This window comes from Sorex fumeus, unplaced genomic scaffold (assembly GCF_029834395.1).
Source record: "Sorex fumeus unplaced genomic scaffold, SorFum_2.1 ptg000028l, whole genome shotgun sequence".
NCBI lineage: Eukaryota > Metazoa > Chordata > Mammalia > Eulipotyphla > Soricidae > Sorex > Sorex fumeus.
In genome coordinates, this window is record NW_026606085.1 from 5,933,429 (window position 1) to 6,077,607 (window position 144,179).

The window sequence follows — 144,179 nt, forward strand, 5'->3', positions numbered from 1 at the left end:
GTGTGAGCAATAATTACTGTTGTATTAAGCCAGTGAGATTGGGGTTATTTATTTTAGAAATTAGTATTCCCTGACTGAGTCATTAATACATAGTTGTTTAGTTTTTTAATGTCTTTTGGTTTGGGGTCCACACCCTGTATTGCCCAGTACTTACTGCTGGCTTTGTGCTCAGGGTTCACTCTTGGTGGTGCCTGAGGGGCCCATATTTATGTGGAGCTGGGGATTTGAACTGCAATCAGCTGCATGCAAGGCATGTACCTCATCTCCTTACTATCTCTCTGGTCCCCAAGTGCTACTTAAATATATTACCTCATATTTTCTGACAAGAACTCTGTGATTTTGCTAAGATCACTTGATCACTTGACATCCCGTTACTCATCAATTTGCTCGAGCAGGCTCCAGTAACGTCTCCATTTGTCCCTGTCATGTGCTAGTGTAGCCCAATGGCGTCTGCTCGCTCCAGGAACACGAAAAGTCTCAAACTGATTTTCGATACCCTGGCAAATGAGACAGTGTCCCTGATTCTTGATCATCGACGGAGGTCGGAACTCCAGATTCTTTCTCCCACTTGAGTGAAACGTGATACTCCAAGCATAGCTCTTTTGATTCCTCTTTGGGAGACCCGAATAGCGTTCTCATTCTGTTTTCATAGGGCCCAGGTCTCTGAGGCATAAGTTAATGCAGGAAGAACAGTGGAATCAAAGAGATGTGCCCGGAGCTGGAGGTTCTTCCATCTTCTTAGCTATTTCTTCGATGCTCTTGAAGGCGTTCCAAGCCACTCTCTTCCTCCTTTACTAAGATAAGTACCGTTTTTCCTGTATTACAGACTCCAGATCAAGAGCCTTTATTCTGCCCCAAATTTCCTATTCAATCACAGATGAATAGGAATCTAGAGGAACCACTGTTATCTCTTCCCATTTTGAAGATAGGACAATAAGACTCAGAGGAGAGAGAAAATTTATAAAAGGTCACAGATCATTTGCCACATAACTCTATCAAATGTTCCTCCTCTAAATTGTATTCTGAACATCTGCTTACAAGAAAAGAGAGAGGTATAGCAGATAAGACTACAATCATATGTCCTCCTATGTGGGTTTAGAATTTGAATATAGAAATCAATTCCCCTTTAAAGTTAACTGAAGAGAGGTTCACAGCTCTCATACTAGGCATTACCACTACTTGAGAAACAATAGGGAGAAAGAGAGAAGGAAGCAGGATCCCAATATTGTAGGACCCGTGGTTTAACTGAAGACTCTGCTTCTCAATTTCAGGCCATTCAGAGCTAGCAAATTTTAGAAGCTGGTTACTTGTAGGACCTGACAATTCCAGCTCTTTATTGTCCTGCGATACTGAGAGAGAGTTAATCTCTTCTCAAGGGCATTTTAATATGTTTTGCTTTCTCCCTAGCACTAAAATTATTTTTTAAAAATTGCAAAAAAATTTCCAGTTCCTTGCCCACTTCACGATCATGAGCACAATCACAATCATCCTGTTGTTCGTTGATTGCCTCGAGCAGGCACCAGTAACATCTGCTTTGTCCTAGCCCTGAGATTCTAAAGAGTGCCACATTCAAGACTCTTTCAGGGTTAGGAGAATGAGACTCATCATTGTTACTGGTATTTGGTATATTGCATATGCCACGGGGAGTTTGCCAGACTTTGCAGTGTGGGCAGGTTACATTCGGTAGCCTGCCAAGTTGTCCAAAGCAAGAATGAGATAATAAGATGTCGCATGCTTTTGGGAGCTGGGTTTTATAGTCTCTGGGTCTTGGCCGTTGATGAGTTTACACGGCGCCGGGGTGGGGGTGGGGTGGGGGGGTGGGGTCAGTTGGTGGGTATGACCCCCACCCACTGGAAGATGGAGGATCTGGGTGGAGGATGCTCAGCCCCGATCTGAGCAGGCTTGGAGATCTCAGCCCCGTGACCCGCATGCCTTTGTTCCTCTGCCGTTACCTTCATGCGTGTGGAGAGTGGTCTCAGCATGGTTGTGGCTGGTTCTGGAGGTCTTTGGCTGCCAGGGTTCTGCTCAGGGCTGGGAGGGAAACTCAACCCGCCCCGCTCCAAGGGGCCCCAGCAAGGACAGCCAGCCGCGGGGGCAGGAGACTCTGTACTGTTCTCTTCCGGTAGTTGGGTTTTATAGTCTCTGGGTCTTGGCCATTGATGAGATTACATGGCGCTGGGGGGGAGGGGCAGTTGGTGGGTGTGATCACTGCCTACTGGAAGATGGAGGATCTGGGTGGAGGATGCTCAGCCCCCATCTGAGCAGGCTTGGAGATCTCAGCCCCGGGACCCGCATGCCTTTGTTCCTCTGTGATATCTAACTTCCAGGGTCATTATGAAGACTAAATGGCTCAAGTTCTTTTATTGCTAATATTGTAAGACATAAAATCTTTTAAAAAATAAGTGCAAGTGTTTGCTGATAAATTATGGTTAATATTGTTATTATTCCCAACAAGTGACCCACAAGTCTTGAAGCTTACCCAAGTGAGTAACTCTGTCTCTTGAAATGTTCTCACATTTGGGCAGCTTGAATTGAAGTCTCATGGCTTAACTGGGTGGAGATGGTTCTGTCAACCCTATGTGGTGGTATTATATGCAAGAGGAATCTTCTCCTTGGTGGATTAGAAACATCTCCCCATGACCATACATACCTGTGCTCTCCATGGGAGCCTAGGACATTTGAAGAGGATATGGTTGTCCCAGACAGAGGAATATAAGGTAAAGAGGTTGTTTTCTGCATAAAATTGACTCTGCAAAATAAAAGGCATTAGTATAAGTGATGGTAAGGGGCAGGAAATATTTTTGGGAAACAGAGAAGCTTCTAAGGGCATCAACACTTCCAGCATGGTGGAAAGCAATCTAGACAAGTAGAGGAAAGACTTACACAGTGCTCACAAGTGCCAAGAACTGCTGCTCTGAAAAATGCTCAGCTATCTAATTAGCCTCTTGCTATAGGTACTGTTTTATCCCTATTTTCCAGGTGTGGATACTGAAGCACAGTGAGGTTAAATAACTAGTCAAGGACAAGAATTTGGAAAATTTAGGAATGAGCATCCAGATGACCTGGCTGTAGAGCCATGAACTCTCTTATGTTCCTTGTCTGCCCGCCTGTGACTTCAGAAGGAGGGATCCTAAAAATTTTCTCCTTAGAGCAACAAACCTGAGAAACACAAACTCAAGAAATCCCAAAAAGTTCCATGAGCAAGAAAAAGAGCCATGTATCTGGGGGGTGAGGAAAGAAAGGGAGAGGGGATGGGGGACAGAACCAGAAATGACTTCATATCTAAACCCTTTAGACCATACATTGTCTTCTAGGAAAATAAAAACCTAAAGACTTTCAAAAGTTATAAAAATGGCTATTAATTGTAGACCGCAAGGAAATAGAAAAAATGGCTAAGAATGGTCTCTGTAGGAGTGGTTCCTCTGATAGGCTTCTCCAAGACCACAGAGTAAAGGAAATTTCTATATTAAAGTCTTTCAAATGATAAAGATGGTTTTCTCTGAGAAATCCAGATTATGCTTAACATCAAAATTATAAAATACATCCATGCTCTACTGCCGCCACCACGTAAGCTCATCTACCAGCCCTGTTCTGGAGGCTCATAAATAAATCTCAAAAAGGATCACCTAGCTGCTTAAGGGATATACATGATAACCTTTCAGTACCTGTATTACAAACCACAATGCCCAAAAGGAAAGAGAGAAATAGAGAGGGGGGGGGAGAGAGAGAGAGAGAGAGGGAGGGGGAGAGTGAGAGAGAGAGAGAGGGGGGGTGGGGGAGTACCTGCCTCTATGGCAGCAAGGGGGTGTGGTGGCAGGAGGGAAACTTTGGGGTGTGGTGGTGGGAGGTTTGCACTGGTGAAGAAAAAAGTGCTGGAACATTGTATGACTGAAACCCAATCATGAACAACTTTGTCCTCGTAACTCTGTATCTCATGGGAATTCAATTAAAAAATAAATTAATTAATAAAAAATAAAATAAAACAAGGAGGGGCATATTGGTGGTCTCCAAGGTATTTTGAAAATTTTAGATTGACTTTTTCTATTGCTAAGAAGAATATACATAAGTCTGATAATTCAAGAGACAGAGAGACAGAGAGAGAGTTCACCTAGCCTCAAAAATTTCTCAAATACTTATTCCTGGCTGGGACTATGGGTCACTCTTGGAAGGGGAGTGGGTCAGGTCCTGCCCAAAGACTTTGCAGCTTCTCCCACAGCCCCAAAGCTACTGCCATGCCTTTGACTGGACTGCTCAGTTAAGTATTATAGATTTTCTGGAGTGACATCTCCAAAATCTACACTTACAACCCAGGAGTAACACCCCAAATTGGATGGGATGTAACACAGTAGCCAACCAATCTCTACAGAAACATTACGCATTACATTAACACAGAGGGCCTAACTTGCACATCAGCTGAGTAAACCCTCAGACAAGGATTTAATGTCCTCATTTTGAGATACAACAATTTTCACACATTCTCTCTCTTTTTTTGTCATTTCGTAAGCCATTAATGATAACAAGAAATGTAAAATAAATTATTGTGAACCTGCTACAGGGGCAGATTTTAAGGGTAGTTGGAAAAATAGAGACAATGATCGAGGGAAAGTGACAGTGGTGGTGGGATGTTAGAATATTGAATGCTTGTAGCAAATCTTTGTAAACCACGGTATTTAAATAAAGTAGGGGGAGGGGAGCATCTCATATTCCACTCACTATATATAATTTTATTTTATTTTATTTTATTTTTATTTTTGGGTCACACCCGGTGATATGCCAGATATGCCAGACACAGTAACAACAAAGTCTCCAATGGAGATGTTACTGGGCCCTCTCGAGCAAATCGATGATCAACGGGAGGGCCTTTACTTTACTTTACTTTACCCGGAGATGCTCAGGGGTTACTTCTGGCTCATGCACTCAGGAATTACTCCTGGTGGTACTCGGAGGACCATATGGGATGCTGGGAATCTAACCTGGGTCAACCATGTTGGCTGCATGCAAGGCAAACACCTTACCCGCTGTGCTATCGCTCCAGCCCCAACTATATATAATTTTAGAGCACTATATATAATCTATATATAATTTTAGAGAGCTAGATGAAACACTTCATACCTACTGGGATGACTATTTTAAAAAAATACAATAGAAAAGAACTAGTGTTAGCAAAGTGAGCATTTTGGTTGGAAATTTTATTTTGCCTCCTAGCAGTGCTCAGGGTTTACACATGACTCTGTGCTCAGGAGTGACCCCTGGCAGTGCTTAGGGGATGATATGCAATGTAGGGGATTTGAACCAGAGTCTCAGCTGCTGCAACTGCATACAAGTCAAAAAACCCCAACAGATTTAGAGAAAAGATGTACAAATTACATATCTGACAAAGAATATCCCCAAGTGAGCAAAATATACACACAGTTTATTAAAACTATGTTGATAAAAATTTGCACAAAATTTATGTTAGGGAAGTTAAATTAAAACAACTACCTCTCTATGCCTATCACAATAACTAAAAGTTTAAATTTTAAAAGAAAATGAGCATCTATATTCAGTTAGAAAGCTTTAGGAAATAAACAGAAGTGATGTGCTGCAGATGTGATGGAGAAACTAGCACTACTACACACTTCTGGTGGCAATGAAAGAGGCACAGCCACTCCGGAAAGCAGGTTAGTCATTTTTTCTGAAAGTCAAAACGCTGGTGCTAAGAGTAATGACTCAGGCAAAAATACATATCCCGCAAATATGAGGCCCTGAGTTTGACCCCAGTGCTGCCCACATGTATCTGGGGTGTGTGTGTGTGTGTGTGTGTGTGTGTGTGTGTGTGTGTGTGTACTAAAACTAAAGATCTTTGAGCACCTTAGCCAGGGACACAGATCCCAAACATGCAGATATATTAGAAGCACAGAACATTCAGTGACAACCTCAACCAAAATGTGAAAAAGCTGACAACTTAGAGAGTGTGGCTGGCCCCCAACCCATAAACTTGTGTGCAAGCACAGCAACTAATGGTGTGCAATTTCTGGCAAACACTGCAGTCAAGCGTGTGACCATAACAACTAGAGTTTCAGTATTTGAGTTTATTTTAACTTTTAATAAGCAAGGGAAGAAAAGAGGGGGAAAGTTCAACTTGATTCACTTTATATCATGCAATCTCACTTTTAATGCATTTCTCTAGGCCCACTTTGTTGGCTTGTTATTTCCTTTCCAGAAAAAAATAATGCAGTGCCTCCCCTGGAAGTCTACCTTCTTTACATAAACAAACAAGAACTGCCTTCCATTACACCCCAAACTACTACCACCTCTATTCACTTCAGATTATTTCAGTGCTTCTCACGGAAGGAAGGTATAACCTACTTTGGGAAATACTGCAACATAGATTGAAGATAAATCTTATGTGCACACAAAAGCCTTCTCATGGCCGTGTATATCTTATGTGTATACATAAACCTATTCATAGCTCTACTCATGATTATCTCAATACAGAAACTACTCAGTTGTGACACAGACATACATTGGTATACTCAGCAAAAAGAGATGAACTGATGATTCATGCTCTGACATGCTTGGACATCAACACTGTGCCAAGTGAAAGAAATGAGATTCAAAATCATTACATGTTATGTGCTTCCATTTACATGTCATTCTCAAAAAAGGGAAAACTATGGAGTGAGAAAATAAAGCAGTTTATTTGAAGGGTTTGTGGTAGGAAGAAGAGTTGACTACAGAGATGGATGGATGGATTAGCTTTCTTTTCTGACTGTAGTGATAAATCTATGCAAGTATTAAAAGTCACAAAACTGTCTGGCAAAAGCAGCTGATTTGATGTATGCAAATTTGAAAAATAAAAGTAGTTTTACAAAATGAGAAATGCTTCTCTTATTTTGTAACCAGATCACGTGCTTATATGCTTTGCTTATTTTTTTCTTTATTTTTTTTTACCACATTCTGGAATTTTGCTCATTCTTCATTTATACACATTTATCAGCACTTGTATATCTTTGAGTAGGTGTTGGCATGCTTTGTGCTATCTCCAGCCTCCTCCACTATTTCCTGTCCTTTGTGGGGAGAACCCTCGGGGGGGGGGGGGAAGATTACATTGAGACAGGAAATGGAAACAAACAGAACTCAAGTTATTCTCCAATGCATCATCAGAATCTCACTTGTCATCACATCAGGAGTGAGATAAATTTCTTAGGAAATAAAACTTGCCTGCTTAAGTACCAAAATATGCCTCTGAAGGTTTTCTCCACGAATCTCAATGGAAGTTTACTGCACATACTGTTGATAAATGAAGAAATCCTCCATCCTATACTGAACGTGTCCTACTTCCTGAATTCTCACATTTTTTAAAAAATTTCAGCAGTGGCATCTGAGCCTGGCACACAGTGGGTAGGTAAGTGCTGCCTTCTGGCTTTTCATAATTTGTCCAGGCAGGAAGAGCCAGGTTTTGTCACTCATTCATCAAAAAGACACAGCAATTTGTTTAGTCAGAGGGGTTATGTTTCAGGGGCTTCTTGCTACTCTTTTCTATGCTGGTGACAGCCGTGTCTGAGCCTTCTTCTGCCCTCCACTCAACTGAAGGTTTGCTGAGGGCTTGGAAGACAGATCAGAATACAGATATTGCCTTGTATATGAAATCACTGTATCACTGTCATCCTGTTGGGGCCAGTAACATCTCCATTCATCCCAGCCCTGAGATTTTAGCAGCCTGTCTTTACTCGTCTTTCCCAATGCTGCCATATTGGAGGCTCTTTCAGGGTCAGGGGAATGAGACCCGTTATTGTTACTGTTTTTGGCATATTGAATACGTCACAGGTAGCTTGCCAGGCTCTGCTGTGCACAAAAAATCTGAGAAACCAATGATTGAAGAGCATGGAATTTTTATCCGTGGATAGAAACCTCTGGGTTGCTCAGAGGCCCTGCTGTCTCTTCCTGGTTGTGGCAGCATTTTCAGTGACTGAAATGGTGGAGTATAAATCAAAGAACACCTATGGACACCTCTTGTGTGGCGAAAGTTGTGCAAGTGAGGAGAATTTAGTAATAAGTAAATGAGGTGCAGTCCTTGCCTGTAAGATATGAGGGTCCACTTGTCTGTGGTTTCTTCCTGTACTGTCTGCAGCATTCTTTCATTGTTTCATTGTTCAGTACTTAATGAGCTATCAGTTAGCATTAAACAACTCAGTAAGTTCTCAGACAATGACTTCAAAAATGCCATTGTGAGATATAACAATCTTCACGAATTTTCTTTTACTGAATTATTTTGTATGACTCCATTTGTTGTTGTAATAAGAATTATAAGATAAAGGTAAAGGCCCTCCCATTGTTCATCGATTTGCTCAAGAGGGCCCAGTAACGTCTCCATTGGAGATTTTGTTGTTACTGTGTTTGGCATATCGAATAAGTATTATAAAGAAAATTATTTTGTGCCTGCTAAGGGAACAGGCTTGCAGGGGCAGGCAGGAGAGGGGACTGGGAACTGGGGACATTGGTGGTGGGTAGGTCATACAGGTGTCAAAGTTGGTCTTAGAACACTGATGCCTAAAACAACTATATTATGAACAATTTCGTAAAACAAAGTGTTTAAATAAAAATTCAAGAATAATCACCGAGACTTCATCTAAACCAGACTTAATCCTATATGATACCACTGGAGCGATAGCACAGCAGGTAGGGCATTTGCCTTGCACACGGCCGACCAGGTCGACCTGGCTTTGATTCCTCCACTCCTCTTGGAGAGCCCAGCAAGCTACCGAGAGTATCTTGCCTTCACGGCAAAGTCTGGCAAGCTCCCCGTGACGTATTCAATATGCCAAACACAGTAACAACAAGTCTCACAATGGAGATGTTACTGGGTCCGCTCGAGCAAATCGATGAACAACTGGAGGACAGTGCTATCGTGCTGCCAGATTTTCAAATGAATATCAAATGGATGGATAGATTCATTCATTCAACAAATGCTTGTTATGCTTAAATATACAGACATGCTTCTTATATTTCTGGATATGAAAATTACCTTAAATAGATAAAATAGGTGCCTGGAATTTTTTCTCAGTTGTAGAGTGCCAGCTGTGCATGCACAAGTCTGAGTTCAATTCATGGCATCTCCCCACACTGCTGAGTGTGCTATCTTTTAAAACCAAACCCAGCACTGCAGGCATGAACTCCTGTAACCAGGTATACAACATTCAAACAATACAACAACAGCAATAGCAATAAGAAAGAAGAAGAAAGGAGCTGGACTGTAAAATGGGAAGGCACTTGCCTCGCACACAGCCAACTTGGGTTCTATCTCTGGCACCACATCTGGTCCCCTAAAACCCACCAGGAATGATCTCTATGCTCATTACAGAACCAGGAATAAATGCAGAGAACCATCTGGTGTGGTTCTCTGTCCCTTAAAAAAGGAAAGGGGTGAAAAACAGTCAAATGGATAAAAATCCTGATTTCCTAAAGACTGAAATTTATTTCCCAAAGACTGAAATTCTATTACATGTATTGAGGGTGGAGGGGAAAAATAGATGCAATGATAAAATAGTACTTTATGTGATGGTATAAGTGGTCTATAAGGATTTGTCTTGGAAGATAAATGAGGGTGCTAAAGCTGGAGTTTTTTTTAATCCTTTCTACTTTTTAATTTTATTTTTTATTTTTATTTTTTAAAATTTTTGTTAGTGAAATACCATGAGGTAGTTTTTTTAGAGTAAGTGGGGAGGTTAGCGAAAGAGAGAGGGAGAGGGAGAGGGGGTGGGGGGAGACAAAGGGAGAGAGAGAAGGGATGACAAACAGCAGTATCCATCCCTCAGGCCTACTTGGGCTTTCCAAATTCCCAAGGGCTTCCCTCTCTTTCCTCTGCTGTGTCTGCCACTGGCTGTGAAGGAAACACCTGGCTGATAGGGATCTACTAGGAGAAAAAAATAGGAAGGGAATCATTGTCTCCCAACTTGGGGAGCCTGGGAGGAATCTAGTAAGGCCTGGGCATAGGATGGGAATCCTAAGGATACATGGCCATGGTTGGTCTGTTAACATGTGACATTCATGTTAGAAGCTCTCTTAGAGACAGCAGAGGGAGCAGTAGACCCTAGTGAGTGGCTGAGTGACAAAGCAGTTAGGCAGACTGCTTAGGTTCTAGTTCTCTCTGTTGCTAACTTGAGCAAGGTTCTTAAATTATTTCTGCCTCAGGTTTCCTATCTTTAAAAGAGCCACATCTTTAAAATGTACCTACCAAGAAAATATTTCCTACCTCAGAGAATTGGGGCTGGAGCGATAGCACAGCGGGTAGGGCATTTGCCTTGCACACAGCCAACATGGCCGACCTGGTTCAATTCCTCCGCCCCTCTCGGAGAGCCCAGCAAGCTACTGAGATTATCTCGCCCGCACAGCAGAGCCTGGCAAGCTACCTGTGATGTATTCAATATGCCAAACACAGTAACAAGTCTCACGATGGAGACGTTACTGGGCCCGCTCGAGAAAATCGATGAACAACGGGAGCACCATGACCGTGACCTCAGAGAATTACTGAGAAAAATAAATGACATTCTAAAACCATTTAGAGCTGAATAAAGAAATGGAACTAAGCTCATGACTTTAAGTCCTCCATAAACTCCATGTTTTAACAGCCAAGTGGAATCTCTAACTGCTCTTACTCTTAACCCCTGTTTCATACTTTTCAACTCTGTGGATTTGCCTCCTCACTGTAATGATTCACCTCTATACACAAGTGCCACCTTCTCTCCAGGTTCAGGTGCCACTTTCTGCAAAGACCTCTCTGACACAAACCTCAGGACCTCTCACCTGCTTGGCAACACTCATGGCCATATCTCAACCTGTATACCAGAGAGTCATCTTGAGGCAGGAGGCTTGGCTTTAATCAGAACCTGGTGCCAACCACACATGTAGAAGGTGCTTGATCCAGAGTGGGCCAGGCTGGCATGACCGTCATCAAGTTTCCCAGGAGAGAGATGAACAAATGTTGTCTCAGCAGAGTACACACAGGGACCCTGAAGATCTGCCCACAATCCTTTTTCTTGCTTACCTGCTCTGCAATCTTTGGCAAATTTCTAAGCCTCAGTCTCCTGACATATTTAAGAGACATTAAAATTCCCTCCACAACCTACTTCCAATTGCTTGTGAGAATCATTCCAGGCATATACAATTGTCCTATGATTATTGGCATTTATAGAATTCAGAGAAGAAAGTAAAGCTTTTCTTGCAGAGTCCCGTGTCCTTTCTTCTCAAGAAACAAGATATATAGTCTTGCCCCAGCAGGGTAGTCCTATGAGTCACCATATCTAAGTAAGTTTCTCAGAAAGAATAAGCTTTGTGTTCATTAAAGCAGGGGTGTCAGGCTTTCACAAGTTCTCCTTTCAGCATCCCTCCCTCTACTCTGCTCAGAGTTCCCTCCCTGGAGGGTCCCACCCTAAGTCAGCACCTACCAGTGACTCTACTGCTTCAACTTGGGTCTCCAAGACTTTCAGCTAATTAGGTCCCCACAGTCCTGCCCAAGGGAGGTCACCAAGCCCCAGAAAAATGGTTGTTTTAAAGGAGCTCCTATGGGGATGTGGTTTCAGATCTGTAACACGCAAGCCTGCCTCTGTCCCCTCCTCTTCCTTCCCCTTCCCGATGGCCCTCAAAGCTCCTCCCAGAATACATCATGCCATGACTTTTTCAAACAAGCATCTGTGGTCACCTAGGGCCATTGGAGGTTCTTCATTCTGATAGAGGGTTTGGGGGGCCCCTCTATAGGGTCACTTTCTGGTGTCAACTTAGATGTGACTATCAAAGAGATCAGAGTAGAAGACATGGATAATCTCCATTGCCCTTCTGGAAGATTTGATAGGTCCATCAGGACGTCGGAGGGCAGTCATCTTGGTCTTCTAGTTGGTGAAGGACAGGCGGGTGTTATGAATGCTTTTCCCGGCTTCTGCCACATCTATCAGCACTTCTTCTCTTCTCTCTTTGAGGTCTTCCTTGATTGCATCTCTGGACTGATTGGCGAGATCAGACATTTGCTTGTGGTTGCCTGAGGCATGCACTAAACCACGTTGACGAATAAGCTCAAGAGTTTTCGAAGACAGGCTTTTTTGTGGCTATCTCTGTCTTAGTGTTCCTCACACAATCATGGAGGCGCTGAACCAGTCGATCGTATTCCTCGTCAATATTGTCAACAACAGCATCTTCCCATGTTGCAGCAATAGTGCCAAAGAGCTCCCAGATGGTGGTCATTCTGGGAGTTCTCTTCTTAAACTTTGCAGCCCTTTCTCCCTGCTCTGTGAAGTAGAATTTTGCACGAAGGAGATGGTGGTCCGATCCCGTTTGGAATTTTGGGACAACAACAGCAATATCAGTCAGGCAAAACCGTTGATTGAATATGATGTGGTTGGCCTTCTGGAACTGTGAGTTACCATGGATGGTCTTGATTGACATGATGAACTCAGACAGTCTGTCACCCTGTTCATTCCATTCTAGGCCATAGGTCCTGATGTGTAGTTCTTCAGCTGATCTTCTCGGTCCTATCTTGGCATTAAAATCACCCACAATGATCTTGTAGAAGATGTGGTCTTCTTTATAGAACTTCTCCAGCTCCATGTAGAACTTCTCAATTTCTCCTTAATCATAATTGGATGTTGGTGTGTAGGCAACGAAGATAGAAACTGCCGGCAGTGAGCCACATCTTTTCAAGTGTAATCACCCAATTTGGGTTGTTAGGCATTTGAATGAATCAATGCTCATGGCCAAGTTTGTGTTGACAAGGACACCGATGCCTCCAACACCTCTTTTATCGCATGTTCTGAGGAACAGTTCTTCTCCAGTGTTGAAAACCGCGTGATGTGACTGATGCCTTCATGTCTCAGTCAGACCAATGATGTCGTACTTGATCTTTTGCGCTTGTACCATCAGGTCCTCGATAGATGCATCTGATGCTAGCGTATGTGCATTGAAAGTACAGACAATCATTTTTTTCTTTCTTCGTTTTGGCTGCCTAGTTCGGCCTTGAAATTTTATCAGCCTCTCTTTCCTCATCCTTCTCAATGCTGCCATATTGCTGACGCCTTCAGGGTCAAGGGAATGAGACCCTTTTTGGGGTGTTAGGAATTAATAGCAACTGAAGCCTGAGTCAAGTAATTATTATGGATGCCCAGGAGTGGACATATTTCAGAGTAAATCAACTCCCAAATATTAGGAACATAGCATTAGTGGTTTTTTTGTGGTTAAGCAAAGATCATTGCTCTATAGTAAAATATGAAAATCTTATAGGGGAAATAGAACAGCAAATAACTTACTAAAAATACAAAGTCCAGAATCACCAGAAGTCTTGACTTATAAGTAACAAAGACTGACTTGAAGACTCCAGTAACTAACAAAAAAGAAAGGTTAATGATAAACTCAGGGTATTAGGGGTTCTTACAAGAGCACTGTAAGTTTCTCTGGGGGAGAAAAAGGGGCAATTCATTGATGAAGCCTAAAATACTTAGGGTTAATATCCAACAGTTTGGAAGCTTAGTAATATTTTGGGGGATAGCTGTAACATTTACACACCTTAAAAATGTACACAGACCTTATGTTCTCATCTTATTTGACCTTGGGACAGATTGCTGATGACATTACTTAAATTCCTGCATTCAGTGTACCTGACCTAGTTGCCTAGATCTACTCTAAAATTCTTCAACTATGTGCTCCAGTAAACCTCTTCTCCAACCCCCCACAGTGTTTAAGTTGGGTTTCTGTCATTTGTCACAAGAAGTCACTGATGTTTCTGAAAAGCCAGAGTATGTTCCATTCTGTCTCTTAATTTCAGAGATGAGGCCATTTGGGAAAAAGAAAAGTTCGTAAAGTTACATAATTTACTTGGGTGCTGTCTCCCTTCCACAGCTGCTTCGTATTTGCCCTTTCATATGACTAGATTCATAGTCTGTCTTGCATCTTCCTCTAAGTTATTAGATCACATGACTACCTCATCCCTATACCACTAATTTCTGGAGAATCAGAGGCTGGATGATATTCATTATTTTATCCACTGCATATTAAGACACTGATCAGCTCCCTAAGGGGAAAAAATTTGTGAATGGATGACTGAATGAATGAATGAGTTAGAGCATAAATGAGTGAAATGAGTAGGTAAATGGCAAGACAGAGACCAAGAGACCAAATTTCAGACTCAGCAGCAGCTGGGCAATATAGCATTGTGGGTAGCTCCTTTTCTTTTCTTTTCTTTTTTCTTTTTATTTTTTTGCTCCTTTTACTTAATAGCTCTGGCCTAACTGAATAAGAAATCACAAACTGCTATTGGCGTCTTTTGTCTGCATTGCTCCTCTTATCATTAGAGGCTTCTTCTGCAACTGCACTAGGTACAGTAGCCAAGGAAGGGCTTCTTAGTGACCCTGGAAGTCCCTGAGCTCTCCTTTGCAAAGAGATTTGAGATATCTCCATTTATTAGAACATAAAACCTATAGTAGCACTGCCTGTAGCACTGTCCTCCTGTTGTTCATTGATTTGCTCAAGTGGGCCCAATAATGTCTCTATTGTGAGACTTGTTGGTACTGTGTTTGGCGTATTGAATACATCATGGGTAGCTTGCCAGGCTTTGCCGTGCCTGCGAGATACTCTCGGTAGCTTGTCGGGCTCTCTGAGAGTGGTGGAGGAATTGAACTCAGGTCGGCCAAGTTGGCCACGTGCAAGGCAAATGCCTTACCCACTGTGCTATGGCTCTAGCCCCAAACCTATAGTAATAAACCAAAAAATAACTATTATTGCAACAAATTTTGTTTCCTTTTGTATGATCACTTTATGAGATAGGTATATTATAGAGAGGATGAAACTAGAATTTTAAGGCTCATTTAACACGAGTGGTGCTGGGACTGAGATCCAAGGTATGGTGAGTCCAGGGCCCACCTACTTTCCTACACGGAGGACATGCAGGGTGAGTCAATCAGTGCTTCTTGCCCTCTCCTCTCTACTTCAGGAAAACCAAGGCAGTGTTATGACTGCCACCCATCTTATGGAAAAGTCTGTTCTTAGTGAAACCTTCTCCAACATCAAACTCAAGCAATGGTTTCCAAAGTGTGGTTTCTGCTCTAGTAACATCAGTATTACTCAGAAACTTGTTAGCAATATTTCTGTCATTTGTGGTTGTGGAAAGGAAGAAACAGTATTACTAGAAATTATTAGAAATTTTCTTTCCCTTTACTTAAACTGATAAAGATTCATTTTGTGTTTTAATTGGTTTTCTTTCTTATATGTCAACTTCTCTTTTTACATTATATGGCAATGTATGTTTGTTCTGATACATGTAGTACAAAATAAATTTCTTCAGAACAGTTGTGCACTGGGCATACATTAGGTGTGTGTAGACATTGGCTCTCAGGATGCAACATAACAGAAAAATGAGTTGAATTAGGGTTTTGCGTGAAGAAACTAGAAGTTACATAACTAACAATAAGCACAGGACTGCAGTGTCTCCAAGTAAGTGGAACCATTTTACACAAACCAGTTTAGGATGATACAAAAATACTGTCTGGTGTCAGGAGATAGCGATAGGTATTAAGGAATCATTCCTATTTCTGACTTTTGCAAGTTAGTGGGTTTTTTTATGCTATCTTAATATTAACATGTTAGTCACAGATCAGATAGAAAGGGGCAATATGCAATGACTTAAGCTAAGATCATGTTGTAGTCTAAATAATGAAAGATTTAAAAAAAAAAGCAGGTCCTTTCGGATCTCCCAAAGTATATCTGCACTCTTCTTCAAAGCCACCTCTTTTTTAAAAAAAAATTTTTATTAGTGAAATACCATGAGGTACAGTTGTGGACATTGCAAGTTTTTGTGCTTGGGTTTCAGTTATACAATGATCGAGTACCCATCCTTCCACCAGTGCCCATTCTCCACCCCCAATGATCCCAGTATCCCTCCCACCGCCCCCCCATCCCATCCCGCCTCTGTGGCAGGGCATTCTCTTTTGTTCTATCTCTTCTTTTGGTTGCTGGGGTCTGCAAAAGAGGCATTGAGTGGCAATCATGTTCGGTCTATAGTCTACTTTCAGAATGCATCTCCCATCCTGGGAGGATCCTCACAACACCCTTTACTTGGTGTTCCCTTCTCTATCTGAGCTTCCCTTTCTCTTAGCATGTGTGGCTGACCTTCAAGCCATGGAGTGAACCTCCTGGTTCTTATCTCAACTATTCTTGGATAGTCTCCTATTTTGTTCTTTATATTCCCCAGAGGAATGCAATCTTTCTATGTCTGTCCCTCTCTTTCTGACTTATTTCACTTAGCATGATACTTTCCATGTAGTACTACTTGTATGTAAATTTTATAACTTCATCTTTTCTAACAGCTGCATAGTACTCCACTGTATAGATGTACCAAAGTTTCTTTAACCAGTCATCTGTTCTCGGGAACTCGTCAAACCCACCTTTTTCTCAGGATTAAGAATCATCTTCACAACATCTGAGATTCCCTTCTTACTCTTAGGCATGATCAGAAAGACATCTTTTATACCATAGACATGCTTCATCATGCAGAGGATTGGATAATCCATTAGATTTTCTTTCCAATCTTTTGTAGACAGTTCAACAACCAGAAGTTACAGAATTTGTTTGATCACCTCATAAGCACAACCAATCACATATTTGTGAACTTTTATCCATGTGCTTTATCTGCATCAGTGCAGATTCAGTGATATAAATCAGGGTGCAGAGTCTTTAGAGAGACATCAACACACTTCACTCTAGCAGGCATATTAGTGCTTCTGCGTCCTCAAAGATCTCTCCATGACAGCTTAACGGGTTAACTCCCAGCAATTTCCCCTTTAAGTAATAGAATTGGGCTAAATATCCAGACTGAAACCACTTCCAAAAACACAGTCTGTGAAAAAGTTGCTTGTCTTCCTTGACACATACTAGATTGAAAGCAACTTGCAGCTTTGGCTCTATTTTACATTAGGAATGGTGAATTTAAAGATATTCATGCTTTACTACAACGTGGGACACCTTTATCCCTCTTGCTTCATGCTCCAGTTGTAATAATAGCTGTACAGCTTTAGGTGTACAGTTACACTATAGTCTGTCAGAGATAGTTTTTGGCAATTTAAGGAAAATAATGGCATGTCAGAAATCTATCATCTGGGGCTGGAGCGATAGCACAGAGGTAGGGCGTTCGCCTTACAAGCGGCCAACATGGCCAACCCGAGTTCGATTCCTCCGCCCCTCTCGGAGAGCCCGGCAAGCTACCGAGAGTATTCGATATGCCAGACACAGTAACAACAAGGTCTCCAATGGAGACGTTACTGGGCCCGCTCGAGCAAATCGACGATCAACGGGAGGGCCTTTACCTTTACCTTTACCTTCCTAATTCACCTTCCATGATAAATTAATCCTCCAAGTCCTTCTTTAAGAGACAGATGGTATAATTTGCCACAACACCACTCCAACAACTATAATCCTACTCAGAGGTGAAGGGGAGAGTTCTTTCTTTAAAAAATACTAAATGTAGTCATAATAAAGTCTTAGTAGACTTAGAGACAAAGGAAATCTAAATTGTACAATGATCTATACAATTTGATGCTGTATTTTCCACTGCTGCTAGACTTTCCAAGTTTGACAACTTATGAGAATTTTCCTTCCTTTGCTTTTGCTGACTCCTCCTCCTCAGGTCTCAGTTTTCTCATCTGTAGCCCAAGGGATTGGAGGATATATTTGCAACCCCCTTGCCAGCTTTCTTAGTCCTCAGACAATCCTGGTCTGACTTTAAAGAACTGTGGCTATATTTTTGCTTAGAAAAGACCTCTGGTCCTGTCCTGGTGATAATAGGCACTTTTCTTGACTGTGAGGGAGGATGGATTTGGGGTTAGGGTAGAGCTGCTCCAAACTCCATCTTCTCTCCCTCTTCTCTTCATATAGAGGTCCCAGGAAAATCCTTCAGGCCGGTGTTAGGCCTGAAGAAACAGTAACTGAGGGCTTACTACCTGATTGCTTCCTCTCAGCAGTGAACAGTACACTGATGTGGGGCCCTCTCGAGCCAGCCCAGCGTCTCTCTCCTTCTCCAACTTCTCCCCTTACCCACCATTCCTAAGGAAGTGAGAAAAATTTTGTTTGTTTATTTATTTTATTTGCTTTTTGGGGTCACACTCGGCGATGCACAGGGGTTACTCCTGGTTCTGCACTAAGGAGTTACTCCTGGCGGTGATCAGGAGACCATATGGGACACTAGGAATCGAACCCGGATCAGCCGCGTGCAACGCCCTACCCGCTGTGCTATCTCTCCAGCTCCTGTATCTCCATTTTGAAGTCATTCCAGAACTTTTTAGAATTCCATTTGTTGTTTTTTGTTTGGTTGGTTTTTGGAGAGTACACATGGCTGTTTTCAGGGCTTCCTCCTGACTGCGCTCAGAGAAAACTCCTGGTGGTGTTCAGGGGACCATCTCTGCCAGGGATCAAACCCAGATCAGCTGCATGCAAGGAAGCAGAAGCACTCTCTTTCCAGCCCTAGAATTCCATTTTAATAAAATGATCTCTCAGTTATCTACATGAAATTTACTTTTCTGGACCAGTTTCCCTACCACTCACAGAAAGGAATTGAGGGAGCAGAACAGCAACCCTGGCTTGGTACAATATCCAGCCATGCAAACAATCAAAATGTCCAATTATAGATAAAGATTTGCTCTATGTACCATGGAAGCATATACAGCTATGATAAAAGATTAAATCATGCAATTCACAGCAACATGGATGATATTCCCTTTGACTTAATTCTCATGATAAGAGAACTATGTTAGGGAGAAGAACAAATACCAGATGTTCTCATTTAACTATGATATTAGGATGCCAAGACAAAGGAATAGAAGCTATCAAATGATGGCAAACCCTTGGCACTGGATTATAGAAATGAGAATGCCAAGGAAGGAAAAGAGGAAGAGGGGTAAATGGGAGAACTGGTAAGAACATAGAACATTGGTCTTTTTGGTGATTTGGAAGTGAGGTAACTATGTACATCAAAACTAGAGTCAACACTACTATGAGCATGAGACCCAAACTATAATAATATTTAAAATGAGTTTATGGGGTTGGAGAGATAGTACAGTAAGTAAGACCTTGAATGTGGTCAACCAGGATTTGATCCCTGGCACCTCATATGGTCCCAACTTGGCCAGGACTGATTCATGAGTGTAGAAGCAGGTTCTAAGGTCCTTAGCACCCAAAGAAAAAGTTTGCTAGGAAGGCAGGATGGGAAAAATTGAAAAACAATGGGTCATTGGTAAAGGGGTCCTGACACTGATGGAAGGTTTTGAGTCACTGAATGCCTGACACTCTTATCAGCAGCTTTATAAACTACGAGAATACATTATTAAATAGAATTTATCTATTTATTTATTTATTTTGGCTTTTTGGGTCACGCCTGGAGATGCACAGGGATTACTCCTGGCCTTGCACTCAGGAATTACTCCTGGTGGCACTCAGGGGACCATATAGGATGCTGGGAATAGACTGGGTCAGCCACATGCAAGGCAAATGCCCTACCTGCTGTACTATCGTTCTAGCCCCTTTAAATAGAATTTAAAAAGAACAGGGAAGCTGAGGCCCTGCTCTCTGGGATTGAATTTTTAACCCTTCATATTTTGGTGACTTTACTTATTACTAATTTCCTTAAATTATCTATCTTATTTTCCCATCTCTAATACGTGGCTTCTGGGATGCATAAGCAAGTTAGCCTAAACAAGTCATGCATATGGACAGTGTCTAGTACTTGTACAATAAAAAGAGACATCAAAAAAGTCATTTTGTTAGTGTTGTTGGTTTATAATGATGCTATTTAGGTTAAAACTGTTAATATATTTTATTACCTATTCTTTCTCTGTGCTTAGGAATTATCCCTGGCTAAGCTTGGAGAACTATATGCAGGTAGAAGAAGGGATGATTGGGGCTGAAGCAATAGCACAGCAGGTAGGGCGTTTGCCTTGCTTGCGGCCGACCTGGGGTTTGGTTCCCAGCATCCCATATGGTCCCCTGAGCACCGCCAGGAGTAATTCCTGAGCGCAGAGTCAGGAGTAACCCCTATGCATTGCCGGGTGTAACCCAAAAAGAAAAAAAAAAGAAGAAGAAGGGATGATTGCAGACAAGTCAAGCACTTCTTTACTATTTACTATTCTGTTATCCCTTACCATTTGTCAATCATCAGTGCTAAAGTTTCTTTCTGACAGGAAGGATCATAGAAAATTAGCCCTTTAAATTTCTGATCCTCTTCCTATCCCACTTACGGTGGGGAAGTAGACCAGAAGTTTCTAGACCCTAAGGACTCTTGCTCTCTCCCTCACCTTATCCCAGAGGAGTAGACTGAGGCCTCACCTCTCCTTTTAGTGAGGTGATATGAGTCGTAGGTGATATGAGCCAGTGCTGAGAGGCCATTTTTCAAAAGCCCTGGAGTGGTTTCTGAGCAATGGGTCTGGTTTTCTAATACCTAAGTGTTTATATCTCCTTGACATGGATATAAAAAAGAAAGAAAGAAACAAACAAAAAACCCGTATGAAGTCTGGTTGGTGTTTCAAATTCTTCTTTAAGTCAAGAGAAACAATCCACTAGCTGTGAAAGATTCCAATAAAAATTTTAGTCTGGTAAATAAAACAGAGTCAGTAGATAATTGAGGCTCATGCCTCAGGAATGTCCAGCTATTGGGAAGAATGAGATTAAGACTATCAGCCATTTCCCAGATAAACGTGTCCTAAGAAGAACAGACCAATGACTTAGAAACCTTCATCTCAGACAGCCCAGAGATTGGAACTTTAACCAAAGGTTACTCCACCAACATTAATTTTCCATGTCTGCATCAATCATAATACGTGACCAATTTTCACCTGATTTACTTATTACCAACTTATTATGAGTTTTCACTTAGTATGCTCCAGGGCTGGAGCGATAGCACAGCGGTAGGGCGTTCGCCTTACAAGCGGCCAACATGGCCGACCCAAGTTCGATTCCTCCGCCCCTCTTGGAGAGCCCGGCAAGCTACCGAGAGTATTCGATATGCCAGACACAGTAACAACAAAATCTCCAATGGAGACGTTACTGGGCCCGCTCGAGCAAATCGACGATCAACAGGAGGGCCTTTACCTTTACCTTTACTTAATATGCATGGCAGACTGATATACGTAGCAGAATGAGAACTATCCCACCTTTTCTTTGTGGTTTTAGCTTTTGTAAGCCTACCCCATGTTTTGAAATCCAAAACATGATTCAGGGAATACTGGAATCTGTGTCTCCCAGGCTAAAGTTCTAGTCACTTCATCATTTGATCACTTGACATCCCACGACTCATCAATTTGCTTGAGCGGGAGCCAGTAACATCTCATTTCATCCCTGTTGCATGCTAGTGTAGCCTGATAGCGTCTGCTCACTCCAAGAACACGAACAGCCTCAAAAGAATCATTCAGGGTCTTGACAAAGAACCATCTCGTAGGTGGATGACCACATGATCTTTTGACGTCCCATAGAATCCAGTTGGTAATAGCTCTAGTCCAGCGGTCATCTCCAAATCGCATTAAGTGTCCAGCCCATCTGATTTTCGATGTCTTGGCAAACGAGACAGCATCCCTGATTCTCAATCGTCAATGGAGGTCGGAACTCCGGATTCTTTCTCTCACTTGAGTGAAGCGTGATACTCCAAGCATAGCTCTTTTGATTCCCCTTTGGGAGACCTGAATAGTGTTCTCAACCTGTTTTCGTAGGGCCTAGGTCTCTGAGGCATATGTTAATGCAGGAAGAACAGTGGAATTGAAGAGATGTGTCTGGAGCTGGAGGTTCTTCAACCTTTTAGTTATTTCTTTGACTCTCTTGAAGGCGTTCCAAGCCGCTCTCTTCCTTCTGTGCAACTCAGGTGCCGGGTAATTTGTCATTGTCATGGTGACTTCTTGACCTAGGTACACATAACTGTTGCATTCGGAAATGTTTGTTCCATTGAGAGTGAAAGGAACATCAGGAACAAAACTGTTTCTTATAAACATTGTTTTTTTGAGATTCAGCTGTAGTCCGACCTTTCCACACTCACGGTCAAAGTCAGCCGGCATTTGTGCCACTTGGCTAATGTTTGGTGTTATTAGAATGATGTCATCAGTGAAGTGGAGGTGGTGTAGTTGCCGGCCGTCTATCTTCATTCCTATTCCTTCCTATTCAGTCATCGCATGACCTTCTCGAGGGTGGCACTGAAGAGTTTCGGTGAAATGGTATCAACCTGCCACACTCCTCTTTTGACATGGATGATCATTTCCTTGTAGAATGGTGAGATCTTGATAGTGAATCCATAACACAGCTCATGGAGGATCCTGATGTACTGAGTTTGAACGCCCTGTTTGGCTAGGGCTTCGATGACCACTTCAGTCTCAACAGAATCAAAGGCCTTCTTTAAATCAATGAACGTTAGACAGTGCAGCATCTTGAACTCCTGAGAAACATTATGCTTGACAATACAGGTACTAAGTGATCATCGTGTTTGTTCAGGGAGTTCAGTATTTTTATCAGCAAGGTAGAGCTGGAATGGCTTTTTTAACTGGGTGGCAATTTTGGGGTGTGGATGACAGTTAGGGCTTCCAGAAGTACAGGGAGGTTGGGTGTAGCCCATCACAACTACAAAAGAAGTTTAGAGATTTGTCACAAAACCGCATACCCACATTTTCAGCAGATTAATATCTTGGCAAGGTTCATCCTGAGACAGTGAAGTGTGGCTGGGGGCATGGTGGTGATTTTGTATTGTGGGAGCAAGTGGTTGCTGGGCACTCTTGTTTGAGCAGGCACTGGGCTAACCTGCCGCTACCCCCCACCCCCGCTTGCCCAGGTTTATTCAGTTAAGGAAATATTTTTTGAACATTCCGTTAGCAATTTATTGGTAACAAGTAATATAAAATAAGTTATTGTGGGCCTGCTTCGGGAGCAGGCTTGAGAGGTGGTTGGAAAAGTTTGAGACAATGGTGGAGGGAAGGCAATACTATTGCAATACAATGGTGGTGGGATTGGGGTTGGAATATTTAAATCCTGTAACAAATCATCATGAACAACTTTATAAACCACGGTGTTTAGATAAAGTGTAGGGAGAAATTTTTTTAACATATGTAGGCCTTACCTATTTCATGTAAACTTAAAAAATATATTAGTAGAGAATTTTTTAGTTTTATTAATGACAAGACATGATTATTACCATATGAGATCCAAGTACAAAATCAAATTTAATGCAATATTTTTTAGATTCCAGAGTTGAAAACTTACTTATGTAAATAAATAGGTTTTTTATTATGTTGTACTAATAAATAAAATAAAAATAAATAAAGGCCCTCCCATTGATCGTCGATTTGCTCGAGCGGGCCCAGTAACGTCCCCATTGGAGACTTTTGTTGTTACTGTGTCTAGCATATCGAATACTCTCGGTAGCTTGCCGGGCTCTCCGAGAGGGGCGGAGGAATCGAACTTGGGTCGGCCATGTTGGCCGCGTGTAAGACGAACGCCCTACCCGCTGTGCTATCGCTCCAGCCCTATATTGCTCCAGCCCTATATCGCTGGAGCGATAGCACAGCAGGTAGGGCATTTGCCTTGCATGCGGCCGACCCAGGTTTGATTCTCATATTGTACTAAATGGTTTTAATTCCCTTATTTAATTCCCACCAACTGCCGTGTAACTCCAACAACAGCCAGGATCCAGAGATCATCACACTCAGCTCCTGGGAGAGAACAAGACAGAGTCTCCTACCCTATGCCTGACTGTCTCCACCAGGGCCCAACAGCTGAAGACCATCGAGGCCCAGCCAAGGCCATGCTGGGAGCACTCTCCACACACTTGGATGAGCCTCACGCATAAAAGAACTGACAGAGGAACCCAGGTGTGTGGGACCCGGGGCTGAGATCTCCAAGCCTGCACAGTTTGGGACTGGACCTGCCAGAGTTACTGGCAGTTACACCCACCAACTGCCGTGTAACTCCAACAATGGCCAGGATCCAGAGATCATCACACTCAGCTCCTGGGAGAGAACAAGACAGAGTCTCCCACCCTATGCCTGACTGTCTCCACCAGGGCCCAACAGCTGAAGACCATCGAGGCCCAGCCAAGGCCATGCTGGGAGCACTCTCCACACACTTGGATGAGCCTCACGCATAAAAGAACTGACAGAGGAACCCAGGTGTGTGGGACCCGGGGCTGAGATCTCCAAGCCTGCACAGTTTGGGACTGGACCTGCCAGAGTTACTGGCAGTTACACCCACCAACTGCCGTGTAACTCCAACAACGGCCAGGATCCAGAGATCATCACACTCAGCTCCCGGCCGCGCGACATCTTATCATCTCATTCCTAATTTGGTCAAACTGGCAGGCTACCAAATGTAACATGCCCACACGGCAGAGTCTGGCAAACTCCCCGTGGTATACCCAATATGCCAAATACCAGTAACAATGATGGGTCTCATTCTCCTAACCCTGAAAAAGCCTTGAATATGGCACTTTAAAAAAAAAAAATCTCAGGGCTAGGACGAAGAAGACGTTACTGGCACCTGCTCGAGGCAATCGACGAACAACAGGGTGGTCGTGATCGTGATGATTTACAGATTAAAATGATATAACAATCACAAATTAGCTTTTACTGATTTATTTTCTGATCACTCTTTTGTCTATTTGCCATTATTTTCCATTTAGTTGGAACAAGGAATTCCACCACCATGTCAGCTTCCCTCCATCAGTGTTTCTACGTTCCCTCTTGCCTCCCCAGCCTGCACATTGACAGACACATTATAAAGTTTGGTGACTGTAGTTACGCTTTTGTATTTTCAGTGTTGTTGACTGTGTGCTTTGAGTATATAGCTATATCACTTCCCCACATTATATATATGTGTGTATGTGTAGATATATATCTAAGACATATATGTATATATACATATATATATATATATCTGAGGTCCCTGACCCCTATGTCTTCATTACTTCCCTTTCTCATCTCCTTCCCTCTCCCTTGATTTCTTTCCTGCTGTCTTTTTCTTCCCTATACTCTTGAATCAAAGATGATCTAGGCATTCCCCTCTTTAAAACATTGCATTCCATCACCCTATTATTCTATATACCACAGATAAATGATTATATTCTTATTCTGGCTTACTTTACTCAACATGATATCTTCTGGTTTCATCAAATTTAGAGCAAATTGCATGATTTCATCATTCCTTGTAGTTGATAGTATTTCATTGTGTATATATGCCACATCTTCATAATTCATTCATCTGTCATGGGAAATGTAGGCTGATTCCATGAATTCGGTCACAGTCCTCCCATTGTTCATCGATTTGCTCAAGTGGGCCCAGTAACGTCTCCATCATGAGACTTCTTGTTACTGTGTTTGGCATATCAAATACGTCACGGGGAGCTTGCCAGGCTTTGCCGTGCAGGCGAGATACTCTCCCTAGCTTGCCGGGATCTCTGAGAGGGGCGGAGGAATCGAACTCGGGTCGGCCATGTTGGCTGCGTGCAAGGCAAACGCCCTACTGCTGTGCTATCGCTCTAGCCCATGAATTAGCTTTATTTATTTATTTATTTATTTATTGAATTTATTTATTTACTTTGGACAAACTTGCAGGCTATCGAATGTAGCCTGCCCACAGGGCAGAGTCTGGCAAACTCCCCGTGACGTACCAAATATGCCAAATACCAGTAACAATGATGGGTCTCATTCTCCTAAAGAGCCCTGAATATAATCTCAGGGCTAGGATGAAAGAGACGTTACTGGGGCCTGCTCGAGGCAATCCACGAATAACAGGATGATGAATGAATGAATGAATGAATGAATTTATTGAATCACTGTGGGAAAAGTTACAAAGCTTTCAGGTTTAAGTCTCAGTCATGCAGTGATCAAACACATTTCCCTTCACCAGTACTTATTTTTCACCACCAAGAACCCCAATATACACCCCTCCCACTCCTCCCAATGCCTGTGAGGCAGATGAATTCTAATTAGCACTCTATCTACTTTGATTAGATTCATTGTTTCGACAAAAGATGCACCATTATTGTTTATAGTTTACACCCCAAAATCAGACCTGCTGAAAAGGCATTGTGAAATAATTTGTTTTCTACAGCTGGTTACAAGAACCAAACGATGTCACGGGGCCGCTATCGCAGTCGTGTGATTTTGGGTTTCTGATATTTTACTTATTAAGCCTGGAAGTATTTCTGCCGAGAGCCAGAAAATTATGAGATTGGTTTCTGTGGTTCTGGAGGCATAGTGCCGTGGATTAATGCATAGTGCATTCACTTTTCTGCCGCAAGTTGCCGGGCTCTGTATTAAGTCCTTGTGCTTCTGGAGCCATTGCTGTGCAGGAAAGCTGCTTGTGGGGGGCATCCCGTGACCTCGGTAGGGCGTGAAGGATGAGCTGGAAATTCCCCCCTTCCCATGAGGTTTCAGTTGCCCCTTCACCACCGGCTCATAACTGGCTTTCCAAAAAGCTCCGAAGCGGCTGCCATCTTGCTCCATGAATTAGCTTTTATACTAAGTGCCTCAATGAATAGCGTGTGCATATGTGTTTATGAATGAATTTTTTTCTTCTGGAGGTGGTGTATACACAAAAGGGGAATTGCTGGATCATAAGGCAGCTCAATTCTAAGTTTACTGAGAATTCCCCATACTGTTTTCCACAGGGATTGAACCAGACAACATTCCCACTAGTAGTGTATGAAAATTCCTTTTCGACATATCCAAAACAACACAGATTGCTACCAGTATTTTTGATATGTGCCATTATCACTGATGTGAGATGTTATCTCATTGTCATCTTCATTTGGATTTTGATAAGTGATGATGAGCATTTTTTCTTGTACCTATTAGTTCAGACCATACACCTGTCTTCCTCAAGAAGTGCTTGTTCATTTCCTCCACCAATTTTTACAGGATTATTTTTGTCAATTTTTGAGTACTTTATATATTATGAATATCACTGTCACTGTCACTGTCCTCCCGTTGTTCATCGATTTGCTCGAGTGGGCCCAGTAACATTGTGAGACTTGTTACTGTGTTTGGCATATCGAATATGGTCACGGGTAGCTTGCCAGGCTTTGCCATGCGGGCGAGATACTCTCGGTAGCTTGCCGGGCTCTCCGAGAGGGGCGGAGGAATCGAACCAGGTCAGCCATGTTGGCTGCGTGCAAGGCAAACGCCCTACCCGCTGTGCTATTGCTCCAGCCCATTATGAATATCAACACTTGTTTTGTTTTTTTTGTTTGTTTGCTTTTTGGGTCACACCACGCGATGTACAGGGGTTACTCCTGGCTCTGCACTCAGGAATTATCCCTGGCGGTGCTCAGGGGACCATATGGGATGCTAGGAATCGAACCCAGGTCGGTCACACGCAAGGCAAACGCCCTAACCGCTGTGCTCTCTCTCCAGCCCCTGAATACCAACATTTATCTGATGTGTTGAATGTGAATATTTTTCCATTCAGGTTGCTGTCTTTTAGCTTTAGCCCATGTTTCTTTTGTCATGCTGAAACTCTTTAATTTTATGGAGCCCCATTTGTTTATTTTTGTTTCTGTTCCTTTGCCAATGGTCATTGAAGATGCCTTTGAGGTCGAAATCTTGGAGTGTTCTGCCTATACTTTCCTCAATATAATTTGTTGTTTCTGGTCATATCTCAAGGTGTTTGATCCACTCTGACTTTTGCTTACTGACCCTTAATCTTCTTAAAAGTTCCTCTATATATTATGTAACTTTTTTCTTGAAATCTTTAATATTAGTATAACAACACCAGTTTTGAGGGGTTAGGTTTGCATTGTGTTTTTTTCATTCTTTGCTTTCAGCATTTCTGTGTTTATATAGTTAATGTTCCTTGTCAGTATAAATAATATGCCCACTATTTGAGTTTGTCTTATGTTTTTTTCTCATTTAATTGAGGTTATGGGAGTTTGAAAAAAAATCAGAGGTAAAAATAAAAAGAAATTCTATGTGATTTAGTTTTTATCTTGCAAAATTTGCTGAGCTGATTTAATCTGTGGGTTGATAATTTTCAGTCAAGTTGTCCAACTGAATATTGTTCTGGTTCCAGGTCCTAGAGATGTCACATGTCTCTGCTTAACTTTCTTGTGCTTGATTCTGGTCTAAGGTGACTATAAGATACCCAGATCTTACTTGAAGCTAAATTATAGCTTGAAGCCAAGGTATTCTGAGACTCACCTAGATAATTTTATCTAGGTGATAATTAGATGTCCAGAAGATGCATATAGGCACAGATGATCACAGTTTTAACTTACTGTTAGGTATACTTATTATTGGCAAGAGTTGGCTGATGCAGAGAGCACCCCCTGGTTCCTTCTTCCTCTATCCTCAGTGGTTGTCCTGGAAGCCTCTTGCTCCCTATTGTTTGCAAGTCACAAGGAATTTCCATCATCATTCATTTCCTGTTCTTGACCTTTTTCAGCATCAAGTCCAGAGAGAGCCCCAGATCCAGAGCCTCTGCATTCTCATTAGCAATGATAACCTCAGACTGTTGCCTCCCTGGACTTTGGTTTATAAACAACAGCTGTATGAAAGAGCTTACATTTCTTAACATAGGTGGTTGATAACAACTGCTGAGTTATCTGGCCTAGATTAATTTGTGAGTCAATGAGTATGATGAGGCTTAAATTGAACACTCTCAAGGAAAACTTTAGTGCAAATTTATTTTATTTTTATGGGGGGGGGAGGATTGAGCCACACCTGTTAGTGATTGCTGGGATACTCCTGGCTCTGTATTTAGGGGTCACACTTGGTGGTGCTCAGGAAACAATGTGCTGCCTGAGATTGAACCAGGACTGACCGCATCGGGCCCCAGATATATCTCCTATAGAGTAGAAAGTCAAAATAAAAACAACAAATCCCCCCACCATGAATCTAATTTTTGCTATTAAGTGTCAAATTAATTGTCATTCAATTAATTGTCATTCAGTGAAATAACTATAGATAATTACATAGTTTATTTGATAATAATAATAATAATAAATTCCATTTTAATTGTGTATTAATTTTTAATTTTAATTGAAATTTCCTATTTTAATTTATCTACAGTGTCATCAGTTTGTGGTCTGCATCTCTCGACCATCAGTCATAGACTGTATTGGCATCAGCTCTGTGTACTCAAATCACCAGATACTGCAGGACAATATCAGTTGACAATATGGAAGTCAGATTACTCTCTGGAGTTACTCTGGAACAAGTACAAATGAATAAGATGGGGGAGGCCTGGTCAGACCAGGAATGGCCAGCTTTATCCACTTTACTTGGTTCAGGGCTGGGATTTCATGGACCCCTAGAAGCCCTATCAGGAGAAGGAAGAGGGAAGGGTTCAGGGCAGGACACAATTGTCTGCATCTATGGTTACTCTCCCAACTTCAGCAGTCCAAAATCTAGACCAAGCCCTTTCCTCCATCCTACCATCTTTCTCTATATTTGCTCCCAACTTCTCAGCACTCCATCCTGCCAGTCGGAAAGCTAATACCACAATTTTTACCCAATCAGGCACCAAACTTGTGAGCCAGGTACTCCAACCAAGCACCATTCAGTGGAGACACAGGGAGTGAGAGCTTCTCAGCTGTCCCTCAGGAAGGGGCTCAGGTGGGGGTGCAGGAGGCCGTGTGGGGGCTGGCACAGGGCACTCTAGGGTAGTGCTCCACTGAAAGTCATGATGGGGAGGCAGAGAAGGGAGCAGATGTCTGGTGAAGCTTGGGATGAGAGGTCGGTGGGCTTCTGAGATGAGTGGCAGAAGTCGCTCTTCTCTGGTTTGTAGCAGGGTGAGACATCACACCTGTGGGGCAGGTGGGAGTAAATGTAATCCCCATTCCTCTTGCTGCTTCAGGGGGGTGCATAGAAATTTGCCCCTTTTCTGGGATCCCATTTGGCTAAAACAGAGCTGAGAACCCCTCTCTTTCCTACCTGACCACACTCTGAAGAATCTTCCTTTCATCCTGGTCCAAACACACAGCAAAGGGGCAGCTGTTGGATCCAATAATTTGCACTTTGTCCACTTTGATCTGTGATGTGCTAATCTGTAAGGAGTGTCCAGGTCAGCGCCTGCAGGCCTTGGCACAGCAGTTCCTCACCTGTGAATTGCCTACCCAGGTTTTAGCAATAGGAATGGGAGCTTGTCTGACAGTTTTCCAGAGCTAATGGGGGAGAAGTCCAACCCACGGGAGAAGTCCTGCGGCCTCCATCAGGCACTTACCCCTTCACAAACTTCCCATTCCTGAGTTAGAAGAAGCAAGTGGCTCCCAGGAGGAACCATGCTGATCAGAGCCCATATCATGAGAGGCTGGGATTCCCCAACACAGTCTCAAGTCTTTCCTTATGCCTACTATAGAACCTTCCTACAATCTATATCCTTTCTTTCCTAACACCCCACAGCATTCCACATTTGTCCATCTCCAAGCCACACCTCTAATCCTGACTCTTTTCCCCACCTACATACCTAACTGGGCCTTTCAGAGATTCCTCTTTCTCTCTTCCTCTGTCTCTCTCTCTCTCTCTCTCTCTCTCTCTCTCTCTCTCTCTCTCTCTCTCACACACACACACACACACACACACACACACACACCTAGTAAGTTTCTTGAGAGAATGGCTACAAGAAGGCAGAGCTTACCTGGTTAAAGCCCTTCTTGGATTTGGGGTTCTGCCTTTTCACTACTTCTGTCAGGTTTAGCATCAGGACCTCCATGCTGGAATCTGAAGGGCAGTAGCACTTAGGCCAAGCTCAGAATTTCTTCTAGACAATACCCACCCATCTTCGCTGTCCACCCCAGTCACCTAGTTCCTCCTGTTTCCTGCAGGCCTTGTTGAGGTTGACAGAGGTACAGACTTTCTCCATGTTGCTCCAGCGACTTCTTCCACTAACGGCTCCCTGATAATGCAAAGCCAGAACCTTTAAGCCTGGAGGTGCCAGCACCTTCTGCCTTGCTTTCAAAGTAACAATTTACCCTCCAGCAACAGGGACCTGCCCATAGTCAGCCCACCCCAGGACTCTCTGACTTATCCAGCTCTTCTTGTTTCTACATCAATAGCCTTTTGACCTGTACATAGATCTTAAATGACTTCCCAGAAAACCCATGGGTCACTGGCTTGGTGTATGTGTCAGCCTTGTAAACAGGTTGTAGAGCACTTGAGAACAAGAGGCGGTCTTGCTAATCTCTTGTTAAACCTAGAGCATAAAAGAGATAGGCCCACGTAATTATTGGCAGAGTTATACCTGAACCTCCTTCTCTGATACCTGATCCAAATGTCCCTTTCAGTGATAACCTCCATGTTACTAAACACAAGAGTATCTCAAGAGTATTTGACTCTGCTCAATACATCCCTCACCTGTGTGTCCAAGGTGGTGAACCATGGTTCTCCCCAACCCCATCTGTCTGTGTGGGACCACTCTGTTTCATGCAATGACCTCTTTCTGCCTGCTGTTACATGGCACAAGACTCAGAACCTTCTCTTAGACCCTTTGCTTTGTTTTCTATTTTTCCTCCTTCAGGGAACTTTGCCTGTGCCCTTTTCCCATTGTGCCTATACATACGTATCTGTGTTTCACTTCTGAGTTTAGGCTCAGCCATCTCCCATCCAACTACCTATTCTAACTTTCTTCTTCTCCCTCCTAAGGCCATCTCACATTCATCATATCCCAAATTCATGATCTTCCCCCACAGACATGAGCTTCTTCCGAAAAAATTGTAATACTGGACTAGGGGTTTGGATGTCACTGTGCTACTACTCATATCTACTCACATCATTTACACACTTCTCCCATTTCTTCCCATCTTCTCCTCTACCAGCATCCTAGTGCAGGCTATCCACCACAGCCTCCTGACTGACTTCCCCACATCCACTTCTCTTATGTGTTTTATGCAAAGCTACCAGATGGAGCTTCTAGAATGAAAATTCAGTTTGTTACACATTACCAGCCACATCCAAACATCTGTTCAGTAGGCCTCCCTTAGAGAAAGGACAAAATTTCTCTTAACACACTCAAGGCTTTGGTTTTCTGGTCCTGTTCGTTTATTTAGATTCACCTTAGCATCATGTTTCCACTCACTCTCTCTCTCCTCTCCTTTTTGTCTTATTTAAGTGTCCTTTACCCAAATTCTCTCCTGCCACAGCACCTTTGCCCATGCCAGTCACCACCTGCAGAATTCAGCTTAAACGTGGCCTGGCTTTCTTTTCAAGATTGACTTTAGTCCCCTTCTTTAGAAAGCCTTCCTTAATTTTCTTGACTGGATTAAATACTGCCCTTATTTATGGCCATAAATTCCTTTCTTTCATTGGTTTGTAACTGCTGTAAATATGCATCTTGTAGGGTCAAATAATCAATGTATGCCATCTCCTCTAGACTATAAATACTTGTTCACTCTTGTGGCCTCAAATGGGCCTAGAATAATGTCTGGAACACTGTAGATGTTTAGCAAATTCCTCTCTGCCATCATGTTAGCCATTTATGCCTCCTGTTTTCTTGTCTGTCTCCTTCCTCCAGGAAAGTCAAAGGGAGGGCCTAGCCTTCTCTGTTTGCTGCTATTTCCCCATGTCAAGCACAAAATCTGACATGCATACGTAGTACTAAATGAGTACCTTTTCAATGTCAGAAAGCAGGAATGCAGGAGGACACTCCATCTCTGAGTCAAGTCTTTTCTATGACCTGAGCCCTGGGGTATGACATGCTCAGAGTTTCATGCTCCTTGGTGTGCTCAGGTGCAACCCCCTCCCACTTCATCTCACAACTACTCTTCACACTGGTCCTATCTCCCATACACTCAACCAGGCCCCAAAATATCCTTAAACCCCATCCTCACCTTCTCCTTAGATCTTCTCTGGGACTCTGGGAGCCCCACCCAGGCCTCACTCTCAAGCCCTCACAATCCTGGAAACTGACAGTGAGGAGCAGGTGGGGGGAAAGGAGAGGGCGGCTTTGGAGGCAGAGCAGGAATGGGGTCTGCTCCTTTCCTGATCCCTTCTCACTGTATCTCCCAGAGCCAGGTGGTCTGCTTAGCAAGAGGCCCAGGAAAATCTGAGTCCCTTGCTGTGGTCAGGGCCCACAGTCCAGGGAGGAAGATCAGGTGCAGATTCTGGAGGGCAATGGCCCCAGCATCATTCTTACCTTGCTGTAAATAATCTGTAGTGTTAGAGGGATGGCCTCCCGGTCACCATCGATGCCCAGCCGCTTGCAGCCACGACCTGTGCCAAACATGAACTCTTCACTCCTCACTTTAAGAGCCTCTCATGCTTTCTCTAGGCCCCCCTTTCTGGTGTCTCTAAACCCACTATTTCCCAGCTCCTGTCCCCTGGTCCTGCCTTCAACCCCTGGCCCACCTCCTGGTGTCTCTGAGCCCATCTCCCACCCTCCCACAGATTTCTACCTGGACATGGGTGACACTGACCAGAAGCCTTGATGGCACGCGTGGCAGCAGAGTGCCCCAGCTCCAGGGAGTGGATAAAGATTTCTGTTGTTTTCTCCCCAGAGACAAAGGTCAGCTGGAGAGAGTAAGAATCTGGGTATCAGTGTGACCCTTTCCAAAGTATCCACCAGGCCCTTCCCAGCACAGGGCTGCTGACTGCAGGCCCTGTGGACTCAAGCTAGGACCTGAAGGAAGATGGCCAAAGAATGTGGGGAAGAGGCAATGGGGGTAGCCTTACCTCTGTCTGATAGACCTGCAGCAGCACGGGCCGGGCAGCAAAGCGGAAGTAGTAGAGCAACATGTCTGCCAGGATGGGCAACTGGGTAGCAGAGCCTTCCAGGGACCGAGACTCAGCCTTGAGGGACTGCTGGGGGTAGGGGACAGAGGAACAAAGGGACAGGTAGAACAGAGAATGAGAGAAATAGAATACAGGCCACACACACGAAAGGCAGACAGAGCAAGGTGGTGATGATGAGATGGGCATGGTCAGGGCCCACAGTCCAGCCTCTGTAACTCTCCCTCACCTGGACTGTGGATCACAAGGGAGGTATAGCTGTGCTGGACAAAGCTGGGAGCTGAGTGTCAGGGCTGAAGCCCAAGGTTCTCTGAACACTTCTGAGGTCCCTTCTTGTCAATGTTGTGACCCATCCCTTGCCCCTCTGGCTTTTAAGTTCCTGAGTTCAGGCTTTCCACCCATCTTCTAAGCTTTTCCTCAAGGGAGCCCTGGTTCTCCATGGAAATGTCAAGCTGGATCCCCCAAATCAGTCCTAGTTCTAAGTGACATTGTGACCAGGCAGTGAGCCTCTCTCTCCTCCCTGGGAGCACTCACCTGACAAAGGACTTCTGGAGGCAAGTGCATGAGGCCTAGAACATTGCGTTCATACCATGGGTCAAGCATGCCGAGGTAGTAGGAGATGTCATTGGTACTTTCCACCCATGGGGCAGTGCTCAGCTCCTGGAACAAAGGACAAAAGTCACTCCCAGTCCGCAGGGAACCTGCAGGAAGAGTTCCTTAGACGCGAGTGGCACCTGAAGCCAAAGCGCAACTTCTCTCTGCCTTTAGTGACACAAAATACCTCTTGAAGTATAGGGCGGAACCATTCCTGGGAGCAAAGGCCAAGCAGGAAGGGGTACCCCATTAACACAGGCCATTCCCATGGGTAACTTCTAGCTGTATCCTCCCCATAAATGAACTCCACACATGCCTGCTTTGAGGCCCCACCCCTTTTTGTACAGGCTGGGGACCTACCTCAGGGCTGGAGTGCCTTGGGGAGTCTGCAAGGGTTGGGGGCATCTGGCATGGAGGATCAGGGCAGGTTCTTGGGCTTGTGTCTGGGCTCCGTTTCACAGGAATATAGAAGAACTGGAGCTTGAAGAAGCGTGTGAGCAGTGGGCATCTTTTCTCCAATCGCCTAGCAGAGGAGGGTGGGAAGGGAGTTCCTTCTGGGCCCCAAGTCTCAAGCCCCAAAGACCTACTCCCCCACTTACAGCAGAAGCAATGCCCCCATTTCAGCTCTTACCGCAGGTTGCTGTAAGCCCGAGCCACCTTCCCTGAAATTCTATCAGAGCCAAAGACCACAACACGAAGTGTGGAAGCCTTGGGATCCTCATCTCCACTCAGGAATGGGCGCCGGCGCTGGTGGCCTGAGGCAGGGGCCAGGAGCCATCTGGGCAGCTGGGTCCTGAGCTGAGGCTGGGGCAAGGAGAAGGAGCGCTGGGCCTTGGGAGGGAACAGTGCTGGGCTGTCCAGGGGGCTGGAGAATCTTTCCACCCGGAGAAGAAACTGGGCTGTATCTGAGCTGCCCTCCAGGCTCCGAGAGTCCCTCCGCAGCACCAGCTGGCTGGTGCTCTTGAAGAGTTGATAGATCCTGTTGCGCTTCTGCCCAGACCTGTGGTGACTCTGGCATTCCTGACTGTCTGGCTTCCAGGACCCCTCACAGGGGAGTTCCTCACTGTCCTCCACATAGCCACTGTCCAGGCCATCTGAGAGACCTGAGACAAAGGAGGTAAGCAACTGGCGAGGCAGGGAAGCCCCTGCCACCTGAGAGGAGACAAGGGACAGGGCTGAGTCTTGGGAGTCCCTAGAGCTGGTAGAGATCAGCGAGTCTCTCTCATCACAATGCCTGTTGATTGCTAAGTACTCTTCTTCCTTCTCTTCTTCCTCCTGCTCCTCATCTCTCAGGATTCCTGGTAGGAGCAACTCCTGTTCCTTGTGCAGGATTTCCTGTAGAATATCTGCAGGGAAGGCAGGGCAGCAGCATCTGAGTGTCCGGGCCCTTGAATCCCCCTCTTGCATACCTTTCCTTGGGAGGAACAGGAGGCTCAGACAGAAAGAATTCAGACAGAGGGTGTCAAGGTCAGCCACGACTCAGAGCACAGCCCCTTCTCTCCTTAGAATTTGCTTAGGTAGAAGTTCTTGTGGGGGTCTGCAGGCCACCCCCCCCCCCGACGCTGGGAGGAAAGGGGGATCTTCGTCTCTCTGCCTGTCCCTTTGGTCCGGCCGCCCATCAGAGCTGCTCCCTTGTCCCCCACCCAGTCTTTACTTCCTGGACAAAAAACAGGTATCCGTGAGGCATGGCCACTTCAGGGGTGGACGTGGCTTTAAAAAGTGGGCGTGGCCTAACTTTCGGTGGGCGGCCGCTAATGCGGCCGTAGGTAATCCACTCAAACCAACAAATATTACCCCTCCACATACACAACAACATGAGGAAACAACGCAAATCCCCACCACAGGAAGACCATGAAGAAATACGTCTAGAAGCCTTAGTAGGTGCTAGCCACCTTAGGGACCTCTCTGACAAGGAATTCAGATATGAAGTCATCAAGATGTTCAATCAACTCAATGAAACAGTCACACACATATCCGCTAAACTGAAAGAGGACATGAAAGAAACAATCGATCGCACAATTGACAAAATACGGCAAGAAATGAGAGCCAAAATTGGAAAGCTACGCACAGAAATGGCACGCATCACAGATTCCATAGATGAAGTCAAAACCTCACTCACTGCCCTCAAAAATAGAACGACCACAGCTGAGGAAAGAATCAGTGACTTGGAAGATCAGCTGCACCAAGCCAACAGACAACAGCAAACAATGGCAAGAGACCTCAAAATAGCTCAAGAGCGAATCAGAGTCCTACGAGATGATTCCAGAAGAAACAACATTAGAATCATTGGACTACCAGAAGCTCAAGGAAACAATCCCAATGAAAAAAACATGCTGAAACAAATTATTGCCAAAAAATTCCCAGAGCTCCATAATACAGCCATCCAGATTCAAGAAGCCCGAAGGGTGCCAGCTAAAAGAGACCCCAATAGAAACACCCCAAGACATATTATAGTTAGAATGATCGATGCTGCCGATAGAGACACGATACTGCAAGCAGCAAGGGCAAAAAAGGAAATCACATACAAAGGAGCACCCCTGAGATTCACAGCAGACCTCTCAGAGGAAACCCTACAAGCCTGAAGACAGTGGCGGATATAGTCAAAAAACTCACTGAAATGAATGCTTCACCAAGAATACTCTATCCGGCTAAACTCTCACTCCAAATAGATGGAAAGCTACACTATTTTCTAGATAAACAGCAGCTCAGGAACTTCATAGACTCAAAACCAAACCTAAAACAAGGACTAAAGGGGCTACTATAAGACAAGACAAACTCTACAACCACAACACACCCGCACAGAAACATGACACAAAACCCCATAACCACACTCTCTCTCAATGTCAACGGTCTCAATTCACCATTGAAGAGACACAGAGTGGCAAAATGGATACAGAGACAGAACCCAACATTCTGATGCCTACAAGAAACTCATCTCAACACTCAGAGCAAACACAGACTCAAAGTCAAAGGATGGAAAACAATCCTGCAAGCAAACAGCTCCTGTAAAAAAAGCTGGGGTGACCATACTAGTATCTGACAACATTAATTTCACCCTGAAAAAGGCTAGAAGGGACAGTGAAGGCCATTTTCTATTCATCAAGGGATACGTACAACAGGAAGAAATCACACTCTTAAATGTATACGCACCTAATGAGGGAACAGCCAAATATTTAAAACAACTGCTAACAGACTTTAAGGAGGACATTGCAAGCAGCACAATAGTACTTGGAGACTTCAACATTGCCCTATCACCTCTGGACAGATCAACAAGAACAAAACCCAGCAAGGAATCATTGGCTTTGAAAGAAGAAATAGAAGAGAGAGGGCTTATAGACTTATACAGGGCTTTACACCCCAAAAAGAAAGAATACACATTCTTCTCCAGTGCACACGGACCATTTTCCAAAATAGACCATGTGCTAGGACACAAAACATACCTCAACAAAATAAGGAAGACAGAAATAGTATCAGCCATCTTTTCAGACCATGATTCACTGAGGATAGAAGTGAATCACACACAGACACGGAGAACCAAATCAAACACCTGGAAATTAAAAAAACTCGATGCTGAACAATGAATGGGTCAGGAATGAAGTCAAGGATGAAATTAAAAGATACCTGGAAACAAATGAGAATGAAGACACGAGCTACCAGAACCTATGGGATGCAGCGAAAGCTGTATTAAGGGGAAAATTTATAGCTCTGCAAGCATATCTTAGGTCTGTGGAAATGGTGCACATAAACAACTTGACCTCACAGCTCAAGTCCTTAGAGAAGGATCAACAGAAAGAACCTAAATCAGGCAAAAGGAAAGAGATCATAAAACTTAGAGCAGAAATCAATGACATGGAAACCAAAGAAACAATCCGAAAGATCAATGAAACCAAGAGCTGGTTCTTCGAGAGAATAAACAAGATAGATAAACCACTCGCAACACTCACAAAGAAACAGAGAGAGAGAACCCTAATAAACCGAATCAGAAATGAGAAGGGGGATATCACAACAGAAACCAAAGAAATCCAAAAGATCATCAGAGACTACTTTGAAAGTCTGTATGCCACAAAACAAGAGAACCTAGAAGAAATGGACAAATTCCTGGACTCCTATAATCTCCCAAATCAAGAAGACCTGGAGTATTTGAATAGACCTATTAACATCAACGAAATAGAAACTGCAATCAAAAGCCTTCCCAAAAACAAAAGCCCGGGCCCAGATGGATTCACTAGCGAATTTTTCCAAACATTTAAAGAGGACCTGCTGCCAGTCCTTCTCAAGCTCTTTCAGGAAATTGAAAAAACGGAAACTCTCCCAAACAGTTTCTATGAAGCCCATATCTCTCTAATACCAAAAGGAAACAAAGATACCACAAGAAAAGAAAACTACACGCCGATATCCCTGATGAACACGGATGCGAAGATTCTCAACAAAATACTAGCAAATAGAATTCAACTACTCATCAAAAAGATCATACACCATGACCAAGTAGGATTCATCCCGGGGATGCAAGGCTGGTTTAACACTAGGAAATCAATCAACATAATCCACAACATCAACAAAAGAAAAGATAAAAATCATATGATCATATCAATAGATGCAGAGAAAGCATTTGACAAGATCCAGCACCCATTTATGATGAAAACCCTAGCCAAAATGGGGATAGAGGGGACTTTTCTCAATATAGTTAAAGCCATCTACCACAAGCCTACAGCAAGCATCGTCCTCAATGGTGAAAAACTGAGAGCCTTCCCTCTAAGATCAGGGACAAGACAAGGATGCCCACTCTCTCCACTGCTATTCAATATAGCATTGGAAGTACTTGCAATAGCGATTAGGCAAGAAAAGGATGTTAGAGGCATCCAGGTAGGAAAGGAAGAAATCAAGCTCTCACTATTTGCAGATGATATGATACTATACTTAGAAAACCCTAAAACCTCTATCAAGAAACTTCTAGAAACAATAGGCTTGTATAGTAAAGTGGCAGGTTATAAAATCAATGCCCAAAAGTCCATGGCTTTCCTATATGCAAATAGTGAAAGAGAAGAAAAAGACATGAAGAAAACAATCCCATTCACAATTGTGCCCCAGAAAATCAAGTACCTAGGAATCACCTTAACTAAGGAAGTAAAGGACCTGTACAAAGAAAACTACAAAACTCTACTTCAGGAAATAAAAGAAGATATGAGGAAATGGAAAAATATCCCCTGTTCATGGATCGGGAGAATTAACATTGTCAAAATGGCAATACTTCTCAAAGCACTGTATAAATTCAACGCAATCCCTATTAGGATACCCATGACATTCTTCAAAGAATTGGAGCAAACACTCCTGAAATTCATATGGAACAATAAGCCCCCACGAATAGCTAAAGCAATTCTTGGGAAAAAGAAAATGGGAGGAATCAACCTCCCTAACTTCAAACTCTACTACAAGGCAGTAATAATTAAAATAGCATGGTACTGGAACAAAGGCAGAGCTGTAGACCAATGGAACAGGGTTGAATATACTGACGTCTCCCCCCCCCCCCCCCCCAAGCATACGAGCATCTAATCTTCGATAAAGGGGCAAGAAAAGTGAAGTGGAGCAGGGAAAGCCTCTTTAACAAATTATGCTGGCAAAACTGGACGGCTATATGCAAAAAATGGGCTCAGATCTCTGCCTAACTCCATGTACAAAAGTAAGATCTAAGTGAATTAAAGACCTCAACATCAGACCGGAATCTATAAGATACATTGAGGAAAATGTTGGCAAAACCCTTCATGACATAGAAGCTAATAGTGTCTTCAAAGATGTCACACCGCTGGCCAAGCAAGTGAAAACAGAGATAGATAAATGGGACTATCTTAAACTAAGAAGCTTCTGCAACTCAAAAGAAACAGTGACCAAAATACAAAGACAGTCAACTGAATGGGAAAGGATATTCGCCAACTACACATCTGATAAGGGGTTAATTTCAAGGATATACAAAATACTGGTTCAACTCCACAAAAAGAAAACATTCAACCCCATCAAAAAATGGGGAGATGAAATGAATAGAAACTTTGACAAAGAAGAAATCTGAATGGCTAAAAGACACATGGGAAAATGTTCCACATCATTAATCATCAGGGAGATGCAGATCAAAACCACAATGAGGTATCACCTCACACCACAGAGACTGGCCCATATCCACAAGAACAAAAGCAACCGGTGCTGGCACGGATGTGGTGAGAAAGGGACACTCCTTCACTGTTGGTGGGAATGCCGACTGGTTCAGCCCTTCTGGAAAACAGTATGGATGATTCTCAAAAAACTAGAAATTGAGCTCCCATTTGACCCAGCAATACCACTCCTGGGAATATATCCCAGAGAGGCAAAAAAGTATAGCCGAAGTGACATCTGCAATTGTCTGTTTATTGCAGCACTCTTTACAATAGCCAGAATCTGGAAAAAACCTGAGTGCCCGAGAACAGATGACTGGTTGAAGAAACTCTGGCACATTTACACAATGGAGTACTGTGTAGCTGTTAGAAAAGACGAAGTCATGAAGTTTACATACAAGTGGTACTACATGGAAACTATCATGTTAAGCGAAATGACTCGGAAAGAAAGGGATAGACATAGAAAGATTGCATTCATCTGGGGAACATAAAGTAACAAAATAGGAAACTAACACCCAAGTATGGCAGAGATTAGTACCAGGAATTTTACTCAATGACCCGGAGGACAACCACACATGTTAGGGGAAGGGGGAGCTCAGAAAGAGAAGGGAACACCAAATAAAGGGTGTTGGGAGGATCCACCCACGATGGGAGAGCATGCTGAGGGTAGACTGTCGACCAGCATGATTGCCACTCAATGCCTCTTTTGCAGACCAGGCACTCAAAAGGAGAGAGAGGGAAATGCCCTGCCACAGAGGCAGGGTGGGATCGGGGCTGGGGGGGAGGGGATGCTGAGATCCGTGGTGGTGGTGGGAAACGCGCATTGGTGGAGGGATGGGTGTTTGATCATTGTATAATCGAAACCCAAGCACAAAAATGTGTAAGTCTACAACTGTACCTCATGATGCCTCACTATTAAAAAATAAATAAATATAATAATTTAAAAAAAGAAGTTCTTGTGGGGGTTGCTATAGCCACCAATGCTCAGGGCTTACCCCTGGCTCAAGCTGCACAGACCAAGATCAGGAAGAGTTTGGGGTTCAGAACTGGGCACCACAAACCAGAGTCAGTTGCTTACCAAAGCTGTCGTGATTCCAGTTGTAGGTGTAGCACCTGGCCACTGGGATGGGGATGGTACGGAGCTTACCAAGTTTTGTGGTATCTGGAAGAACAGGTGGGCAGGAGATGAGGGTCAGGAAGCAACCTTGAGACTGGCCAACCTAGGCCCTTCCTTGTTTTAGAAAAGAAGCTATGTTGGGTGAGGATTGTGGGCACGGAGCTGTGAGGCTGAAGCTTAGCTCGCACCTGGTTTCCTGCTCGAGGGCCTTTCCCCAAGTACACCCTGTAGAGAGCAGCCACTCTGTGAACATGGCCAACTCTCACACCTCTGAGCCCCATTCCGTACAGTTCAAATGGGGAGTCATGGTGCTCTCTCCCCAGTGTTCCTTCTCCATGTAAAAGCTGTGGAGAGGGCATTTCACTGGGGCAGCATGCCAAGCAACTGCAGGGACTCACAGGGACACTTGCAGAAGAGCCAGTCACACACCTTCTCTGCTTTTTCTTTACTGAAAAAATTTTCTGGCCTCAATTAGAATTTTCCTTTTCTTTTTCTGAAGGCTGTCATATGCTGGCAACCCAACCTCAACTCTGCAGACAGGAACTGACACCGTCAAGGCTGCTAGAGCAAAGGGATTTTGAAGAATTTGGGCCCCCAATGACTACGGGGAGTAGAATCACTAGGATAGTCTGGATTGCTCACTAGGAGCTAGAACAGGGAGAGGTAAGAAGGTAGAAAGCTCACCTAAGACTTCAGGGAAGCCGGCCTTCTCTCCTACTGTGTGCAGTTTGGTTCTGAGCCACTGGCGGGCCTCAGCTGCAACCTCAATGCTGGCTGCCACCTCTTGAGCCTCTGCCGTCTCTGTGAAGATGTCCTCGAGCTCTCTTAGGGTCTTGGACTAAAATCCCGGGAAAAGACAGGCTTGCTCCTGGCCCACAACTGTTCTCCTGTTCCTAGCATCTCACTAAGGGCAGCAGTGACCAGTCCCCTCCTCAGCCTCACTACCCTCCTCTATCTAGAGAGCCAGGCCCACCCCTGCCTGTCCACCAGGCCTTGGGAAAAGGTCAGATCAAAGGCTGGAGAACCCTGGAACTGAACATTAGGAGGAAATCAGATCTCGCCACTGCAACCCAGAGAAGGGTAGGTGCTGTCAACACAGAGTTGACCTACCACAGCGCTAGATCCAGGTTCATTCTAAGCTTGTTCTTGTATCATCTAACCTAGGCCATGCCCCAGGGTAACACCACCCTGATCAGGACCAGGACAACTGAAACAGAAACTCCATGAGGCCAGTCCTCCAACAGGTCACTCAGGGTGAGGTGAACCAGTGGATCCCAAGCATGGGAGCCTCAGGACAGAGCAGAGAGAAGACTGCCTCTCAAGAGAAGGTCTATGGGAAAGAGCAGTGCTGAGCACCAGGGCACAGGCACATACCTGCAGCCTGCAGTGTAGACCTGGGAGGTCACAGTGGGGCCCAAAGGTAGCCTGGAAGGCGTGCAAGAGCAGGGTTATGTAGGCACTGTTGGGTGAGTGTCCGGGTGCGCTCAGCTTTTTGGCCACAGCAAGGAACTCAGCATGTACCTCCAGCGGGTTCAGCAACATCACAGTGCTGGGGGCAAAGAGAGATGCTATGGGCCAAGTCTAAAATCAGGATGAAGGCTGGGTGTACGAGGTCCCATTTCCAAGGGGGAATCTTACAGTTTACAGTGGAGGATTCTTCAACTGCTATTTTCAAACACTTCAAAAAACTGTACTTAATTTTTTTTGAGGGGGAGGTTGCTATAGCCACCAATGCTCAGGGCTTACCCCTGGCTCAAGGATCACTCCTGGCAGTGCTAGGACCATATATCGTGCCAAGAATTGTACCCAGGTAGGTATTCTGTAAGGCAAGTTCCCACTATACTATTTCTCTAGCCTTTTAACCTACTTTTACCTAGTTTTTTGTAGCAACATTTTCCTGTTGGAATGGAATATAAGATTACTCAAAAGATCATGAGCTGGGGTGTGGTTAGAGACATACAGTGCATGCCTTGCATGTGTCAGGCTGTGGGTTTGTGTTCCAGCATTGCATGGCTTCCACAGCACCATGAAGTGTGGCCTTGGTGGTCCTCTGAGTATTTATGGGTGTAACCCAGATAATCTCACAAACAAAAATTAAGGTTGCATTTTAGGTGAGGTAACTTGAGATCAGATGAACATTGTGTCACTTAAGATGCATTTTAAATTATGTACTGGACCAAAAATTTTGGAAAGTGCTTTTTTTAAATAGTCGGCAGAAAGACTTTAGGGAAAGTATCGGAGTAAGACAGGCTCAAATCTACCTCGTACATTTTCTTTTCTTTTTCTTTTTTTTTAATTGAATTACCATGAGCTACAGTTACAAAACTTTCATGTTTGAGTTTCAGCTATACAATGTCTGAATGTCCCTCCACCAGTGCACATTTTCCACCACCAATGAAATTTTCTAACTGATGATCATGAAAAAGTTACTTGACATCTCTAATTTACAGTTGCTTCATGTGAAAAATTGAGGTTACATGTGTCAACAGGTGCCCAATATGACCAATGCAGGCAGTTTTAGGCTTTATTATTATTATTATTATTATTATTATTATTATTATATTGTTATTATTATTTATCCATGGTTTAGGTCTCAGACCCTTTAGGAATCTAATGACAGTATCAGTCTAGATAAGCAAACTTGTACCTAAAATATCGCCAGCAATTCTGGGAACTTGCTGTTCCCTTGAAGCCTGCTGTTGGCGGTGGTGTAGTGACAGAATGAACATGAGTTGGAATTCTGGGGGTTGGGAGGAGGATGGTAAGCCTGTCCTCTGAACACCTCCAAATTGCACCCTGTGTTTCTTCCTCCCACAAGGGTACTCACACAGTAGAGCTTCGGTGACTCCTAATGGGCAGGCCCTGCTCGGCCCTCACCAGTCGCTGGTAAGAGATTCCTGTGACAAAACAAAAGTAAAACCAGTTCTTGGGTGTCTCTATCCAGTCAGTAATCATGCTTACATCTCACAGTGGACCCATGCTTGGAAAATGAGGTTGAGAGCTCCTTGATGAGGTTCAAGGGTCCATTAGACCTGTGGACATCCAGGCCACATTTATCCTGATTCCCAGAGCCCACCTGAGCTCCACGTAAATCTCTGCTCTTCAGAGATGTGGGGAGAGAGCTCTGAAGGGGATTCTAGGCCGGTAAGCCTTGGGGTTCCCCCTGCGGCTCTTACTACCAGTGCTCCCTCCTGGCTGGCTGACCTGGATGGCTCAGGATACTCATTCCGATTCTGGCATCTGGTTCCCACAATCTCAAGGAAACGATCATGCTGGTGTTGTTCTCGCTCAGTCTGAACCCTGCCTTTGCCCCAGAGTCCCTTGCCCCCAACCCTCCTCTCCAACCTCTTCTTTCTGCCCACTCTGACTTTAGACATACAGAGAAGAAATGAGCCACAAGATTTCTTTTCTTCCTACAATTTGACTCAGTCTATAGCTAGTTTTTGATTATTGGGTTAAGAACCCAGTATGCATTCAGTACTGTATCATCTACTATGAGCTTAAACTGGGACTGAGAGGTGAAGGCAGCCTACTTGTTGGACTGGAAATCATCAGGGGACAGGTTCTCCTGAGACTGGGTATGAGCCAGGAACAGGAAGGTAAACCTGGATTAGGTTAGAGACATAGCTATAAACAGAAAGGCCATCATTTTTGAAAATAGCAGATTTTTGAACAGTTGTTGGTTTGTGGTAGTCTAATTGCTAGTTTATATCTAGTTTATATATAAGTTCTTTTATTTGGAGCCTGTGTTGGTTATTTCTTCTGTACAATTGTCTCATGTTTAGAAGTTCAGGTTATGCCTATTTTGACACAAAGTCCTGGAAACAATGGCTCTTACTAGCAGAACTTGGGACTCCATCTTGTGGCTGCTCATGGGCATGACAGAGAAAAACATCCCTTTGTGCCAGGCTGTCTCCCAACCCCCAGTAGACCATCCCCCAATATGTAATGGCAAAGTGGTAGAGATGAACACTTCTCCCCCATAATCTCCCTCACTGCGACATACAGACTATTTTTCTCTTTCATCAACTACAACTTTTAAAAACAGAAACATTTTAAAAACATTTCCTAGTAAAGTTATACTCCCCCCCCCCCACACACACACACTATTCTATATCTACAATAGATTCCCATGCATCCCCTCCATATCAGTTTTCTCCCCAACCCCGGGCTGAAAGCTTCCCAGAAATGTTACTGAAGTCTTGCCCCAACACTGCATCATCACCCTCGTGCCATTGTCTTTTTCAGATGTTTGATGTTTTCACCACCTTCTCCTTGAAACATGTCTTCACCTTTGTCTTCATGACAAGAAATAGTCCTTAACACTGATTTCTCCACATTCATCTCTGGCCACTTTAATGGTCTGATTTGAGGACTGCCAGGCAGTTACAAGTTTTAATCCCACATGCCTTGCCTGCTTTTGTGTTCTCTCTTGAGTGCTTTTCTCCCCCAATCTACTCCCTACCCCCAATGATGTAGGCAGGCAGGCAGACAGATAGGGAAGACCCCCTCCCTAGGCAATGGCAGTAAATTTCCTGGGAGGTAATAGCCCTGAAGTTGCAGAAGCCAACCTTGCAGAAAACAGGAACTAAGGCCTGATAAGACCCTCACCTATAGCAGCAGCAGACCCAGAAAAGTCCAAGAGAAACAAAAGGCCAGGAAAGGAATTTTAAAGAAGACCATCACCACTCCCAACCCTTTGGTAACCTCCTTTAACAATGGACTATTACCTAAATGGAAACTCCACTTAGGGGCTGGTTAGAAAATCCCTATAAAAGTCACCTTGAACAAAGGAAGGGCATGCTTATGCTGCCCAAGCTCAGGTGCTGCTTGTGCCCATGTGGCGAGCACATGTGTCACCAGTGCACGTGTCGCCTGCATCTCCCCTCTTGAGATGTGTACTTTCATGCTTTCATTTCTAATGCTGGGATGTGTGTAGAGGCTCTCTCCACCGTTGGAGAAGCCAGGTTCTCTCTTGAGCACATTACTCTCCACTCTCTCCCACTTTTCTTTTCCCCGATCCCTTCAAAACCTCTTAATAAAATCTGTTTTACTTTACTGCTTGTCTACTCCTGAAATTCTTTTCTGCAAGGTGAGACAAGAACCCAGAAATCCTAGGTCCCGGGTGGCAGAGGGGGGGTCTTTCTCCTCCCTGCTTCACATAAGCCACTGGTGGGGCCCACCAACATCACCAGGACTTCTCCTTGAACTTCCAAATAAAATCTATTACACTTCAAAGGAAATATATACACATATTTATGTATGTATATATAGTGTGATTAGGCCAGTCAGCTTATATCCCACTTGATTTAAGCAGAAATATTGATGTCTCTGAGTTTTGGTTGTTCCATGTATAAAATAGGACTAATATTGCTTTTTTTCTTTTTTATCCATAGGGTTATTGTCTAGATAAGGTATAATCTGTGTGCCTTGAAAACTTCAGAATAATTCATACATAATATACACACTTTTTTAATGACATCTTATTGTCTCATTACTACTTTGGACAAAGTTGCAGGCTATCAAATGTAGCCTGCCCACAGGGCAGAGTCTGGCAAACTCCCCATGGCGTACCAAATATGCCAGATACCAGTAACAATGATGGGTCTCATTCTCCTAAATAGCCTTGAATATAATCTCAGGGCTAGGATGAAAGAGACGTTACTGGGGCCTGCTCGAGGCAATCGACGAATCTACACACTATTTCCCCCTCAGCATTACCAGCAACTTTTTTGCAGGCAGCTACTGTGATCTGCACAACCATGCAATAAATATTCAACAAACATTGGACTGAGCCCCCCAAAAATGATGTGAGATTCTGTCACCCCCAGAGTGCAGGCAGTAGACAACCCTACTGGATGTGGAGGAGTCAGGGCGTAGGGAGATACCCACAGTCTTGATAAGGTGCTTCCTTTGCCTATCAACCACATCAAGGCCAGATAAACTAGTCACACATTTCCATGACAACAACTGACTCTTTAAACCTCTGTAATTGGAGAGCTTAGCTCCCTAAATCCCCTGTTTTCTTCTCCCTACATCCTTGTTGGCCATGTGTCTTCCGCTAATTCCACTTTCCCAGCAATGTGAAATCTAGGTTGTAGGTTGATTGACACAAATTCTTTCAAACTGCTCTCAGGGAAGGACATTATTATATATCCTTTTTATAGATAAGGTATAAATGAGGAAAGCAACCATAAGCTAAACATCTTGCCACAGGGTTTGAAACCAGTGTTCTAGAATAAGGCATGGATGGCCACAAAGTAACTGAGCTCCAATCTTTCCTGTAAAATTCATTCCGTGGCCTGCATTCTAGTCCCTTCCTCATTTCTTTCCATTTGCTCATTGCTGGTGGTGGCTGAGTCTACTCTGGGTACCACATGCCTTCACAAATTCACATTAAAACACTTTCTAAGGGCTGGAGCGATAGCACAGCCAGTAGGGCGTTTGCCTTGCATGTGGCAGACCCGGGTTCGATTCCCAGCATCCCAGATGGTTCCCCAAGCACCGCCAGGAGTAATTCCTGAGTGCATGAGCCAAGAGTAAACCCTGAGCATAGCCAGGTGTGACCCCAAAAGCAAAAAATAAAAACTAAAGTAAAAAAAACACATTCTAATAAGTCTACTTTGAAGTCATGTAGAATGTTATTTTGTTTAACTTACTATTTACTACTGAGGCAATTCTGTGAAATTAAATGTTATCAAACCTTTCATTTAAATGAAAGGATATCAGCTAAATTTTTTATTGAAAACATAACCTCAAAGCTACAGTTTTATTTCCCTTTTGGATTTTAACTAATTTTGCAATCTCCTAGCCTATAGAAACTTCTATCAGTTTCTCATAGCAACTAACTCTACCATGCTGTTGGTGACATCAGTAATGACGATCTTTGATAAGACTCACTGCACATCTGTATGAATGTTAGGAATTTTAACAGTTAGAAAAAGGACTGTCTGGGGTTGGAGTGATAGCACAGTGAGTAGGGCGTTTGCCTTGCACGTGGCCGACCTGGGTTCGATTCCCAGCATCCCATATGATCTCCTGGGCACCGCCAGGGGTAATTCCTGAGTGCATGAGCCAGGAGGAACCCCTGTGCATTGCCGGATGTGACCCAAAAAGCAAAAAAAAAAAGGACTGTCTGATGTGAGAATCAATTAACGGTTTCCTATTTTCATTATGCTTTCCCTTGAAGAGGAAAAGTTCTTAGGTGAGCATCCCTCTCAGCAATTTACCTTCTTCTTGCTCAGAGGGATATCTGAGACCTCATCAACCCAGGGCAACATGCAGGGAAAGACCCTAAGCAGTGAAAGAAATGGACTCTAAATTTCCTCTTTGCTCTGAGTCCAAAAACTCACTCCATTTTTATCTTCAGTTGCTTTTCTTCCTGGTTCTTGTCCGTCAGGCTTAGCACCTAAAAGCCCCAGGGTCTAGGCCTCAAGACATCCCTACCCTCTCTTGATCCACATCTGCTTGCTGCACTGCCCAGGACAGAGTTTCTACTCAGCTGCTCACCAAAATATTTCCAGACATTTCATGCATTTAGCTGAGTGGAGGGAACTATCTGGGTCTACTTGAAATTAGGAAGCAGTCTACCTGGTTCACAGGTGACAGCCTTCCCACAACCCAACATCACCTGTTTTCATTTCAAAGTAAGGAGTCCTTTAGGTCTCTGGTATATCTAAATGACTAAAAGTCCTGCCAAGGCATTTGCATTTCAAATTCTTTTTGTCTAAATTATAGAAGGGAAGAACAGCTTTGCATTCTTGCTGGAAATTCTGTCACCAGCAAGAAGCCCAGAAACAATTCAGATCCCAAACAATGTTGTTTGGAATTGTCTGTGTACAGGAAAGGAAAGGAAAGGAATGAAAGAGAATAAATCTAAAAGTGGTCAATTCAAACAGGTGCCTTGGGAAGTTAGGTTGGCAAATTTGCATCCATCATGTGTGGAGGATAGCACAGCAGGTAGGGCGTTTGCCTTGCAAGTGGCCAACATGGCCTACTCGAGTTCGATTCCTCCGCCCCTCTCAGAGAGCCTAGCAAGCTACGGAGAGTATCTCACCCACACGGCAAAGCCTGGCAAGCTCCCCGTGACATATTCAATATGCCAAACACAGTAACAATTGTCACAACGGAGACTTTACTGGAACTGCTTGAGCAAAATCGATGAACAACGGTAGGCAGTGACAGTGATATATGTCCAAGAACCTTTCCTCTTCCAATCCCTCTCATCAGGATCTTTCTGGTTTTTCTTTTTTTCCCCCTTTGGGGGACACCTCATAAGCAGTTCTTAGGAGGCCTGGGGAGGGGCTCCCTCTAAGCAATTTCAGCCAGGCAGTACAGCATTCAATAGGAGGGCCTAAGGATGCAGTGCTGCTCGTTACCCATAGTGCTGGGGACCACCAAGTCCACCTGTTTGTGGTCTGGAGTTTCTTCAGATCAACTAGAGCAGCTTCTTTGTAACAACCTGATTGGTTGAGGAAGACAAACTAGGTAAACCTATTAGCTGATTGGTTACTGAAAGTGTTAGGATCCACTTAGCCAGAGAATTGCCATGACAGGCTCTGAGTGACTTAGGCCTCTTCCAGGAACAAGAAAAGCAGAAAAATTAGATGTTTTTGTCAAAGATTACATCCCCAGAATGAGATTAGGTCTCTGGAATGTAATTGTCAGGGAGTGGGCTGGATGTTGCAGGCCAAAACAACAACAAAACATGCGTACTCTATAGGTAATAGAAATTTGCTGAGTAATGCTTACTTGCCAAAATGAAAGTATAAGAACTTGCTGAACCTAGTGCTCAGGGGTCCTTGTTAAAATCTGCTGTGCCGGGTGGATACTTGGATTCCAGCAAGCTGGAACAATAAAACTCACTATGTGATTTACATTATCAGCTCTGTTCTCTGTCCTTGAAGGGTGGTCGACTCCCCCACTCTAACAAAAGCAGTCATTATCACCTTCAAAGACATTTACACACAACCATGAGCTTTTAAGATTACATGAATTGTTAAGAAATAAGATATAGTACTTCTGCTCTGTGTATGCTTAACATGTATGATAAAAATTAAGTTCCATGAGTACTAAACAGGGCCTGGTGCACACATATATTTTAAGAAATAAATGAGCAAGCATATATAATATTTTTAGTCTCCTGTTTCCTCATCAAATCACTCAAAAACTTTGGCCTCAGAAATTATTTCCACTTCTACTCTAGGCCATATAACCTATTTGTCCTCTATTATTATGGTCTTAGGTTTTACACGTAAACCTTTAATCCATCAGAGAGTTATTTCATGTGTAAAGTGAGAACTCTTAAAAGACTTTTTGTTTTGTAATTTGGAACAACGGACCAGGCCTCATGTTTGTGAAGCAGGTACTCTACCAATGAATTTTATTAGCAGGTGCTCTATGCTGAACTGCATTCCCAGCCCTTTAAATTTTTTTTAAAGATAAAATTCTAACTCATTTTTTATGATCTGTCAGTTATTCTGACACCACAGATCAAATAGCCCATTTTCTTCATGATTGGCTTCTGATGCCACTAGTTTAAGGATGTAGCAATGTTATATATATTCACCTGTTTCTAGCTCTTCTTTATTACAGAATTTATCCATTCTTATACCAATAGTGTAGTATCTTAGTAATTATATATAATAGTACCTACAAAGACCTCCTTCTCTAAGAACACATAAATATATGGTAAATGCATACATAAATGCTATGTGAGCGTTTCCTCTTTTAAGTAGATTTTATCTTATAAAATTAAAAAGTATTATTGGCATTTTGACTGTGGTGATATTCCCACAACACCTGACATTATTGCAACCCTAATTTAATATAGCAATATGTTTTAAATTACTTATACTTCAGTAAATTTGTTTTCTTTATATTCCATTTCTTTTTTCCTCTTTATATTTGTAGCTTATATTGTAAATTATAGCTTTTACATTATATTTCCTTACTGGTTAATGTTATATTTTCTAACTTGTTAATGCTGTTATATCGGAAAACTCTTTATCTGCCTGTTTACTAGTCTATCAGTTCTTCAGATTATTCTTTTTGTCATGTCACACAAGTAACTGTTTTATCTCTACATAGTTAAAAATATTATTTTCATCAGATGAATAATCATGTTTTACTTGTATCTAGGAAGATAGGCAAATTACTAAGAAGCACAAAGAGGATGATTATTAGCTTAAAACAAATGACTAGTATTTTACTGTGAGCTGTAAACTTTCTTAATATTATAGTTCCACATATTAGAGGGTTTTTAAATATCAGAAATAGATATTTGTTTTTATCAAATGTTTTAGAATTATCTATTGAGATGCTTATGTAAATATTCTTTTGATCCATTGATGTGCTGATTTTAATATCAGTACACTTCTAAGTAAATTATACTTGACTATATTTTCTCTTCTGGAAGTTTGGAGGTTTTTGGCTGCTGGGGTTCTGCTTGGGGCGGGGAGGGAAACTCCATAACCCAGCCACAGCCATACTCAAGGTCACTCTCCACACACTCGGATAGCCTCACTCATGAAGGAACGGACAGAGGATCCTACGTATGCGGGATTTAGGGCTGAGATCTCCAAGCCTGCTCAGATTGGGACTGGCCTCCTCCACCCAGATCCCCCATTTTCCAGTAGCTAGGCAGTCACACCCACCAACTGCCCTGGCGCCATGTAATCCCATCAATGGCCAAGATCCAGAGACAATAAAACAAAGCTCCTGAACCTCTTATAGTCTAGCCCACTGATGTACCTAAAGCAGCACACATGTGTTTGGTTTTAACATGTGTGCTGCTTGTATACATCCCCCGTCCCTGTTGTAGAGCTCAGCAAGCTACCGAGAGTATCCAGCCTGCATGGAGGAGACTGGCAAGCTCCCCGTGGCAAACTCGATATGCAAAAAACAGTAACAATAACAGATCTCAATCCCTGGAAGAGCCTCCAATACGGCACCGTTGGGAAGGACAGTAAGGAAAGGCTGCTACAATCTCAGGGCTGGGACAAATGGAGATGTAACTGGCGTCCACTAGAGCAAATCTATGAACAATGGGATGACAGTGATACAGTGATATTTTCTCTCATTCCAAAACAGTTTTCATAATGAAAACTTTGCCAGTACCAGGCCATGCCCACACTAGCAACCTGTCCATTCCAACATCAGTTACTTTTCAGAACTGAATTTATCTATGCATACATTTTTCTATATGTAAAGAGAACAAATTTCAGTACTGGAGGAGCTTCTCTGACCTGAGCATCCTTAGAGACCCCTTGGCTATCCAGAGTAGGTCCAGAGCAGGTTCAGGGCTTACGCAGAGTTCCCTTCTCAGAACCCCTGCTATAACTTCCCCTTAGAATCCCTCCTCAAGTTGTCTCCTTTTTGCATACTTTCAGCCATGCAGTGCTGTGTGTGCCATGAAGAAACTTCAAAGTTAGAAAGCAAGAAATGTGGGCTGAGGAATATGGTATAAGGAGGTTCATCACCAAAGAACAGTTCTAGAAGAGCTGGAACCCTTCTGACCATATGACTTTTATCTTATGTGATGGCTGTTTCAACACTTACCTGGGGCCTTGAGTTCAGCATCAATGAAGGTGAGCAGTTCCTGGCAGATGCTACAGTAAGGAACCGGCCAGGTCAAGAACTGGTGGTAGGTTCTGGATGCTTTCAGAAGAATATCTGAATCTGGTGGAAAGTGTGGTGTCTGGGATGGAGAAGGAGTGCAAACAGATAAGTCTAGGTGAGGAAAAGCTTACCAATATCTACCTAAGACCTGTGCATTTCAGAAATAATTCACAAAGGGAATAGATTTCAAGAATCAGAAATTATCCAGAGAAAGTAGGTTACACATGAAGAAGATGGGGCCCAGGGTAGTGTCTATAGAAAAGGCCTAGTTTTTTAAAAAACAAAAAAACAACAACAAAAAAAAACACAGTTTACCTAACAAATGAGAGTCCCTCTTTAAAAAGCTCTTACCTTGAAGGTCATCCTAAATGGTACTATTAGTACTATTCATTTCAGAGAATGATCTTCAATCCCTAAAACACTTTTACGTAAATTCTCTCAAGTAGAGGCAAATGTTTATTTATTCTTAAAGTGAATCCACTCAAGTACCTGTAGTCACTTGGAGGCCTTCAAGCTGACTGCCCTGAAGCTGTCAGAAGGTTGAATACTACCTCTGTCTCCAAAGGTGTGAAGACTATGCTCTCCTTCCCAACCTCCCCTGGTGGGATACACCCTAGAACTTACACCAAGGACAGTGGAATAGAAGAGCAGGGCCAGTGGGGTCAGGAGGTCATATATTCCCTTCTCCTGAACCTGTGGAGAGGGTAGAAGTGAAAGGATAAGTCTCATGTACAGGGTGGAGGGCTCCCAGCAGTACTACAAAACAGTGGTTTATTGTTGCCATTTTAATTTTCTCTGTTCAAATAAAAAACGATGCACTCACAAAGCAACAAGTCTAAAAACAGAAGTGAAAAACGAACAAAACAATATCCCCTTCCAAGACCAATCACAAATAGTATTTTAATGAATTTCTCCTCACGCTATTTTTCTCTATGTAGTTTCTTCTGCAGAACTATAATTATGGTTTGTGTATTTTACTCTTAATATCTCTTAGATCTAACATTTAAATATATTATGGTTGAAATTTACATGGAAATAAAGTTCTGTTTTGCTACCTGGTCTCTAAGACTACCTCTTTTTTCCCTCTTCAGTTATATATTGACCCAGTCATTTGTGTTACACATTTTCCTCCAGTTTTCTGTCTTTTAATTTTATGAATTTTTTGATGTACATAAATGATATGTATTAATTTTCTCTTCCTGGAGCTTTGCAAGGATCATATACATACATTTCCTTTTCTTTAAAGATTTATTTCCTTAAATTTAAATCATTAGTGCATTTAGAATTCTATTTGCATATGGTATGAATTTGTAATCATATTCTGTATTTTCAAAAATGTTTAGTCAATTTCCCCTAGAACGTTAATAAATCTTACTAATGCAATTTGATTGGATGTTAAAAGGTAGCTGGAGTGATAGCACAGCGGTAGGGCGTTTACCTTGCATGCAGCCAAACATGGCCAACCCGAGTTCGATTCCTCCGCCCCTCTCGGAGAGCCCGGCAAGGTACCGAGAGTATCTTGCCCATACGGCAGAGCCTGGCAAGCTACCCATGATGTATTCGATATGCCAAACACAGTAACAACAAAGTCTCCTGATGGAGACATTACTGGGCCCGCTCGAGCAAATCGATGAACAACGGGAGGACAGTGACACCATAATTTTATTACCTGTGTAATATTTCTTCTGATAGATCTTCATAAGACATTAACTTAATTTTAAACATTTGAGATTACTTTCTTCCTATCTAAATGCCTCTGCAATGAAAAATTTTGAGCACATCCCTTTTTCTATGATTTTGCTTATATCCTATCTAAGATAGACTTCAAGAAGTAGGATCAGCTTATCAATATTTACTATCTTTGAAATTTATTGTTAACTTGCTTTTCAAAATAATTTTGCCATTTATAATATCTTTTATGTATCAAAGTACTAGTATCATTATGCTCTTCTGTCTATGAGCTATAATAATTTTTCTTCTAATTTGCTAAGCAAAGATTGGGTCAACATGGTTTTAATTTACATTTATTTTATTAGAACCTGAGGCAACAATTTTTCCATATTTGCTTGTGAGTTCTATTTTTTCTTTTATGAATTATCTCTTAGTGCCATGTATGTACACTATTTAGAATTCTTTGGTCAAAATGCTAAATGTTTTTTTGCTCACTCTGGAACTCAGGGGCATTGAAGATACAGAGAAAGCCCCTTCAACTCTACTATGTCTCTTGACCACAGCAGTATCAAATTTAGAATTCTCCCTCTCTCCTTATCCTGAATAAAGTATCTGATAGACTTATTGGTCAGTTTCTCTTAAAAAGCTTCCCCATGGGACCCAGGGAGATACTGAAAAGGGTGGGAGCACAGATCCAGGTCAAATCCCTGGTGCTTCATTGGATATCCTCCTCATCCTCCGGCCTCAACTCTGACAATGAGCCAGGTATAGCTCCCGAACACCTCAAAACAAACAAAACCCCTTCCCCTATTGCCAAAGAGTTGTTATATTGGGATTTATATGTTAATCACCCCAGCAGTGGTTTAGCTTTTCTGAGTTGGTCCACTTGAGATGACAGTATAAAACGAGTAGATAATGATTAGCATCAGAAGTTGAACATGGGTTAGTCTAGATAAACCCAGACTTATTTCTTAATAGGAACAGCTAACTTAGAGAATGATACACATTTCCCTACTCAGCTATGTATTTCAAGAAATCTTGAAAGGTAATTGTTTATAAAAACCAGAATTTATCCTGGAGAGTCACAGCTATTCTGAACCCCAGTCCATCTCAGTATTCAAAATACTCCCTACTGTACCAAATATCTATGTGTTGATCTATTGTGGAAGTTCTCTGTTTACTTTCTAATCAGTTTCCCTTTCATGTCTTTGGGGTATTTTATTTGTCTCTTTGTTTGGACTTTTGGACTACAGCTATGCTCAGGGTTTACTTCTGGTGGTGCTTGGGTGATTATATTCTGTGCCAGGGATTAAATCCCGTTTGGCTGCATGCAAGGTAGCACTGTAGCACTGTCCTCCTGTTGTTCATCGATTTGCTCGAGCGGGCCCAGTAACGTCTCCATCATGAGACTTGTTACTGTGTTTGGCATATCGAATACGTCACGGGTAGCTTGCCAGTCTTTGCCGTGTGGATGAAATACTCTCGGTAGCTTGCTCTCTGAGACGGGCGGAGGAATTGAACGCGGCTCCGCCAGGCCAGCAGCTTGCGAGGCAAACACCCTACCGCTGTGCTATCTGGTAAGTGCTTTATTTGCTGTATTATATCACTGGCACTCAGGTGTTTGTTTTTTAAAGATTTGAGGAAGAAGGGTCGGTAAATTTGCTATTGCTTTCTTTCTTATTTCTAGTTAGTACAACTTATACCCAGTGTCAGTTTCTCAAGAAGCTCAGAATTCTTTCTAGAAACTCTCAACCCAAACACACCATGAAACAGACCACTCAGTTTTGACTGAGTCCTATAGTAGACCAAGTACCTCAAAACTGACATTCTGTGGGTGCCTATTTCAAGGACGATCCCTTTAGTTCCTGTTTGGCTCCCACCTCTCCAGTTTTCTGTAAGATCAATTCCAGGAGGACAAGGAAGTGGCCTGGGTCCCTGCTGACAAGTTCCTGTAGGCTCCAACAGTTCAGACACAGCCCAGCTGCAAATAAAGAGAAAGGTGAGCTTTCACTTTGAGGTTAGGGAATAGAATCCTTCTGGGGCAGCTCTGTTGCAGTCTTCTTCATCATCTTCATCATCATTATCATCATCATCACCACCTTCTTCTTTCTTTCTCTTCTTCTTCTTCTTCTTCTTCTTCTTCTTCTTCTTCTTCTTCTTCTTCTTCTTTCTTCTTCCTCTTCCTCTCCTCCTCCTTCTTGCTATTTAAATACTTTTTACTGTGGTCAATAGCTTGGACTGAAGGAAGGAGTGAGATGTAATAGGCAACTATTACCTTAACTAGTATTGATGTCCACTTCAATGACTATGAACGTACCAAAGGTGCCAACACTCTGCACTTGGTTTTCCCAATGCCACCCAAAAAGTTACCAACCCTGCATTCAAATCCTTAGGAAAAGGACTGCTGTCATACCCATGCCACAACCCATGACAAAGCCCACTTTCACAGCCAAAGTAGCTTGGCTATTCATAGGGAGCCAGGGCCATTAGCATCTTGTTCATGACCTTGTTCATTCAACTCTTTCTGGTACATTTTTCATAAGAATCTCTGAAGAATCTCTGCTCTGTCTTCAAGACACGCTGACAAATTCCTTAGTTCTACATATAGATATACAGGAGCCTTAAGAGACTCAGAGACGGACTGGGATTCCGTATAGAGATCAGTGACCTGGTTATGGTTCTGCTCCTCTGCCTTTTTCCCTAAATTCCTTGCCTGGTTTCCTACAGTGAGTACTCAAATCTCAAAGATGCAGAAAATAGAGCATGGGAGTGGGCTGGAGGATTGCTCAAAAATTAGAAAGGAGCCACTCAAACTTCATTCCATGATATAGGGACAAGTCAATAATAGCCAGCAGCCACAAGACTGTCCCAGAGTACTTCAAAATGAAAGACTGGAAGAGGAAGCTACTTTCCTTTAGATTTGGAAAGCTTCAATGAACACTTTGTAAGTTTGTAACTTTCCTACACTTTTGTATTTTATTAGTCTCTTTTCCTGAAGTCAGCAAGGGTAAACTCCACAAATTAAAGGGTTAGTCATATGTGCAGTTGGGGGAGGGGAGACACATGGACAAAACAAGATTGATCATGAGTTTCTTTCTCTCTCTCTCTTTTTTTTTTTTTGCTTTTTGGGTCACACCCTGCGATACTCAGGGATTACTCCTGGCTCTGCACTCAGGAATTATTCCTGGCAGTGCTTAAGGGGACTATATGGGATGCCGGGGATCGAACCTAGGTTGGCCATGTGCAAGGAAAATGCCCTACCCACTGTACTATCACTCTGGTCCAATCATGAATTTTCATGGAGTTTGACATGCCTGGACTCCTTCCAAAGTCCTAATTGTTCGAACATAGTGTTCACGTGTTCATTAGTCTTTGTTAACTTTGCAAGAGTCAGATGTTTTTGCATTATATCACATAATGATAGCCTCTTCCAGTTTATAAGATAAATTCAATTAAAATCTGGGTTGGAGGAAAGAAGGTAAAAAAACTTCCATGACAATAAGATTTTAGACCTTTACATACATTATTTACATTATCTCCACTAAGTATTCTTGCTAAGCCCCATCCTCTCTTTAGATAGGGAGTCCTTATTGTTATTAACTTCATTATACAGACCAGTGGGGTACTAGGAGATTAAAGGGTTATACAATCAGTAAAAAAACTTTTAATCTCAATTATGTTTAATTCCAAAAACTATGGAAAGTCTTTCAGAGAAGACGACATTTGAACAAAACTCTAAAGAAGAATTCAGCTATGTGTTTCTCTGAGGAAGAGTTCTATGAAGCAGGTGCAAAGGTTTTGAGGTTAAAAAGAAAGTGGATATATTCAGAAAGTATTGAGTTTCCATCTTATGGGGAAGTCTTATACATAAAATAAATGAGATATGGGATATGAAATAATTTTATGAGCATAATGGATTACAACTCATAAATCTTTATGAGCGTAATGAAGTACAATTAGGCATTACTCTTCAAACACAACTACTCCAGTTTGCAGGTACCCCTTTTTCTCAGTCCCGAAAAACTGAGAAAACCGCTAAACTGTTTGCTTTCTGAAGTTTTGCTGTAAAACCTTATGTTTTACAATTAAAAATCAATAAACAGGATTGCCATAAATTACCAACTGTTCTACCATAATAAATTGTGCCATTTCTAATTGTTTTTAATAAGTATCTCTGATTCTAGTGCAAGTTAAAGAATCAAGATGCAGCCCCGATGGGTTTGAGGAAGAAACTATGAAAAGGTAAAAACTCCCATTTACTGAAGGCCTACTCTGTCAGGTTTCCACGGGCATCACGGGCCCTGGGGCTTCCTTAGGTCTTACATGTCTCCCTCATACTCTAAGACCTACCTGACCAAGAGGTGGAATGGCGGTTGAGACTGAGTCCATGCAAGCAGCGCTCCAGGGCATGTAGAATTCGGTCTTCTGTGCAAGTTGTGGTCCCTGTCTGCATCCTGAGTCATTGCCTGGATGGGTAAAACAGAGGTCAGCTTGAAAAACTCAGGCTCAAGGAGCACTTACTTGATCTAGCAGGTCACAAGGCCATAAGTGAAGGGTCAAGGATAGGAGCAGAAAAGCAGACAAGGGTCTGTGCCAAGTGTTTTCAAGAGCCCACAGAGTGTCCTGGGAGTGTCCAGAAGATGGCAGATTGGGAAGGAGAAGGTGGGGCTCTAGGTTAAGAATAGCAATTCTTTATAGAATTAATAGAATTGCTATTATTTTCCCTGAATTTTTAAGACCTGCATCTCTTACCTATCAGGAATAGGTAAGAATTGGAAACTTATGTAAGGTTGGAAGCTAATTTCTAATGAGAATGCTATAGAAAGTTTCACACAATGGGCAGGTGCTCCAACTCTAAGACCCAGTGCCAACACCTAAGGCTAGTAGATATAGGGGCCAGGAGGATCACTCCATGGCTTGAAAGCCAATCTCATTTCTTGGAGGAAAAGGCAGGTGGAATGGAGAAGAGATCACTTAAGTGAACGATGGTTGAAGGGATTGCTCGGGATGGTAGATGTGTGCTGAAAATAGACTATGGACCAAACATGATGGCCGCTTACTACCTTTATTGCAAACCAAAACAGCCAAAAGGAGAGAGAGAGAGAGCTCTGTAAGAGGGAATGTATCTGCCACAGAGGCAGAAGGTGGGAAGAGGTGGGGGTGGTGGGAGGGAGACTGGGAATTTTGGTGGCAGAGAATGGGCACTGGTGGAGGGATGGTTACTCAACATTGTTTGATTGAAATGTAATCACGAAGGTTTGTAAAACCTTCTGTAACTGTATCTCATGGTGATTCATTAAAATTTTAAAAAATTAAAAAAAAAAGACCCAGTGACACATTCCTACCCTGACAACCTTTCCTGGATGCCCAGGTTACTTTTAGCTTTCCCCTTCTCTGTGGCCATTTTCCTGTTCTTTCCCTAAGATTAGTAATTATGCCGTCATCCAAAAACCTCACTTTGCCTCTCCATATCTTACAAGGAAGGTCAAAGGATATGTAGATCAGACTGAAAAGTCACTGAGAAGGGCATTTAAGACAGCTTATTGCACCAGGTGAGGAACTATGTGAAGTGTCAAATTTTGAGAGTCCTCAGCCAGCCCAGTTTCTTTATTTTTTGACAGGACCCAGGTTCCCTCAAGAACCACAGGCCAAGGGGCAAGCATAACAGGAGACCAGTTGAGCACAGTGATTAAACTAGACCCTGAGCATCAACAGACTTGAACTTAGATCTCCACTTTGGTATTTGCTAGAAAAGTTCTTTACTTTTTCCAAACTTCAGCTTACTTATCTATAAAACAGAGATGACAATGATCTGGGGCTGGAGCGACAGCATAGCGGTAGGGCATTTGCCTTGCATGCAGCCAACATGGCTGACCCGAGTTCGATTCCTCCGCCCCTCTCGGAGAGCCCGGCAAGCTACCGAGAGTATCTCGCCCACACGGCAGAGCCTGGCAAGCTACCCGTGAGGTATTCGATATGCCAAACACAGTAACAACAAAAGTCTCCAATGGAGACGTTACTGGGTCCGCTTGAGCAAATCGATGAACAACGGGAGGACAGTGACAGTGACAATAATCTACTCTCTACAAGACAGCTGTGCTGTATGTATCAGCTTTCAAAACACAAAAGTTATTATGCTTCAGTTCTTGCCACAGCTTCCTTTGCCTGAGAAATCACACTGTTTTCATCCCTTCCTGGTATGTGCTGTGGTTGGACAGTCAGATCAAGTCATAGAGAGAAACTGAGTAAACAGTGCTCCAGTTCTGTGGAACTGAGGACACATTAGGAAACCACAAGGAGAATAATGGAGTTCATAGTGCATCCATGCAAACAACATGCAAAGAACTATGGAATTCTAACTGCACCTAGTAATGGAAGGGAACAGTGGTGACGTGGAAACATCACACAAGCAAATCCAAAAACCTTCCTAGCCCCAGAGGAACACAACTCCATGTGAAACAGAAGGACTTTGAAAGCAGGATAAGCATAGAGGAAGTATTATCGAATGTATTTTATGACCACATACAATGTGCCAGGCACTAGGGACATAGCAGCAACCAAAGCAGACATGTTCCATTATAGAGTCTCAAATATTAAACAATTTATCAAAGAAAGATGACGTCTCATGAAATGAAGAAGTGATGTTGCTGAAAAGGGTTGAATGGGGAAGTCTATTTGAGCTTGTTGGGAGGTCAGGGAGCCCTCAGAAAGAACATTTAAGATATAACAGAAAAATCCTACCATTAGCAGTATTATAAGCCATGAATGGTGCCTAAAATAAAATTTAAAAAATTTAAAAGACGTAATAGAAAGGCAGATAGAAGTAAGGAGAATGTTCCAGTAAGAGATGGCAGGTGCCAAGATCTGGGTGCAAGACTACATCTGCCAAGGATCACAATCCTAAAGCTCAAAGCCTGGTGCAGAAACTTGCTCAGGACTTAGATAAGCTTTCCAGATTCTCTCCTTTTGGGCTGTGGAGATGAAAGACTGAGTTCAGTACCTATAGTGCTTCCATTCATGGTACCTGGATGCAAAGATATACTTCATGGTAATTTTCGAAGTTGCTTTTGTCTGCTGAGTCCTCCACAGGCAACCCAGCTAGTGAGCTCACTAATCTCGAACCAGATGAGCAGATTTTAGGCTATTGAGTTCCTCTCTTACCTGACTTGTTTCCAGTACTTGGTATGGGGGTTTGTTCCTGGGCATGAATACTTGATGAGGCCTCACCCTCTGCTTTTAATGGCAGCCCAAATACAAGATCCTCTTTATCTCAGTCTTATTCAGACTTAGAGATAACGGCACCTGCTGGAGAAGTTGGGAGATTGAACACTTTCAAAAATGATGTTTAGGGCTTGAATTACTGGCCCAAATATCATCAACAGACTCTTTGCTCCACAAAATGGTTTCTCCTCTTTCAACCCAAGTTCTTGGAGCAGCTCAGAAGTAAGTTCCTCATCATTTCACGGAAGGGAAAGCTGAATCATGATGAGCCATAAAAGTGTATCAAGTAGGGTTTCTTCTGTCTCCCCAATTATGTCTGGGGCCCACCTCAAAGGACAGCAATTGTTTCAGTTAGACCTTTATGCCAAAGTTCTTAGAGTTTGGGGAGGAGAGTAGGAGGAGGAGGAGGAATTTAAAATTTGTAGCTTTATTATTTGGATTAAAAACTATGAGGAAAAGATTAATTGAGTGGGAGAAATACTGTTCATGGATAGATTCTTGCAAGTGAGAATATTTTAGTTTATTTTAGTTTAGAATATTTTAGAATAGTTTATTTAGTTTATTTTAGTTAAGAATATTTTAGACCAACCCCTTTATTCCTGCTCTTTTGTTCATTTGCAAAAATGGGCTAATAAAATATTCATCACGGTAGTATTGGTGGGGTTAGTCCTGTAATAGCTGGTAAGGACCCTTTTTGTTAGTTTAAACTAAAAAAATTGTAGTCATTGAGGGACTGGAGAGAGTACAGCAGGGTGGGTAACGCACTTGCATTGCACTCAGACATCTAGAGTTTGATCCCTGGCATACCATATAGTTCCCTTAGTGCAGAATCAGGAGTGACCCTTGTGCATCTATGGATGTGAACCAAAAATAAATAAATTAAAAAAAATCTGGTCATTGCTATTTTAATCCCAAATAAATGATATTGTCTCAAAGTAGCACGTCAGTTTTTGATAGTTGTGAAGAGTCATGCCAGGCAGTGCTGGGGTGTATGAGGGCCACTCTCTGAGGTACTGGGGGAGAGAGGCACATTATGTTAGCTTCTAACCCAGAGCCTCACATATGCAAGATATATTCTCTGCCATTGCAGGCACATACTCAACATCAGATCTGAATTTCTTTGAATCGTTTTTTAGTGGCTGTAAGACTTGAATAGTTCTTAACTCCTGCAAATATTTTCAATATTTTGTCCTCATTTACAAACCTTAAAATAAGCACTTGTTGCTTATAAATGAAATCTACATTTTAAAACATTTTTATTAAAGTAAAGTTTCGTTATAATTTTTTTAAATTCAAGGAAATGGTTCATGATTATTAATGGGAAAACTATATTTCCCACAAAGAATATTTCAGACCACAATGCTTCACTAGAAAATTCTACCAAACATTTAAGAAAGAAATAACACTACTCTTACTCAAAGAGGAAAAAATTCCCCAACTCACTTATGAAACAAAAATAACAAACAATAAACCCCACAAAATATTACTATATGCACCCAAAATTCTGCTGATCAATATTTTGCAGTTTTTATCTCAAGATGCTAAAACTGCCTCAATATTTTACATTTGGGAACCGCCCCCAGCAGTGCTCAGGAGGACAAGTGGTTGTAGAGATGGAATTCAGGCCTCTTGCATACAAAGCGTGCTCTCCATCCTTTTGAACCATTTCCCTGTACCCCAAATGCAAAACTCGTTAACAAATTATTTGCAAATAAAATACAGCAACGTGCAAATATGAATGTTTTAAAATAAATACATTTAAAGGCAAAATGTATTTACCCAGGAATTCAAAGAGTTTTAACTCTGAAAATCAAAGTAACTAACCAAATTAATAAAATACAGGAGAAATCCAAGGGATCCATACAGGAAAAGTAGTCAATTATCACTATTTTTAGGTGACATAAAGGTAAAGGTAAAGGCCCTCCCGTTGATCGTCGATTTGCTCAAGCGGGCACAGTAACGTCTCCATTGGAGACTTTGTTGTTACTGTGTCTGGCATATCGAATACTCTCGGTAGCTTGCCGGGCTCTCCGAGAGGGGCGGAGGAATCGAACTCGGGTTGGCCATGCTGACCACTTGTAAGGCGAACGCCCTACCCGCTGTGCTATCGCTCCAGCCCTTATAAAAGTTCACTAAAGAACTCTTTATGTTTCTTAGAAAAAATAAACCAATACAGCAAGGTAGCTGGTCATAAAGTCAACAAGCAAAAAATCTTCTGAATTTTCCATATACAAATAATGAACTAGAAGAGGAAGAGATAAAAAATTCCACTCCTTTCAGAGTCCATTCCATTCAAAACAGTGTTCCAAAACACAATCACCTAAGGATCAACTTAAGATGGGAGAGACCTATACTACGAAAACTATAATTCCTTAAGTGAACTTATAATTCACTTAAGAAAGGACTAGAAGAAAGGTCTTAGGAAATAAAAACTATTCCATGTTTATGAATTAGAAAAATAACTATTGTCAAAATGACCTTCCTACCTAAATTATTATACAGCTAGATACAATCCCCACCAATGATATGCTTCAAGGACTTAGAATAGTCAATAAGAATTTTTTTCAATAAGAAAGTTTTATGGAATCATAAAACACCCCAAATAGCCAATCCATACTGAGAAATAAAAAATTGGGACATATCTCATTATATAACTGAAACTATATTAAAAAACCATAGTGATCAAAACAGCATGGTACTGGACTAAGAACAGACTAGTGAGTTAGAAAAACTCTGACTAGTAAGTTAGAATCAAGCACACAAAGACAAATTCCCAGATCTATGGTCAACAAATTTTGTGCAAAATTGTTGGGTACATGAAATGGAGTAAAGATAGAACTTTAAACAAATGGTGCTGGAAAACTGTATAACCACATGACAAAAATAAAGCTAGATCCATGTTTCACACCTTACACAAAAGTCAATTCTAAGCGAGTCAAAGGTCTTGAGATCAGACCAGAATCCATAAAATACATCGTGAAAAATATGGGCAGAATGCCTATATTTGAGCCACAAAGGTGTTTTCAATGATATAATTCCATTGGCAAAGGCAATCAGAAACAAAAATAAACAATAAGACTACATCAAATTAAAAAAATTCTATATTGCAAAAGAAAGAAGGGCTAAAACTAAAAGACACTTTGATACCTTACATTCCTTTATCCTGTTATTGAGATAAAATATTTGCACTCAACAATCAGAGAAACAGATTGAGAGAAAATATTTGCACTCAACAATCAGAGAAAAGAGTTAATATAAAAAGTATTTTTATTCAATCAGCTTAATCAATGGCTGAATAAATAGCAGTACTCCTACATTATAAAAATAAAAAACAAAAAAATAAAATTTAAAAAAGTATTTTTATATAAGTACTAAAGATCAACCAAAGAATCCAAAGCCTATTAAAATATGGGAATAGAAAAGGAACTGACACTTCTCTGAAGACAGACAGATGGACAACAGGCACATAAAAAGTGCTCATTATCAAGTACCACTGTCACTGTCCTCCCATTGTTCATTGATTTGCTCGAGCGGGCCCAGTAATGTCTCCATTGTGACAATTGTCACTGTGTTTGGCATATCGAATACGTCACGGGTAGCTTGCCAGGCTTTGCTGTGTTGGCAAGACACTCTCTGGTAGCTTGCCGGGCTCTCTGAGAGGGGCGGAGGAATCGAACTAGGGTCGGCCATGTTGGCCGCTTGCAAGGCAAATGCCCTACCCACTGTGCTATCGTTCCAGCCCTTATCAAGTATAATCAAGGAAATTCAAATCAAGACAACAATAAGACCATCTCACAACAGAGAGAATGGCACATATTAAAAAACAAAGCAAACAAACAAACAAAGACTCATCTGTTTTGGCAGGGATGTCCTAAAAAGGAACTCTCATTCACTGCTGGTGGAAATGTTGTCTGGTTCAGCCCTTGTGGAAAACAGTATGGAGATTTCTCAGAAAAATAAGAATAGAACTGCCATATAATCCTGGAACTCCACTTTTTAGTATCTAGCCCCAACACATTCACAAGAAACAAGGACAATATTCACACCATTATTCACTGCATCACTTAGAGTCATAGCTAGAATACTGAATTAACCTAGGTGTCTAAAGATGAATGAGTGGATATGAAAAGTTATATTTATATATAATGGAATACTGTGAAGCAGCAAGAATTGATGAAATCATAGACTTGCTGCAATTTGGATGTAATTGGAGGATATCATGTTAAGTGAAGTAAGTCAGGAGAGGACAAATACTAGATGCTCTTACTTATCTGTCTGTGGCATATAGAATAACAGGGTGAAGGAATACAAGGTATCAAAAGGGGCCCCTATGTTACCCTAGACCCTAGATTATACAAATGAGTAAACGGAAAATAAATGGAGGGGACAAGTAAGAAGAGATGAACAAGAGGACGAACAGGACTAACACTGAAAGCATGAGGCCCAACTATAATAAGCAAACTTTAAAATGTTTCTGAAGGAATCTGGGAACATTGATGGAGGCATGTTGACACTGGTACTGGTACTGGTACTGGTGTTGGAAAATTATTTTCCTGAAACTCAACTATGAACCATTTTTTAAATCACAGTTTCTTAATAAAAAAATCAAAGAAATTAGAAAATTGAAGAAAAATCTCATAATAACTACACTTAATAAATAATAAACTTTAGAAATTCAACACCAGGACTGGGCTGGAGCGATAGCACAATGGGTAGGGTGTCTGCCTTGCATGCAACCAACATGGCCGACCCAAGTTTGATTCCTCCGCCCCTCTCGGAGAGCCCGGCAAGCTACCGAGAGTATCTCGCCCGCACGGCAAAGTCTGGCAAGCTCCCCATGGCGTATTCGATATGCCAAACCAAGTAACAAGTTTCACAATGGAGACATTACTGGGCCCGGTCAAGCAAATTGATGAACAACGGGAGGACCGTGATCTACAGTGATCTACCGTGAACACCAGGACTAGAGAATTAGTAAAGTGCTTGCCTTGCACATGGCCAACCTGGGTTTGATGCTGCCCCACATATGGTCACTGCTAGGTGTGACCCTTGAACACAGAGTTAGGAGTAAGCCCTGAGCACAGCCGGATGTGGTCCAAAAACAAATGAAACAAAAATTTCAATACTAACTTATAAAATTTCTCAGTAAACTACAAACAGAAGGGAACTATTTTAAACTGATAAAGAGAAAGAGAGAGAGAAGAGAAAAAGAGAGAATATAAACTGATAAAGAACAACATGAAAAAGTTTATAAAGTGAATCCCAAGTTCTTTACCTTTACTATTAGAAAAAGCAAAGATATTTGTCCTCAACATCTTTTTTTTTTCTGAAGAGGGATATACCCAGAGGTACTCGGGGGTTACCCTTGACTTGATCCTTTCAGCATAGCCTGCGGAATTAAATAATGCCAGAGAATGAACTTGGGCATCTGTCATGCAAAGCATGTGTTCCAGCTCCAGTTTGAGCTATCTTTCTGGCCCTTTTCACAACTTTTACTGAACATTTCACTGACAGTCATAATCATTGTCATAAGACAAGAAAAAGTACCATAAAAATTAGATGTGGACATGGGAAATTTCTAAGGACTCTAAAATACCATAAGTGAATTTCTCAAAGTTATACGCTACCATGCCAGTATAAGAACTATATTCTATTTCTACATTGAAGTCATTACAAGTTAGAAAATAAAATTTGTAAATATACCATTCAAAATAACATTAAACTACTAGGGATACATTTAGAAAAACCTTGTAAAACCCCCAGATCCAAGAATAAGTGGAGGAGAGTTATATACAAGTCCACAGACACAATATTGGTATTATGCCAATCATCTTGCTAAAACAATCTACAATTCAACACAGTCCTCATCAGTATCTCAGAGGGTGGGAGGGACACTGAGAACATTGGTGGTGGAGAATGGGTACTGGTGAAGGGATGGGTACTCGAACATTGTTTGATTAAAATGTAACCATGAAAATTTATATGTAACTGTATCTCACAATGATTCATTAAAATAAAAAATAAAAAAAAATAATAAGTGGGAAAAGTGATTCTAAAATGCACTAGGTTTCCTCTATTGGATTTTAATTTTTGACAATAAGAACTTACCTACCATTTCAAGATTTTTAATCTTCATACCTAGCTCAGAAATAGGGATTCTCTCCCAGGATGGGAGAAGCATGCTGAAAGTAGACTATAGACCAAACATGATTGTCACTCAATGCCTTTTTTGAAAACCACAACAGCCAAAAGGAGAGAACAAAAAGGAATGCCCTGCCACAGAGGCAGGGTGGGATGAGGGGATTGGGGGGTTGGAGGGATACTGGGATACGTGGTGGTGGAAAATGGGCACTGGTGGAGGGATGCGTACTTGATCATTGTATAATTGAAACCCAAGCACAAAAATTTGTGGGTCTACAACTGTACCTCATGGTGTTTTACTAATAAAAATTTTTTAAAAATCAGGATTCTCCATAAGGTACATTGAAGACAAAGTCGGCAAAACCCTCCATGATATTGAAGCTAATGGTATCTTCAAATATGTCAGGCCACTGGCCAAGCAAGTGAAAACAGAGATAGACAAATGGGACTATCTTAAACTAAGAAGCTTCTGCACCTCAAAAGAAACAGTGACCAAAATACAAAGACAGTCTACAGAATGGAAAAGGATATTAGCCCAATACACATCCGACCCCATCAAAAAATAGGGCAACAAATAAAGGGTGTTGGGAGGATCCTCTCAGGATGGGAGAAGCATGCTGAAAGAGGACTATAGACCGTTGTATAATTGAAACCCACGCACAAAAATTTGTAAGTCTACAACTGTTCCTCATGGCGTTTCACAAATAAAAAATAAAAAATAAGAGTTTGAAATAATTCATTAGTGAAAAAAAATGGGACAACGAAATGAACAGAAACTTTCTCAAAGAAGAAATTCGAATGGCTAAAATGCACATGAGAAAATGCTCTACATCATTAATCATCAGGGAGATGCAGATCAAAACAACAATGAGATATCATTTTACACCACAGAGACTGGCCCACATCCAAAAGAACAAAAGCAACTGGTGCTGGCGTGGATGTGGTGGGAAAGGGATCCTCCTTCACTGCTGGTGGGAATACCGACTGGTTCAGCCCTTTTGGAAAACCGTATGGACGATTCTCAAAAAATTAGAAATTGAGCTCCCATTTGACCCAGCAATACCACTCCTGGGAATATATCCCAGAGAGGCAAAAAAGTATAGTCGAAGTGACATCTGCCAACTGGTTCAGCCCTTTTGAAAAACAGTATGGACAATTGTCAAAAAATTAGAAATTGAGCTCCCATTTGACCCAGCAATACCATTCCTGGGAATATATCCCAGAGAGGCAAAAAAGTATAGTTGAAGTGACATCAGCACTTGTTTCTTTCTTCATTGCAGCACTGTTTACAATAGCTAGAATCTGGAAAAAACCCGAGTGCCCGAGAACAGATGACTGGTTAAAGAAACTTTGGTACATCTACACAATGGAGTACTATGTAGCTGTTAGAAAAGATGAAGTCATGAAATTTACATACAAGTGATACTGCATGGAAAGTATCATGCTAAGAGAAATGAGTCAGAAAGAGAGGATCAGACGTAGAAAGACTGCATTCATCTGGGGAACATAAAGTAACAAAATAGAAGACTAACACCCAAGAATAGCCGAGATAAGTACCAGGAGGTTTATTCCATGGCTTGGAGGCCAACCTGCACATGCTAGGGGTAAAGGCAGCTCAGATAGAGAAGGGAGCACCAAATAAAGGGAAGATCCGCCCAGGATGGGAGATGCATGCTGAAAGTAGACTATAGACCGAACATGATTGCCACTCAATGCCTCTTTTGCAAACCACAGCACCCAAAAGGAGAGAGAACAAAAGGGAATGTCCTGCCACAGAGGCAGGGTGGGATGGGGGGATGGGGGGTAGAAGGGATACTGGGATTACTGGTGGTGGAGAATGGGCACTGGTGGCGGGATGGGTACTCTATCATTGTACAACTGAAACCTAAGCACAAAAATTTGTAAGTCTACAACTGTACCTCATGGTGTTTCACTAATAAAAATTAAAAAAATAAACAAATTATATTGCTGCATCACAAAAAAAAGAATCAGGATTCTCCCTATACTCATTTTTCTATGAATATGGAAATATGCTAATCCAAAAAACCACCCAAATATGGTGCCATGATCAAACAAGTAATAGGGGATATTCCTTAAGCCTCAAAGGAAAATCATTTCTACTGTAGCTTCCCAGTCAGTCAGTCCTTACTAGGGTGTTGAAAGAGTTCGTTGCCACCCCCATGTGGGCAGATTGGTTGGAGCCTGTATTTCCTTTGTCCAAAGGTCAAAGGAAGAGATTCAGGTCAGAACCCAAGATTTCCAGGAGCGATTTCTATGGCCTCAGAGCAAAAACAGAGACAATTCATGAGGCTAGTCATTTCTTTCTTTATTTAAAATTTCCCCTCTCTTTGGTCAGTTCTCGTGCCAATAAAGTAGCAACTTGGGGAAAGTGTGGCAGAAAATGAAAACTGAGTTATTGGACAGATCTTGGCAGGATGGGGTGGGACTCAGAATTGGATGTGAGAAGAAAATGTTCTATTTTTTTCCTCTTTATAAAATTTAATTCTAAATAACTTTTAGGTTTACAGAAAAATTGAATAAAAACAAACTTCCATATACCCTTTCTACATTTCCACCTTTCTCCCACCCAAAGTTTCCCCAGTTATTAATATCTTTCATTAGTGTAGTATATTTGATACAACTGATGGACCAATCGCTACACAACTAAAGTGTAGCTGCAATAAATGTAGTTTTCACTAGGGTTCACTCTTTGTGTCATAAGGTACAATATCATTCAGAATAGTTTCACTGTCCTAAAAATCTCTTAATCTATGCTTTTCTCTCTCACAAATCTATAATAATCACTAATCTTTTACTATCTCTAAAACTATGTCTTTCCGAGAATATTGCATAGTTTGCATATACGCGATGTTGACTTTCAGACTTTTTGTTACATATAGGTATGTATTTTGCATCTAAGTTCTTAATGGAATGAAATACAAAACTTCAATTACAGGTACATTAAAATGATCCCTAGGTTAGAGTTTCTGATTCTAGAAACTGTACGACACACACAAAAAAGAGACATATGGAATGGGACAGAAGGTAGTCCTTCCCCTCTCTCTCGATGCCTCTTGAACCATCAAGTCCTGGTGTGAGAACAGGTCACTTTCTTGCCTGCTCTGCTTCCCTAATACAGAATTTCTTAAATACATTTTTCCCCCTCTGGGGACCTCCCTAAATACGTTGCTTTAATTTCTCAAGCTGGCAAACTCCATCTTAGTTTTTCACGTTCTCTCTCTCTCTCTCTCTCTCTCTCTCTCTCTCTCTCTCCTTTTTAAAACAATACTTCCCAGAGGTTTGGGAGTTTCTAATCTCTAATAACAGACTTCTTATATGACTTCAGAAGGACAGCCCCTGAACCTGGTTCCCCAGGGAAAGGGGAGGGCCCCAGCTGAGGACATGGTGCAGAGGCACTAGAAAAAACTCAGAGCATAGTCCATTAAAGGGACCCCACCAGGGCAAAACAGCTCCCTGACCTGAGACTTCCCTCCTGGAAGCCTAATTAAATAATAAAAAGCAATGAGCTAATTCCCTGATCTCTCTGGACTTCAGTTTCTTCTTCCATAAAATGAGAACTGGCCCTCCCCATAAGTGACATATTATAGGATGAGTGCCATATTATTGGATTGCTAGAATGCAAGAGGGATTGAATATACATCCCCTCCTCAATCATCACACATCTCAGGGATCTTGCCAAGAAGATATCCAGGACAATCTTTCCAAGGAGCACTTATGTGACAGTACTTAAGAGCATTTTACTATGGACCCCAGTGCACAGAATGACCGTGACTACAGCTGGGCTATGGCAGGGACAAACTCATCCCCCTCCCATTCTTCTCCTTTAATCAGGGCATAGATTCTGGGACAATTGGAGAGCTCTCTCCTCTATTAAATTTAGTGTCTCCAGAATAAAATGACATCTGATAGTTCCTCAGTCTCCAGATTAACCCAGTAGGGATAAAGTATTTCCCTTTCTAGCCACATAAGCCTTGATTGACAGTAACTAGCCAGCTGTCCCACCTGCAGCAGGTCTCAGTACACAGAGACCACTTAGCTTCCGGTTTAACCACAAAGAAAAAGGTGGGGTTGGGTGGGGGACACTGGGTGGACAGGTGTGGGGAAGCCTGACTCATAGTTACTTATATCACCAAGACACCACACCTGTTACCACGGTTGCCTAGACTTGCCCACTTCTGCAGCAGTGATTGGGGGCAGATGAAGAAGGCTGCAGAAAGCAAGAGGTAGAATGAAAAGAGAGGATGCCAGGGAGGAGACAGGAATGATGAAGAGGCTTGAAGGGCAGGGTTGAACAGGAATATCCTTAAAACATCTTGAGACTGAGTTAGATGAAAGGAGTTCAAAAAAAAATGTCAAAGTGTACACCAGCAGCCCCAATGTTTCCTGTTTTTCTAACAAATCACCAATGATTTCCAAGAAAAGCATGCTGTACTGCACTAGACCCTGGGCACAGCCACAGAATTTGCACATCTGGTCTATGCTTCAAGAATGCAGCAACCAGTGCCCGGGTACAGGATGTGGCAGATCTGCCCAAATGTCTGCAGTGAAGAAGCTCTTCAGAGAGTCTCCTTTCATAGTCAAAAGACCTTATGAGTCTTTTGTAAGGCAGGGAAGCAGAGAAATCCTTCAGTGCTTTGAGAATTTAAGTGATGACTACCCATACTTATTTCTGTCTCTGAATATTCTAATAATTTCTAGGTAGTTGGATATGAGGGTCCAGGGAAGGCACAATGAGACCAGATTCCTGAAAGACTGGAAAGAGCTCAGAGCAGGCAACACATGAATTCCCAACTGCTGTCCTACCCTACTCCATCCAGCTTCTCCCCCCATCTTGCCACAGAGGCAATGGTAGAGTCTTGGCTCATTCAAAAACCCTTTGAGGGGTGCAAAGACCTTGAGCTGAAGATTCATCCCCCAACACAACCTCCAGCTTCTCTCTTTTACCATCTGTTCCTCTGCCACCCTAGAAATCACACCCTGCCCCTACTTGCCCATATCCCTCCAGGAATGCCGATGATCTCGGCCTTGTTCCCTCTACTTCCTTCACCCACGACCACGGCCTCTTGAACAATGCTCTCCCACAACCTTACTCAGACTCTGATCCCTATAGCTCAAAACTGATGACATAGTTCATGATGACTTTACCAGAATGGGGAACCAGGGTTTCTTCAGACAGAAAACTAGGGGTAATTCAGTCATGTACATAGTGATCTATGGAGACCATATTGTAACCCACTAATACCCCACCTCACCAGGGGACAGACTGTAGATAAGAGTTGAAAATGGAAGAAAGAGAAAATGCCCTTCCTGTATCTGCCTTTAGCCTTATTCCTACATGCTTATTATCATAGTGGGCAGATTCCATCCTCAGGTCAATACCACATATGAATTTATTTTTCTAAATTATTTGAAAGCAAGTTTATCATGTAGATGCATGACAAGTAACTCCTGAATGTTATATTGAAACATATTAAACATGAACTGATATCAGAAAATTCATAATACTACATTTAATCTAATACTACAATAAGATTCCCTCAAGTATAAGAATACACTCCCAATATGATATTCTCCATGTCCATCCATTTATAGGCAAATTTCATGATTTCATTTTTCCTAATAGCTGCATAGTATTCTATTGTGTTGATGTGCCTATGTTTCTTTATCCATGGAGAGTATCATCCTGAATGAAATGATTCAGGAGGAGAGGGACAAATATAGAATTACTGCACTCATTTTTGGCATATAAAAATATATAGTGGAGGACTAATATCCATGGCCAGGAAAAACAGGGGCTAGAAGGACTGGTCAATGGTTGGAACTAACTATAGTGTGTTTGGGGGCTGAGGGTAGGTAAGATAGAGAAGAGATCAGTATGACAATAATAGCTGGAAATGATCACACTGAACAAGATCTAAGATTGCAGTAACCTTACAGTATCACTACTACAAACCACAATGCCCAAAAGGGGAGAGAGGGGGAGAGAGAGAGAGAGAGAGAGAGAGAGAGAGAGAGAGAGAGAGAGAGAGAGAGGAAGGAGAAGGAGAAGGAGGAGATGGAGATTGCCTGCCATAAGGAAGGCAGGGGGTGGAGGGTGGGGAATGATGGGAGGGAACCTGGAGACACTGGTGCTGGGAAATATACACTGGTGGAGGGATGGGTGTTGGAATACTGTATGACTGAAATCCAAACATGAATAGCTTTTTAAGGGTCTATCTCACATGATTCAATTAAAAAGTTAAAAAAAGAGAATACTCTTCCACTGATGATAATGTTATCACACTAAACAATCGACTAATAATTGTGAAATGCTATTTATTACACTCCAGGAAACACACACTTGCAGAACACCTACTGTATGCCTAACTACCTGCACTGCTAATGTCAACATCTCACTGAACCACCTAGGGGACAGCAGTGGAGGATGGGACTTGCTGTGACCAAATGTGCTGTTGATGCTGGATATGATATAAAAAATACATCTGAAAATCTGCCACAGCCCAATTACAAGGCAAAATGAGAATTTCTTCCCAGGAAAGAAAGAACATTACAGTATAAATAGTCACAGCTCTCATCCCACCACCTCTTTTTTCTACAACACAGCCTTGCCCATTTACAAGATAGAATTACATTTCCCATCCTGAAGGTTGCCAGAAGGTTGAGGTGGTTCAGACAATAAGAAGCCACTGACAGCCACTCTGATGTGCAGTTTTAGTCCCAAACTGTTCCAGTTTTCCCAGCTAAGACCAAGACATGGTTGAACAAGTCACCTCAATCCTGTGCTATATAATTCTTGAGCATTGTGAAAATGATTGTAGTTTTCTACCACGGTGTTTTGGGTGGCTGGTTACACAGAAAAAGTATCTGGAAGATGTGTATGTAGCATAGACCCCACGATCTGAAAGAAAGCAGGTTACAGAGCTGGAAAGTCAATGGTTCATGTGTTTGAAAGAACCTAGATGGACCAGTTTATGGTAATAGGGGTGACTACACAATCCAATAGGAGCAACAATGACAATCTAGCATGCAAAATAAGCAAACAATCCTATAGAAAAATGGGTAAAAGAGTCTTTACAAAAGAGAATTTCAAAATGACTAATAAATGGAGTTCTCAATTTTGTTAGTTATAAAAGTGATACAAATTAAAATCACAGTTTGATCCCACTATACAATGGTTAAAATTAAAAAGACAGAAAACACTGCTCATGACAAAGTGAAGCAATTTGAATTATTGGGACTGCATGTGGGATGTAAACAGATTGATCCACTTTCCAAAGAGAAAATAATTTATCAGTACCTATCAATGAACAACCCCATCGCATCATGATTACCCCATTGCACAGCAATTCTTTCCATTGAAATGCACTCAGGGGACAAACACCAAAATGTTTACAGCTAGCACCATTAATAGAACTTTTGAGCTAGATTCTATCCAGAGGTGAGGTGTCCCATTAGAGGTGATATGAGTCAGGTGCTTAGGAAACTAGAGGAAATAATTAGTTGAATAGCAAAGCTTCTCCAAGAAGGTAAGCTGCTCTTTTTCAGTCTTGGGACAGGCACTAGACATGCAGTTCCTTTAGGGAGTAGCCTACCCTGAGGGAGGAAAAAGGTAGACATAGAGCACCCTTCAGGCTGGAGCGACAGCACAGCGGGTAGGGTGTTTGCCTTGCACATGGCCGACCTGGGTTCGATTCCTCCATCCCTTTTGGAGAGCCCGGCAAGCTACCAAGAGTATCCCGCCTACACGGCAGAGCCTGGCAAGCTCCCTGTGGCATATTCGATATGCCAAAAACAGTAACAACAAGTCTCACAATGGAGACATTACTGGTGCCCGCTCAAGCAAATCAATGAACGGGAGGACAGTGCTACAGTGCTACAGGACACCCTTGGAGATGAAATTGTGTGAGATGGTAAGAAAGAATAGGACTGGCCCCATTTATACCCCATTGGCCAAGCTAAGTGATCAGAAGTGACCTTGAGGGTGCCATATGGAATCATTCTTAGAGTGAATGACATATTGGTCTTAGTATTTAGGAGATCATACAGCAAGGGGCGGGGGGAAGTACAGAAGGAAGGGAATGAAAGGAGGAGGCTCTGGCTTGGAGGGTTCTGAAGTCAAGTCATGAGTTTGCTGCTTGAAACATGTTGCAGGTAGCAGATTAGCAAATAAATAAACCAGAGAGTCATAGTTTCTTTATGTTTATGTTCTTTCTTCAGGTGTAGATTCTTTCTTTAGGTTTACTGCTATTGAGAATTATTCAATGAACTGTAGAAAATGAGATACATTTACACTTAAGCGTCCTCTCTTATCATACCAGAGAACTCTGATTTTGGTTTTTTAGAGTACACAATTTAAAAAAGAGAGTGAGATAGAGATAAGAAATATGAAGATATTACAAAAGACAAACTAAATATTAGAGAACCCTTTAAAATATAATCTTGAACATTATAGTCTCTGACCATACCAGCCACCACCAATTTTTTTCTGGGGGATTTGGGGACTTTGTAAGAAGTGCGCCAGGGACTGGGGGGGCCACTCTGAACCCAAATGTGCAGCTGGATAATTCAATGCTTGGGACCCACAATGAGGAGCTACTCTAACTCAGCAGTGCTGGGGTTCACCAGAGCCATCCAGTGATATGCGGGGAACATGGAGTGTGATGACCAAAATCAGAGCTTCAGAATGCCAGGTATGCACTCCAGTTTTTTGAGCTGTCGCCCCCAGTCCCCACAACATTCTCTACACATTACTAACTGTGGCTCATAACCATTAGAGAAAGAAACCTGTAACACCACAGACTATAAATACAAGAAAATATTTCAAAAATAGCATACCTAAATTGGATGGCTATTGACTCAAGACAATATAGAAAAATGTGAACTGAAAAAAAAAAACATAGGGCTACCACTGGCTTAACAAACTCATGCAGAAAAGTGCATGAACTGTTTACGATAGCCAGAATCTGGAAAAAACCTGAGTGCCTGAGAACAGATGAATGTTAAAGAAACTTCGGTACATCTATACAATGGAGTACTATGTAGCAGTTAGAAAAGATGAAGTCATGAAATTTACATACAAGTGATACTACATGGAAAGTATCGTGTTAAGCGAAATGAGTCAGAAAGAGAGGATCAGACGTAGAAAGACTGCATTCATCTGGGGAACATAAAGTAACAAAATAGGAGACTAACACCCAAGAATAGCCAAGATAAGTACCAGGAAGTTCACTTCATGGCTTGGAGGCCAGCCACACATATTAGGGGTAAAGGCAGCTCAGATAGAGAAGGGAGCACCAAATAAAGAGTATTAGGAGGATCCGCCCAAGATGGGAGAAGCATGCTGAAAGTAGACTATAGACCGAACATGATTGTCACTCAATGCCTCTTTTGAAAACCACAACACCCAAGAGGAGAGAGAGAACAAAAGGAAATGCCCTGCCACAGAGGCAGGGTGGGATTGGGGGGGGGGATAGGGGGTGGGAGGGATACTGGGATTAGTGGTGGTGGAAAATGGGCACTGGTGGAGGGATAGGTATTTGATCATCGTATAATTAAAACCCAAGCACAAAAATTTGTAAATCTACAACTGTACCTCACGGTGTTTCACTAATAAAAAAAAGTGCACGAATATCTTCAGCTTTAGGGTCAACTCTTTTAACATATCAGAGAACCCTGATTTTGGTTTTTGAGAGCACACAATTTAAAAAAAAGTTGTGGTAAACATGAACTACACAAGCTTGGAGATGGTTTTAGGGATAGAGTGTATGCTTTGCATGCAAGAACCCCATTTTTGATCCCTGCTACCATCTTTTCCCCAGGACTGTGCCAGGAGCAGCCTCTGAGAACCATAAGATATGGTCCCCCAAGAAAAGCCAAAAATATAAAACAAACAAAAAATAAACTATATACCATTTATCATTTTAACCATTTTAAGTGTACTGTTTAGTGTCATTGATATATTCCCATTGTTCTGCAATCATCACTAAAATTCACCTCACACTTTCTATCTTCTCATACTAAAATCCTGTATCTTTAAATAACTCCCCATTGCCTCATCCCAGTCCCTAGAAACCACGATTATTCTTTCATTTTATAAATTTGAATATTCTAAACAGTTCATACAAATGGATTCATACAATATGTGTCTTTTTGTTAGTCTTATTTCACTTAGCATGTCCCCAAGATTAATTCATATTGTAACACCCTACAGAGTTTCCTTTCATAGGCAAAAATAACCACATTTTGTTTACTCATTCAGCAGCAGATGGACATTTGGATTAATTCCATCATTCAGAATATAGAATGCCATTTTTTAAAAAACAAATGTCAATAGGGTTCAAAGGCATGTTTACTTCATAGTGAAGGTATGAAGAACATTATATGACAGTGGAGATTCAGAAGAATCTCAAGCTAGTAGAATTCAAACATGAGTGAGACCTGTAATATCCTTCCATATTCATTCTCTTTTTTTATAGTAATATGATTTTTACATATTACATATTTTCTTTTAGTTAAGTATGACCATATAACCACAATTTGATCGATATAATTACTGTAATTTTCAAATGTTTTGAAATAAATATTTTTAATGAAATAAAATGTATTGTTCCTTTTTCCTTCTCTTGCTAACTGGAAAGTGAATGTTCTAGCAATTTCTAGAACTACCATCATTGTCCATGAAATGAAAACTTAAACTTGAGAAAGGCAGAACAAAAGACAGAAGGAGTTTCTCAGCCCATAAAACTGTCATGTAAAGTCTGGACCACTTATTCTCAGAATGGAACATTAAATAGAAATAAACCTCTTTCTTGTTTAAGTCACTACTATTTTAGGTTTCTTCCCTACAACAGACAAACCAACATATTAACTAATTTTCCAACGATGCTAAAAAGCAAAACTACATTTTTGTTTCTCTATTAATGTGTCACTTAGATATAACTAGTGATATTTCCCCAAAATTTATACAGTATGTTCTATGATCTGACCTCATATAGAAACCACATCATATACCCAAATTCCCTTGTAGGGAATACCTTGTAAAAGGTTGAGTTGTCCTTCAGAGAAGCAGTCTACATTTTCTGCTTATATCAATCTCTGTTTACCTTGCTTGGGCAACAACAATAGCTACTGAGTTATTTAAAGCTTAAACTGTCTTCGTAGCAAATTAAACTAGCTAGCAATTCAAGTTGAGAAAGACAGTTTTGGTACATAAATTAAAGACAATATCTCACCAGTTAATAAGAAAGTACCTGAATAATCAAGTGTGGGTATTACAAAAGGTCTAACTGTTTAGTGAAAAATATTCCCAAGGAAATAATAGGATAATAGAAATTTTAATGATTTTCAGATGAATTGGAAGAACATAGACTTTTCAAATAATGAAAGTACTCTTATGGTAATATTATAATAGATGTAAGTTGTTATACATTTGTTCAAATCCATAGAAATACAACTGGAGTGTGATCTGATGTCAACTATGAACTCTGGGTAGTTAGAATGTGTCAGCATATTTTCACTGTTAGTTCAAAAAAGAAAAAAAGAAGAAGAAGAAAAAAAAAACCGAAGTATCATTCTGATGAATTATGTTAGTGAGTACCTATTCAGGAGCAGGGGGTTTATAGGAAAGCTCTTGATCTTCCTCTAAGTTTTGTTTTAAACCTAAAATTTTAAGTCTTATAAAAAATATATTAATGTTTCCACTAAGCAAGTCTTAGGAGTAACATGCCAGGGAAGGTATTTCCTTATCATTGAAACCAGTAAATAAGAGACGGAAAAGGCAAAATCTCTGAAGGGACTGAGCTTTGAACCCAAGGTGTAATTCAACTGTGGTCCCATCCGAATGCCTAAAGAATTCCCTATATGAGTGTGTTGAGGACCAGTAGAGTTGAGCTATGACTCAAGAGGAGTTATTTTCAGCCAGTCATGACCATTGGACCATTATAACACCTTGCCTTGAGCCAAGAATGAGAGAATAAAGGTAATTGGTAGTGGCAACTCATTCTTCTTTTTTAATGTAGGAGTACTGCTATTTATTCAGTCATTGATTAAGCTGATTGAATTGAGCATTAACTCCACATTACTTTTATTAATTCAGAATGTTAATTTATTTTATTATTTTATTATTATTATTATTTCCCCCTTTTTTATTGATTCACCGTGAGATACAGTTACAAAGCTTTCATGTTTAAGCTTCGGTCATACAATCATCAAACACATATCCCTTCACTAGTGCACATATTCCACCACCAAAATCCAAATCCCTAGTCTTTCCCCATCTTTCCCCCCTCACTGCCCCATTCCAACCTTTCCCCTGCCTGTGTGGCATACAATTTTGCCCATACTCTCTCTCTACTTTAGTTATATTCGCTATTTCTTTTTTTTTTTATTTTGGTTATTTTTTGGGGGGAGGATCACACCTGGCGATGCACAGGGGTTACTCCTGGCTCTGCACTCAGGAATTATCCCTGGCGGTGCCCAGGGGACCATATGGGATGCTGGGAATCAAACCGGGGCGGCCACATGCAAGGCAAACGCCCTACCTGCTGTTCTAGTGCTCCAGCCCCACATTCGCTATTTCAACACCAGTCTCACCACCACTCAAACCTGCCGAAAAGGCAATGCTAGACAATTTGTTTTGTATTGCTTGTTATGGATAGAAAGTCATGTCCAGAAAATTCTGTGTCGTTCTCTTCTGGGGGCTTTAGTTTATAGTCTCTGGGTCTTGGCCATTTATGAGATTACATGGTGTGGGGAGTAGTTTGTGGGTGTGACTGCCAAGCTACTGGAAAACTGGGGACCTGGGAGAGGAGGAGGCCCAATCCCAATCCAAGCAGGCTTGGAGATCTCAGTCACGAATTCCTGCATACCTGGGTTTTCCTGCTGGTCCACTCTTGGGTGAGGCTTGGTCTTGGGTGAGTATCATCTGAGCATGTGGAGAGTGGCCTTGGGCATGGCAGTCATTGGGTTTTAGAGGTTTTCAGCTGTCAGGGTTCTGCTTGGGTCAGGGAGGGAAACTCAACCCGCTGAGGTGCCCTGGTGAAGACAGCCTGCACTTCTCATTGGGTCTAGAAGCTGACAGCTGCCAGGATTTTTAGGGGACAGGTAGAGGGAAGACACCTACCCCTGTCTGAGGCACTCTGGTGAAGTTGGCCTGGCTTAAAGTCCAGAGGTATCTCTGCAGCGAGCTGCTTTCAGAGATTCTTTTGTCTGTCTTTGGATCATGGCCCTTGTTTCCATCTTTTCCAGAGTAATAAACTATTGGCATATGCCCTGCAGGGTGTGCCTGCTCACCAGCGTTGCTCTGCGCCACCAGTCCCAACTGCGTCTTTGGATCGCTTTCAAGATTTATGGGTCTCTGGAATAAGGCCAATAAATGAGCTGGTATAGCTCAGCTGGAGGTGGTTTGTGGGTGTGGCTCCCACATACCTAACTTTTGGCCATTTAATTTCATGGTAAACTTGGCCCCAAGTTGTTGGGGTCTAGCCAAAGGCAATAATTTGGGGGTAACTGGAAGTCTGAAAGCACCACCAGGCTGCTGATGCACTCGCTCCTCGGCTACCTGCTGGTGGCACCATACCCCCTTGGCAACTCATTCTTTAATCATTATATCCACTAAATGGCCCAATATTGTGGGCTTGCTACTATTAATTCCAAATCCGTCATCTTATTTTTACTAGCTGACTCTGGCACTACTAGATTAACCTCTTTAATTAATTAATTAATTAATTAATGATTTGTAAAAATTTTGTTGGTTTTAGGGAACTACCTGGCAATGCTGGGAGGATACTTCTGACTTAGCACTCAAGAATTACTCCTGGCAGTGCTCTGGAGACCGTATCAGATGTTCTGGGCTGGTCAAGTGCCCTACCCACTGTACTATCTCTCCAGTGCTAGAACAACCTCTTTTCTAACTTCCAAACAACTCACATGCCTTAGACCTTACATCTCACCATTCAGAAACATGTTGTCTCCATGCCACAAAAGATGAATCCTTACTTAACACCATCTCTCATCTTCCTCAACCCCAGCATTCAGGCCAACCTCTGCATTTCTCAAAAAGGACATACTTTTCTTGTTGTTGCTATCATCAGTTCTGTTAAAGGGCCATGCCCTTGTCCTTTATATCAAATGTCCCTACAAAAACCAATATCACAGCACTGTGACCCACAAGCTAGTATAATAAAGTCACAGGAGTCCTTTGTATGTCTTCCCTGCAGGTAGACAATTCATGTTGTATATCCTTTCTCTGACCTCACCTGAAAAAGTCTTGGGTCACTGGAAGTTAGGTTTAGTCCTTCTCACTAAACAGGAAACATGAAAGATCTCTGTCCTGGGGCAAAGAGAGTCCAAATCCCTTACTCAGATCTTTCCAAAATCTGATATAGGGTTCTAGAGGTAGCAAAGGCCATTGACACAAGTTCAAGTTCTTGTGGGTACTAAGGCAGTGGTCAGACTACTCACAATCAGAATGGCAGGAGTCTTTCTCCTGAGGAATCCTTTTACTGCTTTCTTCTTTACCCCAAACCCTTCTTTCCAATTTTTCTAAAGAAAGTAAAGAAAGGCCAGAGAGACAATATGGATAAGGTATGTATTTTGCACATGGCTCATCCTGGTTTGATCCCCTGCACCGCATATGGTTCTTTAGCAGCACTAGGAGTGTCCCCTGAGCTTGGAACCATGAATAAACCCATAGCATAGCTGAGCATAGCTGAGTGTGCATTACAAACCCCATCCCCTCCCCCCACAAGAAGCAAAAAACTCACTTTGGATCAGGGAGAATAGCTCAAAAGTCTGGAGCACATGCTTTGTGAGAGAGCCAGGTTTGATTCCCATGTGGTCCTGAGTAACACCAGGGATAAACTCCTCAGGCAAAGCAAGAGAAATCAGCAATAGTACCTCTGGGTGGTGCTCAAAAAAAAAAATTAAAAACAACCTGATCCTTTTTTAACCCTGACCCATATACCCTCCTTGGAAATGACTGAAGGGAGTCACTTTTTGCTCTAAATGGTTCTACATCACAATGGGGCTATGTTTATTTAAAAAAATAATAAGGTAAAGGTAAAGGCCCTCCCGTTGATCGTCGATTTGCTCGAGCGGGCCCAGTAACATCTCCATTGGAGACTTTGTTGTTACTGTGTTTGGCATAGCGAATACTCTCGGTAGCTTGCCGGGCTCTCCAAGAGGGGCGGAGGAATCGAACTCGGGTCGGCCATGTTGGCCGCTTGTAAGGCGAACGCCCTACCGCTGTGCTAAAATAATAATAAAAATAAAAAATGTTGTCATCTAGAAGAGACAATGGTCGTAAGACCTTATTTTCTTTCAATTAAAACCGCTGATCACATTTGACTTGATTACTTTGCTCCTTCCAGAGATGTCTGAGAAATCCCTGGAAATCTTCCAAGTATCTCTTAGCTTCCCTCCCCCTAAAAACATAGTTCTGGTTGCTCCACAGTCTGCCTGGTAGGTGGAACAGGAAGCCTCTCTGCCTTGTAAACACCATGTTGTAAGCAAGATACTTCCCCAGACCATGTAAAGCAGTAGTCACTGCTTGTTTGGGGATGGTTTCCTAGGCATCCCTTGTTAAAAAACTTTTTTCAGTCTGAGTCACCTGGTGGGTAGGAAGCTGATTTCTCAAGGAGAGGTTATCTTAGCAACTCAAGTTAGAAAGTGGCTCAGGGAGTCTGAAGCAGATCAGAATTTATCCTTGTCCTGAACTAGAAGGCAAAATTCAGGGTCTTGCCTGTGCAAATGCCCATAGAAACATAGTTAGGTATCTGGAGACTTCAATTCCTTGTAAAATAAATGAGTCCCATAAATATATTAGATGGAGGTAGTGCAGCCTACCAGATCATGAGCCGTCTGAGTAGTGCAGCCTACCAGATCATGAGCCGTCTGAATAAATCCCAGGACTCTCCATGACGGTTTGGCACACAGGCGATTATTTACTCAGTAAACACTGCCCAAATACCACCAAACATATAAACACTGCCAGGCACTGGGAAGTCAGTGTTAAACAAAATGGCAGAAATATTTTTCACTCAGGAAGAAGAGGAGAGAGAAAATAATACAAAGTGGGCCTGGAAGGAACTAATTCAGGTAGAGGAGACAGTGAAAATTCTTGGAGAAAAAAGTGGAGGACTCAATTTTGAAACTGAAAGATAAGTCCAACAACTCTGGACTTTCCTTCTGAGACAGGGCAGTGGGGAGATCTGCAGTGGTTTCTGAGTATAAAAAGAGACTTTAATAAGAATAAAGCAAGGAAAGTCCAAATTGGTAGCAGAAAGATCGATGGGGAAGTGAGAGAAGCAAGAACCCAGGGGAAAGGAAGCACCATCAAAAACAGGCCATCATGTTTTGGACAGTGAAGAACAGGAAGATGAAGGGAGGACTCAGAGATGATTCCAAGGTTTCAAGACTGGAGTCTGGTTTCACCAGAGACAAAAATGGGGAAGTCTATAGAGGAAGAATGCCTTGTGGATGAAAACTGGGACTCTGGATGTGTGTTGAAGTTGAAATAGTGAAAATAACCAGTGTGGGTTTAGAGTTAAGAGTCTGGGTCAGGAAGAAAAGCATATCTGAAAATGGCAAGAAGACCCAGTAGAGGGAGGGTAGGAACTGTATGTTAAGAGGATCAATTCCAGGTGAATGTGTTGGACATCAGTTGCTCTAAAAAATTCAAAGAGATGCAGGTTGCAAGAAGGCCTGGAAGGAACTAATTCAGGTAGAGGAGACAGTGAAAATTCTTGGAGAAAAAAGTGGAGGACTCAATTTTGAAACTGAAAGATAAGATAATTGAAATTTGTCATTGCAAAGTTACCAATGACCTAAGAGGGAATCATATAGAACGGAAGGCTGGTTGGAGGAAACTGTGTAGTCACTATGGTCTGATAAAACAACTTTTAGTGATCAGAACTCCTGTCATTAGTCAGGCACCATGAGGGAAGGAGCAGGTTCCTTCTCTGCTCAGCTCTTAAGAGCAGCTTCAACAAATCTAGTCTCAAAGAGTAGATAGAAAACTCACAGAATATCAGAATAATATAGTTCATGATTCAGGAGAAAACATATTCAGAGAGGTGAGGAGTAAGTAGGAAACAAACAGGACCAGAGATAATATTTCTACTCCTATCCAGTAGTCTGGGCATTATGCTACAGCCGAGTGTTCCCTTAAGCACAGTAATAGGCCAAGGAAAGTTCTGAGCTTTTAGTTTTCTCAAAGCACAGGTCCCAAGATGTCAGTATTAAAGTGAATGAAAAACTCAATGTCTATTAAATGATGACCTGGAAACCCTAAGTAACAAGAGGCCACTATTTTCTAGTTCAGCCTGAAGATTGTTGTAAACTGACTCTGGGGTTACCACATGGGAAGGTCATTCTGAAGTGTGGATCAATTAGTTTATTACAACAATCACCAGAGATTGCTGAAATCCCATGCTCCAAGACAGGAAATGAAGGGGGATCCTGATCAAAGTCCACAGTCTCTTACCAGGTATGGCAAGCGATTTTCTAATCATTGATAAAAAAAGCAGAGCCTGTAAAGCAGAGCCGTGAGATTCATGAGGGAAGTTCCTAAGTGGAGATCTGTCTGTCCAAGAACACTGAACTTTTTAATAAAATTAAGTTTTCAGAAAAGCCAATTTATACACAACCAGTCAATGATGGCCATTAATATTTAGAGAACTGGGCCAGAGAACTAGTACAGGGGTTAAGATGCTTTTCTTGTACACAGTCATCCCTGGTTCAGTCTCTGACACTGAGAACTGACAGGAGTCACTGAGAACAGATTCTAAGCACTGCTAGGCATGGGACCCTCCCTCAAAAAAAAAAAAAAGAGGATAGTTCTATGTAATTCTAAAGAGAACTAGTTAAAAAGAGAAATAGTTATCTCTTTAGTCTTCATTCTCACAATGACTCATTTCGACCTCTGACACATGTGCCCTAGATGGGGAAATTTGCTATCATAAGGCCACAAAATTCATTGTTAATCTATTATAAACTTTTAAATTTCTTGCTGTGAACTAAATTCTTCCCTCCAATATTCCTTCACTGATCCTTTCTCCTTCCTGTAGAATGAGCTTCATGGAACAGCTCTTTACCTTTTTCAAAGCTGCTGCCCTTCAGGAGTCTGATGATAGGTGTTAGTTATCCTTAGTATTCACTCCTGAGGGAAACAAGGGCATTTCTGCATGCATTTTGTTCCCACTCACGGTAGTCACGGTCCTCCCGTTGTTCATCGATTTGCTCGAGCGGGCCCAGTAACGTCTCCATCAGGAGACTTTGTTGTTACTGTTTGGCATATCAAATACGTCACAGGGAGCTTGCCAGGCTCTGCTGTGTGGGCGAGATACTCTCGGTAGCTTGCCAGGCTCTCCGAGAGGGGTGGAGGAATCGAACTCGGGTTGACCATGTTGGCTGCGTGCAAGGCAAAGGCCCTACCACTGTGCTATCGGAGCGATATATTGTTCCCACTAAATGGAGATATTGGGGAAGGGGTATATAAAGTAAGGACTTATAGAAATTAGAAGTTGACAGTTGGATACTTAGGAAAAGCACAGTAGAAATGACATCTGTACCTATATGTTCACTGCAGCACTGTTCATGGTAGCCAGAATCTGGAAGAAACCCGAGTGCCCGAGAACAAAGCACTGGTTAAAGAAACTTTGGTACATCTACACAATGGAATACTATGCAGCTGTGAGGAGAGATATCCTCCCATTGTTCATCGATATGCTTGAGCGGGCCCAGTAACGTCTCCATTGGAGACTTTGAAATTTGCTTATAAGTGGATAGACATGGAGAGTGTCATTTTAAGTGAAATGAGTCAGAAAGAGAGGGGCAGACATAGAAGAACTGCACTCATTTGTGGAGTATAAAATAACATAACATGAGACTGACTCCAGAAGACAGTAGACACAAGGACCAGGAAGATTGATTCATAGTTGGAAGACTGCCTCATGAACAGGGGGACAAGGCAGCTGTAATAGAGAAAGGATAACTAAGAAAATGATGGTTGTAGGGATTGATCGGGATGGGAGATGTATGCTGAAAGTAGATAAAGGACCAAACATAACAACCTCTCAGTATCTGTACTGCAAACCATAATGCCCAAAAAGTAGAGAGAGAGAGTATGGGGGAAATTGTCTGCCATAGAGGCAGGGGGAGGGTATGAAAAAGGGGGTATACTGGGAGACTGGTGGTGGGGAATGTGCACTGGTGGAGAGATGGGTGTTTGATCATTGTGTGATTGTAACTCAAACATTAAAACTTATGTTTAAGTAACTGTATCTCACGGTGATTCAATAAAATAAAATTAAAAAAAAAAAAAGATTACTCAGATGCCAATTTAAGAGCCCTGAGGTGATAAGTGTGCATCTGGATGAGGAAGAAAAGGTAAAGGTAAAGGTAAAGGCCCTCCCGTTGATCGTCGATTTGCTCAAGCGGGCCCAGTAACGTCTCCATTGGAGACTTTGTTGTTACTGTGTTTGGCATAGCGAATACTCTCGGTAGCTTGCCGGGCTCTCCAAGAGGGGCGGAGGAATCGAACTCGGGTGGCCATGTTGGCCGCGTGTAAGGCGAACGCCCTACCCGCTGTGCTATCAAGAACCAAAAGATAGTGGAGGACCTAAAGACAAACAGTACTTACAATTTTCTAAGAGCAGACCATCTTATAGCCAACTGCTTAATAAGATGTCCCAGTGTGCAGGGGAAAATGAAATGCTTTCCAAATCACTTTGCAAAGCCAGCAACAGTTATGCAGCAAAGATTACTTACATTTATGAGTATACATGCACAATTGTGAGTATACATACCAAAATCTTAAAGCCATCATGGCCAACCATGGCCAATAAAACCCAACTGTATTCGAAGAATAAATATCTTGGCCAAATTAAGTTTATGCTGGAAGTTCAGGGGAGGGTCAATATGTGAAAGTTGTTAATATCACATATCACATATCATTTAAGACACATATCATTTAAGGTGAAAGAACACCTTATGTATATATGCTACAAGTATTTGAAAAACTTAACTTCCACTTATGCTTTAAAAGATCTATAAAGGGGCTGGACAGATAGTACAGCACACAGTCAACCAGGGCTCAATCCCTAGCATCCCAGATGGTTCCCCAAGCACTTCCAGAAGTAATTCCTACATGCATAGCACGGAGTAACTACTGAACATTGCCAGTGTAGCTCTCTCCCAGCCCCCATTACCCCCAAACAAAGATTTATAAAAAGGTCAGGGAAATAGCTCAGTGATATAGCATGTGCCTTGCATGTATGAGGTCCTGCTACAGTGACCTCTGGTACAGTATAAACAAGCAAACAAACAAACAAGCAAACAAAATATCCCTAGAAATTAGAAGTTGTAGAAATTGTCTTCACACATGGCACTTGACTTCAAGGTACAGATTCTAAAGTACTATGTGCACATCAGAGAAATAAAGCCCAAGCTCATGGCTGGCCCTGGGAGACTTTGAATGTCTATGGTAGAATACCTACCAGTAGATGCTTTAGTTTCCTGGAGCAATAATTTTTAATCATTTTACATCTGAGGACTGGAACCACAATTGAAAAACACTGTGTTAAGTGGCAATAGTTTTTGATGGGATAGCAGGTAATTTCTGTGGATAGTGATTGAAAGCTACTATCAAAAACTATTTCTATTTGTGTGAATGGCCAGAAATACACTTTTTCTCTGATTCTCCCTTAGGCTTTAAATCTAGTTCTCTGGATGGGGAGCAGAGGAAAGGCTTCTTGCAAGCACTTCACCAGTAAAAGTAATGCTCTTTAACAATATTTAAAATGGGCTCAATTCAAGAAAAATCTAGAAAGCACATTCATAGAGTATGAGCAAGTGGAAGAGAGTTCAGCCCCTGATGCACAACCACTGCAAGATTTCACCAGTGAATCACCAGGGGCTTCCTTTGTGGTTGGCAGGTTTTCATTATTGTTATCATCCTTGCTTTGCCTTTGTCAACAGCTTACTCCAGACTGATGATGTACTGGTAGCTAACCAAAGAAGTTAGTGAAGAGAAAATTCTGTTCTTTAGAACAGAAGTTATTAACCTGGGTTTCTCTGTAAATAGCAACTGAGAAGACCCTTAGATTTAAGCAACCCTCCGAGATGAGATTTTTTTCCACTTGTGCTTTGGGGAGAAAGAGTTTTTTTTTTTTATCATACTATCATTTTTTCAAAGAAACTTATTATCTAGAGTTTGAACCTCTAGAGCGGTAGGTATAGATGTGATCTAACAAACACAAAACTCAATGAGGAGGTGGCTGTCTCATCCGGGCTGCATGAAAACAGCTGTGTGAAGATTTGCCTGACAAGACTCAAAACCACCATGTATTCAGGAACAAAAGCTCAGACCCCAAACCCAGAGACAGAGATCTCACATTTCTTAGAAGACAACTTGGGATGAGAAAGAAGGATGTGGGAGCTGAACAAGTGACTTCTTAAATATATAGAAAATCAGTGTTTCTTAACCCTGAAGAATTAAGAAACTGACCCAAGAGGGACAGAAGGAGAGCAAATAATGTGGTGAGGTTTCTGTAGATGGGGGCTTTCTTTGCAACTAATGAGGTGAGTCAACACAAAAACACAAATCTAGAGGATTCCTGCAAGAAACCCACTATAGCAGTAATGAACCAATTTCTCTGGTGGCAATCAGAGAAAAGTGGGGGAAAGGCACTCTATAGTAGTTTTTATTTTTTATTGTGCCAAAGTTGAATACTGTTCAAAGGCAAGGAAAGAGAGGATACAGAGGATGAGTTCCTGATCTATGTAAAACACTAGGTTCGGTACTTGCAAGCACTCATCTGATTTTCAAAGGGAGTCCCTGTGCCCCTAAGAAATTGATGAGAGGAATATCTAAGACAGTATACCAGAACAGTAGATATTTTCTAAGTATCAGATACAATTATTATCGACATCACTATTTTAATTTGATCTAGCTCATAGAAGCTTCTCTATTTTCAAATGGTGAGCCAATGATTGGAATATTGGAGGTTAGGTGGGGACTGCAGAAAAACTTTTAATTCCACAGACCAATGGGTTGAAAACTGATACCCCAAGAGGGACAGGGACTTATCTAAACTCACATGGCTAGGAGAGAAGGACTAAGACAGAAATATTCACTTACTCCATAGGAGGAAAAAGCCTAGAAGTCACCTTCAGTGCTCACCCCACTCCACCCCCTACACCCCGCCTACAAGGAAACCACACAAGCGGATTTGCCTAGATCAATAACAGCAGCAAGTAGACTGTGGAGGACATGAAAATGAAAAGCATAACACTCCCTCCTGACCCCACCCTCCTGTCTTCAGTCCATCCTGCCTTTAGGTAGCTTGCTCTGTAGGTGTACACAAACTTCTTGCCTATGAGTTTTTGGGGGAAGTTCATGTTGACAGTTTAAGAGACATTCTAAATATCACATAACCCTGGAAAGCAAGCCTCCAACGTACATAGATCAGATCCTATGTCAGGCTGATCAGTACATAGGTGAAGGACATAAAGACCTAGTGAAACAGAAGTAGGGGGCAGTCATTGTTGTAGGATAAGGTTTGGTGACCACTTCAAGGATGATGAGATTGTACAGTGTATCTGAGGATGACTTCAATCTACCTTGCAGTGCAAGGTGGGGAGAAAGAATAGTGCATGCAAAGGACAGAGGTCTACCTAAACTTCAGGAGATGAACAGAAGTCAGATACAGTCTTTCTTGTGTGTCTCTCCTTCCAGTCCCCCCTAACCCCTGTGCCTTGCTGAAGTTGAAAATTAAATTGTGAGCTATTGAGGATCATTCTACACTAAATTTAGGTTTAGTGGTGTGAGACTTTACTGGCCAAGTGAGGGGGACTGGACCTTCTCCAGAGGGTAATGGCCAGGTTGGGGTAGTGGGGTGGGGTGTATTACTGGAGTCATCTGCATACAATGACAACAGCAGAGAGATTGGATTGGGACTGGAGAGAAGCTTGAGACAAAAAACCAAACTCTAATGCCCAAAGCCTTGCATCTCAGTTGGTAGACTCAGCTTACAAAATCATTTCTTCCTATATCCATTCCTCCTTCCCAATTGGGTACCATTGTAAGAGCTGTATCTCACATACACAGGAATCACTCTAATTATTCAGACACTAGCTGTTAACTTAGAAACAAATAGAAAAACTTGTGGGCAGTCACCTCACATTCCCAAAGTCAGACTAAACAGAGTATAAGCTTCATTCTTACAGAAAGATGCAAGCCACCACCTGAGATTGATCATATTTGCTAAAAAGCTGATATCAGAGTAAGTCAATAGTTGGCACTTACTAGTAGCTTTAGCCCTCAGTTTGCTCATGCATAAAATGAAACAGTACCTGGGGATACTTCAGACTGTGGTTGGGAACATAAAATTAGTCCACTGCTCAATAGTTAATCCATTGTTCAACAACATGAAATTGCAGTTAAAGGGAAAGGGGAAAAACTGAAATAGAAAGGACAGATAATGTATATCTTCATAATGCAAAGAAAGAATGACAGGTATAGAAGTTGATATTTAAAAATTATTGAGTCTTAAATTTTGACAAACTGGCAGGCTACCGAATGTAGCCTGCCCACACGGCAGAGTCTGGCAAACTCCCCGTGGCGTACCCAATATGCCAAATACCAGTAACAATGATGGGTCTTATTCTCCTAAAGAGCCTTGAATATAATCTCAGGGCTAGGATGAAGGAGACGTTACTGGGGCCTGCTCGAGGCAATCGACGAATAATAGGATGATCTGTGATCTGATCTGTGAGTCTTAAATAGTGTGCTATATTTCTAAAGTCAAGCAACCCATTTTATAAAGATTTCTTTAAAAACTAAATACAATAAAACTTTTGTTACTATAAAAACAGAGTTATTGGAAATCTGCAATGAAAATTCACTTATTTGAATAATATATCCTGTGTGTACTGTACATCTAAAGAATTCCTCCCCCCTTCATCACTTTTTGCATTTTCTTTTCTTTTTTTCTTTTTTTTGCCACACTCAGCTGTACTCAGGGCTTACTCCTGGCTATGCACTCAGGGTTCACTCCTAGTGGGCTTGGAGTACCATATGGGGTGTGAGGGATTGAACCCAGGTCAGCTACATGCAAAACAAGCATTCTACCAACTGTACTATCACTCTAGTCCCTCTCCCTAATTTTTAAAGACCATAAAGTAAGTAAAGTAAAGTAAAGGCCCATAACATTACATTTTAAGAGGATCTTAGGTGCCATCAATTGTAAGACACACCATCATTTTGTATCCCAATAAGAAATAAATGCTGCTACTATAATGGTTAGATGCTATAAACTGTAAGATGCATCTTGATTTTTAGAATTGCTGAAATGTGAAAATATGTACATCTTCAACTTGATGGAATCTTCAAATACACAATCCATGGCAGCAATGAAAAATCCCATTTTCCCTTTGAACAGAAGTCACATACAGTCTTTCCTGTCTCTCCTTCCCCTGTGCCTTGCTGAAGTTGAAAATTAAATTGTGAGCTATCGACGATCATTCTACCTTGCCTTTTCAAAAGTTTTCTTTCTTAAAAATCTAATGCAGGATCCAGAGAAATATCATAGCTTGTCTTGCAGGTGGACAACCTGGGTTCAATCCCCAGCATCCCATATGGTCCTGAGTCTACCAGGAGTGATCCCAAGCACAACCAGATATGACTAAAAAAAAAAAAAAGGAACTCTGATTCAGAATTTAGCCACAGATCAGCCAAACAAGTCTTCAGCTGCCTGGGGTATGCTTCCTGAACAAAGGCCATGTCTGTCCAGATTGAGTGCTCAGATGAACCCAAGCAGGAGTTTCCAACTCTACACAGCATTATCAAAAAGGACCTACTAGCAGACCTGTGATCAATTACTAACCTAGAATTGCAGAGTCACCTTCAACAACCAGCCTCTTCCACTGCCTTCACTGTAGAGTCTCCACCTTATTTCCCTTCCATTAACTACAAACAGTTGATTCTATTTCCACTAGAGAATTCGCAAAGAAAAATTTAAAAGTTCTATGGAAAGGAGGAGGGTAAGGCAGAGGAGCCAAATGTAAGTTGCTTCCATTGTAGCTTGAGGAAAGAACAGAATGACTCCTTACCCACCTACGCTGGAGAGGGTGGGAGGTAGTGCTTAAGAACCCCAAGAAGACACAGCACCCAAAGACCCTGAACTTTTTCCATTCTCATATTCCTAGTTATGCTTCAAAAGATTGGGGAAGATCGTCTAGCCCAGAAAATGAGAGCATGGTCTTGAAGCGGTTTCCTTTGTCTTCCAGACACTTGGTTGACCATGTTCTTGCTGAGGAAACAGTGAAGTCCTGGACACTCACTCTCTGGTCTGCAAATACCCAGGGAACAGCTTCCTCACTGCAATTTTCTCCTTAAACGTTCATGTAAGGTTACAATTCTATCCCATTTTACATATGAGAAATAGGCTAAGAGAGCAGCAGTTCAGGCGATGCAGGTGCGTCAGGCTGGGTTCACGCCTCCAACCTACATCACTCAGGGTTTCTAGGCGACAGTTTCAAGATCACCACTTACAAAACAACATCAAATTCTAGAAAAGTGCAGATCCCTACTTCTGGAAAGTCCTGTGGCAGAGCCGAGACCTAGAGATGTGCTGTAACGAGCTCAGTGTGGTCACAGGCCATAAAGCAGAAAGTGAATGGGAAGTGATGGGGACATGTCAGAGAGGAAGAGGATAACCCAGAAGCGGCCTTGAAGGCAAGGCCTGGCCTACTTTTAGACCTCCTTTTTGCTGAAACCCACTCCTCCTCTGTGCCCAGAGGCTTGTCACTCACTTGATACCACATCCTGCTGCTTTCATCTCGCCTTCCTTTTCCCTCAGAACAACCTTCCTCCTATTGACCCCAACATCTTGCTTATTTGCCCCATACCTGGGATGGGCCAGACACAGGAGCACACACGCAGGACACACCGACACTTAATATTCAGGGAATCCTCTGATACCACAAAGGGACAATCCCGTCTGCAGGCTTCGGGCTTTCTTAGACCAACCAAGAAGGCACGTCCAGGACTCCCAGGTCTTGATGGCAAAGGACTCCTGATGCCAACACCCACCAGCAGAATTTCATAGTGAAGGGCAGTAGACTCCATGATCTTATGACCAGCCTCTGAAGGAGGCAAGGAAGGTGCGACCACACTGAGGTCTCATACACTGGTCACTCCCATAGTGAGAGACCACCCCTGGGTCATCCCTCCTGTCTCAGAATTGCTGGAAGGGTGTTGGCTGCCCTGTGCCTCGGCACTCTGCATGAAGAAGGACAATGGGACCTGCCCAGCCTACCGGCGACGACCTTAAAAGCCAAATTCTCCCCGAAGGTCCCCAGCCTCCAGCCCCACGCATGCCCTGGATGCCCCGTCCTCGCCGCCCCACTAAACACCTGCGGTCCCTGCCGGGCGCCGAGCCCCTCTCCAGCGGCGTCTCTGCGATCCGGGTGACAGTCGGGACCACAGCTCCGGGGCTGGAATCACGCGGCGAGTCCCAGCATCTATTTGCAGAGGCCGCTCAGGGTCTGGGGGGAGGGTGGGGGGCCCTAGGGCTCTGGGCGGGGCTCTGCGGGCGCGGGCGGGGCCGGCCCGAGGCGGCCTCCTGCGCCACCTGGCGGCCGGTCGCGGTGCTTCAGAGCCCACCGAGGGGACCGGGATGCCGCAGCTCGGAAGCCGGCGTCTAGTCGCCTGTCCCGGGAGAAGGGTGGGGCCCTGCTCCGAGAGCCGGCAGGGCAGGGGCGGGGCGGACCGGGGGACCTTGGGGCCGGTGGCTTCGGGGAAGGGCTCGAAAGGGGAACCTCGGACTCGCAACTTCCTTCTCTCGGTGCGATTCAGCTCCCCACTTCCTCCTCCTACTTCTAGTTTTGTTTTTTTTTGGGGGGGGGCGAGCTTAGCTTAAAAAAAATTAGTCACTGTGAGTTATAAAAAGTCATTCATGCTTGGGTTGTAGGCACATTGTGTTCCGGCACCGATCCCTTCTCCAGGGTGCACAGCCCTCCCCCGAAGTCTCCAGTTCCCTCCCCCGCCCCCCCGCCTTGTCTGCCTCGACGACAGGCGCGCTGTTATGCAGACGGACACCTCTGTCCAATGTGAGTGTTCAATGCAGGCTCCTCCTGCACCGGTCAGACTTTCTTACCTGCCCCCACCCCTGCCCCAGGGCCAGCATGTACTCTTTAGCCATTTCCCAGCCCCAAAGAGTTGGGGTGCAGCTGGTTCTCCAGAACCAAGGCTTTTTGCCACCCCACACCCTCCTCTTCCGTGCCCTTTCTCACAAACGTGGCAAGAGTTGTTATGCAACGTTCAAAAAAATAAAAACAAAACAACCCTCAAACCCTTATCTAGAAACAGCGGAAATTACCGCAATTCCTAGAGACTTGATTTCTTCGTCAATAAAATGGGTATAAAGTGGGCTACAGCAGTCTTTGCCATGAAAGAGAAGTACTATTTGGGGCTTAACAAAAAGGCAAGACTGAATTTTCACCTTTCATTATTGAATGTTACTCGGTGTCACAATTTCTTTAAAAGCGTTCAGAGTTGGGTGTACATTATTAGTTAAAAGCCACAGCCCTACCTAAGGTTTGAGAGCTGTGAATACTGATGGCTTTTATTTTCCCGACTCAAATAAAAAAAAAAGATAAAAAAAAAAAAGAAAAGAAAAGCTACCAAGAAAAAGTAACTTCCCAAAAGACAGAAACAGAAAGTATCTTTCAGTTGAAACAGAGGACTGGTCCCAACCTATAAATAGAGAAAAAAAGAGCTCAGAATGTATGTAATACAAGTACTTCTCTGAAACCTCATTCACTACCTACAGTTAATGAATCAGAGTCAAGAATTGTCAAGAACATACTACAACTTGATAAAGGTGTGCAAGGACACTAGTCTTCCTAGTTTCTACTTTTTCCACGGGAGTGGGAGGAGGGGAGAGAAGAGAGAGATATGCCAGTGGTGGCCAGAAAGTGGTGGCACCTTTCTGGATTTGGGCATTGCATAACAAGAATAACGCGGTTTGTGCCAGATTGACATGTTAGTTTAGAGAAGCACTTGGAAAAGTAAAGGAAAAGTATTGGAGATGCTTTGGCATCCTTGGCTTTTGTGGCATTCCTTTAAAAATGAAGATAAAGCGGAGAATCCCTTAGTGAACCCACTATTACAGAGCTGAACATCCAGTAACCCAAATAACTTCCCCTGTGCCTCCCCAGGTAGGAATTCTTTCTCCATCAGTAGGTGTGACCCAGATGTTGAATTAGCATTTTATTCATCTCTTCTCCCCTCCACTTGTGTGTCCTGCCCAAGGAGGATTGATCACCAACCAAAAAATCTGATTAGCACTGTTCTCTTCCACCTTTTTCTTCCACTCAGCAAAGCAGATTCCTCAAGTGGCACCTAGTTACATTTTGTCCATATCTGTTGTTCCTATATCACTGTCACAGTCCTCCCATTGTTCATGGATTTGCGGGCCCAGTAACATTGTGAGACTTGTTACTGTGTTTGGCATATTGAATACATCAGGGGTAGCTTGCCAGGCTTTGCCTTGGGGGCGAGATACTCTCAGTAGCTTGCTGGGCTCTCTGAGAGGGGCGGAGGAATCGAACTCTGGTCGGCCATGCTGGCGGCTTGCAAGGCAAACGCCCTACCCACTGTGCTATCGCTCCAGCCCATTGTTTTTGCTATATATTTTTTAAATATACACAGTAACAACAAAGTCTCCAATGGAGACGTTACTGGGCCCGCTCGAGCAAAATACTTTAAATATTTAAATATATTTAAATATTTAAATACATTTGTGACATTGTGCTCATGAAATGAGCAAGAAAAATCTCTTCAACAAACCAGAAGAACATGAACTTCAGAAAGGAATTGGATCTATATCTTACACCATTCCCAAAAGTTAATTTAAAGTATATTAAAGACCTGGTGATAAGATCAGAGTACCTAAAAAATACTGAGGATAACATTAAGAACTATCCAGAATATGGGCCTCAGTGGTGTCTTCACATAGAATGATCAGAATCATTTGTGGGATATAAAAGAACATAGTATGAGACTAAGACCCAAGGACAGTGGAAACAAGGGCCAGGAGGAATGGTCCATTGTTGGAAGCTTGCCATAAGAGGTGGTAAGGGGCGGGCAGTTATAATAGAGAAGGGACCACGATGCCAAAGATAGTCGGAAATGATCGTTCTGGATAAGAACTGCGTGCCAAAAGTAGGTAAAACGATGACAAAAGTGATAATCTTTCAGTATTGCAAACAATCATGCCCCAAAGGGAGGAGAGAGTGAGAGTTAGAGAGAGAGAGAGAGAAAGTAGAGAGAGAGAGAGAGAGAAAGGAGAGAGAGAGAGAGAGAGAGAGAGAGAGAGAGAGAGAGAGAGAGAGAGAGAAGAAAAGTGCCTATGTGGGGAGCGTGGCTGGAGAGAAACTGGGGACATTGGTGGTGGGAAATGTACATTGGTGAAGGGATGGGTGATGGAACATTGTATGACTAAAATTCAACCATGAACAATTTTTTTCAGAGGACTCTCTCATGGTGATTCAATTTAAAAAAGATGTCTTCAATTATTTGTCTTTAGGGGCAAAAATAAAAAATGAAAAATGGGACTATATCAAATTAAGAATGTTTGCGTAACAAAGAAACTTGGGATAAAATGAAAAGATCCCTCTACTGAAAGGGAGAAAATATTTGCTCACAGCACACAAGATAAAAGGGCTAATATTCAGGATATATGAAGTACTCACAAAGCTTGATAACAACAACAAATAAGCTCCTGAAAAAATGAGAAGAGATGAATAGATATTCCCATAAAGAGACCATAAGAATAGCCAAAAGGGATATGAAAAAGTGTTCATCATCATTTATCAGGGAACTACAAATCAAACTAACAATGGTGCATCATCTCACCCCAGTGAGAAATACATATGTGTGCATATAGTTTTGAAATAAATATGTTTAAAAATGCAAAAAACAAACTGGAAACAGCCAACGTTGGTGGGAATGTGGAGAAAAGGGAATCTTCATTCACGGAGAAAAGGGAATCTTCATTCAGTGTATGTGGCAATATCATCTGGTTCAGCCTCTGTGGAAAGTAGTATGCCCCCAGAAAGAAAAGAATTCCATTTAATCCAGTCATTCCATGTCTTGTCATCTATCCCAAAAACACAAAAAGATATATGTACACCTATGTTCATTGTGGCACTAAGCATAATAGCTATAATACAAAAACAACCTAAATGTCTAACAACACATGAATGGATAAAAAAAAACTGTGGTTTTTAGACATTATATATATATATATATATATATGAGGAAAGATAAATTTATGCACTTAGCTGTAATATAGATGGAACTGGAGGTTGTCATTTTTTTTGTTTTATAAGTTTATTTTTTCATAAAGTTATTCATGGACTGGAGTGATAGCACAGCGGTGGGGCATTTGCCTTGCACGCTGCTCACATGACTGACCCGAGTTTGATTCCTCCACCCCTCTCGGAGAGCCCGGCAAGCTATCGAGAGTATCTCGCTCACAGGGCAGAGCCTGGCAAACTCCCCGTGACGTATTCGATATGCCAAACACAGTAACAAGTCTCACAATGGAGACGTTACTGGGCCCACTTGAGCAAATCGATGAGCAATGGGAGGACAGTCCTAAAGTTAAGTAAAGTAAGTAAGTAAAGGCCCTCCCGTTGATCATCGATTTGCTCGAGCGGGCCCAGTAACATCTCCATTGGAGACTTTGTTGTTACTGTGTCTGGCATATCGAATACTCTCGGTAGCTTGCCGGGCTCTCCGAGAGGGGCAGAGGAATCGAACTAGGGTCGGTCATGTTGGCCACTTGTAAGGCGAACGCCCTACCGTTGTGCTATCGCTCCAGTCCTAAAGTTATTCATAATAAATTGATTACATTCAATATTTCAACACCAATCCCACCACCATTACACCTTCCCACCACCGTTAGTTTGAATTTTCCCACCACCACTCAATCCTGCCCCACAGGGAGATGCTAGATAATTTATTTTGTATTGCTTATTATGAATAACATGAGATATTGTGCAGCCGGAACACATGAAGGTACTGGCAGAGGGACAAAGCCACGTGGGTTCCAGGGCCGAGACCTCCAAGCCTACTCGAATTGGAGTCGAGCATCTTCCACCCAGATCCTCCAAATTCCAGTAGGCGGGGGTCACACCCACCACCTGGCCCCCTGGCGCCGTGTAATCCCATCAGCGGCCAAGACTCAGAGACTATAAAATCCAGATCCCGGACGAGAACAGTGCAGTCTTCTGCCCCGCGCCTGGGTGTTCCTTCCCGGAGCCCCTTGGAGGGGAGCGGGTTGAGCTTTCCTCCCCGCCCCGACCAGGGCTCCGGCAGCCGAAGACCTCCAGGACCAGCCACCACCATGCTGAGACCACTCTCCGCACACATGAAGGTACTGGCCAGGGGGCCAGGTGGTGGGTGTGACCCCCGCCTACTGGAATTTGGAGGATCCGGGTGGAAGATGCTCGACTCCAATTCAAGTAGGCTTGGAGGTCTCGGCCCCGGAACCCGCGTGGCTTTGTCCCTCTGCCAGTACCTTCATGTGTGCGGAGAGTGGTCTCAGCATGGTGGTGGCTGGTCCTGGAGGTCTTCGGCTGCCGGAGCCCTGGTCGGGGCGGGGAGGAAAGCTCGACCCACTCCCCTCCAAGGGGTCCCGGCGAGGGACACCCAGGCGCGGGGGCAAAAGACTGCAAATTAACAAATTACTTTTTTAATAGACTCAACTGTTATGTGAATGACTTCTACCAAGTTGTAAAAAATGGAATTGAACTGTGTTTTTTAAAAAAAACTGTCATTGAGATACTGTGATTTGTAAAAATTGGTAGTAATGATTTTATGCATATGTTATTCCAAACACCACTGTTTTTTAAAAAAATTATTTTTCAATGGGGTCAGGAAATTGTACAGTGGTTAGGGTCCACGCCTTGCATGCAACTGACATAGATTTGATCACTGCCACCACCCACCACATCCTCCCTCAGCATCACTGACTGCAGACCTGGTTCTCCCAAGTACTGTAGCCCGGGAAATCTCCTGCATGGCAGGGCCCTAGCAACTCTGCATCCCCAGAACCTTGCATTTAACTGCTGGCCCTGTTAGCTGAGAATCACAGTGAAGCTACTGGGATTTCTGTGCACCATTTGCTCCCCCGCCCCACCCCCGCCCTCAGTACTGTAGGCTGGGGATATAACTCGTCACAAGAAAGAAGGGAAGAAAGAAAGAAGGAAGGAAAGAAAGAAAGAAAGAAAGAATGAATAAGGAAGAGAGAAAGGAATAAAGAAAGAAAAAGAAAGGAAGGAAGGAAGGAAGGAAGGGAGAGAAAGAGAGAAAGAAAGTTGTCCTTGAATTCAGAAAATGCACTTTCTAATCTGCCCTCTTTTCTGTTGTTTGTTCTTGAATAAACACTGTTTATTGTTTGGGATTAAAAAATAGTTTAGTAAATAAAGTGAGGTAGAGTGGACCACCTCTCATCAGAGGAAAACGCAGGATTTAATAAAATATGCATGAATCTGTTTATTTGTACAAAACATGCAAGAAGGATAAGAAGCACAATGGGTAAGGCACTTTATTTGCATGCAGCGACCAGAATTTGATCAAACTATAAAAACCTGTGGCAAAAGAAAAGTATATAGCATCACATACGGTCTCCCAAGCATTGGCAGGAGTGAACCCTGATCCCCGAGCACAAATTCAGGAGTAAACATCGGGGAATTGAGCGTGTTGCCCTAAAGCCAAAAAAAAAAAAAAAAACCAAGGAGTATAAACAAGAGATCAGCAGGATCATTTGTTGGAAGGGTAGGGCATAAAGGAATGGATCAGAAAGACTAGGAAATAGGAATTCTGATAGACTGGATGGAATAAATGGTGAAATGGTGTTCTCCACAAATTATTTTTTGTATATACTTATGACCATGATAGCATTTCATATATCCTCCCAAATAGTTGAATAATATCAAACAGAATGGGCTGGAGCGATAGCATAGCGGGTAGGGTGTTCGCCTTGCACGAAGCCAACATGGCCAACCAGAGTTCGATTCCTCCGCCACTCTTGGAGAGCCTGGCAAGCTACCGAGAATATCTCGCCCGCACGGCAAAGCCTGGCTAACGACCCATGACATATTCGATATGCCAAACACAGTAACAACAAAGTCTCACAATGGAGATATTACTGGGCCTGCTCAAGAAAATCGATGAACAACAGGAGGACAGTGACAGTGATCAAACAGAATGTGATGGGAACCCAAAGTGAAATGTGAACCTAACCCGTTTACAAATGAGTCTGATAACATACTGAGGAGACAAAAAGGGCAACATCTATCTTTGGTCTAGTACTATGAAATTTTGATTATTACAGTTTTGTTGTATAGTCCAAAGTTGGGGGAATGCAATACTCCTCATCTTCACACACCCCCCCCCCCCCCCCCCCCCGCCAGCTCTCCACCCCCCACTTAGGATTGCTTTGGCTATTCAGAGAGTTTTGTAGTTTCATGCAAATTTCAGTAGCTCCATGTTTTTGAAAAAAAAATCAATGGAATTTTAATGGCTTTAATGGGTATCACATTGACTCTGTATGGTACTTGGATCGAACTGTCATATTAACAATATTGATTCTTCCAATTCATTAACAAGGAATGTCTTTTTCATTTTATCATGTCTTGATATTTCTCTTAGCAGTGATTTATAGTTTTCACTGTATGTTTTTCACCTTCCTTGTTAAATAAATTCCTGTGTATCTGATGATTTTGGTCACCATTTTGAAAGAGATATTTTTTAGATTTTTTTCTTCTGGTTCATTTTTTTGTGTACAGGAATGCCACTAATTTTTGTGTATTAATTTTCTATCCTGCTGCCTTACTGAATATGTTTGTTCGAGTCTTTAGGATCTTCAGTGTATAGTATCATGTCATCCTGCAAATCATGATAATTTGACTTTTTAATTTTCAATTTGGATCCTTTTGACATCTTTTTCTTGTATGATTACTATGTCAAGGACTTCCAAAACTATGTTTAATAAAAGCAGTGACAGTACACATTCTTGTGCATGACCTCAGGGGAAATGTTTTTAGGTTTTCATTAGCTGTGGTACCGGTAGGGTGGGTCTTCTGTGTGTAATCCCTGGGTCGCAGGAGATTGGTGGAAGCAGACAGGGCAGAGTAGGGTGGGGCTTATGGGTTTAATTCCTGGGTCGCTGGAGATTTGTGGGAGCAGGCACAAGATCTCTGTTCCCGGGTCTCATTGAACCTGGAGTCCAAGGTCACAGAGTTCCGCTTACCTGGTTCTGTGGGGCTTCACTCATACATGAGTCTCGGCCCGAACATTTGGAAAGCGTCCTAGAGCGTGGCGGCAGCTGGGTAGTGGAGGTAGTGGAGGTACCCTACCAGCACCAGATAAATACCTCATCAGCAGACCTCCACTACCTCCACTACCTCCACTACCCAGCCGCTGCCACGCTCTAGGTCGCTTTCCAGACACATCATAAGACAATTAATAACCATCTTCCAAGATTACCGCACCATATCTGATGGGGTTCAAATATGGTTTTAACCATGGGAACACCTGCAAGGGTGATTAGAGGCCACCCTAAAAGCCTCTATTGCTCTCGGAGAGTCTGGCAAGCTACCAAGATTATCCTGCCTGCATGGCAGAGCCTGGCAAACTATCTGTGGCATATTCAATATACCAAAATAAGTAAATACAATGGGTCTCATTCCCCTGACCCTGAAAGAGCCACCAATAAGGCAGCATTTAAGAAGGACGAAGAAGCGGGGGGTATGGTGCCACCAGTAGGTCAATCTGTACCTGTGAGGTGAGTGCATCAGCAGCCTCATGGTGCCTTCAGACTTCCAGATACCCCAAAATTGCTGCTGTGCCTTTGGCCAGACCCCAAAAACTTGGGGCAAAGTTTACCAAGAAAGTAAACGGCCAAAAGGTAGGTATATGGGAAACACACCCACAAACCACCTCTGGCTCAGTTATATAATTGTAGGCATGGCCTCTCTTGTTCCTGATTGAACTGCTTAATGGCCATGATCCCAGAGACTCAGAAACAAATCTCGAAACCCAGCAGTTTTCGGCAGAAATGTGTCTGGTCCCTGCAGTAGGTTACCGTTGCTGGGCCAACCCAGGTGGGAATAGGTTTCGTGTCTTGGCCTGTTCCCCTAGGTGGCCCGGTGGCCACCATCCTTCAGAAGCCACTGGGCAGTCAGGTTTGGGCCCCCAGTGACGAGATATGCAGGGCCTCACTGGATGGGGGCGGGGGGAGCCGGGCCTGTCCTCCCCACCCCAACGATACCCCAAGTCATCGCCCATGAACAGCCTCTCTGGCTCCTGATCAAGCTTCTTAACGGCCATGATCCCAGAGACTCAGAAACAAATCTCGAAACCCGGTGGCTTTTGGCAGAAATGTGTCCGGACCCCACAGTACGTTACTGTTACCAGGCCACCCCAGGGAGTAAAGGTTGTTGTCACTCCACCTGCTCCCCCTTGGTGGCTCAGTGGTCATCATCCTTCAGAGGCCATTGGACAGTCAGGCTTGGGCCTGCAGTGATGAAACTTGTTGGGCTCACGGGATGGGAGGGGAGCCGAGCATGTCCTCCCCACCCCAATGAGACCCATGAATGGCCTCTCTGGCTCCTGATCAAGCTGCTCAAAGGCCATGATCCCAGAGACTCAGGAGCAAATCTCGAAACCCAGTGGCTTTTGGCAGAAATCCCTCCAGATTTAAGTGTTAAAATTTCGGAATTTCAAAATCACATGGCCCTACTGCAGCCATGCTACATCATAAGTTATTCATAACCAGCAATAGAACACAAATTGTCTACTGTTACCTTTTCAACAGATCTGAGTGTTGGGGTAGAATCACAAATAATAATGGTGGGTCTGGTGACAAAATATTGAATGTGATCAAAGTAGAGAGAGAGTAATGTGGAAATCATATGCCCCACAGGTAGGGGGAGGGTGTGGAATGGGGGTATACTGGGGTTTTTGGTGGTGGAGAATGGGCACTGAAAGTACGGGTGTTTCATTATATGACTGAGACTTAGACCTGAAAGCTTTGTAACTGCTCTCACAGTGATTCAATGAATAAAATTATAAAAAATGAAAAAAAAATAAGGTGGAGTTCATGCACAATTCAATCAGCTAATCAGTGGCTGAATAAATAGCAGTACTCCTACATCAAAAAAATTAAAAAAAAAAAAAAGGACGAGGAAGGCAAGGCTGATAAAATCTCAAGGCCCAACTAGGCTAGCAAAACGAAGAAGGACTAAAATGACTGTCTCTACTTTCAATGCACGTATGCTGGAATCAGATGCATACATCAAGGACCTGATAGTGTAAGCGTGAAAGATCAAGTATGACATCATTGGTCTGACCAAGACGAGAAGGCATCAACCACATCACACCATTTTCAACAATGAAGAAGAACTGCTCCTCGGAACATGTGACAAAAGAGGCATCGGTGGTGTCGGTGTCCTTGTCAACACGAACTTGGCCATAAACATTGATTCATTCAAATGCCTAACAACCCGAATCGGACAATTGCACTTGAATAGATGTGGCTCACTGCCGGCAATTTCTGTCTTTGTTGTCTATGCACCAACATCCAATTATGATGAAGAAGAAATTGAGAAGTTCTACATGAAGCTGGAGAAGTTCTATAAAGAAGACCACACCTTCTACAAGATCATTGTTGGTGATTTTAATGCTGAGATAGAAACGAGAAGATCAGCTGAAGAATTCCACATCAGGACCCATGGCCTAGAATGAAATAAACAGGGTGAGAGACTATCTGAGTTCATTATGTCAACCAGGACCATCCATGGTAACTCACAGTTCCAGAAGGCCGAATCTAAGCATTGGACATGGGAGTTTCCCAGTGAATGGTTCCACAATTAAATTGACCACATCATATTCAATCAATAGTTTTACCTGACCAATGTTGCTGTTGTCTCAAAATTCCAAATGGGATCAGACCACTATCTCCTTCATGCAAAATTCTACTTCATGGAGCGGGGAGAAAGGGCTGCAAAGTTTAAGAAGAGAACTCCCAAAATGACCACCATCTGGGAGCTCTTTGGCACTATTTAAGCAACATGGGAAGATGCCGTTATTGACAACACTGACGAAGAATACGATCGACTGGTTCAGCACCTCCATGATTGTGTGAGGAAAGCCGAGAGAGAGATAGCCGCAAAAAGATACCTGCCTTTGAAAACTCTTGCACTCATTTTCCAACGTGGCATAAGCCTCAGGCAACCTCAAGCGAACATCCGAGCGCGCAGAGCAGTGCAGAGAAGCCATCAAAGAAGATCTCAAAGAGAGAAGAGCAGCAGTGCTGGCCGATGCGGCAGAAACCGGGAAAAACATTCGTAATGCCCGCCTGTCCTTCACCAACTACAAGACCAAGATGACTGCCCTCCGACATCCTGATGGATCTATCACATCTTCCAGAAGGGCAATGGAGAAGATTATCCACGACTTCTTGTATCTCTTCAATAGCCGCATCTACCTGCCCACATACCAACTTCCTCAGGATGGATATGTTGTTCCCAATGTTCTCCCTTCCGAAATTCAACACGCCATTTCGTCAGTAAAGAATCGAACAGCATCCATCCAGACAAGGTCAGACCCGAACACCTGAAGAACCTGCTGTCAGTTCTCATCAATACACTGGCTCGGCTCTTCACACACTCCCTGTCTGAATGCAAGGTTCCATCCCAGTGAAAAACCAGCAGGACTGTACTACTGTACAAGAAGGGAGACATCCATGACACTGGCAACTATCGCCCAATCTGCCTGTTGTCTGTCCTCTACAAGCTGTTCACTTGAGTCATCCTGAATAGGATTGGCAGAACACTAGATGAAGGACAACCAGGTGAGCAAGCCGGGTTCCAAAAAGGATTCAGCACAATTGACCATATCCACATGATAACCAAGCTCATTGAGGTTTCTCGGGAGTTCAAGATGCCACTCTGTTTAATGTTCATTGATTAAAGAAGGCCTTTGATTCTGTTGAGATGGAAGCAGTCATCGAAGCCCTAGCCAATCAGGGCATTCAAACTCAATACATCAGGATCCTCCGTGAGCTGTATTACAGATTCACTACCAGGATCTCATCATTCTAAAAGGAAGTGATCATCTACATTAAGAGAGGGTTCGGCAGGGTGATACCATTTCACCAAAACTCTTCAGTGCCACCCTCGAGAAAGTCATGCAACGACTGAATGGGAAGGAATGGGAGTGAAGATAGATGGTTGGCAACTACACCACTTCTGCTTCGCTGATGACATCGTTCTAATAACACCAAACATTAGCCAAGCAGCACAAATGCTAGCCGACTTTGACCGTGAGTGTGGAAAGTCCAGACTGCAGCTGAATCTCACAAAGACAATGTTTATGAGAAACAGTCTTGTTCCTGACATTCTGTTCACTCTCAACTGAACGAACATCTTCAAATGCAACAGTTATATGTACCTAGGTTGAGAACTCAACATGACAAATGACCTGGCACCTGAGTTGCGCAGGAGGAAGAGAGCAGCTTGAAATGCCTTCAAGAGCGTCAAAGAAATAACTAAGAGTATGAAGAACCTCCAGCTCCAGACACATCTTTTCGATTCAACTGTTCTTCCTGCATTAAGATACCCCTCAGAGATCTGGGTGAGATCTCTGAGGGGTATCTTAACCTACGAAAACAGGGTGAGAATGCTATTCAGGTATCCCAGAGAAGAATAGAAAGAGCTATGATAGGAGTGTCAAGCTTCACTCAAGTGAGAGAAAGAATCCGGAGTTCCAACATCCATGAATGAACAAGAATCAGGGACACTGTGTCGTTTGCCAAGGCATCAAAAATCATATGGGCTGGTTACATAATGCGATTTGAACACGACTGCTTGGACTAGAGCCGTTACCGACTGGATTCTACAGGGCGTCAAAAGATCGTGTGGCTGCCCACCTACAAGAGGGTCAGACTTCTTCATCAAGACCCTGAATGATTGGTTTGAGGGTCTTTGTGTTCTTGGAGTGAGCAGACGCCACTGGGCTACACTAGCACGCTACAGGGACAAATGGAGACGTTACCCGTGCCAACCTGAGCAAATCGATGACTAATGGGATGTCAAATGATTAAGTGAAGGTTGGAAAATGACATTATTTATCTTTGTTTCCCAACTGGGAATATAAAATTAATAGTTTCAGTTAAAAAAAACAAATAAAGGTTTTTTCATGGACGAAAAGGAGATGAACAAAATGAGTTTCTTTTTCTTTTTTCAAAATTTTATTTTAATGAATCACTGTGAGATACAGTTACATACTTACAAACTTTCGTGATTATGTTTCAGTCATACAATGTTCAAGTACCCATCCCTCCACCATTCTCCACCACCAATGTTCCCAGTATCCCTCCCGCCATCCACACCCCTTCCCACCCCTTGCCTCTGTGGCAGGCACATTCTCTCTCTCTCTCTCTCTCTCTCTCTCTCTCTCTCTCTCTCTCTCTCTCCTCTCTCCTTTTGGGTGTTATGGTTTGCAATATAGGTACTAAGTGGTCATCATGCTTGGTTCATAGTCTACTTTCAGCATGCATCTACTGTCTTGAGAGAGCCCTCCAACCATCCTTTACTTAGTGATTACTTTTCTATCCCAGCTACCCTTTCCCCCAGTGCGTGAGATCTGCTTCTAAGACATGGAGTGATCCTCCTGACCCTTATCTCCACTGTCCTTAGGTGTTAGTCTCTTATTATATTACTTTATATTCCATAAATGAGTACAATCATTCTATGTCTGTCCCTCTTTCTGACTTACTTCACTTAACATGATACTCTCCATGTCCATCCACTTATATGCAAACTTTATGATTTCATCTTTCCTAACAGCTTCATAGTATGCCATTGTGTAGATATACCAGTTTCTTTAACCAGTCATCTGTTCTTGGGCACTTGGGTTTTTTCCAGATTTTGGCTATTGTAAGTTGTGCTGAAATAAATATAGAAATGCAGATGTCATTTCTACTGTACTTTTTTTTACATCTCCAGGATATATTCCCAGAAGTAGTATTGCTGGGTCAAATGGGAGCTCAATTTCTAGTTTTTTGAGAAACATCCATATTGTTTTCCAAAAAGATGGACCAACTGGCATTCCCACCAGCAGTGAAAGAGAGTCCCCTGCTCCTCACATACACGTCAACACCACAGTTGCTTTTGTTCCTTTGGATGTGTGCCAGTCTCTGTGGTGTGAGATGATATCTCATTGTTGTTTTGATCTGCATCTCCCTGATGATTAGTAATGAAGAACATTTTTTTCATGTGCCTTTTGGCCATTCGAATTTCTTCTTTGAGAAAGTTTCTGTTCGTTTCATCACCCCATTTTCTGATGGGATTTGATATTTTCTTCTTGTAGAGTTCAAACAGTGCCTTATATGTCCTTGATTACCCCTTATCAGAAGTGTATTGGGTGAATATCCTTTCCCATTCTGTAGACTGTCTTTGTATTCTGGTCACCGTTTCTTTTGAGGTGCAGAAGCTTCCTAGTTTAAGATAGTTCCATTTGTTTGGTTCCACTTGCTTGGTCAGTGGCATTTTGTCCTTTAAGATGTCTTTAGCTTCAATGTTGTAGAGGGTTTTGACAACCTTTCTTCAGTGAACCTTATGAATTCTGGTCTGATGTTGAGGTCTTTAATCCATTTTGATCTGATTTTTGTGCATGGTGTTAGGTAGAGGTCTGAGCCCATTTTTTGCATGTAGCTGTCCAGTTTTGCCAGAACCATTTGTTAAAGAGGCTTTCCTTGCTCCACTTTATATTTATTGCTCCTTTATCAAAGATTAGATGATCATATATTTGAGGATGTGTGTAAGGATGTTCAACCCTATTCCACTGATCTGTGGATCTGTCTTTGTTCCAATACCATGCTGTTTAATTATTACCACTTTGTAGTACAGTTTGAGGTTGGGAAAGGTGATGCCTCCAATCTTTTTCTCCAAGAATTGCTTTAGCTATTCATGGGGGCTTGTTGTTCTATATGAATTTCAGGAGTGTTTGATATATTTTTTTGAAGAATGTCATGTGTACCCTTATAAAGATCACATTGAAAATGTTTAATGCTTTGGGGAGTATTGACATTTTGACAATGTTAATTCTACCAGTCCATGAGCAGGGGATGTGTTTTCTTTTCCTCGTGTTCTCTTTTATTTTTTGAAGTAACATTTTGTAGTTTTCTTTGTACAGTTAGTTCCTTTACCTCCTTAGGTAAGCTGATTCCGAGGTACTTTATTTTCTGAGGCATGATTGTGAACAAGGTTGCTTTTTAAATATTATTTTTTCTCTCCCATTATTGGAGTATAGGAAAGCCATGGGCTTATGAGTATTGATTTTATAGCCTTCAACTTTACTGTACAAGTTTATTGTTTCTAGAAGCCTCTTGATAGAGGCTTTAGGGCTCTCTAAATATAGTGTCATGTCATCTGCAAATAGTCAGAGCTTTATTTCTTACATTCCCAGTTGGATACACTTAATGTCTTTTTCTTGCCTAACTGCTATGGCAAGTATTTCCAGTACTATATTGAATAGAAGTGATGAGAGTGGGCATGCTTGTCTTGTCTGTGATCTTAGAGGAAAGATTCTTAGTTTTTCCACATTGAGGACAATGCTTGCCATAGGCTTGTGGTAGGTGGCTTTTACTATATTGAGGAAAGTTCCTTCAATTACAATTTTGCTGGGAGTTTTCATTATAAATGGGTACTGGACCTTGTCAAATACTTTCTCTGCATGAGTTTATTTTTCATCATAAAGAATACCCTGTGAGATTAGCCAAGGAATTTTTTCAGGATAGGAGGATGTGGTTCAAATGGCAGTGCACACAAAAGACATGTACATAGACGTTGAGCATCAAACTATCAAGGCTAGATTGCCAGGAAAGCATCTTCTGGGTCCCACCAGCACTGGGTGATGAAACTTAGACAAATAAAATAATTAAAAAAACCCCAAAAACATCTTTGGAGATATGACTCAAAGGGTAGAGCACATGCCTTGCATGTATGAGGCCCACACGGCAAAGCCTGGCAAGTTCTCCGTGACGTGTTCAATATGCCAAACACAGTAACAAGTCTCACAATGTTAACTGGGCCCGGTCGAGTAATAGACACTTCAATAAATAAAATGTAACAAAATCAGAGCAAATTGGTCTCCAATGATTCAACTAATTTGAAGATTATATACAGGATCCTGCATTCAATAACTGAAAAATATATTTTTTTCAAGCACACATGACTGTAACCAATCAGGTTCAGGGTGCAGGCCACAAAGCAAATCCTAATAAACTTCTGAGAATTGAAGTCAAACAGACTATATTTTCACACTGCAGTGCCGTTAGATTAGAAACTGTGTAAAGAAAGTGTGTAAAATAATCAGATAATCAGATAACTTAACACATCTCAACAATCCCTGGGTTCAAAAATAGGGAAAAAATTTAAATATTAATACTGTGTGAAATTGAAAATATTGCGTGCCAAAGCTTTTAGGATATAATGAAAGAAAAGTTTAGGGGCAAGCTAGTGTGCATGGAGAGAGCACTGCACAGGGCATAACCTCTGAGCATTAGATTGGGAGTAGATCTCAAACCTACCACTGAGTGTAGGCAAAAAAAAATTAAAAACACCCTGCAGAAAAAGAAAAAGGAGGAGGAGAGGGAGGAGGGGAGGAGGAAGAGGAGAAGAAAACTTATGTCACATTCATAATAATCTGGGGTGGAAAGGACTGAATTTTTTTAAAAAAACTTTTTGAATCACCGTGAGATGCAGAAGTACAAAGTTGTTTGTGATTGAGTTTCAGTCATACAATGTTCCAACACCCATCCCTTCTCCAGTATACATTTCCCATCACCAATGTCCCCAGTTTCTCTCCTGCCCCCACCCACTCAGCTTGATTCTATGGCACGTACTTCTCTTTATTCCCCCCCCTTTCTCTTTCTTTCTCCCCCTTTGGCATTATGATTTGCACCTCACGTACTGAAAAGTTATCATATTTGTACCTACCTTCAGCACTCAGTTCTTGCCCAGAGTGATTATTTCCAACTGTAATTGTTGTAGTGTTCTCTTCTCTATCCTAACTGCCCTCCTCCCCCACCCCACCCATTTATGACAAGCTTCCAACTATCTATCCCATTTGTTTATCTCTGTTTCCACTTGGTTGGTCAGTGGAGTGTCGTCTTTGAAGATATCCTTAGCTTCAATATCATGGAGGGTTTTGCCAACCTTGTCTTCGATGTACCTTATGGATTTTGGCCTGATGTTGAGATCTTTAATCCATTTTGGTCTGACTTTTGTGCACGGTGTTAGGTTGAGGTCTAAGCCCATTTTTTTGCATGTGGTTGTCCAGTTATGCCAGCACCATTTGTTGAAGAGACTTTCCTTGTTCCACTTCACATTTCTTGCTCCCTTATCAAAGATTAGATTTGTTATTTTAAAGGAAATGCTAGATTTCTTTTGGAGGTGAGTTTAAGTTAGGTTTCAGGCTATAAAGCCTGAAGGATAAGTAGTATTCCACTAGGGGGTGCTGTTATTTCAGAAAGAGGCATTTACTCTACTAGAGGAAAAGTAATTTGAATATACGGTTCCACCCCTTTCTCTGATGGGCATTTAATTTCCAGCCACAGTCCTCTTAATTGTCTTTAACCCATCTCCATACCCTCATGTGGCTTATCACACACCACACACACACACACACACACACACACACACACACACTTACTTTCCTAGGAATAAATCTTTTGTTAACCTACTCTCACAGGCTTGTCAAAATAATGACACCTCTCAATATTGCCAAGATCTAGGCCCTTGACAATGCTGGATTAGAAAAAAAAAAAAAACAAGAACAACTGAATAGAAAGGAATTTGATTGGCAATGAAACAAGTTGGAAAGAATGCCCACTAGCATGGGCTGGAGACAGCTTTAAAAGAGGGCATGGCTTATACCCAGCAGAGATGGATGGCATAAAAGCTTATATACCTCCCCTACTAGTAGTTTTCCAGAAAATGCACACTTATTCTTGAGGGAATGTGGCAAACATACACAACTGAGAAACATACAATGACAATAGGTCACAATACAAAAAATGATAAAGAATTGTCATCAGGGTATGTTTAGTTTAGTAATCAAGGAGACTAAAAGTCAAGAGGACTCTACTACACAATACTTACCAATACTGTCTGACCAGGGGTCTGGGATTCTTATAAAGTGTAAAGATAATAAAATTCCATTTTGGCCCAACCAGAGCAAATAAAATACAACAGGGAAGCTTCTGCCAAAGAGAGCTTGTAATATCCTCCAAACTAGAAGCCCCAGGCTTTAGTTTTTTCTAACCCCAGAGTCTAACCCTTTTAAAACTGGGAACAGGGGTGGTGGAGGAGAGAAGGCATGGACTTGCCAAAAAAAAACCCAAAAAATTATGACAGCTATAACTATAGTAATTAGTCCGTACCAGTCAGGCTAACAAGAACTCACAAAAATAACATAGACCTAGGTTCTAGGATAACTAACTGCTTTAGTCCTGTCATCCTTCTTCCTGTAATGGTGTGGACTAAGAGTTCACAAGGTAACTTCTGATGAACTTTAAAGAGTATCCTCAAGGTCTTCCAAATTATTAAAGAAATGGGAATCCTTCATTCTACGTTCTATGAAGACAGCATAGCTCTAATATCAAAAGCAGAGAAAGATCCCTAAAAAAGAGAATCACAGGCTGATATTCCTGCTGAATCAATAGTCATGCAAAGATCCTCAACAATATTTTAGTAAACAAGATCCAACAAATAGAAAGAATCAAAGAACCCACAACATGATTAAGTGGGATGAGTGGAAAAGATTCATTCCAGGAATTTCAAGGATAATTCAATATCTACAAATCAATTAATGTAATATGTATAAGAGAAATGATTAAAATTTATGAAAATAGTTTTGCTTGCCTTGGAGATTTTTGAACTCTTTATATATCTTACATAATAGCAGTTTATCTGTTGTGTGGTATGCAAATATAGTTTCCTTATTCAGTAATTTTAGTCCAGGTCTCTTTTGACAAGCAAAACTATTTTATTGAATCACTGTGAGATAGAACCTTATAAAATTATTCACGATTGCATTTCAGTCATTGTATAATGTTCCAACATCCGTCCCTCCACCAATGTAATTTCCCAGCATCAGTGTCCCCAGTTTTCCTCCCACCTCTTCAAGCCACCCCACTCCACCCCAGCCTGCCTCTATGTCAGGCACCTCTTTTCTCTCTCTCTCTCTCTCTTTCTCTCTCTCTCTTTATCTTTCTCTCTCTTTCATTTTAGCCATTATCGTTTGCTATACAGATTCTGAAAGGTATCATGTATATCCCTTGACCTGATTTCAACTCTCAGTTCTTGTCCAGAGTGACCATTTCAAACTAATGTTGTCATAATGAACCCTCCTCAAAAAATGAGGTGAGAGAATGAACAGACACTTACCCAAAGAGGATAGACAGATTTCCAGTAGCTTTCTGAACAAACGTTTGTCATTACTTATTATTAGGGAAAAGCAAATAAAAATGAGATATCATATCACATCACACTGTTACTCAGACTGGAAACAATCAGTGTTAGTGGGGATATGGTGAGATTCCGACCATTTTCACTATTCTCATTCACTGTAGGTGGGAATATTGTCTGGTTTAGCCTCAATGGAAAACTGTATTGAGAATTCTCAAAAAAATAGAGCTATATGACTCAGAAATTTACTCCTTGACATCTACTCCCAAAACACAAAACATTCATTTATAGAGATATGTGTATACCCTATATTCATTGCAGCATTAAGTATAATAGCCAAGATATGGCAGCAACACAAATGTCCAATGACAAATGAATGAATAAAGAAGCTATGATACACACACACAAACACACACACACATACAAAGAGGAATACTGCTCAGATATAAGAAAAGATAAAATCTTGCAGTGTTCTGCAACTTAGAACTAGAGGGTATCATGTTCAGAACATAAGGACAAATACCAATATCAGATGATGTCATGTGTGGCATAAAGGGAATGAAAACAATGGAATAGACAGTTTCTAATGATGGCATACTCTTGGACTTCATTGCAAATCTAAGATTAGCAGGTAACATGGGGAGGGAGGAAAGAAAGAGGTAGACTAGAAGTGACATAAGAGCAGTGATAAATTTGTAGGATATAAATAACTATTGTGGGAGACTAATATCCAAGGACAATAGAAACTAGGGCCAGGAGGACTGATTCATGGTTTGAAGTTTGCTACAAGTTGGGGACAGGGAAGGCAATTAGGGCAGAAAAGAGACCACTAAGACAATGATAGTTGGAAATGGTCTCTCTGGGTGATGAAACAAGATAAAGGGACAAACGTGATAACCTTTCAGTACCTGTGTGCAAATCATAATGCCCCAAAGGAAAGAGAATGAGGGAGGGAAGGAGAGAAAAGAAGGAGAAGATGAAGGAGGATAAGCTAAGAAAGAGCAGGGGGAGGAGGAAGAGGAGAAAAAGGACAGTGATAAAGAGTCTTGGCACTTAGGTGGTGGTAAAGGTGCAGAACTATACATCAAAGTTCCCAGTACCACCCGCCCCACCATCACCACCACTATCTTCTAAAAAATTAATTGTGAGAAATCATTGTCCTCTTTTTTTTCCCCTTTATTTTATTTTATTTTTTTTTAAAGTTGTAGATTTACAATTTTTTGTGCTTTGGTTTCAATTATACAATGATCAGATACCCATCCCTCCACCAGTGCCCATTTTCCACCACCATGGATAATATCCCTCCTACCCCCATCCCCCCATCCCCTCTGTCTCTGTGGCAGGGCAATCCCCTGTGTTCTCTCTCTCCTTTTGGGTGTTGTGGTCTGCAAAAGAGGCATTGAGTGGCAAACATGTTCAGTCCATAGTCTACTTTCGACATGCATCTCCCCTCCTGGGAGGATCCTCCAAACATCCTTTATTTGGTGCTCCCTTCTCTATCTGAACTGCCCTTTCCTCTAGGATACCCGGCTAGCCTCTAAGTTATGGAGTAATCCTCCTAGTGCTGATCTCAGCTATTCTTGGGTATTAATCTCATACTTTGTTACTTTATATCCCCCAGATGAATGCAATCTTTCTATGTCTATCCCTCTCTTTCTGACTCATTTCGCTTAGCATGATACTTTCCATATTGTACCACTTGTATGTAAAGTTCATGACTTCACCTTTTCTAAGAGCTACATAGTACTCCATTGTGTAGATGTACCAAAGTTTCTTTAACCAGTCATCTGTTCTTGGGCATTCAGGTTTCTTCCAGTTTCTGGCTATTGTAAAGAGTGCTGCAATGAACAAACAAGTGCAGATGTCACTTCGACTATACATTTTTGCCTCTCTGGGATATATTCCCAGGAGTGGTATTGCTGGGTCAAATGGGATCTCAATTTCTAATTTTTTGAGAATCGTCCATACTGTTTTCCAGAAGGGCTGAACCAGTGGACATTCCCACCAACAGTGAAGGAGTGTCCCTTTCTCGCCACATCCACGCCAGCATCGGTTGCTTTTGTTCTTTTGAATGTGGGCCAGTCTCTGAGGTGTGAGATCATTGTCCTCTTAATCAATGTCCCCAAGTTTGAGATAGTCGCCTGAGCAAAAGAAAAAAAAGAGACTACTTTGAGGGCAGCAAATGTGCACCCAGGCAAGAACAGAATAAGAAATTCCATAATTTTAATACTATACTTTAAAGGTGCTTGCTGACTGTAGATCACCCTCTGGCTACAGCTATGTAAATATCCAAGTCCTTGTTCTTAATATACCTGCTAATTCTTCTCAGTATACCCAATAATGAAAACAGTGGCTCACATATCTGGAGCCAGAGACCCAAGGTTGGGGTGCAAAATTTGTGTTCAATAAGTGGCCAAGACTCTGAGACTATAAAAACCAGCTCCCGGAGGAGAAGAGTGCAGTCTCCTGCCCCTGTGCCTGGCTATTCCTCGCCGGGGCCCCTTGGAGGGGAGCAGGTTGAGCTTTCCTCCCCGCCCTGACCAGGGCCCCGGCAGCCGAAGACCTCCAGGACCAGCCACCACCATGCTGAGACCACTCTCCGCACACATGAAGGTACCGGCAGAGGGACAAAGCCACGTGGGTTCTGGGGCCGAGATCTCCAAGCCTACTCGGATTGGAGTTGAGCATCCTCCACCCAGATCCTCTAAATTCCAGTAGGCGGGGGTCACACCCACCAACTGGCCCCCTGGTGCCGTGTAATCCCATCAGCACCAAGACTCTGAGACTATAAAAACCAGCTTCCGGAACCGCGCGGACACAATCACGGCCGCGCGACATCTTATTATGATATCTTATTATCTCATTCCTACTTTGGACAAACTGGCAGGCTACCGAATGTAACCTGCCCACAGGGCAGAGTCTGGCAAACTCCCCATGGCGTACCCAATATGCCAAATACCAGTAACAATGATGGGTCTCATTCTCCTAAAGAGCCTTGAATATAACCTCAGGGCCAGGATGAAGGAGACGTTACTGGGGCCTGCTCGAGACAATCGACGAATAACAGGATGGTTTGTGATTTGTGATTTGTGAAGTGGCCAGATTGTCCCCCAATTTGGGGCTGATGAGTTAATTTTCAACCTGGGGATACTGCAATGTCCAGTTGTCTCATTCTTTCTGACTAACACTGCTGGATAAATTGCTAATCAATCTGATTACTCCATAGTGATATATTACCACAATTAAAAACTATAGTTTAAGTTATATGCTTACAAATAGCTTTGACATTAATAATTTTGATATGTACAATTTTACCTCTCTCTACATCTGTTTTGTTTATTTCACTATATACCACAGAGTGATATTGTTATTTGTTCTTCTCCCTCTGACTTTTTATTCTCCCCTCCCTCTGATTTATTTTGCTCAGTACAATACCCTCCAAACTGCAGTCAATAAATGTGATTTTGTTTTTTTTCTAGTGACTGCCTCGTATTTCAAAATTTTTGCCATATAAAAAACTCGGGTTAAAATTGAAAGACATAAAACTGTAATGCCACAATAAAAAATAAAATAAAATAAAATTGAAAGACAATATCTTTACTACTACTACTACTGAGTAGTAGAAGATATTGCACACAATACATCAGAAAAGGGATTAATCTAAATTAATCCTACATATTGTCACTTGTCACTTGTCATCCTGTTGATCATCGATTTGCTCGAGTGGGCACCAGTAACGACTCCGTTCATCCCTATTGGGCGCTAGCCTAGCCCAATGGTGTATTGGGGGTTCTTTAAAGGTCAGAGGAATGAGGCCATTATTGTTACTGTTTTTTGCATATCGAATATGTCACGGGTAGCTTGCCAGGCTTTGCCAATCCTATATATTAAAGTGCTTTAATATATAATCACAAAACAATAAAATAAATTTTAAATGGGGGGAGGAGATGAATAATTACTTCCATGAAGAGGACATATGGATGGCCAACAGGCTTATAAAAACGCGTTCATCATCACTTATTTTCAGGGAAATACAAATCAAAATGACAACAAAGTATGATGTCACATCAATGAGAACAGGATTATTATTTTTTAAAAAGCTGGAACTGGAGCATAGCAGGTAGGGCCCTTCCCTTTCATGTTGCTGGCCTGGTTTGCTTCCCAGCATCCCATATGGTTTCCTGAGCCCCTCCAGGAGTGATTCCTGAGTTTATACCCAGAACTAAGCCCTGAGCATCACTACATGTGGTCCAAAAGCAAAAAATAAGTCCAAAAACTACATTTTTAAAAACTGGAAACAACAAATTTTGGCAGAAATGTGGTTTTTAAAAATGAACACTCATTCACTGTTGGTGGGGATGTTGTCTGTATCACCTCTAGGGAAAGACATGGGGAATTTTTGTATGGAGAGTTCTTAAAAAATAAGAAAATGATTTCCACAGGTCCAGAGAAATAGTATAGCGGGTAAGGCACTTGCCTTGCACACAGCTGACCTGGTTTAATTCCTGTCATCCTATATACCCTGAGCCTGCCAGGAGTGGTTCCTGAGTGCCCTCAGTAATCCCTAAGCATTGTTGCTGTGTGTGGCCCCAAACCAAAACAAAAAAGAGTCTCCATATGACCGAGGCTTTCTGCTTCCTGATATATATACCCCAAACACAAAAACATTCATTTGAAAAGATCTGTTTACACCTATGTTCACTGCAACTCTAGGTACAATTGCCAGAATAAAATAACAACCCAAATGTCCAATGACAGACAGATGGAGAAAGGATTTGTAATAGGCTGAGAATGTAGCTCACTGATAGAGCAAATGCCTCGCATATGTGAAGCTGGGAATGTAACTCAGTGGAAAGCAAATGCCTTCGATGCCTTGGGTTCAAATCCTGAAACCACAAAAAATCGTATTGTAAATACTCAGTAATTATTTTAAATGTAGCACTGTAGCATTCTCCTCCCATTGTTCATCAATTTGCTTGAGCGGGCATCAATAACGTCTCCATTGTGAGACTTTGTGAGACTTGTTGTTACTGTTTTTGGCATATCGAATACCATCATGAGTAGCTTGCCAGGCTTTGGCCAGTGGGAGGGATACTCTCGGTAGCTTGCTGGGCTTTCTGAGAGAAACAGAGGAATAGAACCCGGGTCGGCCTTGTGCAAGGCAAATGCCCTACTTTGCTGTGCTATCGCTTCAGCCATTTTAAATGTAAGTAGACTTAATCTCCAATATTTTGTCTAAAGTGACTGGGCAAGTTAAAAAAATGAACAGATTATGAAAATCAGGAACCAAATATCTACTGCCTACACGCGAGTCACTTCAGTCTCAAGGACACATAAAGGTTCAAAGTGAAGGGAAAATAAATATTCAATGCTGATGGACATTGAAAGAAATCAGGGATAACTATAATTTTATCAGGCAAAAGAAATTTCAAGTCAAAAATCTTAATAAGAGATAAAGGAGGTGATTATATAATGAAAAGATAAAGATATGATATATAATTATGATGATATAATTCACCAAGTGGATACAACAATTGTGAATGCAACATTATAACACCAATGTCACACCTAAAAATATTACAAGGAATAATAGATAATAATTCAGTAATAGTTGGGGACTTCAAAACCTTGCTTCTAAGAATAGATAGAATATTCAGATCAAAGACACCAAAAGAGAAATACTAAAGTCGAATCATTCTTTAGATGGAACAGGTATCTACTGATCTATATACTTCATCCATTGGCAGCAGAAACTATGGTTTGCTTTTGTTTTTGTGCCACATCCAGTGGTGCTCCTGTCTTACTCCCAGATTTACGCTCAGGGACCACTCCTGGCAGCTCTATGGACCAAATGTGGTATAACTGGGTCAGCCACACCCAGAGTAAATCCCCACCTGTTTCTTTGCCCCTGTGTTCTTCCTAAATGAGATGGAAGATTCATGAGTATAGATCGTGGCACAAATAAGTTTTAGCATATTTAAAAAATCAGAATAATATCTATATGTTCTCTAGCCATGATGGTATTAAGTAAAAATTACTAACACCATAAAATTGGAAAATTCACAAATATGGAACAAAGGTAAATCAAAAGAGAAATAACCTGAAACAAACAAAAAGCATTGAAATGGCAGCAATTTATTAAAACCTATGGGATATAACAAAAGCAATGCTAATGGAAAATTTTGTAGCAATAAATGCTTACATTAAATAAAAATCTCAAATAAAGAGCGAGACTTTTACAAACTAAACTCAAAGTTAGCAAAAGGCAGATTAAAATTAGAGCAGAAATCAAGATTAGAAAAATAGAAAAAAATCATTGATAACTAAGAGTCTCTAAAAATATAAACAAAAGGTATAAACCTTTAAAATTTTTAAATTAGGCACTATGATTTACAATGCCCCTCTCGGAGAGCCCAGCAAACTACCGAGAGTATCTTGCCCACAGGGGAGAGCCTGGCAAGCTACCCATGATGTATTCAATATGCCAAACACAGTAACAACAAGTCTCAAATGGAGACGTTACTGGGCCCGCTCGAGCAAATTGATGAACAACGGGAGGACTGTGATAGTGATTTACAATGCTGTTAATGATAGGGTTTCATGCATACAATGTTTATACACCACACCCTCCACGAGAGAGTCCTCCCCTTCAATCCACCCTCTCCTCCCACAAGTAGGAATGTGAAACATTATAACTACTATCACAGAAATACAAAAGATATTAGGAACTACTGTGGAAATTGATGTACCAACAAATTGGGCAATTTAGTAAAAAGTGGATACATTTCTAGACACATACATCTCCTAGAAATTCAAGTAAAACTTAAGTCATAAAAAAATAAAAAATGTGATCAGACCAATCACAAGTTAGGAGAATGAATCAGGAATTTTTTTAATTTACAAAGAAAATCCCATAAAGAAATGACTTCAGGGTAAATTTTATCAAACATTTAAGGAAGAATTGATGCCAAATCTCAAACTCAAGAAAAGAAAACAACAAAACCTGAAGAAGAAGGAAAAGTCCTAAATTATATTATAAGGACATTAGCCTGATACCAAGTCAGATAAGAATAAACTACAAAAGGAAAACTATAGACCATTGTCTCTGATGAGTAAGAGTACATTCTCACTTTAATATAAAAATAAGTATATAAGTCCTATGCAACCACAAATGGTTGCATAGGCAAAACAATCTGGAGAATGAAGAACAAAGCTGAAGGTATCACACTTCTTGATATCAAATTATATTACAAAAATATAGCAATCAAACCAGTAGTCAAGTACCAGTGGAACAGAATAGAGTCAAGAAATGAACACTTATTTATCTAACTAATATATGATAAGGAAGCCAAGAACTGTCAGTGGGTAAAAGATAATCTCTCCATTAACTTGATCACTTGATCACTTGACTTCCCATTAATCGTCGATTTGCTCGAGTGGGTGCCAGTAACGTCTCCATTTGTCCCTGTCATGTGCTAGTGTAGCCCAATGGCGTCTGTTCGCTCTAGGAACACGAAGAGCCTCAAACTGATCATTCATTATCTTGATGAAGAAGTCTGACCATCTGGTAGGTGGGCGGCCATGCGGTCTTTTGACATCCCGTGGAATCCAGTCAGTAACAGCTCTAGTCCAGTGGTCGTCTTTAAATGTCATTACGTGACCAGCCCATCTGATTTTTGACACCTTGGCAAACGAGACAGCGTCCCTGATTCTTGACCGTCGATGGATGTCAGAACTCTGGATTCTTTCTCTCATTTGAGTGAAACGTGATATTCCAAGCATAGCTCTTTCAATTCCTCTTTGGGAGACCCGAATAGCGTTCTCATCCTGTTTGCGTAGGGCCCAGGTCTCTGAGACATATGTTAATGCAGGAAGAACAGTGGAATCAAAGAGATGTGCCCGGAGCCGGAGGTTCTTCGTCCTCTTAGCTATTTCTTCGACGTTCTTGAAGGCGTTCCAAGCTGCTCTCTTCCTCCTGCGCAGCTCGGGTGCCAGGTCATTCGTCATGTTGAGTTCTCGACCCAGGTACACATAGCTGTTGCATTCGGAGATGGTGGTTCCGTTGAGAGCGAATGGAGTGTCAGGAACAAGGCTGTTTCTCATAAACATTGTCTTCGTAAGATTCAGCTGTAGTTCGACCTTTCCACACTCATGGTCAAAGTCGGCCAGCATTTGTGCCGCTTGGCTGATGTTTGGTGTTATTAAAACAATGTCATCAGCACGGATTATGCGTTAATCCACGCCATCTTGCCTACCCGGAGGGGAAAGGGTGTTGCCCCATTCGCCCTCTCCTCTCTGGAAAGAAAGATAGCGGCCGCATGGGAGCCTTGTGGAGAGCAGGTCTGAGCTGGGGGTGGGGGCGCGACTGAAACTTCATGGGAGGGGGGGGGTGGGGGTGGGGGGGGCGCGTTCCAGCCCAGCCCATCCTTCACGCCCTACCGAGGTCACCAGTTGCCCCCCACAAGCGGCTCTCCGGCACAGCCATGGCCCCAGAAGCACAGAAACCAATCTCTTAATTATCTGACTCTCAGTAGAAATACTTCCAGGGTTAATAAATAAAAAAGCAGAAATCCAAAACCGCGCGGCCACTATTGTGGCTGTGCAACATCATTTAATTCTTGAACCCAGCTGTAGAAAGCAAATCATTTCACAATGCTTTTTCAGCATGGCTGATGGAGGGGGGGTAAAGTCTAAATAAAAATGGTGCAACTTTTATCAAAACAATGAAGCTAGTCAAAGTAGATAGAGTGTTAACTAGAATTCATCTGCCCCACAGGCATTGGGGGGGTGGGAGGGGTTTATTGGGGTCCTTCGTGGTGAAAAATAAGTATTGGTAAAGGGAAGTGTTATTGATATTTGCATGACCGAGACCTAAACCTGAAAGCTTTGTAACTTTTCCCACAGCGATTCAAAAAAAAAAAAAACCAATGTCATCAGCAAAGCAGAGGTGGTGTAGTTGCCAACCATCTATCTTCACTCCCATTCCTTCCCATTCCAGTTGTCGCATGATGTTCTCGAGGGTGGCACTGAAGAGTTTTGGTGAAATTGTATCACCCTGCCGAACCCCTCTCTTGACATCAATCATTACTTCTTTGTAGAATGGTGAAATCCTGGTAGTGAATCCATAATACAGCTCACGGAGGATCTTGATGTATTGAGCTTGAATGCCCTCTAATAACTGATTCCTGAAAAACTGGGCATTAATGAGATTTTATATCCTCATTTACATGATCCATAAAACTAAGATTTAATGGACTAATGGTTTATATTAAAACTTATATTCATGAAACTCCTAGAAGAGGGGCCAGAGAGGTAAGAGGCACTTGCCTAATTTGTGGCCAAGCTGACAAACAAAAATCGAAACCGAAACAAAACAAAGACTCCTAAAAGAAAACTTCTTGACATCAGTCTTGGCAATAGCTTTTTTTCTATGTAATACCAAGAACACAAGTAAAAAAGCAAAAGTCCAGGCCAAAAAGGTAGCCAAGAGGGTGGGAGCACGTGTTTTGCATGCAAGGCACCTAGATTTGATTCTTGGTACTTCATGTTTCCATAAGCAATGCCAGTAGCTGTTTGTGTACCACCTTCTCCCTGAAATGGGCTGGAGCGATAGCACAGCCGGTAGGGCGTTCGCCTTACAAGCGGCCAACATGGCCGACCCGAGTTCGATTCCTCTGCCCCTCTCGGAGAGCCCGGCAAGCTACCGAGAGTATTCGATATGCCAGACACAGTAACAACAAAGTCTCCAATGGAGACGTTACTGGGCCCGCTCGAGCAAATCGACGATCAACGGGAGGGCCTTCTCCCTGAAATCAACAAGTGTGTCTATATCAAGCTAAAAAATACTTTTCCAAAGTGAAAGAAATATAGTTCATTTCCTGGTAATGCAACGAACCCTGGAGCCACGTGTGGCCCTGAAACACACAAAATATTTGCAAACCATTTACATAAAAAGGAATTAGCATCCACAATATACAAGGAACTCACAAAGCTCAATAGCCAAAGGCTGGCAACAGCTATAATCACATTTTTTTAATCAACAGAGAATTTTATAAGACATTTCTCCAAAGGCATGCTGAGTTCAACATTTATATGAAAATGTACTCAACTTCAGAAAGCATCATAAGGGAAAAGGAAATGCCAGTCAAGTCTACTCTGAGCAATCATTTTACACCAGAATGTCTTTCATCTAGAACTGTGAGCCTAGAAGTAAATCCTCAGATATATGGATAGTAAATTTATGACCAAGGAGCATAAAGTGGAGGAAGGAAAGCCTCTTCAAAAAAAAGGGTACTGGTAAAAGTAGTTGTCCAATGCAAAATAATGAAATGAGATCACTACCTCATACCATGTGCAAAAAAGTTAATTACAATTTGATTAAAGGCCTTCATATTAGACATAAATCTATAAAATTAATTGAGGAAAACAAGACAGAACTCTCAAGTTATTGACTTCAGAGATATTTAAATGTACCAACTCTGCTGGCAAAGAAATTAAAAGCAAAAATAAATGCATCTGTTTGACAGACCTGTAGCAGTTACTTTGCTTCGCCAAGATTTACACTGCAGATGTGAGAAAAAAGTGTACTCCCACCTTCTGCCTGTCTGATTGTAGCAGCAGAGATTGAATATAGGAATACTGGAAAGAGAAAAAAAAAAGAAAAGAAGAACAAATGGGACTGCATCATACTAGTTTCTGCACTCAAACTAAAATAAAAGGTACTCTAACAAATGGGAGAAAATATTTTCATACCATATATCTGATAAAATGTTTATATCCAAGACATATAAGGCAGTCACAAAACTCAAAAACAGAAAAACGCTATTGAAAAATGGGTTGAAGAGCTGAACAGGAACATCTCCAAAGAAGACAAACAGATCAACAGGATATGAAAAAGTATCACACAAACTATTTTGTGTGAAAAAGTGCTCATTGTCACTGATTATTAGGGAAATGCAAATGAAAACAATTATGAGATACCAATAAAAGAGGTCTATATCAAAAGGGCTGGAAAACTTTATCTACTGTTGGTGGGAATATAAACTTGTTTAGCCTCTACGGAGTATGGATATTTCTTTAAAGGTAAAAGGTAAAGGCCCTCCCGTTGTTCGTCGATTTGCTCGAGCGGGCCCAGTAACGTCTCCATTGGAGACTTTGTTGTTACTGTGTTTGGCATATTGAATACGTCACGGGGAAATTTCCAGGTCTGCCGTGCGGGCGAGATACTGTCGGTAGCTTGCCGGACTCTCCGAGAGGGGCAGAGGAATCGAACTCGGGTCGGCCATGTTGGCTGCATGCAAGGCAAACGCCCTACCGCTGTGCTGTCTACAGCCATACCACCCTGAACGTGCCCGATCTCATCTGATCTCGGAGATTTCTTTAAAAAATTTAAATTGATGCACTATAAGATTCCAATCCATGACATCTGTGCTAAGAATACAAAAATACCAATTTGAAAATATGTATGCATATCTATGTTATTGCCATGTTACTTGTAATAGCCAAGATCTGGAAACAACCTAAATGTCTAACAACAGATGACTGGATAAAGAAATTGCAGTATATACACAAAATGGAATACTACTGAACTAAAACTAAGAATGAAATATTGTTTCTTGCAACAACTTGAAACTAGAGAGTGTCATGTTATGCAAAATAGATCCATAAGGGTGAAAGCAAAATTTCAAACGACCTTTCTCATATGGTAGAATATAAAGAAAAAAAGGGGAGAAATAGACTATGGTCAATGAGAAAAACTCTTAGACTGCTCACAGAATTAAGTTCAGCAAATGGGCTGGGGGAGGAGGTGAATGAGAAGACAGTAGAGGAGTGATAGTGATAGTGGATGTGGTGTAGTAGTAACATTATGTGTCTAAAAGCACGATTCATACAAAAGTAAATTATGTTGCCTAAAATAAAATCTATCAAAAGAGAGAGGGGAAAAGGAGAGATCAAGGAAACAAATGCTGGTGAGAATCTTCAGCAATGGAAAAACTTTTATGATATTAGTGAACTTCACATTTTTATGGCCCCTATGTAAAAAAATAAGTGCATCATCAAAAACAGCTATAACATGCTCCAGTATTCCCTCTCTAGGTATATATATCCAAAGGAAATGAAATCAGTATATAAAAAAAATCTTCATTCTCATGGCTATATTCACAATAGAGAAGGTATACAAATAATAATACAAATATTTTTAATGGACAAATGGATAAAGAAAATATCGTGTGCACATTCACACCTCAAGTGTTATTAAGTCATAAAAAATAAATTCTACTGCAGCAGCATGGATGAGTCTTTAGGCTAAGTGATTTTAGTCTAAGTCTTTAGGTTAAGTGATATAGTTTAAAAAATCTATTATAGGGGATGGAGCAATAGCACAGCGGGTAGGGCGTTTGCCTTGCACGCAGCCGACCCGGGTTCAATTCCCAGCATCCCATATGGTCCCCTGAGCACCGCCAGTGGTAATTCCTGAGTGCAGAGCCAGAAGTGACCCCTGTGCATCGCCAGGTGTGACCCCCCCAAAAATATCTATTATATACTTTAAAATTGTAACGACACTACAGCTTTAATATTCTCCCATTAAAAAAAAGTAACTGTGAGGTAAAGGATATGTTGTAGCATTATTATAGTAAACATTCCACAATATAGACACAAATCGAGTCATTACACATTACACATTACACATTACACATGCATAATGTTATATGTCAATTATATCACAATAAAGCTGGGGAGGACAAAAAATAAAAAGGAGTCAGATGGTTTATGTTGACTCTATATCATTAAAGTGTAGCTACAGGATTTGTACACCAGAACTTAACCTCTCTGTATCTTAGATTCTTACTTTAAAACAAGGGCTGGTGCTAGTTTTTCCAGTGTAGAGTATTCATAAACCAAATAGCATGATATGGACAAAAGCTACCATTTGCTTATATGGAATTATCTTAGCACACCCCAATCCAAAAAGTAATGTACTACATAAGACATTGTATAGCTCGGTTATAAAATTTATATTTGGACATTGGAAAGATAGATCAGTAGTAGAACACTTGGCCTTCGCCCATTTGAGGTCTTGAGTTTCTGCACTCAAAAACTACAGAAAGATAAGAAAGATAAGAAAATAAAACTCTAATTTGATGATAAGATCTAAAAACTTTTTATGCCATATGTTTTAAGACTTCTTAATAATAAACTTCTAAGAATGTTACTAAATATTGCTGAAATTTCATATTCAGAAACTCACATCAGTACATTTCCAGGGTTCACCAGGGACTCCTCGTCCAGACGTTAAGCTATCTAACATCTGTGCAGTCTTAGGTCAGACTGCAGAGCAACTCCTGGACATATTTGGATAGTCAGATTTTATACTTTTTTATTTATTTACTTAAATATTTATTTTTGCAGTTGTGCATTTAAAACACTTTTAGATTATGTGATTTACAATACTGTTAATGGTGGTTCCCGTGCACTTAATTTCACATATTTTTAAAGGATAACTCATAACTTTAAAATATATACTATATTATACTTTATGGGCCAGAGATATAGTACAGAGGGTAAAGCTCTTACATTGCATACAATCTATCTGTGTTTGATTCCCCAGGACCCCATGTGGTTCTCCAATCCTGCCAGAAGAGACTCCTAAGTACAGAGCTAGTAGTAAGGCCTTAGCACCACCAAGTGTGGCCCCAAAACAAGACAAAAATATACTTTTATCATAATCACCACCTTCATAATTTATAAATTCATAGAATTGAAAAAAGTTATATTTAGTCCTATTTTTTTCCTTTTGGATCACATCTGGTGATGCTCAGGGGTTACTCCTGGTTCTTGCTGTCAGGAATTGCTCCTGGCAATGCTCAGGGGACCATATGGGATGCTAGGAATCGAACCCGGGTCAGCCACGTGTAAGACAAAGGACTTATCTGCTGTGCTATCACTCCAGCCCCATTTAGTTCTTTTAAAAGAAATTTTATTTTTGTTATAGATTTAACATGTAACATTTATTATTAGCATATTTCCATTATGTCAGCGAACATATTGATTTCTTTTTATTACTTTTTGTTTTTATCTGAGAATGGGTCATACTGTCCTAATGAAGGAGAAGAAAGTATCTTTTTTCCTTTAGAGCAGTAAGACTGGTATGAGAAGTACAGTGATTGGCTGTACATTTTGAAAATATTTAGGTTGCTTAAGATGTGAAGAATAGAGTGGGATGAGTGAAGGGGGAACTGAATAATTTGGGGATACCAGTAAGGAAACCATGACCAGAGTTATAAGGTGAAAGTAATCTACTGTAAATCAACTAAGTCAGGTCTCAGGTAGAGATGAAGATTAGAGAAGAAGTTAGAGAAATGTCCAAAAAGTAAATTTGTCAAGATTTTGGCAGTAGTTGAATAGAGGGCATTAGAGGCAGCAAGTGGGGTATAAAAGATAAGTTCTGGGTCACTGGCCTGGGCAGATGAAAAACAGGAAGCACTGAGGGGCCAGGTGTGAGTAGCACATTATGAGTTGGGTTTGAGAGCTGTTGAATTTGAACTATCTTTAAGGCATCAAGTAGAGGTGTCAAACATCATTGTTAATACTAAAGATGTTAATTTTCAACTGGACCTTTAGCAACTCATAGTGTTCAATGTGTCCTGCCTCTGACTAGAAACTATATGCAATGGAAATCCTACCATATGTGCAACAATCTCTTCTAGACATTTTTTTTGTCTGTTGTTCTTTGTTTAATTTTTGGACCATACCCAGGGGTGCTCAGGGGTTATTCTTGGCTCAGTGCTCAACAATCATTCCTGGAGGGGGCTCAGGAGATCATACGAGGTGCCAGGGCTAGAACCTGGGTTGGCCGCATGCAAGGCAAGCCGCCTTCCCACAATACTACCTTTACAGCCCCAGATTTAATTTTTAAATCTAAAATATTTCTAAAGTATGCCTGTATTTCTATAAACCCCAATGATACTTCGCATAGTTGTCATCTTTCAGTTGATATTTTGTAGTGCATAGTTGCTCTGCAAGAGTGCTAATATGAATTTCTTTAATGAGGGCACTCTCAACTAAATTCAAATCCCTGAAATAATGTATAAGGGCTATCAGAATCAGATTCTATCCACCTCCCATGTCTTGCTTTATTCTCCTAACTACTCTCAACCCACCAGCCATAATGGCCTTCCATATGTATTTTAAAATATTTCTTCTTTAGGTTCTTTTTGTTGGGAAAAATAGTAAAGGTGAGAATAGAGAAATAGTAAAGGTGGCAAGGCACTTACCTTCACATAGAAGACCTCCACATGGCTCTTTATTTCTAGTAATGTTCATCTAATGCTCATCACATGTTTATTGACTTATTTATTGAATGATTTTTTTCCTGTCAGGGTACAGCCCAATGGGAACAAAGATTGTGTTGGCCAATAACCCGCTGTATCCATAGTGCCAGGTATACAGGAGATCATCAGTAAAGATACACTAACTAGAAGATTGCCGTTGTAGGAGATGGACATCTGGGAGCTAAGTCATCAGGACAGTGTTTGAAGAGTAGAAATACATGGGTCTCTGACCCATTAACTTGATGATTGAAAAGTTTCTGCTCCCTTTAGCTGTCGCTTTTAGGTCAGAGAGGTCTTCCTTTTCTGTGAGGAAAGTCTTGAGACATCTAAACCTGTGCTGTAGAGGACCAGCTGGTGCCGAGACATCAATTGGCAGAAATGATGGAATGTGTACAGAGAAATGCAGCTGCCTGGCTCAGGAGAGATTGTCTCAGTTTGTTAAAGCAGTGGAATTCCTAGAATACCAATGGGGGGATTGGGTCATGTCATACCTGCCTCTCAAGACAAATAAGATGAAAGCTTGGATGGGGCTGGGGGTGAGGTGCTGTGACTGCAAGGGTAAGGAAAAGCCAGATGCAAGGACAGGAAAAAGCCCTGTAGCAGGTGGAGGTGGACATAATTAATGAGCAAGCCTATTGAGCAAGCCTATACATGTTAACATGTTCAAATCTTGTCCTAACAAGCTCTGATCTTGCAAGCCCTATCCCTGAGAAAGCAGAGGAAGAGAACTTGAAATTGACATGCAAAGCAAATATATAGCAGGAAATTCTTATATGACAAAGGTTTTCTCAGATACCCTGGCTCCTAGAGTGAAAATCCGGATTATGTCTGTTCTGATTTATTTCCCAGCTGGGTTTTAGAAAAAGCCTCAAAAAAAAAAAGAAAAAAGGAAAAGAAGAAAGAAAGAAAGAAAGGAAGGAAGGAAGGAAGGAAGGAAGGAAGGAAGAGAAAAAAGAAAAGAAAAGAAAAAGTTCACTGGGTTGTGTTCAAGATTTCAAGTAGAGCCAGCTTCCCTCAAGCTTCTCTTTTTTAGACAAAAAACTAACAGGAAAGGAGACACTTGGGAAAAGTCCTCATTCCACAGCTTCCCTTTCTCTCAAGATGGAAGATCAGTGATGTAGTGTGTACATTGCCTTTATAAAGTCCTGGGTTCCATCCATTGCACCAAAAAAGTAAATGATCTTTAAAAGTTAAGCCCTAAGCAGAATAAGTGCCACTTTGCTAGAAACATCCAGAGTAATTGGACACTGGACCGGTAGTTCAAATTCATGGTGAATTGGTTGTCACCATGATTGGGGTAGAAGTCAGGGCCCAGAACTATAAGTAACATAAGGGACTGTTGTGCCTAACACAACTTTACATATAACTTTTTTCATGGAATAGTGCCTTCCAAGCAGTGCTCAGTGTTTCCAGAGGACATTGCCAGTGATGCTTGGTCAACCCCACTGGAAAATGTAATGCCTGGTCCAGCAATGAGATGCTTCTCAGGTTCGGGGATGCTGAAGATAACCATGGTTATTCCAGCAGTGTTTGGGGCCCACTAGGATCATACAACATATAAATATCCCAAAGAACAGTCTATGAACATGTACTATTTGTTTTTTATTAATAATTTTAATATGCATTAAAATAACTTTTAAATAACATTTCCAGAATGGAAACTTGACCAAGACCACTTTGGAAAACTATGTTGGTCAGGAGGCCCAGGGATGTAGCTCAGTGATACAGCATGTCCTTTAAGACAAAAGACTGAGAATTCATTCCCCCCACATGCGGAGTGACATCATGGTAGTGATTCCCTGAAGGGAGATAGTTTGAAAGGGTGAAGACCATAACTTTCAGGTGAGCAGGCACCATCAAATTGCCTCCAACTGTGGTGTCCTTGAGTGTTGCATGTGTATGACCCTCAGCACCCATCACAGAACAGAACAGACTATTCTCACTGGAGAGTGGCTCTGGTGCTCTGAGAACTTATGGAGAGGCCCCTATCAAAATGTAAAGTCTTTGGAATTCTGAGCCACTGTGTTCAGATATGTCAACTAAGTGTGTAAGCACCACAACCAGATGTACAAGCTCCAAAGAGTATCACAACCAAGTATGTGTGGTCACTGTTCACCCCAACAACCAAAAATAAAAGGGGTAAGGTAGAGAAAAATCATGCTGAAAACTTTAATCAGACATTTTGGTGTTACTGTGGTCTTGTCCATTATTTCATATTTAATACAACTGCCAAGCATCCATCTACTAAAATGTGTACTATATATACATTTTATTTTACTTTGTCCTCCCCTTCTCTTTGATGTGTTTATATTGTTGTGATGACCAGAGGTTACACACATATATAGTTGTGTGATACTCACCGCATAGGTTCTGGCTCTAGTGCTGGCTAAAGGTCACTGCTATGCTCATACACGTGCTCACCATTCATGATACTATAACTGTGGGCTCTCACATTTCTTTTGCTGTTCTCACCACTCCTTCATTGTGGTTATACAAAGTTAAGTATGACTGGAAATTTATTAGGGTGGTTGGAATCAAACAGCAAAGCTGCCAGAATTCTTCTCAGTGCATGTGGCAATACCAGGTATAAAACTTGCAATCATAAACTTGCAAGTCAAACATTCCAACTCGTTGAGCTATTCCTTTGGGCTCAACATGACTTCATTTTTCTTCTTTATAGTATTATTAGGGTGTTACGTTGATGAAAAATAAAATTATGTCAGAAAATTATATTGTCTATAAACCTTAAGACAAGGATGTTACAAAGTATTTGCTGCAGAAAGAAGGCAGGTGCCACAGAAAACCCCTTATATTTGCCACCCACCATTGTTAGATAGCAAGCAACACACAGTCTGGCACTGAGTTCATATACACTTTAGTGTGTGACATGCACTAGTTTCTTTGAATTGGAGAGAACATTTTCTAATGAGTGTTACTGATTAGAGAAATTGGTCCCATTATAGATAACTCACACTAATGTTATGGAATCACAACACTAGAAAAGTATTTGCATGGTTTTTCACAGCCCAAGAGGTAAGAGTGAAAGGTCCAGGGGATTTGGGGTCTGTATGTTTTAACTGCTTGAAGTGGTGTGCCTGCACCACCTCCTGGGACTTGGAAAAGTAGCATGTCTGATCCTAATTAAGAATAGTATCAGCTAGGATCACACTATCATTTCTATGTATGTATTTATTGCACTCATTATACTTACGGCATAGGTAATTGTGTTGATTTTTTCCCCACCCCATTTTGTAGAAGGGAAGCTGAGGCACTGAGAAAGTAAGTAGCTAATCCCAAGAAACAGAGCTGGGATTTGAGCCCTGGAGGTCTGGTTCCACAGTCATTACTCTTAAACACTGCGCTATAGTTCCTGGAAGCAGCAGGTCACTTGATTGACACCATTCTGAGAGTTTAACACTGCCAATCGGAAGACTTGAATAATGGCTTAAAGTGTGAAGTTAAGGCAATCCTGACAGGCCCACTTTCTAGGATCACCAGTTGGGGAGGAGGGGGCGGGGAAGCAGGAGACTGCTGCTGGGTCTGTAGTGTTCACAAATGTAGGTAGGTATATAAGGCTGTAATTGGACATTTACAGGGTATTTAGAAATACCTAAATCCATTTATCTCAAAGAAGGAGAATTGCCAAGGTAAACTGAAAGTTACTGTCAGTAGAATTTAGAAAGTCTTGTCTTTGCCTCCCACCCTCCACCATCATGTGTCCAATACATGTTTCTGGAAAGGGCCTGTTACAGTTGGCTCTGTCCTATTGTCACAACGTCCGTCCATATTTGGCTGAAGTTGACATCCAGTAACTTGAAGAAGCCAATCTACAAAGTATCCCAAAATGGCCTGTTGCCTTCCCAGATAGATGTCATCCTGAGAGACTCCCATAGTGTTGCACAAGTATATTTGTGATTTGTAAGTCTACAACTGTACCTCATGGTGTTTCACTAATAAAAATTAAAAAAATAAAGGCAAACCTATTGATGGTAACTCAGTGGTATCATCCTTAGGTTGAAAAGTGAAAAAAAACAAAATAAGCTCTCAAAAATTATTTAGTCTATGCCACTCAATGTCTCTTTTGCAAACCACAGCACTCAAAAGGAGAGAGATAACAAAAGGGAATGCCCTGCCACAGAGGTAGGGTGGGATGGGGGGATGAGGGGTGGGAGGGATACTGGGCCTGGTGGTGGTGGAGAATGGGCACGGGTGGAGGGATGGGTATTTGATTATTGTATAACTAAAACCCAAGCACAAAAATTGGTAAGTCTACAACTGTACCTCATGGTGTTTCTTTGGGCTCAACATGACTTCATTTTTCTTCTTAATAGTATTATTAGGGTGTTATGTTGATGAAAAATAAAATTATGTCAGAAAATTATATTGTCTATAAACCTTAAGACAAGGATGTTACAAAGTATTTGCTGCAGAAAGGAGGCAAGTGCCACAGAAAAACCCTTATACCATGTTTCACTAATAAAAATTTAAGAAAAATAAATAAATAAATTTGAGATCGCATTAGGGTTTTTTTTAAATATAAAGTTAATAAGTTCAAAAAAAATTATTTAGTCTAAAAGTACTCACGCCTGATCTTCCTGTGGTTATCTACAATTGAACTAAGAAATCTGTTGCTGTTCAAAAGCATCTAGAAAGGAACAGAAAGAATAAGGATGTGACGTTCTGTCTGATTCTAATTGTGAGTCATACTCACAATTAGGCCCACTATTTGAAGATTAGGCAAGACATTCCCCTCAATTGGAAATATGAATCATCAACATTCTCTACCTTAATTGCACAAATTTGTGTATTCAAGCAATAAAATCATAGTTTAGTTTAGAAAAAATAAAAATTCTTTTCTTTGTATGGGCCGTATAAACCTTTGTGCATAAGTAAAAGGAGAGAATTTCATTCTTTTGAAAGATCGTAGGGCCTAAAATGAATCCTATAAATCCTACATTATGCTTTAAATTTCATGAGTCCACATCTCTGTTCACTTAGGTGTCACCAGTATTTTCCCTAGTATCTAGTGCACATTGAGTGCTCAATAAGAATTTTATATAGCATATTGATTAAAATGAATTCACTTACTAAGCTATTTATTCATTAAGAACATACAATAAGATTTTAAGTCTATTAACAAAATTGTTGGAGAATTGAATCAACTCTTATCATTCACCAAAGAAGCTAATTCCCGTTAACCTCTGACTCAGCCCCAACCTTTAAGCAGTCATTAATCTATTGCCTGTATCTGTGGATTTGCCTATGCTGACATTTCTCAATAAATTGAGCCAAATTATATATGGCTTTTGATGACTGGCTTCTTTGACTTATAATTCTGGTTCTAATCAAGTTTCATTCTTGCTGTCAGTTGTTTCATTCCTTTTTATGGCTGAATAATGATGCATTACATAGGTATGCCACGTTTTTATCCATTCATCAAGGAACATCTGGGGTCCCACTTTTTTGGTTATTCTGAATAATACAACAAATGAACATTTATGCATACATTTTGGACAGTGTCAGGCATTGAACGCAGGGTCCTACACAATCAAGACAAATGCTCAACTGTTAAGCCATTTCCTTGACCTGTATAGTATATGTTTATGTATGGACTTATGTTTTCATTTCTCTTGGATCTGTGACCAGGAATAGAATTGTTTGGGTCATATGGCAACTGCTATTTTTAATATATATACATATATATATTTAAAAAGTAAAGTGACGCTCAAAAGAACTAAAGAGAGAGTACAGTGGGTAAAGCTCTTGCCATACATGAGGCTTTCCTGGGTTTGAGCCCTGGCACCCCATATGGTTCCCTGAGCCTGCAAGAGAGATCCCTGAGCAGAGAGTCAGGATTAAGCCCTGAGCACAGCTGAGTGTGCCCCTCAAAAATAACCCATACACAAACAATAAATATATGTTTAATTTCTTGAGAAAATGCCAGGATGTTTTTCAATCATTTTTCCCATTTTCAGGAAGGCCTCTGGTCACAAATCTCTTGTTTTTCACTGTATCTTTCCCTCAAGTGAAAATCATCCCTCCCCCATCTTCCCAAGCAGTGTTCAGAGGGCCCAGAGGCTCTACTGATAATTCTAAGCCATCCAGGCCTGCAGTTCAAAGCAAGGGTCCAAAGATACAATGCTGCTCAGACCCCCATGGTGCCAGGGATTACACAGCTACTCCAGCAGCGCTGGGACCCTCCATGGCAGCACCCGGCTATGCCTGGGGGACCATGCAATGCTAGGAATCAAACCCTGGTTAGGCACATACTAAGCATGCTCCCTAATTACTGTACTATTTATCTCCTGGTACCTTAACTGTGAAATATTATTTCATTTGGAGGTGGAAATGTTTTTTTTACCATCGATTTCCAGTCTATGGGAACTGAATGGGAGGGATTGTACCATTCATTATATAGTTCAATTTATTCAAGTTTCAAAAATAATAATGAACTGGAAAGAAAAGCGACTAACAAATGTCACCATTAGTGCAAGAGGAAGCGATAGAATCTCTCTATTTTCTTTTAAGAAAGTAAACTAAAGCCAGATGGCAAAAAAAAAAAAAATTAAAGACGCATGAAATTTTTGCTCTCTAAAATTGGGGAGGTTTCTGCAACTATAAAAATCAGATGATGAGGGACCGGAGTGATAGTACAGCAGAGCTAGGAGTAACCACTGAGCATCGCCCTGTGTGACCCAAAAATGCCAATAAATCAATCAATAAATAAAATTACACACACAAGTCAGAAGATGGATCAGAGACATAGTATAAAGCATGAGACTGTGCTTGAGAACTGGTTTGAATCCTAGCAATGCATATGGTCCCCCGAACACTAGGCGTGATCCCTAACCACAGAGCCATGTCCATTCCCACCAAAACACACCCAGAAGATAAATCAATAAATATCTGAGTGTCCCAAATTGTCACATTCAAGGGTTCTCTAGTGTCTCAGTCGTGGAGAAAGTGAGCATCTTCCTTGTTAATCTCCTAGTTTAATGCATACAACATCCTTATCTTACAGACCTGTGGGTGCAAATAAAGGGTAGTATGTCCTAAACCACCCAGTACCTAACTAGTGTCTGTGTCTATGTTAACAGAGAGACAAGCGACTTCTTTGACTTGCAAAGACTCAAAAAGTTTCACTACCTACTATCCTTATACTATTTTCCCAAAGCAAAGTATCATTTCAGTTGAGAAATGAATTAAACTAAGGAACTTACTAATTTATTTTATTAAATAATAAACAATAAAGACAGAAACTTGGTTATTACTACAGTTTGACATCTCGACACAAAATGTTAAAAATTAATTTGTGAAAAGAGAGGACAACGTGACATGGCATTTTAATAGCATCCTGAAACTCAAAAATTAGTTCACTTCTGAGGACTGGCTGTACAGCGACTGCCCGGTGGCGTTTGTCCTCGGCGCTGAGAAAGCGCCCCTGCGACCTGACTTCTTCCCGCCCTACCCGCGCCAACGTCCTGCTTCTCGCCGGATCCCTCAATCGTCTCCTGGGTCCTCAAACTTTTCTGTTTTAGGGGTATGGATGACACGCTAGCCGAGTTATAAGCGGCTCCCTTGGAGACCCGGCGAGGCGTGCGGGCGAGAGGACTAGTTTAAGTATGGACTGGAGGCTCATTCTGAGACAACGGCAATGGGCACAAAATCGCACATCCTAGGATGGGACCTGGGAATCCTTTCCCTCCACCTCCCTTCCCCGAGGCCTGCAGCTCGGAAGCGATTTCTGCACCTCGGCAGAGCTAGAGTGGAGAGGATGCGTAAACTTTCTCCTGGACATCCTCCCGTCCCAAACGGTGCTTATGCGTCCTTCGGTGCCCGGGTCTCCGCGCTGCGAGAGAGGAGCCGGTGGGCTCTGGAGGGCGGGCCTCAGAGCCGGAGGCCCCAGCAGAGTGAGCCGCTGCAGAGACCCTCGCGGTCCCGACACCACCTGGCGGAGTCTGGCGGAAGAGACCCGAGACCCACGGCTGGCCCGCTGCGCTCCGCCGGGGCCGCCGCGCTGCACGGAGCCTCGGGAGGTAAGTTGCATTCGCTGAGCCGGCATCCCGCTCCCCGACCCTCTGGCTTGGGCTGCAGTTGCAGCGCGGTCCCCAAGTTCTTTGAAGGCCGCAGGGATGACGGGGTGGCCACGGGGTAGGACCATCTGGGGCGACCTTGCCCCGCAGGGCTTCGGGGAAAGGCACCGCCGCGCATCTCGGTCCCACGCCCCGCGCGTTTGGCGAGGTCCGGGCGAGCCCAGCTAGCCCGAGCGGCGACCGGGCTCAGCGCCTTCCAGTCCGCTGGCCCAGCGCTCGCGCCCCGTCACGCTTGCAGGTCGCGCTCGGCAGCCGGCCAAGCGACACCCTGGCCCGGCCACGCCCGCACCCCGGGCCACCCCGCCTGGCCTCTCGGCGCTGCCGCTCGCCTTCCCCGTCCCCAGCCGCTGGCTATTTTCACACTTCCCAGTGCCCCGGCCCCGGCGCGCGATTCAGTGCTTAGTAATTAATTTGGCGTTTCAGAATGGTCAGCGGGCTGGATAATGGGCGCATTCATCCACCGAGCTAATCTGAACAGAGGTGGGAAGAAAGGCTTTCACAGACAGAAAATGCCATTCGCTGAGCGCTCAAAGGGGCTGTCACTCCCAGAATAAATCGTCGCCGCGCCGGCCGGCTTCTCTGACCATTTCCATACAGCCCGGCCCGCGCCGCGGACCCGTCGGCCTCAGCCTGGGCTCCCAGGAATCACTCACTCAAGTGCCTTAGACTGGAAAGTCCAGCCAAGGGGAAACGTGGAAGCCGGGGCCTCGGGTTAAGGCCTTAGGGACAAAGGGATTGATTAGAAAATCAAATGCTAAACTAAAGGCGGCGCAGCTAATTCCAGGCACGGTTTTTAGGGCTGGATTTCTGTCTGCCACTTGGTAAGCACTGGGAGGCTGTGGGTTGGGGGGGCTGAGGTCCGTCCATCCAAAGACCTGCGGTTTGCAGAAAAGGAAGACACACGCCCCAAAGTCCACCGTATAGTCCCCGAGATCACACAGCAAGTTTCTGGAGTTTGCGATGTGCAAATGGAATCCCATACACCGCATAGGTCTAAAAAGCAACCCCAAACCTCTATTGGACATTTAACTCCAGAGATGGAGCAGGCGTTCCAGATTTCATCCGTGGGAACAAGAACTGACCATGTGTCCAGCACAGAATCACTGTCAGGGCCCAGAAATTTCCCCTAGAATTTTTGTGGAAGGAAGAACTTTTTCCTTCATCTTCTCTTTATGTCAGGGCCACCCAAGTATTGGGTACAAAAGAGCCTACCAGGTCTGAAAGCAGGAAAGCAGGGGTGAGGGAGGGGTGACTTTTTCAGGTGGTGTCTCCAATCCTCTAGGGAGCAGGATCCTGCACAGCAGCTCTCCAGGGCAGACTGTACCATCAGAAACGACTGCAGTCCTGCAGCGGGGACTCTAGGAGGGCAGAGCCAAGTCTAATCTCTCTAGGGAAAAACTCCAGGTCCATGATTTCCCTGCAGCCAGGTTCACCCTGTGTCCATCACAGGCCAGATTTGGTTCCAGGACCCTGCTGCCCAGTGGGACCCTCCCATTGAGGGAGAGAGGGAGTGTGGCTCTGAAGTGGAACCTCTCATTTTCATTTAAGAAGCAACCAGTGGAAAGTCCCAATTCTAGAAAGGCCGCATCAGGTATCCCAGGGTATATAGGGAAGACTGAATCCCACAACACTTGCCAACTTTTATGCTGAAGCTTTTCCTTCTGGGTCTCAGTTTACTTGTCTAATGAGATCACAGTTGGCTCCAAGTACAGGTCATATGGCAGAAGATTCCCATCTACTACTCACACCTCAATCACCAGTTCCTGCCACACACTTACCTGGTTTCTTTCCAGTCTTCACCAACACTTTTCTAGGGGTTTTAGGTGACTCTTAATTTTTCCCTTAGGCTGCTTCTACCTTCCCTTAAAATTTCTCGGTTCTGGTATTCAGCATTCCTTGATACCACACACAATGAGCTAAATGGAGCCTCTCAAAACTTCTGAAACTATTATACACATAGTGGTACTAAGACTTGACATGTCCCAACTCTATCTTCTTCCAGTTACAGTGCTTGGAAACTTTCCTAGGCTCTTGGAAAGGTCCAGAAATCTTCATTTTAAACAAGTTACTTGAACATTTTGATATAGGTGTCATGGATACTGTGTTTAGGTAAATTGCAGCCCAGTCCAGATGCTGTTACTAGCAGCTCCTTCTATCCCAAGAACATGAAACTTTCTTGTTTTCTGTGACTCACACTTGATGGTACAAATCTTTCTCCTACTCATTCGGAAGCCTATAGTGTGGGGAGTCGGTCAACTTGTAGGAGATACCATAGATTTCTTGAATATACAATCTCTAAGGAAGCCATGTATGACTGAGTTGAGCAATATGATAGATAAGGAATGGCCTCAATGCATTGCCTAATGGCTAGGTGTTGAATCTACAAACATAACAGCCTCCGTTTATCCAGATACTATCACAACTAAACCCAACACTGTGTACCACATGCCCCACATTGATGGTACGATGTACCCAGAAATCCTCTTAACAAGACTACCCCTTCCCACAACAAGAATAGAGATGACTGCTACAGGAAATACATGCAGCAATAACCCACATGTGAGATATGGCTTAGATCTCTCTCTGCACTATTCTGGGCCTCAGAGGAGAGAAGGTGTTGGAGAATATAGAGAGAGGCCTCGGAAGATGTTGGAGTGGGGAGGGGAGAAGTTGTTAGGATAGAGATGGGGCTAAGGGGGGAGACAAGTCCCTATTTATGTAAGCCATTTGTAGCTGTGGATTGTAAAACTGGGCAGGATTCTCTGGAGTAATTCATAGTGTTTGGACAAGACAAACATTGTTCTGCTTTAAACAAACCTCCAGAAAGGTCAGCTGGTTCATCCCTTTGCTGCAAGTTGCTGAGACTATCCAGATGATGAGAAAATCAGATCTTAGTTGAGGGGGCCCAGGCAGGAGACAGCTGTCTCTTGGGCCTACTGGGTCCAGGGAGAGAGCACCTAGCCCATTGAAGGTCCTTTGTTCCTATAGAAAATATGTGGCTCCCCAGAGTGATGGACAACAGTTATGGCATTTGTCTTGCAATGTGGCTGATCCGGGTTCAGTTCCTGGCACCCCACATGACCCCAGAGCCCAGGTGGGAGTGATCTCTGATACTGGCTTGTTGGGGTTGAGGTCGGGAAAACTGTACACATGGAATTGGATCATGACTGATTGTAAAGTTGAGTGCTATGAATATCTTTGTAGATTCAGTACCTCAATAAAAATATTTAAAAAATAAAAGAAAATATGTGGCTCCCCTCTGGAGAGAGTAAGGGGGAGGGACAGAGAAAAGGGAATGGAAAGGGAGGAAGAGCAGAAAGAGAGAGAGAGAGAGGGGAAGAGAGGAAGAGAGAGAGAGAGAGAAAGTAAGAGGTTATTATGAGGTTTTTGATGCCAAGAAGCATCTCAGACTTAGAGAAAAGTCACATGAGAACTGCATTGTGAGTCTTCTTCTGGTGAAATATCAGTGGAAAATAAATACTCGCAGATTCAAATAACTAATTAGAGCCACAAAGCTACCAAATATAAATATGTTCCAAGATACCACCCAAAATCCTTGATCCTTACATATCCTTACATACGGAGGTATACCCTATTCATTTAGCAAACTTTTGGAGTATGGCTACTATATATCAAACTCTGTGCTAGGTGTTAGGCATAGTAAACAAGGAAGATCCAGTGATGGGGAATGCGGTCTGCTTATAGTCTCTTCCCTATAATCCCTTAAAAAAAGAGTCTTATTTCCAGCTTCCCCACCATCACTATTTCCTTGACAAGTCCCCTGTCTGAAACCCAACATACAAGTTTCCAGACCAGGCTTTACAACAAACACAGTGTCCTATACATCTGAGTTCCACTGGGCCTGGGGAATGGTTCAAAGGACTTGAGCACATGTTCCATATGAAAGAGGCCTGGGTGTGATTCATAATACCCCATCGGTCCCCCAGGTGTGGCCCTGAAACAAACAAAAAATATGAGCTGTCATTATTGTGGACTTTAAATTTTTTCTTTTTTTTTCTTTGGGGGGCAGTATATGGCAGTACTCCCAGGAGTACTTAAAGGACCATACAATAACAGTGATTAAACCCAGGTCTCCTATGTAAAGGGTGTGCTCCTGTCCTTTCTTTGGGTTCTACACAGCCTTTCATTATGAATATAATTATGATTGTGATTAGGACTATGATAATGATTGTGGTTGTGAGTATGGACTGGGTTATGACATCAAAACATTATACAGTTACAACTGTATAAATGTGACTTTGGTTGTGATTGTGACTATAATTATGATGTGATTGTGTCTATATTCAGTGGTGATTGGGTGAACATGTAGTGCCAGGGATGGAACTCTGGATCTTATGCATATCATAAGTGTACTCCAACCCATTAAAGGCCCCAATGGATTGAGGCCTCTCTCTCTCTCTCTCTCTCTCTCTCTCTCTCTCTCTCTCTCTCTCTCTCTCTCTCTCTCTCTCCCTCACTCTCTCTCTCTCTTCCTCTCTCTATCTCCTTCATTTATGGACTATACTTGTTGATGCTCAAAGATTATTCCTGCTTCTGTTCTCAGAGAATCACTCCTGGCACTGTTTGGTCGACCATATGTGGTACAGTGGATCAAATCCCAAGTCACCTCCATGCAAGGCAGTACCTTAACTACTGTACTCTCTTCAATTCCTAAAAACACTTTGAATTGAAAATTTTCTGGTGTTCTTGTGGATTGAGTTTCCTGAATGTGTTGTCTATTCTCAAGTGCCTAGGGAATTGTTGATTTACTTCTGGACTCTGTGCTGAATTATAAATAATGCTGCAAATCTGGCCCCCGAAAAAGGGAGCTTATAATGCCTTAATGCAAGCTGCAAATACACTGATTATATTGAAAGTGCTGCACTAGGTATTGGGAGAGATGAAATATGGTAATAGCTTATAAGAAGAAAAGCAAAGGAAGTCTTCAGGAATAATGTAAGACCAGAGTCCACTGTTCTTTTTCTGCTTTCATTTTCCCCACACTTGGTTTTTTAAATTCATAAGAAACTCACTTAATTCTTAGATTTTAAAGAATTTGTCGTATATTCATTTCCTATGGTTTTAGTAGATATTTTTCCACAAACTTGATGTCCTAAAATAATAGAAATATATTCTCTCATAATTTTGAAGTCCAAAATTTTGATATTAGTATCACTTAATTAAAACCACAGGGGATAGTCCCTGCAGAGGCCTTAAAAGGGGAACTGATTAATTGTCTCTTCTAGTCCTTGAACCTGGCCTATTGCTATACCATTCTTGTTTCTGCCTCATCCTCACATGATTTTTCTTTTATGCCCTGTCACGTCTCCCTCTGCTGCCCTTTTATGAGGATATTTGTGATGGCATTTAAGTTTCACCCATGTAAAAATAGCATCTCACCACAAGTCTTTTTTTCCTATAAAGGTAACATTCATAGTTTCAGGGCTTAAGACACCAATATTCATGTGTGTATGTGCTTACAAAGGAGGAAGGGGGTTCCACCTACATAATTGATCACCATCATCAATTATCCTTACTTCTGTGTTTTTTAAATGGATTTATATTAATAAATTTGTAAGGTAAGGTAAAGGCCCTCCTGTTGATTGTCGATTTGCTCGAGCGGGCCCAGTAACGTCTCCATTGGAGACTTTGTTGTTACTGTGTTTGGTATATCGAATACTCTCGGTAGCTTGCCGGGCTCTCCGAGAGGGGTGGAGGAATCGAACTCGGATCGGCCATTAGTGAACTACTATTCTGTGCTGGACACTGGGGGTTTAGAGGGAAAAGATTCAGGTCTTTCGTCATGAAGTTTACAGATTATTTAGGAAAACAACATAATACTAAGAGCTATAGAAAAGGAACCCCATTGGGGCTGGAGTGATAGTACAGCAGGTAAGGTGCTTGCCTTGCACATAGTCAACCTGGCTTTGATTCCTGGCATGCAGATGGTACCTGAGCCCACCAGGTGTGATCCCTGAGCACAGAGCCTGAAGTGAGCTCTGAACAATGCTGGGTGTAGCTCCCTTAAAAAAAAAAGAAAGGGGAATGTTGAGGAATGGAAGAGAGGAGAGGAGAGGAGAGAAGAGGAGAGGGGAGGGGAGGGGGAGAAGGGGAGAGGGAGGAGGGAAGAGGGAAGGGGAGGGGAGAGGAGGAGAGAAAAGAAGAAGGGAGAGGAGAGGAGAGGAGAGGAGAGGAGAGGAGAGGAGAGGAGAGGAGAGGAGAGTTTCCTTATCAGAGTCTGAAACATCTGTCTGTTCTGCCTTTTTCTCTTGTCAGACAGAATCATCCTCACCTCTTCCCACTCTCAGGCTTGATCACCTAGCCCCACCAAGATGGCCTCCTTTACTGCTCCAAGTCACACTTGCCTCAGTATCTTTAAATTGATATTTAAATGTATCCTCCCCTCTCCTCATCCCAGTAATACCCACAATACCCCACCCAACCCCCCACCCTTCTTCACCTAAATCTGTTAGATCCTTTTCACACAACTCATGCAGTCCTTCTTCTCCAAATTCCTCATCTAAACTCCACCTCCCATCTGGCACTCTCTGTTCTGCTTCGGCTTTATTAGTATTCCTAAACCTTATCCAATATAAATATTTTTGAGATGTGAAGAATCTTCCTAGAAGATACTAAATGTATCATGTGTATTTTTGTGTGTATTTCTTTTTCTTTTTTATTAAAGAACTGTGACTTGCAAAGTTATTGATAGTTGAGTTTTAAGTATATAATATTTGAATACCAATCCCTCCACCAGTGTCAATTTCCATCCACCAATATTCCCATATTCTCTTTCGGCTCCAACCCCCATCCCAGGCCCCACACCTGCAACTTGACGAGCACATTACAAGGTTTCAGTGGTTGCAGCTTAGATCTCATGTTTTCCATTTTTTTGGTCTATATTTTGGATATATGGCTATACCACTCTCCCACATCACCAGTATAATGAAGTCCTGATGTCTGTTCACTTATTACTTCCCGTTCTCTTC

The 144,179-nt window shown here is 42.1% G+C and overlaps 1 protein-coding gene across 1 annotated transcript; it reads right to left on the reverse strand.

Annotated features, from left to right (window-relative positions):
• Positions 1–28,733: 28,733 nt before the first annotated feature.
• LOC130024369 (phosphoinositide 3-kinase regulatory subunit 5-like) lies at positions 28,734–94,718 on the reverse strand. The gene is made up of 20 exons (XM_056115093.1): positions 94,632–94,718; positions 61,995–62,138; positions 59,184–59,299; positions 56,714–56,814; positions 53,787–53,855; positions 53,103–53,241; positions 44,371–44,440; positions 42,918–43,092; positions 42,228–42,381; positions 41,505–41,588; positions 34,918–35,632; positions 34,647–34,809; positions 34,227–34,352; positions 33,636–33,764; positions 33,380–33,473; positions 33,100–33,176; positions 30,771–30,864; positions 30,607–30,689; positions 29,904–30,016; positions 28,734–29,775 (listed from the first exon to the last, which is right to left on the reverse strand). Exons 3-20 carry the CDS (start codon positions 59,284–59,286, stop codon positions 29,628–29,630), a joined length of 2,637 nt encoding a protein of 878 aa, XP_055971068.1. The 5' UTR covers positions 59,287–59,299; positions 61,995–62,138; positions 94,632–94,718; the 3' UTR covers positions 28,734–29,627.
• Between the last annotated feature and the right edge of the window lie 49,461 nt (positions 94,719–144,179).

Coding starts and splice junctions, on each gene's coding strand:
- LOC130024369 (XM_056115093.1), bottom strand. CDS start 59,286: ATGCAGACAGGGACCACAACTTGCACAGAAGACCGAATTCTACATGCC. Junction 53,856..56,713: donor TCTTACAGAAAACTGGAGAG/GTGGGAGCCAAA, acceptor CCCTCTCCACAG/GTTCAGGAGAAGGGAATATA. Junction 35,633..41,504: donor CTGGAATCACGACAGCTTTG/GTAAGCAACTGA, acceptor CCTTCCCTGCAG/ATATTCTACAGGAAATCCTG.